Below are 132,560 nucleotides of genomic sequence, written 5' to 3' on the forward strand. Positions count from 1 at the left end.
ATTTTTAGGTACTTGAACCTCTTCTGGGGTTTTTTGATTAGTTATATCTTTGGCCTCTTCTTGGGCACTTGCCTCCACAATATTATCATATTGAATAATTGCTCCTTTTCTTTTACGAGGATTTTTATCTTTGGAACCGATTGGCCTTCCACGCTTCAGGAGTGGATTACTTTCTTTTGCACTAACAATTTGCTCTGTTGGGATATCAATTCGTATTGGAGCATTTTCAACTGATATGTGAGATTTTGTAATTCTCTTTAGGTCAGCAAATGAATCTGGCAGTTGATTAGCGATGTTTTGCAAATTTATAATCCTTTAAACTTCTTGTTCACATTGACTTGTGCGAGGATCTAATTGAGATAATGATGATTCATTCCATGTAATTTCTTTTACCAGTTGTATTTTCTCTCCCCCTAATATTGGAAATGATGTTTCATCAAAATGAAAATCAATAAATCATGTAGTAAATAAATCTTCAGTTAATGGTTCAACATATTTAATTATAGAAGGAGATTTATAACCAACATATATTCTCAACCTCCTTTGAGAACCCTTCTTTGTGCGTTGTGGTGGAGCAATTGAGAGGAAAAATTGGGTCAAAAATGCCTCACGCTCTATGGGAAAAAATTGACTATGGCATGCTATTAGTATGCTAAGTGCCTTAGAAGCAAAGGCTAAAAAGACACCCTAAGAAAGGTGAAAGGTGAAGCCAATAAACTTTCACTAGCAAAGGTGGTCGAAGAAGCAACAATCGCATGAAATATACCAAAACTCATGGTACACCTAAAAAGATATCCATCACCACCACCAAAGAAAACCCCGTCTCTTCAGAATATGAAAGCTTTGATTTAAGGGTGTTAATTAAATATAAAGGCTTTGATCTACGTTCCTACACATTTTCTCCGTATATTTCCTATTTTGCAATTAATGAGTTTAAACAGTTGAGATTTAAACATAAGAACTTGATCTAACAACTATTATTTATCCCAAGATGATTTGATCAAAGGGTCAAAAATCAACCCCACTTTCTAACATTTCTTTCCCTTTGTTTTCAAATAACAAATTTTTATTTTAACAACCTAATAAAGTACATTTTACCTCTTGTATCATCCCAACAATAGCAAATAACTATCCCTTCCCATGTCTAACATTTCATTCCTTTATGGCTGTCAGATTTCAGAATATTTGAGTATATTAAATATGATTCTAAAAATATTCTATCCCTAACTTTAAGGCTGTAAAGTATCCCTGCAATTATTCTGTTTTCCTAACATAAAGTTACCTTAGTTAGGCTAACTATGTGTATAAATATGTATGTAATCTCTTGTAGAAAATATAATAGAAAATATCATGTTTTTTCACATGGTATCAGAGCTTGTTATTTAGCCCGATTTCTGAGATTTTTTAGCCGGTTTCTTTAGCCTGTTTTTTTTTTGACTCCCAACTAGTCCTCAAGTCTATAGAACTTGTACAGACACAACATGACTGAAACTGTCAAAACCAGTAACACTGGAGAGGGCTCAGAAATTTCTGTAAACAACTCAAACCCAATGAGTGAGTTTCAGAATATCCAAGTAGCCTACAGGCTAAATGGAAAAAATTATCTGAAATGGTCCCAACTGGTTCGTACCTTCTTGAAAGGAAGAGGAAAGCTGAGTCACTTACTCGGAACTAGATCTAAAGAAGGGGACCCTAAGTTTGATGCTTGGGATGAACAAGACTCTATCGTAATGTCTTGGTTATAGAACTCTATGATGCCAGAAATCAGTGATACATGCATGTTTCTTAACACATCCAAAGAAATATAAGAAGCTGTGAAGCAGACTTATTCTAAAGTTCGAGATGCTGCTCAAATCTATGAAATTAAGACTAAGATTTCATCCATCAAGCAAGGAAGTCAATCAATCACGGAGTATTCCAATCTGTTGCAAAGTTTGTGGCAAGAGATGGATCATTACCAGTGCATTCAGATAAAGTGCAGTAAAGATGCAGCACTCCTGAAAAGGTTTGTTGAAAAGGATCGAATTTATGATTTTCTTGCTGGACTGAATGTTGAGTTTGATGCAGTAAGAGTTCAAATACTTGGAAAAGAGGAACTACCATCACTAAATGAAACAATTGCAATTGTTCGTGCTGAGGAAGGAAAAAGAGAAGTTATGGTGGAGAACAATCAAGTGGATAGTTCAACCTTGGTTACTAATGTAGTAAATGAGAGGAGATTTGGCCTGGAGCAGCTAATTAGTGAAGATAATAGACAGATAGAACGTACAAAGTCTTTTAATAAGGATTCCGCTTGGTGCACCTACTGCAAAAAGGCTCGTCACACTAAAGACAGATGCTGGAAACTCCATGGGAAGCCACAGACAACAAACAAAAATTTTTCAGAAAAAGGTGGACAATCAAAGGGACAAGGACGAGCAAATATAGCTAGACAGCTAGATGAAAAAAATAATTCTCAGGAATTACCTATTGAATTCAATAAAGAAGAAATTGAGAAGTTAAAAAATTTGCTGGGATCATTGGAAAAAACTTTTTCAACAGGTACTTGTAGTTTGGCCTTTTCAGGTATATCCTCTCCTCAAAGTTCTAAAGTCTCAAATACAGATACCAAAAGTTCTTGGGTCATTGACTCAGGAGCTATAGACCACATGACCCAGTCTTCACAAAAATTTGTTTCATATACACCTTGTTCTAGTAGTAGAAAAATAACAGTAGCTGATGGTTCTGTGATCACAGTGGCCGGTCAAGGTGATATTGTTATAAACAAAAAACTTACTCTTAAAAATGTCCTTCATGTTCCAAAATTATTTACCAATCTTTTATCCATTAAAAAATTACCAAAGACTCTAACTGTAAAGTGGTTTTCTATCACAATCGGTGTCTTTTTCAGGAACAGAATACGAGGAGGATGATTGGACATGCTAAGGAAATAAATGGCCTATACTATCTTGAAGAATCCAGTGAAGAAGTTAGTGTTCTAAATTCCTCACCTTTATCTCTCATATCCGAGTCTATTAAAACCAATAAAGACCAAATTTGGCTCTATCACCTTTACCTTGGTCACCCATCGTTTAGAGTCCTTAAAATTATGTTTCCTTCACTATTCAAAGGATTGACTGTTGAAAATTTTCATTTTGATATCTGTGAACTTGCAAAACATAAACGTACCTCTTTTCCAGTAAGCAATAAAAAAACATCCACTCCTTTTACTCTTGTTCATAGTGATGTTTGGGGCCATCCAATATTTCAAATATTTCTGGAGCTCGGTGGTTTGTATCCTTTATTGATGATTGTACTCGTGTGTCTTGGATTTTTCTTTTAAAACAAAAATCTGATGTTAGGTCTGTCTTTCCAATTTTTTACAACATGATCAAAACACAATTTGGGGTCGAAATAAAAAGGTTTAGGTCAGACAATGCCAAGGATTATTTCAATCAATTCCTCTCAGCATATTTTCAAGAAAGAGGCATTATACATGAGTCATCTTGTGTTAGTACACCCCAACAAAATGGTGTAGCCGAAAGAAAGAATGGTCACATTTTAGCCATTACAATAGCCCTATTGTTCCAAAAAAAGTCCCTAAACAATACTGGGGGAGGTTGTTCTAACTGCTACTCATTTGTTAAATAGATTGCCTACAAAGGTCCTTGAATCTTAAAGTCCTATGCAAGTTCTAGCAAAATTTTTTCCTGATTTCAATACCTCCAGTAATCTTACTCCCAAAGTATTTGGCTGTGTCGCCTTTGTCCATGTTCATTCTCAAAATAGAGGGAAATTTGATCCACGGGCTGTCAAGTGTGTTTTTCTTGGATATTCTTCCACTCAAAAGGGGTACAAGTGCTATCATCCAACCACAAAAAAAAAATTGTAACAGCTGATGCTACTTTTGCTGAACAAGAAAATTTCTTCACTCGTCCTTATCTTCAGGGGGAGATCTTATTCACAGAAGATAAGGACAAAGAATTCTTTCTTCTTGACATTCCAGCTCCTGTCCAGCAACCAAACACTCTCACTCAGACCTTGCCTGCTACCCAACCTGCCCAACTTGAAACAATGACCCCTATACAACATGAAACTGAGCCTAGTACACCCAAATCACCAAGAGGAATTCAGGACACTACTCGTCCGTTACTGGTTTACTCAAGGAAGAAGGCACCAGTGCAAGTTCAATCATCTTCTTCTCCTATACGACCTGAGGTAACTGCTGAACCTACTTTGAATTCTAATACTACAGATTTAGATGATTTTCCCATTGCTATTAGAAAGGAGACTACAGCTTGTACAAAACATCCCTTGCACCTATTCATGTCTTACAAAAACTTGTCCCATAACCACAAAGCCTTTCTTACTAGCCTAAATTCTATTTCCATTCCTAAAATTGTATTTGAGGCATTGGTAGATGAGAATTGGAGAAATGCCATGAAGGTTGAAATGGAAGCTCTTGAAAAAAATAAGACATGGGACTTAGTGAAATTACCGAAAGGAAAGAAACCGGTGGGATGTCGCTGGGTGTACACAGTGAAATATAAGTCAGATGGTTCTTTGGAAAGGTACAAAGCAAGGTTGGTTGCTAAATGGTACACTCAAATGTATAGGATAGACTATCTTGAGACATTTGCCCCTGTTGCAAAGATGAACACTGTAAGAGTGTTGCTGTCACTAGCTGTAATGACCCGAATTTTACCGTTACCGAAAAAGTATATTTTCGAGTCTCCGTTTCTGAAAAAATAGAGTAAATATTTATTAAAAATATTTACGAAGTAAAATGAGTGGTTAATTAGAGTTTAATTAAGTGAATTTAATTTAATTAAGAGTAATTAAGTAAAAGGACCAAATTGAATAAAGTGTGAAAGTTGAATTATAGATTAAAAGAAAATAAAAAGGACTAAAAGGGCAATTATACAAAAAGTATAAATTGAGGCAGTTTATCGTGAAGAAAATCTAAGATTTTTTTTTATGTTTAGTATATTATTATATTATTATATTATTATATAATAAAGATACTTTATGTTTTAATTATATTATATTAAATTATATTATATTATATATATAAACTAAAGAAGCAAATGAAAGGAAATAGAAACAGAATGAAAGGAAACAGAGAGCAGGGGAGAAAAAGAAAGAAAGAAGGGGAGAAAAGGGAAAATTGAATGTTTGAAGCTTTAAGCTTTAATAGGTAAGTCAATCAAGCCCTTTTTACTTAATTTTGATGTTTTAGAACAAAGTTTTGATGAAATTAAGTTGATATTTTAAAAGTTATTAGATTTCTAGATATTGTCCATGTTAAATAAAATGATGAATTAAGGGCTAAATTGATAGAAATTCAAGTTAAAAATGATACAAGGATTGAATTGTAAAGTGATTCATAAGTTTTATGCTTTAAGGACTAAATTCAAAGAATTTTGAAATTATGGTTTTATGATGAAAAATAGATAATTATGTCTAAGTTTGGTTAAAAATTGAGTAGAAATAAAGTATGAATTAAGATAGAAAAGTACGTGAATTTAGTTAGGATTAAATTGAAATTAAAGTAAATCAACATTTTGTACTAAGACTATTTTGGACAGCAGCAGTAGTCTAAGTTTGAAAAATTGCCAAAAATTTTAGAAATTGAATTATAGGATGAATAAAATATGGAATTAAAGCTTATTGAGTCTAGTTTCTTATATAAGAAATGGTATAAGCAATTGAATTGTAAATTATGAGATATAATGAATTTTGTGAGATAAGGTCAGAATGAATTTGGGTTCCCCTATTCTGACTTTGGAAAATCACCAAAAATTGAAGAAAAATAATTATAGGCTTAAAGTTATGTGTTTAGAATCCATAATGAGTCTATTTTCAGAATAAATCAACGGGAATATTATTCGAGTTCTGTACTGTGAGATAATTAATTTTTAGTGAAGAAGGGACGAAACTATCAGACAGCAGAATAGGGGCGAAGTTAAAGAATAAACTGTACTTAATGGCTAAACCAAAAATTCTGAAAATTTTATTGTAAGAAGATTTGTGAGTCTAGTTTCAGGAAAAATTAGCGGATCTTAATTTAGAATTCTGTAACTCAATATATGAATTAGTAATGTATTAATGATTATGAATTGTATTAATTTCGTAGTCAATGTGGTACCGGAAATCTCGGCTAAGAAAGGACAAGACAAAGTCAACGGGAGTTAGCTCAAAAATTACGGTTTGTATTTCTATAATCCGAACTCAGACATTATTTGTTATATTTATATACATAAGGCAATTGTTAGTAATTGAATTATGATGTTTTACAATTGAAATGGATTGATTTTAGTATGCGATGAATTTATTGAATTTATATTGATTGAAATTATTTTGATTGAAATTATATTGATTGAATTATATAATATATATGATTTATGTAGAAATTTGAATATTGAATGAATGTTATATTGAAAAATATATTGATTGGAAATATGAGGAAATTGATATGAATATATGAGATTGTGATATTTGAATATTTGGTATTGAAAAGTGAATTGAGTTGTATTGAATTATGAATTAATGTGCATAATTGAAATATATTTGTTGAATTGAATGAAATTGTATGAATTGTGAAAATGGGTAAATATGTGTAATTATTAGAATGAGATATTGATGAAAGAATTATTAAATTGAGAGAGTGAATGAAATACCCTATTAACTAGTCGGGCTGAGTTGGATATAGTTGGCATGCCATAAGATATGGAAGTGTACGGGAATTTGTCGGCTTTACTGATCAGGCACTTTATGTGTCGTATTTCAGGCACCTCGTGTGTCGTATCAGGCACCTCGTGTGTCGTATCAGGCACCTCGTGTGTCGTTTTAGGCACTTTATGTGTCGTATATTGATCAGGTATTATGTACCGTTTTAGGCACAATATGCCGTACTGGTGTGTTTGGGTTGGAATCCGTGTATCCGTCAAAGTCCGGGTTTGTTAATAGGGGTAAATAAGTGAAAGATAAATCGAACAAATTTGATTGATCAAGCTATTGAAATGAAACGAGAAATTGAATTGAGAATTGAAAATTTAGATATGAAATTGAAAACATGAACCAAAGGTTCATGAAATGATTGGAGTTCGAATTGATGATATATGATGCCACTTGATGAATTGAAATGTGATTTGAGATATATGAATCGTATGTATATACTAAAAGCTATCAAGGATAGTAAGTTGATATGATATAAATGAAATTGACTGTTATTTAAATGAATTAAAATGGAATATGATTGATAAGTGTATAGTTGAATATAGTTTAATGATATTGAATTGTGAGTAAATTAAAGAAAGCTATACCGAGTAGTAAGTGAAAGAATGGAGTAAATAATAATGGATTTAGTTAAGAATTGAACAATTATGTTATTGTGTTTATTATATGATTTGTATAAAATTTATATGGTAAGTAGTTGAAATTTATCTATGAATAAATAATTGAATAATTGTAATTGTTATTATGATCTTAAGTATTTGTTATATTATTAATTGTTCGGATTATAGAAATACCACTGAGTATACCATACTCAGCGTACAGTTTGTTTCCGTGCGCAGGTTAAGTAAAGATAGTACGTTGAATCAGCATCCCAAGACGATCCCGAATTTATTAAGGTAAAGTATGTTGAGTATTGATAATGGCATGTACCCAGGATATTTAATGAGAGTCATTTAGGTTGTAAAAGTATTGATGAAATGAGTAAATTATGGTTGGCAACGGTATGTAGTATGAATTTTAAAATTTACTAAAAATTCGTAGTGATTCTAAATTAGTCCCGAATTGAAATTACTGTTCATATTGGACCGCGAGGGCCCATTAAAGGGACGACATCTTAAAACTAGGATGTGTGTGGATATTTATTTTAATTAATGACCGGAATTGGACTGTACTGACTGGTAATGTCTCGTAACCCTGTTCCGATGACGGTATAGGGTTAGGGGACGTTACACTAGCTGCTAACCGAGGCTGGAAATTACAACAATTTGACATCAAAAATGCCTTTTTACACGGTGACCTTGAGGAGGAAGTCTATATAGATGTTCCTCCAGGATTCAGTCCAAATACAGGACAGGCAGTTTGTAGACTAAAAAAGGCTTTATGTGGACTAAAACAGTCCCCGAGGGCTTGGTTTGGAAGATTTACCAAAGTGATGCTCAAGTTGGGGTATAAACAGAGTCAAGGAGATCATACTCTGTTCGTAAAACATTCATCTTCAGGGGGAGTGACTGCTTTAATAGTCTATGTTGATGATATTATTGTGACTGGTGATGATCTAGAAGGAATGGAGAAGTTAAAAAAATGCCTAGTAAAAGAATTCGAAGTCAAAGAGCTAGGTAAGTAAAAATATTTCCTTGGTATTGAAGTGGCACACTCTCGGGAAGGAATATTCATATCTTAGCAAAAATACATAGTTGATTTGTTGACAGAAACAAGCAAGTTGGGCTGTAAACCAGCAGAGACACCCATAGAGGTGAACCACAGACTCGGAGATGTATTAGAAGATACAGCAGTTGATAGAAGGTCATATCAAAAACTTGTGGGGAAGCTTATTTACTTGTCCCTTTCCAGACCAGATATTGCCTAAGCAGTAGGTGTTGTAAGTCAGTTTATGCACAATCCTAAGGAATCACATCTTAGTGCTGTATGTCAGATTCTACAGTACTTAAAAGGTACGCCAGGCAAAGGAATCTTATTTAAAAAAGGAGAAAATTTAACCCTTGAAGCCTATACCGATGCAGATTATGCAGGATCTATGGTTGATAGAAGATCAACCTCTGGTTACTGCACTTTCCTAGGAGGCAACCTTGTGACTTGGAGGAGTAAAAAACAAAACGTTGTGGCTAGATCTAGTGCAGAAGCTGAATTTAGGGCAATGGCTCTTGGAGTTTGTGAGTTGTTATGTCTAAAGATTATATTGGAAGACTTGAAGATCAAGTGGGAAGGTCCAATGAAGTTGTATTGCGATAATAAGTCTGCTATCAATATCGCACATAATCCAGTTCAACATGATTGAATGAAGCACGTTGAGGTGGACAGACATTTCATAAAGGAAAAACTGGACAGTGGCTTAATTTGCACTCCATTTGTGTCCACCGATGAACAACTAGCAAATATACTTACCAAAGGATTATCTGGGAAGTTGTTTCAGAAATTAGTAAGCAAGCTGAGAATGGATGATATCCACTTCCCAGCTTGAGGGGGAGTGTCAGATTTCAGAATATTTGAGTATATCAAATATGATTCTAAAAATATTCTATCCCTAACTTTAAGGCTATACAGTATCCCTGCAATTATTCTGTTTTCCTAACATAAAGTTACCTTAGTTAGGCTAACTATGTGTATAAATATGTATGTAATCTCTTGTGGAAAATATAATAGAAAATATCCTGTTTTTTCACAATGGCCATGAGTAGTTTGCTAACTTGGACAATTTACTCATCTACTCCTTTACTTGATTACTCACTTTCAATTTAATCCATACTCAAATTTTCCAATTTAAAATTTTATCATTTTTTATGCTTCCTTCGGATGTCTAATTAATTCCATTAATATTATTGGACAATAATGACTTATTGTCTTGTACTTATATTAAGAAAATAGAACCTTTGTCGACCCAATAAAAATTAATCTAAACTACTCAATAAAAATATCCCAAAATAGAGAGAATAAAGATCTCAAAAACTCTTGGCAAAGTATGCAAGTGAATAGCCTTTATATAGGCAGTGCAGCTAAGACTTGAATATCCTTATCTTATCATCTTGAAATTAAACTTTGTATGATATTGAATTAATAAATTAATATTCCTTAATTTAACATCGTTACAAGTCTTTTAAATCTCTCTCTTGGTTGGTTGGATGATTTTCCAAGTGTTTTCTTTAAAATATTCAAAAACATTCTTCTCTTTTGTGTAAATTTATTTAGTTTTATTTTATAAATAATCCCTACTTTATTTCGAGTTACAAAAACATTTATTACAAGTATATAAATTAATTTGTTGTCTTTAGTTTATTGACTAAATTTTTAGTGAGTAATATGTGAAAATAATACACATATGACAATATGTTTGTCGAATCCAATTTTAAAAATAACATAATTTAATTTAATGAATTTAAAAATTATTGTTTAATGATTGAAATTTTAATTTTTAAAAAGTATATTAAATAAAATAATCAAATTAAAGTACAAAAATTAAATCCACAACTTTTGCAAAGTATAAGGTTTAATAGCAAAATTTATCCATAAATTTACAAAAGATAATTTTTAACAAATATTAAATTATGAACTCTTTCCACCACATCATTCATGGTCTCTTTCCAACTATTTAAAGACATTAATTTCAACAATTTTTTCCATGTCATTAACACATAATTTTGATTTTTTTATCCGAAACCTTGAACCCCGAATCCCAAACCTTGAACCATGAACTTGGGTTCAAGATTCGAGTTTTGGGTTCAGTTTTCGAGGTTCAGGATTTGGGTTTGGGTTTTGGTTAAAGATTTTGGATTCGAATTTGGGGTTCAAGGTTAGGAATTAGGATTCATTATTTAGTGTTTGAGGTTCAGGATTTATGGTTCGAGGTTTAAGGTTCAGGCAAAGGCAAATCTTGGGGGACTAGCAGGGGCCCCACCCCTCCTCCCAAATGTAAAATTGCTATCTAGGCCTTTAAAATGTTTTAAAAATTTTAAATTAGTAAAGGTAAAATTACACTTTGGCCCCCTAAAATTATAAAAATTTAATTTAATCCTTTAAAAATTATAGAGATATAGACTATAAAAAATTAAAATTTCATTCGGCCCCCCCTAAAAAATTGTTTTGCCTTCGCCCCTGGTTTCAGGGTTCAAAGTAAAAAAAAAATTGTCAAAATTATGAGTCAATAACATTGAAAAAATTGTTGAAATATTATTAAATAATTAAAAATAGACCATAAATAATATGGTGGGAAGGATCCATAAAATAATTTCGTGAAAGAAGGAATATTTTTTTCAACCAAAAACCTCTTAAATTAATAACAAAAATATTATATTATAAAGCATAAAAATTTAGATTCTATCACAAACAACCATCTCTCAGCAACCCAAACTCTCAACCCAATCATTTTTTCAAATGTCTTGGACCGACCAACCATTTATATGGTTTTAATCTACCTTATTTTATAAACATTATTCTAAAATATATTTGTGTTAAAAATTTTCAATTGAATTAATTTCATATGCTTACTTCTTATGCAAATTAAAATCAATAAAATTTTATTTAAAAAAAATAAATTTATATTCAAATCTAATTCATTAGAGTTTTTGCAATTTATTTACAACGAATTATCTTCCTGTCCTATTGTTGTATACCTTACACATGTCTATTTGATAAGGCCTAATCAAATCGCTAGTAGATGACCAAACCTCATATGGGTTTTGAGTTGGTAATCATTAGTGTATAACAATAATAATTTTGAATAAAAATATGAATATTTACAATATATTATTCAAACAGTAAGTAAAAAATTTTAAACTCTTGGAATGAAAGAAATGATGAGTATTTTTTTGTTGTTAATACACCATTCATTAATTATATGAAAATTACATGTTGATCTAAACTAAACTAACGATGTCTAGATTGATTATAAATAAATAAATAAAAGTAATAAAAGAGGACCCCAGGATTCTTTTCAATTAATTATTGTTGAGATGTGAACAAAACAATATTTTTCTCAAATTTCATAAATTTGATTTGCCAAATACCTAATTATGCCCCCCACTACACTGTTTCATTATCTAGATTTTAGTCCTTTAGTCGCATAGGGTAAGTTCAAAGAAATGTAAATTTTTGGACTGGCCCATTTGGTTCTATTGTCAATTTATCAACCTCCATTAATATATGTTATGTTTTACCCTGTTTTGTCTTGCTTCGTTGGGATTATGTTGAGTGTTTTGACCCGCCAAAGCCTATTATATTTGAGTAGCAAAATTCTGTTATTCACAATACAGATGATGAAGAGTTGATGAGGTGACACGAAAATCAGGATATAAATTTTAATTGTATGTGTTAATAAAACTACACGACCCATTTCATGAGTATCTAAGAGAGAAACATGTTTAAAGATGCGCGTGTGTATATATTTTTTTATAGAGTGTATATATATACTATAACTTATCTAGAAAAGGGATCTTCTCCTTTTTTAAACCTAAGCTTTCGATACAAGTCACACTGTATGAAGCTCGTACATTTTCTAAGTTTCATCTTTTTACCTACTTCACCGGCCAACATCAATAATAGGTGTGGTTAACATGAACTTACCCTGTGATAATACTATCCCAAATCACCGACCTTTAAATCTAAAAAGCTACTCTTCAGCCAACAATCAACCTTACAATCCGTTGGACCTATACGGTCAAACAAACCTTGCCGCCAGAGAAAATACTGTGGCCACTCTCCTAAAGAATTTTCCCACCACCACCATCAGGAATTCAACCATACTGCCGTCATCTGATGATCAACCCACACCTAACTTGAATTCTAATTCCGAACAAATCTTTGAACTCTAGGAACAAATGAAATGATGAAGGAACGGCTACAACAACAATAAGAGCAGAATTGGCAACTGACCTTACGATCACCCCCAATTTATGTAAGAATTGCGAGCAACCCGAAATTCCCCTCAAAAATAATGAAGAAGCAACCTCTTCTCCTCTTGGTCACCAGCAAAAGCATCCCGAAAAAACAATCTTCAAATTTTGCTACAAACACTACCAAATGGAATCCATTAAAAAACTACGAACCTTATAGTGTATAAAATTAGATGATGGAGAATGGAAACTTTCTCCAAATAACCTTATGGCTTCAGATATCACGGTTGTAGACTTAACACCCACCTTTAGACCTCTCAAAGCGACCCACATGATCACTAGTTAACAATACAACAATTACATGGATATCATGTGTGCCACTGATGTGCTTAAATGTAGAGTCTTTTTGGTAACCCTAGCAAATCATGCAAGGTATCAATCTCTATTCTCTAGGTTAATACACACTTTTGAACAACTACCTCGTCAATTTATGGGTCACTTTGTATAATCCTTAAAAGCCCCACAAATATGCTTTTAGTTAAGCAAAATAGAGGCAAACCTCTTAGAGAATACATTCGTCATTTTAACGTAGCAACCAGGGATTTAAATTGCGGTCGCGGTCGCGTTTTCGGTCGCGTCGCGTTTGTCGCGGTCGCGGACATAACGGACGCTATTGCAGTCACTGCGGGTATCGCGGTCGTGAATTTTACATTACTTATTGTGTATTGCGGGTATAGCGGGTTTCGGCAGTAACGGTTTCGGACGGTGCCGTTACCGCTATATAACGGCCGCTATTTCGGTAACGGACCGCTATTTAAATCCCTAGCAACAATGGTAACCAAAAACTTAAGTGATGAGTGGGCAACCCAAGCCTTTACATCTGGTGTAGAGCATGAGTACCTAAAATATGCTTTAACAAATGAAAAGCCTGATAAACTTTACAGTTTGTATGAAAAAGCTAACATGTACATGGAAATAGTATAAATAGTACGTCAAACACACCTCACCCACGTCATGATTCAACGTAGGACAAATTCGACTGTCCCAGACGAGGTAGACCTAGAAGTAGAGACATACCAGCGTGAGCTTTTAATTCAGAAGTCCACATGGGAGGAACGGTTCCCTCAGTCATCTCAATCCATGAAACATCATGAATCAAACCAGTTATCCTGGAGGCTAAGCAAGTAGATAGAGCTTCGTATGAAAGGTTTTGACTCGAACGCCCCTTTAAATGCTTCCAAAGCTTCTATACTTAATCAAGTCAAGGGGCAAGGAATTCTTAAGCAACCACTTCCAATGAGGTCCAGTCAGTTAAGGTGACTGTCCTTTGAGCATTGTCAATTCCATAATTATATTGGGCATTAGACAAAAAAAACTGTGTCTATTTGAAAGACACCATTGAAAGTGCAATTCGACATGGTAAGTTGAAATAGTTTATAGGCCAAGACCTTCAACAGCCTCCTCAACACAATCCATGAGCTTCCTGAAGAGGCAACTAATACAAATCCTAAGGTAAGAAACCTATTAGAGGGAAGTAATGAAGAATGGACCCCTTCAAAGTCAAAAAGAAAAGCTCACTTACAGAGCGCTATGTAGATACGTACATCAATGAAAAAACCTCGCCAATTGGAATCCTAGAATGTAAACTTCGATAACAAGGATGAAATGCTGTGTTGGATGCTTGTGCAACTAACCCTCTAATAGTAACAGTGACAATAGCTAGATATCAAGTCAAGCGAATTTTGGCTAATAGGGGTTAAGTGAGTTACCCCACTTTGATCCTGTCCAAACCTAATTGGAGAGGGTCATGTTTGGATGATTACAACTTTCAGACATTGAATTTTAATTTTATGATTAATAAGTTACTGGTTTAGTAACAAGAATTATAAGGTTGGTTTTAATTTTTGAGGGGGAAAAAACCTTTTAGGCTTGTAATAAATTGTGGTTAGGTGGTCCAATGGACATTGATATTGTCTGGAAACGACAACGAGATTGTCTTTGTATTCTTACATTATTGCATATGTTTCTTCTATTTTCTTTCTTGCTTTGTGTCTCATATCTCATTCTTGAATCCAAGACCACATAATCATATCATTAAAGTGTATGACAAAAGTAGTGTACTGGTCCATCTATACATATTATATAAAATATTTGCAAGTTATAAAACATTGAATGAGATATAATCATAAAAAAACAAGAGAACTCTAAAAATCAAAGTCCATTTCACTATTACTATATTAATGGGTTTGTTTTGACATTTGTTCATTAATTGTATTTTTAATATAAATATATTCTTTCTGCCCTAAAAAAATCCACTGATCTAATCACTGTGCTAATAACCAATCAATCATTCATCAGAGAACTGATGCAATTTTACTGTTTTTATGCCACTAAAAGCAAAGCTGATGAATTGGCTACTTCATAAGGTTAAACCACGGATCCTTGTATTACAACTATATATTAATTCAAGACCAAAAATGTAAAAAGCCCATCACCAATAATCTATCCCTCTCATTACACATTAACTCACAAAAATCCATTTTTTATATATCTATATGTGAATCATACCATCTGCCCCTCCAAATCCCATCCATGAACCAAAAGATGAGAAATGAAAAGGATTTGCTAAGAGGAAAGAAAATCTCCTTGGATTAATAGAGAATCCATTGCTCCTCTCATCCTTACTAACCATATTAAAAGCATCATGAGAGCTCCGTTATCACGCGTTCACACTTGTCTTCTAAAATCTTCACTGCTTCAGTAAATAGAACTTCAGGAGGTAATGCTCCAGTAGATTCAATGGTGACTAGAAAAGGGGAGAAAAACATATTAATCTTAAGCTGTGCCTAACCTTAAATTGGTTTGAAATCAATGAAAATATATTAATCAAGCAATGGCATTAAAGAAATCTAGAACTAATTTTGACAACACATGCAGAAGACAGAGAGTAGCCCCACATTACTTACATATGAAATGATCTTTAACACGGCGTAGTGCCACACGTTTCTCCCAATCGTCACCTCTTATGCATTCTCTGCAAAGTGTGCACGCACGTGGCCTTGCTACAGTTGCCCTTCTCCTACCTGCTTGGCAGCCAAATTCTTCATTAGGAAATGTACCTAAAACAATATCTCCTAACTTCACATGCTAAAGCATATCAAGCAGAACCGGTCAGCACTATCACATAGCTACTGACCCCACTATTAGAGGAATATAATCCACATTTAGTAACGGAATACTGGAAAACCCTTTTATAGAGGAAAAAAACATAATTACCAAAATTTACACCATATGGACAACAAATCATAATGAACAGAAGTACCTTTTCCAAGATCTTCTATATCAAACACATTAACAGGGCATTTGCTTTTGAGTTCTTCAGCAAGGTCATCTTCGATATCTTCCAATAATACAACCTAAATATATAAATATATCATAATACTGTAATAATATAGAATCAAAATGAGATAGAATAAACGAAAGAAATGAAGAAGGTTTAGAAAAGAAGAAATCTACAGTTACAGTCTATCCTTACCTCAGGAAGCATCCGATACCAAGCAGTGGCCACTGGGGACCACTTGGCATGTGTTTTCCCAATGCCTTTAACAGCATGTGCTTCCAGTTCAATTTCCTAGCAAAAAAGTTGGAACTTTTAGTACACTTGAAAAACTTCATAAGGATTAGATTAACTTCTAACAACTTCAAAACGGATCCTGAACTAATGAGAGCAGTACACAAAACCTTCTTAATCTACTAGCACCACATTTAGCTCACGAAGAGATTTTTTTTAAACCTAAGGCATGATCTGCCATCTTGACATGCTTTATGAGCAGTTTTGGAAACAAACAAAAGCATGTAAAATATACCTGTCCAGGGCCAAGTTTAGCAATAATAATATCTGGATACTTAGGGATAATGGGGTTCTTGACAAATTCTGGAACCGTCTCTTGACTGCAACCGAAGTAAGTGTATATTTCAGGCTTTGATGATGAATCTGAAGTTGCATTTCTTGTTTCCTTAACCAGTTCACTCCCATTAGGCAACCACTTTAATGCATCCGATTTAACTGCATTATTATACATTATTAGGAACAAGCAAAGCTATAAAGGGAATTAGGAACAAGCAAAGCTATAAAGGGAAGAGCTATTAATTTCATTTAAGTAAAAAGGTTTCATGTTTCACTGATAAAGCCCAAAACCGTACCTGTAATACGTGGACTACCTCTTTTACACTGAACATGGAGTTTGAAAACAATGGTGTTCTTTTCATTTGGCTGATCATTTTCTACAATTGAAAGAGACAAAAGTAAAGAATTACCAAGTGCCCCAAGGGTAAACTCCATAAATTCAGATAAACCATCAACCAAAAAAAATGAATTAAACCTGAAAGATAATCAAAAAGCCTTGGGTCAACACGGATTGGAACGAGGCCCAACCTATGAGCAAGAACTTCATCTTGGATTATTGATGTGTTGTTTGCAATGAGAACTTTTTCAATTGCCATTGTAGGAAGCTGCAAGCATAATCAGTTCTATCAGTACCAGCACAGACAATATGCTGCAAGCTAACATAGCTAGCATAGGATAGGATGCAATAATGTCATTAACATAGCATATGTTAGCACTGAAAAGAGGTAGACCAAAAAGTCACAGACCTCAGCTATAAGGATCCTCCTGAATGAATTTGCAATAGCTGCATCAATACCGATCATATCAAACTCAATGTCATCTTCATTGAGTCGAACCACTTCAACTCTAAAGTTGTTAGAGAATCGATCAAGTCGTGAACTATTATCAATTCCCATCGATGCATAAGCGCCAGAATATTGAATACTCTCAGTCTACAAGCAACAAAAGGCCCCAAAACATAAGACGTTTAATTATAATACAAAAAAAGAGACCCCCAAATTTCAGAACCTTAAGAACAGAACAAGACAGGTGATACAAAGAAACTAACCCAAACCCAAATAAGGAAAAAGGCTCCAATTTTTTAATTACCCAATTAAACAACCCCAAGAAACCAATGTTTCTTAACACTCCATATATGAATAAAAGAGTGCTCATGAGAAAATTTCAACTGAAGATGTGTGCTTTAGGGGATAAAAAAAAGGGGGTAAGAGAGAAATACATGGATAGGGGCGTCCTTATTGCATGAAACACGACTTCGTTGGAGTTCAAGGTGCGGTGGAAGTTGACCCATTGGCACATCTGGCAAATCCCAGATTGAAAATTTCTTCTTTTCTTCTCCTGCCCCCTCTGCCATTGCTTTGTTGCTTAGATTTTGCTGTTAGGAATTTAGGGTTTAAATAGGAACTGAAAAGAAAGGGGTTTTAGCTATCTACACGGTTGAGGAGAGACGCTTATTAGGGTTTTAGATAATCCTCAGCCCTCGCAACGCTTAATACATAATTGGTCATATAATATTAATAAACCCTTTATTTATTTATTTATTTATTTTAGTAGAATTTAAAAAAAATAGACATTATTTTTTAAAATTATTTCATACATTGTTTTTGAAGTATTCTAGATTTCACAAACAGGTTAAAATTTTGATAAATATATTATAAAATGTAGTAAAAATTAAAAAAGTTAAATAACATTTATTATACTTTCAATTTTTTTCACATATCAAATCAAATTCAAAAAAAGTTTGTGAGAGAAATATTTCAGGTGTTTTAATTATATTAAATAAATTATTGAATTTGTTGATTGAGTCTAAACTTAATTAGTATGAGTATTGATGTCAATGTAGGAGCACATGGGTTTGAATGTGTTAAAGCGCATTATCCTCCTATCTATGAGTTAAGGAGAGGTTATAGGTAGTCCTAAAGGTATTCAATCGATTAATCGACCAGAACTACCATTAACTGAATTAACCAACTATTTTAAATTCTTAACCGTTAATCGAACCGAGTTTTTTTAGTTAGTTCGGTCGGTTAACGGAAATTTATATATTTTTTGTTAAAAGAAGTATAAAACATATAAAAAAATTAACCGAATTAACCGAATTTAATATATGTAAAATGTATATAAAAAATAGAAATTTTTGGTTGATTCGGTTAATTAACCAATTTCGAAACGAATTAACCGTTAACCAAACTTTCAAAAAATTATTAACCAATCCCAACCGAATTAATTCGATTTTACCTGAAATTTACACACCCTAGATAATTCTAAGCGTTATATTAAAAAGATCTGATATAATCAAAAGATATAATGAGATTGTTAAAAATAAATAAATTATTAAATTCTAATTATATAAAAAAAAGCGTAAACTATAAGATTGGTTTTTATTATAATCTAGTAATCTTACTTTTTAAAATAATTGAAATAAAAATTGCCTTAAAAAAAAAAGAAAATGTTGATGAGCTGAACTATTATTTTACCTTGATTTTTCAAACCCAATTAACCCACTTCTAAGTAGTTTACTTTTCTCAAAAAAATAAAAATAAAAACAAGACTGTTCAGCATTTTAGTTATCCTTATATTATGGTCTAAAATTGAAATTGATGTCTATTTTTAAATTTTAAAAATGTTAGTATTATATTAATTATATGCTTTAATTAGAATATTAAATTATCAACATATATGTAAATTTTGAAAACATTTTAAGAATTTTTTACACCCTTTTTAAGCCTTATTTATTGGTAAAGAAACTAATATTTCTTAAAAGAAAACGACGACTTTCTTCATAAAATGTGATTATCAAAGTTTGTTTCTTATTCAATAATTTCATAGTTTATTCACCTAATAATTATTTAAAAATGAAAAAAGAAAAGTGGAATGGGGCAACTCAATCGATTTAAAATTTAAACAAGGATTTGTGGTTAATTAGAGAGAAATTAAGGGTATTAAGTTATTTAGTTTATTATTTAGCATGTACCCCCATGTTGCATTTTAGTTTTGCTTTCCATTTCTACTAAAATTTAAAGAAAAAGCCATACAGATTACATTGTGAAATGGGATCACATTTGATAATCTTAAAGTGTAATTTCGTTATGACTTTAGATTACATGTATAATTCCAAATTTTGGAAGTAATTTAAATTATAAACATAATCTTAAATTTTAAATCAATTTATAAAAAATATTAAAAGGACTAAGCTTGCTTTTTAAGAAACTGTAATCTTAAATTCCGTCAACACTTGACTCATATTTGGACCAAATAAACTAAACAAAAATAATAATATAATATATCAAATATTCTACCATAACCGTAATCTGTCCTAGTTTTACTCAAGATTCAAGATTAAAAAGGCAAAATAACAGTCGTTGCTAAAATAAATAACAAAATTAAACTAAGAAATTAAATGAAAACAAAACTTTGATTAAATTGTAAACATTCATGCAGTCATCCAGTTTTAGTTCTCAAATCACTGCATGCTGTAAGCATAATGGTACCAAAAGAAGCATCATATTCCACTCTTGTCTCCCTTTGGTTGCTTCTTTTTCCCCCTCATTGCCTTTCTCTTCTCTTCCCTACAACATGACCAAAGATTTCAACAAGGTTTCCCATCATATTCACCATAAACCAACTTTTTAAAAAGGATTGAGACAAGCCATATCTAACCTTGCTTTTGAGATTTCCTCTTTAGAAGGAAATTTTCTTTTCCTCTTTTTCGATGTCGCTGCCAATTCTACCTTCCCATTTTCGCTTCTGTCCCGGTTTTTCAATGTTGGTGGTGATTCAACCTTTCCGTTTCCAGATAACCCTTTCGCCTTTAAGCTCTTCTTTTTCCCTTTCGGGATTTGTTTCTTCATCTTTTGTTGTTCAAGCTCTTTTTTGTTGTCCTCATCACTATGGATCTCCTCTGGCCTCTGGGTTTGCTCTACTGTTTCTGAACCATCAGAACTTACAAGATTCTTCTTTGAATTGCTCATTTTCTTCAACTAAAGAAAGTCAAAGAGGACAGTATAAACAATGGGCAAAAGTGTTTGGAACTGAGATCACCTTAGGGTGAATGACATTATGTAATTTACGTTTGAAATTTACCTTTGCCACAAAAAAACCGTCCATATTATGTACATGAGGATAAAACCGCCTTGTGTTTTCTAAGGATGTATGAAACCGATGCTCCCTAAATCGGATATATCTGGTTAAAGGAAGGAAACAACGTTAGATAAAGAAATCAGTCAGGTCCGGGAGAATGTCAAAGAAAAATGATCATTACCCTGGACACCCAAAGTCGAGTCCACATGGAACTACTTTGACATCTCTCTTCTTGAGTGCATAGTCAATGACAGCTTCATTCTATAGAGATACAAGTCAAAATGAGAAAAAGACTGAACAAAATTCGAATGGTTGGAAAACCAGAAAAGCATTCCTTAAACAAACCTCTGGAACCATCATGGAGCATGTTGAGTAAACGATGTATCTGCCAGTTTTGGAATTTGCATCAACCATATCAATAGCAGCAAGTATCAATTGCTAGAAACCAAAAGATTTGTGATGGCATGAATTAGTCTCTTAGCATATGCAAGATATAACAAAAGAATCAATTTATCTCCTTTTCTGCTGACTCTGAACTTAGGATGATTACTGTAGTTCCAAAATACAACCAAAAAGGCAAAAAGCACACCGAAAGTACGTACCTTCTGCAAATGGGCACATTTTTGTATGTCATCTAAACTTTTAGAGGTTTTAACGGATGGATCTTTGGTTATAACCTACACCATAGAGTAGAGATCATTAAATGCAAGCACAAAGCAGTGAGCAATACACCAAATGCGGAATAAGGTTAAAACAAATGCTTACTCCTGTACCACTACAAGGGGCATCCAACAACACTCTATCAACCGAATTCTGACCCAAAACCTTGGGAAGCTGAACATTAACACAAAAGCAAAGAATTAGGATTCTGTCTCCTAAGTGTATAAGACCCTCGAGAAAATATGAAGGACAAGTTTATGCACTTTGTTTTTAACCTACAACTCATCTGAGGCACCCAGAAAGAAGCACTTAAAGAAAAAGGAAAGTAGCAGGATTCAACACTTTGGCTCTGATTGGTATAAAGGATGGAAAGGAGTGAGAATTGAAAAATTGTTAGCCTAACGGTTAAGCTACAAAGTAAGAAAGTAGTCATGAATACAATTTGATTAACAAAGTATCCATTCTCACTCCTCTTCATCCTTCATACTAAGTAAAGCCTTTATGCTTTTGAAGCTCTTGAGCTTGAAACATCAACTCATCAACTTATCATGATTAGTACTGCATTCTCTTAGAGGGGCAGAAAGATGCTAACCTCCCTCCCATCATAGTTACAAACTATTGTGTTTGTCACTCCCATACGATGCAAATTTGCAGTAAGTGACTTCAGCCTTGTTTCCTTCATTTCATTTGCAAAAATTAACCCTGGCCACAATATCAACAAAATATTAGAAAGGAATTTGGAAACAATAGTAAGAGACATATTGAACAAAGAGCATATCACCACTATAAAAGGATAATTATTTATGCTTTATTCAACCAACTCAACCTTCCAAACTATATATTCAACATGGACAAGCAAATTAAAAAGGTAAAATAAAACAAAATAGAAAATCGCAAAGAGTACAACACAAAATTCAACGGTTTGAATGAAAAATAGACTAACATACCACTATTTTTCATGAGAGCGGCAACATAGGTTGTTTTACCACCAGGTGCAGCTCTGCAACAGGCACAATTATAATCAAAAGATGAGTTTTATACTTTTATTTTTTTATGGCATGACTGTATCTGGAAAAAACAAAAGAAGCAATTTAACATTATCTAATATAAATGAGCACGACAGGCATCATGGCTACCAAGTGAAGGAACAAACTAGTAGTTGGAAGAATGTTTGGGATTTCACAGTAGTCCAAGTACACACCATATAGTGTGTAAATGCATCCATCTGATTAAACATCTGGACTTTGAGTTTAAGGTTAAGGTTGAGGTTGAGGTTGAGCTTATACAATATATATAACTGTAAACAGTAATGAAGCACCTTAATGCAGTTAATGTCTATTAGTGTCTGACCCCAACCACAAACTCGTGTCAGTGTAATCTGAATTTTCTGCTTAATTATATGGATTAGCCTCAAAATGAGTTACAATGTCAAAATGGAATGTCTGCAAGATTGCAAATATTATAATCATGTCAACCGGAAAAAAAAGCATCTCTCCTAGCACAGATCTGCAATACGGATATTGCAGAACATTATAAACTCCCAACATCAGTTTCCTAAAATACAGCTCACAAGGAAGATTTTCTTCAAAAAATGAAATCAACAAACGAAAAGGCAAGGCAATGATAACAGCATGGAGTAACTCACGCCATATCAACTACTCGTTCCTTTTCCTGAGGAGCAAGAGCCATAACAGGCAAAAAGGAGCTTGCACCTTGTATCTGTTGGAGAAACAAGATAGGTAATTGGAAGTGCCACAACACTTACTTCTACAAAACAATTAAAGAAATAGAATGGAAAATGTATAATGAAAGAACACATACATAGTAAAAGCCAGCCAAATACTCTGGAGTGGCTCCAATAGGCACATGTGAATTATACACCACCAATCCGACCTAAAAATTGAAAATCAGCATTCATTATGCAATCCATTAGAAATAGAGGTCTCAGATAAATGAAAATTTAAAACAAGGTAGTTCTTACTTTTGACCACTTGCTTAATTGGTCTAGTTCTACCCCTCTTTTGGAGAGAGTATCAGCTAGATCCCTCCTGCGAGTCTGCATTTTGAAGGAGATTATAGATATAGTTGAGCTGAAAATGCACAAATCAAAGATGAAGAAAACAACAGAGAAATGTATATTTACCTTTAAAGTGTTTGCCCTGATACATGTAGGTCGAGGCTTTTCAAAAGCTTCAATAAGTTCCATGAGTTCCACAACTGGAAACATCTGTAGAAGAGATGGCAGATTTAATATAAAAATTGATCAATAAAACTTTTTTAAAGAATAACCCTCCCCCTCCCTTCCTTCAAAAATGGGAAGAGGAAGAAACATGCAGTGCAAAAAGACAAAAGTATTCCAGACAACGAAAATTAGAACAAGATGATCATTACATCCACCAAAACCCCTATGAGGAATTCATTGTAGCCATAGTATGAACGCAAATCCATTTTAAGTTGGTCAACATAATCCTTCCTTGTGTTTCCCTCTTGCCTCAACTCCTTAAAATTTGAGAGCACTCGAACAACTACAAATAAATGAAAAACTCTTAGCAAATTATATGATAAATGGCTAACCATGAGATAGAAAATTAGCAAAAAAACCACTGACTATCTTTTATTCTCGTCTGAAGATTTGCAAGATCAGGTGGACGTTGTTGCTCTGCTTCCAGTTCCTGATCGGTAACATGAAAGGAAGGAAATATAAGTACCTTCACAGACTTAAATTAGTAATAACAGGAAATAAAATCAAATTCAAAAGAAGACCTCTTTTGTTGGCAATCTAAACTCATCAGACTCTTCTTTAATGTTCAACTGCATTTCTGCTTGTGCATCTGCTTCTTCCCTCTCCCTTTGTTCATCAATAGCCCTTGACTTCTCCTCAATATCAGTTCCATCTGAATCGGAACCAGAACCTGATGCAGAACCTGAAGCTCTGTCTGCAACATCATGATACAACAATGGTAATCACTATGAACCAGATGGCACGAAGTGCAGTGAAAGTTATGAAACATGCTAACATTTCTACCATGCTAATGCAATGGAAGCGATGTTTGCTAGGACTCTTATATGTCACTGATATGATTGAGTTCCATTTATCCCAAGTTTTTAATTGCATGGGTGGCAGGCACCCACATGCCAATGTCCACTTTCATGATATGGGTACTTGAAGAACAAGATAGATGCAAACTAGAATTTTCAGTTCCTAAAGCATAAACTCATCAAGGACCATTATTAAGCAGTACTTCGCACACAGATCAAAGTTGCACCTACAAGAAACTATTGAATAAACGAAAAGCTTGAAGCTCGAAATCATATTTGCTATAAGGCATTAAATTCGATGTTACTAATGTAAATAAAGAATTTACAGGGAATTAACAAATCGGTACCTTCATCTTCGTCATCACTTCCTTGAAGGAAATCATCAGCCAAGGGAGCATCATCATCATCTGAAATATCAGAGGCATCATCAAAATCAGACACTTGTTCATCCCCATCCAATAAGTCTTCTGCTTCTTCTAATTGTTCTTCTTCGCTCTGGCCATCAGAAACATCATCAAAGACCTCATCTTTTTTGGTGGGTCGTTTTTTCTCAGTGAAAAGATGGTTTCTTTGCTTCTCTTTTGGAGGCGGGTTCTTCGATTTTGCTCCTTTGTTCTTATTAGCTGCCATTTTGAAACTGAAAACAAAAAATCGCACACAAACACAGGAGTTTAAGCTCTTCTACTCAATAGCAATACCTAAAGTAGCACTGAAGTTGTACCTGAAAATTAGGGTTTTTCTTTTTTCAGTTTTTTGAAGCTCTCTAGGGTTTAAGCATTATATGTGTAATAATAGTATCTGAAACATAAGCAGACGCCATGGCTTTTGGGCTGAATTTGGGTCAGCCAATTTTTAAGGTTTGGGTTTTGGTTTATGAGTTTGGGTTTTGAGAAATTTAAAAAAATAAGGGATAATGTCACATTTAGTACTTGTACTTTTGTAAAATATCAATGTGGCACCTATGTTTTATAAATATTCAAAACTGTCCATATGTGTTTTGTTATGGTACTTTTATTTTCATAAAATATTTAATGTGGTACGTGTAGTTTGAAAATGTCTAATTTAGTACCTGAACTATCAATATGTGTTTTATTATAATAATTAATGTTAATATTGTTAGTAAAAAAGCTAAATATAACCAAAAGAATTTAATCTAATTTTAAAATAACTAAACATATGGTTAGTTAAAAAAGTAAATACAAAATTTACATGAAAGTACATTACTTTCGAGGATAATAAAAAATTTTATTTAAAAATCAATTAAAAATGTTATTTCAAATGAAAACTAAGAAAGTGAATATTTACTTAAATTGAAAATATGACGTTTTTGTTTATGTAAATTTAGTATTTACTTCTTTTTTTATTAATTTATTTTTTTATTTTGTTTTTATATAATATTATATTACCCATATTTATTCGATGGTTTGAAAAAGAAATTCTATGTGTCAAATTTTTATTAACTGGTTTAGCGATTTACTAACGACGTTAACACTTATTAGTAGTTCATATACTACATTTGACATTTTCAAAGTATAAATATCATATTAGACATTTTATGAGATTACAATAATAAAACACATATTAATAGTTTAGGTAATACATTGAACATTTTATAAAAGTACAAGTACCAAATTTGACATTATCCACGTAATAAATTGGGTCCTCTTTATCTTCAAAAAATACTTTTAAAAAATAATCATAATTTCTATAGGGTTAGAATGGTAATAACAAACTTAATTATTTATTTTTTAGATTTTAAAATATTCTTTAAGAAACATTTATCACGATTCTAATATTGATTCTGGATTTTTTTCCTATGATATTGTATCAAATAATAATTTATTTATATAATTATTTTGAATGATTTATTTATTTAATATTGGATAAATAAATAAATAAAAAATAAAGATTAAAAAATTGTGGATAGCAAACTTTTCTCACATTTTTTATCCCTACAAAATGATATTTTTCTCACTTTAATATTCATTTAAATGGGAAATAAGATTAGTTTTGATGAATTTGAAAATAACAGTGGAGATGAAATTAATTTAAGTAGCAATGAAATTAATATGAATAGTAAAATATATATTTAAATGCAAATGTACAAGTGATAGTGAGGTGAATTATAAAGAGATTATAGAGTGATCATTATAAACATTAGATTTAAAAAATTATATGATTAAACTTATAATTTATTTGGGAATTTAATACATGGTTTTTTTTAACAATCTCGTTATAGGTTCTGGTTATATCTGTTATTTTTGATACAATACCTAAAATTATCTATAGTCTCAACTCGTAAATAGAAAGACAATACGCTTATGTCCTATTGCATTGGTAACAATGTCAATATCAATAGAGCTAAAACTCAGTCAGCATAATTATTTATCTTTTTAAATTGTTTCTACTGTTCTTTTTGTTTTTTATTGATTTAATATATGTTTTTTTCTTGATTTTTATCGATTAAAATTAAAACTATTAAATAATAGTGTATAAAATAATTATGTATTTAATATAAAATACTTAATTCATTCAAAAGAATACTTATTATGTATTGTTTATTAATGCCAACGAGACATTGGTTCAATTGGCAAAAGTTGAGGCCTTAGGTCTTAAATACTCATATTTGATATTCATTATTTGCAATTTCATGCACGGGTCTTGAAGTACCATTATATGCAATTGTCATGTGTGGGTTTAGTCTTATTAATTAAATTTGTTCACTTTAGTCTAGATTGTACTACCTTTCAAAATCTTTTTTAGCCTCCATGGTGCTTGCTGCAATGAGAATTGCAAGTTGTTCTTCCATTAGTGCAATGTTTATGTTCATATAACCAAGCACTATAAGTGTCTTTTTCATTCCTTGAAATTGGTCTCATTAAGCATAAGTATAGAATTTATATTAGTAGATATTGTGACAACAAAAGATAAATTAGCTGAATATAGAACAAAATATATAAAAACAAGCTCACGTGAATATTCATAAGTAAATAATAAATTCAAAATTACAATGGCTAATCCCATATCAAGATACAAACACAACATTAATATAAAGTTTTTGGACATAAATATTAGTTATAAGCGATACTTTTGTTGTAGTAATCAAACATTGACAATAAATTATATCAAATAATGAATCAACATCTGGGCTAACTTATTATTCACATAGAGTACCTTAAAATTGTAACACATTTATCAACACAAATGTTGAAATTATGCCAAATATTAACTTACCTTTAGGTCAGTTAATAAATGTATGAATCACAAAAACATATAATCATTTTGATATTTAAAATAAATTAATTTACACAAAAGAGATCATTTTGGTTACATTTTGTTTCAACTAATCTATTTAAAATATTAGACATCCTTAATTAAATCTGAAAGCCAAAATCTGAATTTATTTATTTCAAAATATTTCAAATTTAAACCAAAATAATTTGAATAAAGGTAAGTCCTATCTCAAGATATCGGGCACTGTATTAATATTTCATCTTCAGACAAAAATAGTAACTTGTAAGTGATATCTTGATGTAGTAATCAAACACTAACAATAAGAATATGTCAAACAATAGATCTTCCTTTGGGTCAAGTTATTGCTCACATGTAAAACCGAATAATCGTCACATGTTAATTATGTAACACCTTCTACCCGTATCCATTGCTGGAATAGGGTACGAGGCATTACCAGAGTTTACTGAGCATTTTCAGATAATTCTGAATAATTTATTATTCATATTCTGAAAATAATCATAATGTCCCTCTATTGGGCCCTTAAAACCCAAAACATACATTTAAACATTCAATTCACATTCATGTCACATAAATGTATAATTTAAACATTCAATAACTCAATCCAAGTTGCACGAACTTACTTCATTGCTTATTCGTATTTATAGTTTTATTAATCCGAAAACTTTTTCTTTTTCACGTTCAAGTCTCATATTTGAGCCACCCGGATCTTTATAAATAAATTTGATCATCATTTTTATTTATTTCATATTCTAATACATTCAATTAATCTCTAGGCAAAATTACCATTTTACCCCTAAACTTTTGATTAATGACGATTTCATCCTTAGACAAAGAAAAATAAAGTTCTTGTAATTAAATCCTTGTTTCGAACCTAATTATTCTTATATATATATTGATAAAAACCCATAAATTCTATAAAATAACAAAATTTTCCACAATTTCAACACTTTTTAATTTAAGCCCCAAAACATGTTTTCACCCGATCTTGATCTAAATTAATAGTTTCATTCAATTTTATAATTTAAATAATAAAACAATTCATTTCCTTTATTTTGGTCATTTTTGACATTTTTACAAAATTACCCCTACAGTTTTTTTCTTTTATTCAATTTAGTCACTGAGTCTAAAACATACAAATTATCCATTTTAAATGTAAACCTAATAAGGGTGGCAACAAACAACAGTATGTATGTTACCCGGATGAAATATGAAATACTTCTCTAAATTTTTCATCCCATTTGCTTCTGTTCGTTTGGTTACAACTCCTAAGTCTTTGAATCTCAAACTTACTTCATACTTCATCCGGAATTATTACCTTGTTGCTCTAACTTCAACAAGAGCTTCATATTTCATTCGGAATAATTGCTTTGTTGCTCTAGCTTTAACAAGAGCTTCATATTTTATCTGGATAACTTAGTTATGTTTTTTTTTTCTGTGTGAAAAACAAAACAAAACCCTTGCTAGCTGAAAATTCATATGTTTATTTTCCTCCTCCTCCTCTCCATTCCACATCCTAAATGTATATAGCATTCTTATAAGTAACATTATCTATGATCTCACTATTTATTTAAAGATGTCCATTCGTGTCATAGTCACTAAATTATTTTTAATTTGAGCTACAGAGATCCAAATTAAGGTCCGTAAATTTTCTCTGAAAATTAACTCACATATCTTTCCACCATAAAATTTTCAGAATTTTGGTTTAGCCAATTAGTCCAGTTTATTCATTAAAGTTTCCCCTATTTCACTATCTGACAGTTTTGACCTCTCTTTACTTAAAGTTAATTATCTCACAGTACAGAACTCGGATAATGTTCTCGTTGGTTTATCTTGAAAATAGACTCATTAAGGATTCTAAAAATATAATTTTGAGCCTCTAATTATTTTTCTCCAAATTTTTGTGATTTTCCAAATTCAGAACAGGGGAACCCGAATTCATTCTGACCTTGTCTCACAAAATTTATTATATCGCATAGCTTACAATTCAATTACTTGCACGTTTCTTCTATAAGAAACTAGACTCAATAAGCTTTAATTCAATATCTTTTTCATCCTTTGATTCAATTTCTACAATTTATGGTGATTTTTCAAAGTTAACCTACTGCTGCTGTCCAAAACTGTTTTAGTTCAAGATGTTTATTACCATTTTTCCTCTAAATTTCACTGGTCATACAATTCAGTCATTGCTCAATTAGTCCATCACTTAAGCTAATTTTTCTCAATTAACATTTTATTCCATCATTCTAAACTATTACACAACCTTTAAAATCAGAATTTCAACACTAAACCTTAATTCACAACTTTTTCACAATTAGGTTCTAAAATCAATTTCTATTGAAATTACTTGATAAAATCATTAAACAACAAAGCAAAAGCTTCAAATCTATTTTAGTTCATCATAAACAGCCAACACTTGTCAATGGTAGCTTTCAATTTTGTCCATAAAATAAAAAACTAATGAATTAAAAACTTGGACCTAATTGTAAAAGTCACAAAAACATAAAAATCTCAAAGAAAAGGGAAAGAATTGAACTCACATATGTCAAAATATGAAAAACAGCAACTTTCAGACCTCCCATGTCGTTTTTGCTGAAGAAGAATGATGATATCTCTAGATTTTTCAATTTTGTCTTGTTTTATACGCTTAATTTGTAAAATTTCCAATTTTACCCCTTGTTCACACTTGATTTTTATTTTTCCTGTACACACATGCCGTCCAGCCCAATAATGGGTGTTTAATTGCCTATTTAGTCCTCCTTTAATTATTACTAGAGCTATTTAATCACATTTCATAATTTTGCATTTAATTCAATTTAGTCCTTTTTACCCAATTGACTACCAAAACCTTAAAATTTATTGATGAAACTTTAATACTGACTTACTAACACTCCATAAATATTTCTAAAAATATTTATGGCTCGGTTTATGAATTTGAGGTCTCAATACCTCGTTTTCAACCAATTTACCTGATTAATTCTTTTAAAATCACAAAATTCACTAATTCAAAAATTCTTTTAAATTCGCGCTTGGCCCATAATTATTATTTATTAAAAATTCTAAACTTACTCATTGGCTTTTGTAATCTCGAATCACTGTTTTCCAATACCATTGAAAATTTTGGCTGTTACAAATTACCACAATTGCACGTGTAATTTTGTTAATTATTAACCTTCCTTTGGGCCGATAATATTAACGTAACTTAAGTTATATGTACATAACTTTTTATATTTTAAAACAAAATAATTTCAATAAAAAATGCCACTTTGGCAACTTATTATTTCAATTAAGTTATTTTAAATATAAATATATATATATATAAACATACCAATATTCAAATTTAAAATCTTCATAATAGTCAATGGTTAGAACTAAAATTTCTGATTACACTATAATTTTCGAAATAACCCAAAATAAGATTGTCTGAATAGTGCAATAAAACACCAAATACCTTAATCTTTAACTGGTTTTTTTAGTACTTAAAAAAGTAGCCATCAAAATTTTTACAATTAAAATCCATAATCGAATTTTAAAAAACCAAACTTAAAACCACCCAAAAAAAATTGAATAAATATTCATATAAAAAAACAACTTTAAATTTAAATGAATCTCTATCAAACTAATTTTACAAAAAATCATAATGGGATCCATTAAAATTTATCAATAATCTTAATGTAAATACACACAAAACTTAAGTTATACATATAACAGCCCCAAGAATTAAACATGTAGGCAATTCCAGCAAGCCAGATCAATACTACATATTTAAAATTTTACTCTTTAGCACCTCCTTAATTTGCATTGGCTTTACAAATAAAAAGCTAGCAAGATTTGTTTTAAATAAAACACCATTTTCTTTAATGAGAGAGAAAGAGAAGTAAATCATCATTAATTAAAGTTTAAATAAAGTTTTAGACATTTACAAGAGTTTTCGAGTAGTTTTCAAATCTAAATTATACCTCATATTCTTACTTTTCATTTCAGAGAACAAAACATGTTCCATTATTTTTAAAAATTAACAAAAAAAAGAGAGGATAAAGTGCATAGTCTTGCCAAGTTGAGAGAATGAACAATGAAGCGAAAATAACCTTTCTAACCAATGATAACACCGTTTTTTTATAGCACAAAATAATTTTACATATATATACACTTTAGTAAAATTAAAATTCTAATGCATTTACAATTTCTTAATCTTGAATTCTGAATTGTTGAATAATCAATAGAGTAATAGAATTCAATCGACATCACTATTATTTTATTGTAGAATAGAAATTAGAGCACAAACATTCAAAACCTATCAAAATAAAAACAATTAAAGATCAAAATCCTAATAAAATTCAAATTTATGAAGTTATAAAAAACTTTAATATGGATCTTCAACCATCAACATATATACACCCGAAATGTTAAATTTATAAAATCTAAAAAATGAATCAATCCAAAAATAATAGAGAATCAAATTCATCCTCAATGATTCGACATAGCGAGGCTCTGATATTAATTATTAGAACCATAAAATAATATTTTATATAAAACTTAACAAACCATAAACCAAAATATGTCATGTCAAATCATCAAGAATAAATAAATAATAAAATTAGATGCGGAAACGTACCTGAATTCATCGATTTCTTGAAATCTATGAATCTTACAGTCTTGATATTTCAAATTAGCATATAAGTAATCTAGAGAAAGCGACTCAATTTTTTTTAAAGATGATATATTAGAAAAGTTACATATATGTACACTCGGAACCATAACTCTAATACATAACATCTGCACATTAACCCTAATCTTTAATCAACCCATCATCAATTTGAAACTAGTTATTAGAGTATCTATACATATTTGACACATACTTTATTTAATAACTAAAACCCAATAAAACTTAACCAAATTAGATCGTTTTTTTAATTTGGATTAATATTTTATAATAGTAAATAATAACATGTAATTATACTTATTATATATATGATGTTCATATTTTTCCAGCATCATATTCCATGTTTGATTTATATAGATTATTCACGTCAAAATTGCCATAAATTTTACTTACAAATATCTTAACAAATTTTACTGTTAAATTATTAAAATATTAATCGTAAAAAAATATTAGAGAAGATGATAAAACCAATTAAAATTTGCACTAATTTAAATGAACCATTATATTATTTTATATACCATAATATTAATCAATATGAGTTTATATATATTAATATTAATTACTTAAAAAATCATTTTTAAATTATATATTTCATATATTATAATATTACAATATTACGTTGTGTTTGATTTATGATAAAATTAATTATTAACATGTTATAATATTCTAATAATTTAATTATGTTGATAAAATTTATTTTTTACCATTTACAATCTGTGTTTGTTATTTTGTTGTCGGAGTTGTATATTTTCATTTTTATAAAATTAAATAAAAAATAGCAGAAGAGTAATTGCTGCTTTATCCTAAAAAGAACTAAAAAGAAATTACATACAGTTTGTTCAAACTATTTTTCTTCCTTTTCCCTGTTATACTATTATGTCCTAGTTATTATAAACTATCCTTGTTTTTGCCTCATTCTTCTATTTTGTTTCTCTGCTACCATGAGCAACAAAGGTAGCAGCGGCGGCGGCGGCGGTGTAGGTGAGGGGTCTGCAGTGTCGATCCCTGACAATGCAAAGAAAACGATCCAAAGCATAAGGGAGATCACAGGGAAGCAGCACAGCGATGAAGAAATCTATGCAGTCCTCAATGAGTGTTTTATGGATCCTAATGAAACTGCCCAAAAGCTTCTTTATCTCGGTACCGAATGAAGGTTTCATTGTTTCTTTTCTGTTTTCACGGGGTTTCATGCTCCTTTTTTAGTGTTTTGCTATGTCTGAGAGTTAGCTTGGTTTATGATCTGTTTATTTTTTTCCTCTCTGCGGCTTTTGTATTTTTTGTTGAAGAGTTCAAGAATTGGGATTTTTGAGAGATGGGGTCTTGGGCACTTTCATATGTTTTATGTCAATAGAAAGTGGATTGTGCAATGTTTAGTGTTGGCAGAGTGAAGAAAGTTGGGATTTTGAGAAGTGGGATTGGCTTGTTTTTATGCGTGTAGCTAATAGAAAGTAAAGTTTGCACTGTTTTGTTGCTTGGGTTTTGTTTTCTCGAGGAAGCATGTGTTTGGTTTCTGGGAATTGGGAGTAGATTAAAGAAATTCAATGTGTTCAATGTCCCGTGTGCTTTCTTTTGATTTATCAGTGTATTTTTCTTCTTTTGATTCAAAATGTTCACTATTAACTTAAATGCATGCAAAATTGCAAATGCTTATTAAGGCTGTTGCATACTTTGATTTTGCTTAATGTATCTTGCAGTTTACTTTTGAAAGTATGACGATCACATTGTTTGGTTGGCAGATACATTTCATGAGGTGAAAAGAAAACGTGAAAAGAAAAAGGAGGCAAGTGTTGTTTTCCTTTCCAATTGGTGAAAATATGAACTTATCTTCATTTTGATCTTCTATTCTTTCAAACTGTAGTTAGAATTCTGGTTATCAATGATTCTATTGGTTATATAGGTCTTTAGGTGTTTGCTTGGTAAAAATACCAGCTGTAAAATAAAACCTAAAAAGGATGCTGAACTGCTATAATGTGTCAAGGGTATTACTTAACAGAATTTGGTTTAGTTGAAGGAATTTTTTGGTTGGATTTTACTCTAGTTAGCTTAGTGAATTGTGAATTATAACTCAATTCTTCTTTTGTGCAGATAGCTGGTACACAAGGACCAGCGGGGCGGGGTAGACAAGGGAACTATGGTAAAGGTGTTATTTTTTTCCTCCTCTCATATTTATGCATCAGTGTACAAATTTAAAGTATTTTTCTTGTTTATAAGTTGCCAACCGACCAAGCTTTGTGATTTTAAGATGTTGTAGGTGCAAGGAATGCATCTGCTCCAAAGGAAAATGGAGTTGTTCATACCTCAGATAGAGGTTCTGCGTCTTTTCCAGCATCTCAGAAAGTGAAAAATAATGCAGCACCTTGCATGACTAAGTAAATATGCATAATGATGTTTTTTTTTGTTTCTAAATATGAATTTTATGCGCTTATTAATTGGTTGGTTTTAGAGAAAAAATTGTTATATTTACCTAAAATTTGTTTTGTTCTTCTGCAGAACACCAACCGCTATTCCAAATGGCACTAAGACTTTGCCAAATGGGATCTCCAATCAGAGACATGGACTGCCATTGTCTGTTTCTGGTGTTAATAGTGAAACTAAGGACGGCTTGCCTTTAGTCGGTCCAACTACAATTTCAGTGCAACTGACTGTTACAGAAGCTCCTGCCAACATTTCTGCTCATTCCTTTAGCTCTCTGACCAGAGATCAAGAGAAGTTGTCCTCAATATCTAGTGCCTCACCAACTTCTGCCACTTCCACAACCTTGTCTGGTGTCTATTCATCTGCTTCAGATCCTTTGTTGGTGCCAACTGAGTCATGGCATGTTGGTGATGTGGGTACAACAGAACAAGAATCTGGATGCCAACTAGAATCAGCTGAAACAGGTCATATTCAAGGAAACAAGAATGTTCCTTTGATATTAATCTATCTAACACAGAGAAAACAGCCTCGGAAATTTGGAGCTCAATGCATGAAAAGAATCCTCCGAGGAAATCAAAGGTCGCTGAACAGACTAAGCAGTCCAGGCCTATAGAGCCTGCATTGCTACAAGGTATTAACACTTCTGTTTGATTTGTGACGCCATAAATTATGATCATGTTGTAGTTTTTTGGTCTTCCTTGCTATCCTCTTTTTGAAGTACAATATTGTATTTTGCAATGCATGTGTCTCTTTGGCAGTATATATTATTTGAGTTATATGACTTTACCATTTTTCTGTTTCGTTGCTGGCTTTCCATGAGAGGAATGTTAAAAGATCCTGTTGGATTATCCTGCTTAACTCCTTGCAACTTTCTTTGCATTGCAAGTTGTCTCTGGATTATGTATTAATTATCATGCTTTGCACTGCCTTTTTTCTAATGGTTTTCCCTTTTTTTCTTTAATGATAATGATACAGTGCTTACTGTAAGCATAAGTGTGTCTAATGCCTTTGTTTATTTTTCTCTAATGTTCCTGCTCTTGAACCATCCCTAGCCTAGATATTGACATAAAAAGGTCTTATACATTAAGGTTATTTTTCTGCACTTTTTGATGTCCCCTCTCTCCCCCATTCTAATTGGAGATTTCTGTTGGTTCTTGTTTTTGAAACAGTGGTCATTTCTGAGGTTGCAGCCGTCACTGATGAAGCAAATTCTCAATTGCTTGCTGGTTCAAATTTTCCCAATGGTCAACATGTTACTTTTCCCACCCACTTCCGAGTCTCTGAAGCATTAACAAATGGCTTAACTTTTGGAAGCTTTGATGCTAGTTTTGGACAGGTAACAAGACATGGTTTTGGTACTAGTGCGGAGATTACCCCTGCATATCCTATTGAAACTTCTCAGGGTAGTGATGAAACTGCTGAAGAGCCTTCTTCTAGGTTGGTTGAAATTAGTTTCTACTTTTATTGGAATTTATATTTTGTTTGATGGATTGTTTTTCTTCTGCTAGTAAGTATCGAATATTTCCAAAATCGTTTTATTCATCTCAAGAGTTGGTTCTGAGTTTTTGTTTCTATATTAGTGTAAATTCTCCTTTAGTTGATTAAAGCAATTAAGGAGCGATGGGTGATTGATAATTGAGACATGATGTTTTGCCATTGAACTGTTTTAAAAGGATCAAAGTGGGATTATAGAGGGAAAACATGTTTGGATTAATATCCAAGGTTATAAATGTGCCTAATTTGATATCATATATACTGCTAGAGCAGTGGGATCTGTAGGCAATATTTGCAGTTATCTATTTTGTTTTTCGTTTTAATATTTATGATATTATTGAGCCTTATGATTTCCGCAGAAGCAAAGGTATACTATCAGCTATGGAAGGCGATAGTGCTGATCAACCACAACCTCCTCCTGATTTTGAAAAAGCACCCAAATCAGATGACATTATTTCATCTGATGCAAATTTGAAAGTTGATCAGTCAAGTCAAGAAATGGGTTTGCACTCAGAGGGTAATCAGAGTGTCATTCCAAATGACACAAGATATGGATTTGGTTTAATGCCTGCATCAGCAAGCCACTTTGTGCAGTTTGATGGACTTGAGGCTCAGGCGCATGATGTTTCTCGCCCTGCAAACTTTGTCGTAAGCTCATATGCTTCTTCCTTGTTGCTGTCATATTTTTAGATGTAACTGGTTAAATTACACCAGAATGATTCAGACGTTCTTTAAAACCTTTGACACCTTGTACTATGCTTTAAGTATTGTTTTAGACTTTTAGCACTTGGCATTTGTACTTTCCTCAGTGTTATTAAGTTCCTGATGCTTTAGTAGGTTGGAAGATGACTGAGAAAAAGTTATTATAGACTTGGTGGACCTAAGTAAATTAACTTGTTTTGTTTTTCGTTTTTCATAGTGATGGCAGATGTTAGTCTATACTTTATAAAGATGCTTATTACGCTCATTTGTCATATTTGTAGAATGGGAATTCTCCAGATCCGTCTGGCAATTCAGCACCACCTGTTCAGAGGACAGTTACTGCTGCCCCACCAGCAATTCACCTTTACCGACAACCATTTTCACCTAATTACTTCCCTTATCTGCACTATTTTCCACCTTTTTATATGCATTATCCACCGCATCAGTTTTTAAACTCCAGTGGTCTCCCTCAGCAACCTTCAACTGGGAACATGTACATGCCACCTGGGGTCAAATTACCTCTTTCACAGTTAAAGCCTGGAAGCAATGCAGGAAATCCTGCTCTCCTTACAATTCCATCAGGATATAGTCAATTGACTTCTCCACCTGTTGGTTTCAATTTATCTGTTCCATCAGTTACGTCTGGAAGCTCTGCTAGTAAGGAGGATCTTGCAGCATCACAATTGAAGGAGAATCATATCTACCCCACTGGATCACTGGTTGGTTTTGTTTTTCCTTTTCCTTTTATACTTCGTCTTTTGGCAACTTCTTATTAGCAATTTTAACACAATGCTTTGGGTTGTCCTCTTCTTCTCTTTCCCTTTTTTTTTTTTTTTGCAGAATGAAGGTTCGGCTCTCTGGATGCCTGCACTGGGGCAAGATTTAACCAACTTGCAGGTTAATTCTTTGTACAACCTCTCTCTTCACGGCCAGCAGGTTCCCTTCTCTCCTGCTGCACAGGCTGGTCATGGTTCCTTTGCTGGACTTTATCAGCCACCACAAACATTATCTGCTCCTTCCAATGTTAATAATCTGCTACAACAGTCTCAGCCCATGGCTGCAGCTGTTGAAACTGTGAGTGCCCCTACTGGTGCTTATCAGCAGCCTCTACTTGCACAGATGAACCGGAACTCTAATTACTGAACTGTTCAATTCTCTCAACAATGCAACAAGGTAGAAAATTCATGGAGGAGCTTTTAAGAGGGTGAAACACTGGCCTGCATTCTGAGGGTAAAATTATTAAGGGCATCTGAGAAAATATTAATTAGGGTAATATCTGTTGATTGAAAGATGTTGCTGACTTGTCTGGGTTTCTATTGGAACTAGTTATTATTCTCAAAAGATACTCTGTAGGAATCTAAGAGGTCAATAGCATGATTAGGTGGGACTGATTTGGCTAAATTTTCCCTTCTAAAGTCTCACTCATGACACACCTGTATGATAAATTTTGAATAGGGATACAAGCTGTATGTAATTGGTATATGAGAGAGTTATTCTAGCTTCATTGTATAATTCCCTGATGATCATATCATATCATTGTCATTTTATTATGAGGTTATTTAAGATTTCATCATCAATTCTTCCTTATTATGAACAATGAAGTACCTTTTCCATGAATGCAGCAGCTGTCTAAAAACTCTATGATTTGAGTAAAATGTCTACTTAAACAAATCAAATCTTGAATAATAATAAAAAAAGAAGAAAGTCTAAGGTTCTTTCAGTCTTTGTTTCTTTGTTTATACAAAATCTGAAATCTTACATGCATCCAGAATTCCTTTGTTGGAGCATAATAGAAGAATAAAGAGAAAAATGGGGTGGTTCTTTCTACAATTTTTACACAACATTACTAGTACTAGTTACTGTTGAGCCTTCACTGCCTTTTTCACTGGTTTTGGACTTTGGTAGAGGAATTTATGTGGGCAGCTGCTTACTTGAACTTTGATGATTTGTCTCTTTCAAATTAAGTGATGTGTAAACTGACGTTCCTCCCAAGGCAGCAACAGCTCCACAAAGGCTGACGAACCCCGGATCCGAATTGAAAAGTAGATATCCTCCCACAACTATCACACATGTTTTGAATTGCCCCAACACCACGAGAGGTTGCAGATGTTGCTCTACAAGGACAAACATTAACAAAAACACAAACAAAAACAATGCTGTCCGAAAAAAAGGGAGAGAAACTGTACACTCACCCTAGAGCCAGAGCACCAGACCATTGTAAGAGGAAACCAAGTAGAGCTGATGTGAGAACTGCTGTTGAGTTGTTTATATCCCATTTGAATGATAACACTCCTGGTGGATCCAACCATGGCATTAAGGCTAATAAAAAAAAATTGTGATTGGGGTTGTCTTCCACATCAACCTGCATGCATTTGGAACTTGTTTTCTCAATACACTTAAAAGAGACCATAGAAGAACATGGATATTACCTGATCATTTTGACTACTTACGCGAGGGCTGTCCAGTTGGCTTCTTGTTGTAAATTAGACCAGAGAATTTTGTTTATAGCACTCGGGATTATCCATGCTATGGCGATACATGCACCGAAAGCATTGAACTCTAAATCGGTTACAGTGGCTACTGCTACACCTGCCAACACGACTGCTAGAGCCAAAACCTGCAAAACCGCGATAACTCGCTGAGAGAACCAGATAATAGGAAAAGATTTGAAGGAAATGTTCCAAGAGCAGGACAACAATACCTTTTTGAAAGAAATGGTTTTCCTGAAGAAAATGAATTCTGCAAAAACGATGGTCGGAGTGACCGCGATTTTAGCCATTTGGTAAAAACCAACACTGCACCATGGGCTGAATTGTGAGGAAACTGGACCAATGACAGTTAGTACTTTCATAAACCTAAGGCAAAAAAGCAGACCTGTTATACTTTAGGCTGCTATTGGCAAGGCCAGAGGCAAATGCCATTATAACTCCCAAAGAGAAAAGAGAGGAGAAAGGAGTAGTTTTAGAAGGAGGGGAAACTGGAAGCAATGACATTGTCTTGCAAAATGCTAGTAAGATCCATGCTATGGAGTAATGTATTAAGGTTAAGAAGATTGGGAAATTGAATCCAACTCTCCCCATCACCTGCAATAGTAAACAACATAAGATTGCTTATTGAGACATCACTGCTTAATATTCTAAAAAACAAAGATCAAAGGGACTAACTAGTTTGTTAGTCAGTATAATCCCAACAGCAACAAAGAAATTGAAGGACATCGCCACCACTAGTCCGCAAAACCGTTGCTGTTGGCGCTTGGCTCCTTCTGAAGTCCTAAGCTCATTGTAGAGGGAACTTCTGAGCTCTTCCAATGCTCTACCTGAAAAAAATTTGAATTTTTTTGAGAGCTAAACTAATCCAACAAAAAGGTCACACCACCAAGTCATTAGCAGACCAGAAAATTCATGTCCAGCATTACAAAGATCAATATGTCATGTACCAAGATTTTAATGGTGGTCTCTAAGGAACAGATAAGCTACCTTTAAGACCATTTAGCAGAAGTAAAACATTCATTGTTTTCCTGAACCACAAAAGTTTAAATCCTCACGACCATCAACACTGTAAAGTGAAAACAACAATCAACACTGACGGCTGCTTCAATTACTTAGAAGTAGTAGCAGTTCAACGCAAGACAAAAATCACTTCAAAAAAAAACTACATGAAAATAGTCAATTTCTTTTCATAACAAGGACCTTAAGATAAAGAATTTAATTAAAATCAAAACATCTAAGGGAAACCAATAGGAAGAAGATGACAGAGAAGAGGTCCAAATCAACTAAACCTCTATTATACTACAATATATGTAATCGAAACCCCTTTGGCCTTTTACCCCCACACAAAATACATATTGCAAGACAAAAATAATAACACCATTTTAAATGAATAATTAAAAATGAAGGAGATCAAAGACATAGACACACACACACACATTGACATTGACATTGACATGGAAACAACAACGATTTACAGGCTTGCTGTAAAGAATGGGGACATAAGACAATGGAGGTTTTTTAAGGGATTCAGACAAACCTGCTTCGCCTGCATCACTGTCTTTCCTCTTGATAACCTTTCTTCCATCTAATAATACAAAATCAAACCACCGATTTCAACACAGATATTGAATCACACATTATCGCAATGAACCATCAATTTATATATATTTGAAAAGAAAAAAACTTTGGGATAAAGGCAAGAAAATGGGTTTTGTAATAAATCAGAAGGAAAAAAAAAAGATCAAATGAAAGATTTGAACTTCACAGAGAAAATAGTTTTAGATTGACATGAACAAGTGTCCTATTAAAGTTAATGAAAAACTGAAATTCAAAATATGAGATTAGATATTTGCTGTGCTCTGTTAATAAACTGTAGGAAACGGATGTAGCAATGAAATGGTAACATGATGCCACATGTCGAGTTTCTTACATGCAAAGGTTACAAGGGTGGGTGACAATTGACTAAGACAACATAGGATGTTTGTTTTAGTACGTTCTTTCTTTTTTTGGATGATCTGATATGGATGTTTTTCAATTAATATTTGTTTACTAGAAAGAAATAGTCAACCTATATGTGCATGTATGAGCGGTAAGTAGTCTCGGGAAATGAGCCAATTACAGCAATCCCATGGTGGGGAAGTTCATGATAAGGAGGCAACTCTAATGGTTTTGATGCCACATTGGTAATGTTTAATGAGCAAAGATCGAATGTTTCATGGATTCAATTCACTATTTTATTCATAATTAATGGGACAAGTTAAAAGGATAATATCGTGTTGAAAACGTAAAAGTAAGCCTAGCTAGCTCAAGTAGTATCCGATTATCCAAAATATCCCTAGACTTTAAACTACCTTGCATTCTTCAACGTTACACTGTAAGATTTTACTTTTCAGTTGGAAAGTACAAATTCGTATAAACTTCTTTAAAAAAATCTCATATATTCTTATATGACACATACAATTATTTACAATAATCGTCATTAAAGAAGCCATTTCTAAAGCAATTCCAGATATCTTGTAATGAAATCTGATTTTCTTTTATTTATAATTTTAAATATATGAATAGGAAGTGTGTAATTGACTGAGCAAAAGAATTTATATGCCTTTAGTAGCTCACAAATGCATTCTTCTCTATAAATTCTAAGCTAATTTATGAAGAAATAAAAAAAAAAAACAAGAAAGGAATTTCTTGGAAGTTGCGTTTAAGAAAAGCCAAGGTTGTTGTAATATAATAATCTTGTCAATAATTTTACTCTGATGTTTGATTATAGAATTTATTTGTGTTTGATTATATTATTTTAGATTTTTTTTTTAAATTAAAATCTTTTGTACATATATAGAGTTTAATTTTGAGTTTTTTAAATAACATCAAATTATGGATATGAAAGCACAAAAAATAGGAAATATTAATTAAGTTGGATAACTTATTTTAAAATATAATTGTAAATGAAACTCCTATATACAACACAAACTTAAATGATTTAATATAATGTGGAGTGGCAGTGTAATGTAATTTCTTATAAAGAAAATTCAATGATAATTGACCTCATCCACACTCTTTTTATTTGGAAAGCATAAAAGTCCAGACCCCAATCAAATGCGGTGAAGCAGGGGAATAAGGACAACCTTGTCAATTTTCTACTCAATCTCCGCATTCTTTTTTCTCACATTTTCGGGTCAAAGGAAATTCATTGTTTCATTTTAACAACGACATTAGAAAATTCCAAAATAATAACAAACTGATACGATAAAAATCAGTTTTAGAATGACTAAAGTGACAAATAAAAATCAGTAAAAAAATTGAGTATTTATTAAATTAGATAGTACGATAATAAAGTCATATCTAAACTCAATTGTAAAAGCAAAATTATATGCATAAGTAAAACTTATTAGATAATGAAAATCAAATAGAAAAAATATAAGATTGAAAAAGAGAACATGATTCTAAACCAACTTGTGAAATTATTTATTTTTGTAAAATACTCTCGTAATAGAAACATGTTAAGAAGCTGACGAAAAGACCCACTTTTCAAGAGAAATTATTGGTGGCTGGTGGAATTTCAACAACGACAAACACCATCATCTGTCCATCACAACTTGTGAAGATAGTAAAAATACCCACAAAATAGATCTACAATTTACAAAATGAAAACAGAGAGCGTGGAGTAAATGAGGAGAAAAAAAAAAGATTAGTGGGAGGAAGAAAAAGACGGGCAATAGCCAGCTCAGAAGCTGTCATCGTTGCGGAGCAAAACAAAAGAGAATAATCAAATGGTTTGGAGACGATAATTACATTTAGTCATGATTAAAGGTTTCATTTTGATGGGTGGGATGAGGTTGGTTCCAATGAGAATAAAAATTAATTGTAGTAATGAGGTTAATTAATATAATAGTGAGATTAAAATAAATAACGAGATATGATTGGATTTCAATATCATTGTGACGGTAAATTAAAAATAGAAAATAGACTATTAAAGACATTAAATTAAAGTGTATGTATATATAACGAGAATGATAAAATTATATTTAAATTAATATTATATATATTAAAATTATATTTATCTTAAATAGTAATTAAGATTTAGTAGATTATATTTATATTTGATAGAATAAAATGAAATGATTAAAAATAAAAACATAGATAACGATAAAAAAAGCATAATGATAAATTTAACTTTCAAGGTTTACATTTTCTGTCAATTTGATATTTATTCTGTTTTTCGTTAAATTTGACTCGTAACTTTTTAAAAAAGAGCTAAATTACTTTAAAAAAAAGGAAATAGTAACTAAAATAGTAATTTTTAACGTTGTTAGCGTGGTAACTCCCATGACAATCCATGTGCATCAAGGTGAACCTAAAAATTTGGGGGGTTGAAATTTAATTGTATATTTTTATGATAATAAAAATACAATTTCATCATTTTAATAGCTTATATCTTTATAACTTTTAAAGGATTAAAATAATTTTTTATTATTTTGGGGGTCAAAGTGTAACATTATATTGCTAATTTTAAAATTTATAAATTATAAAGAGGCATAAATAAAAAAAATATTTTAAGGGGATTGGGCCCCTACCAACACCCTGGCTTTGCCACTAATGTGCACATTATGCTAACATAATACCGAATGTCTTCTATGTAATGTCAACATTCAAAATTATAAAAATAAAATATTTATGTACTTTTATATATTTCTTTAAAGTTTTTAGAATTAGGATCAAATTGAGATCATTTGTAAATTTTGAGCGTTAATTTTTTAAAATTATGACTAAATTAATATAATATATAAAAGATCAAAGCTAAAATTTTTATTATACTGATTTTTTAACTGTCACATCATCTTGACGTTTTTAATTTTAATGGAAGTGATCAAAATAATTAAATTATATAATGCCGGTGGTTAAATTGCAACGTTTTCATTTTAGATTCCTAAAATGATTTTTTTTTTGTCTTAGACCACAAAAACAATAGTTTATCATATTAAATAAAGGTAGGAGGTAAAATGATGTTGGGTTGAACACCAAATACCACCATGGCTGCATGGCATGGAATCTCAACAACTTGCAGCTTCATTCCTTCAATCTTTTATAATCCAGACGCTCAATTTACAAAAATCCGTGTTGAATTCAAATAAAAAAGAAAAACGTGTTGAATGTTGACCTATTAATTTTTATTCTCTAATAATGATTGGTCTAATTCTATAAAAGGCTGTTGTACTATCTATTTTTTTTATGAATTTAGTCCTTCTATTATAATTTGATAATTTGTTAATTCCATCAAATAATTTGATTTGATTTATTTATTAAGTGGCATATAAAATATTACCATAATGTTATTTATTTACAAGTTATTAAGGAAATAAAAACCCACTTTTCTGGTTTTAATTATACTTATCTTGCACAAATTATGCAACTTCCGAAATAAGAAATATGACCATTTTTGTTTTAAAGTTCTTCTAACAAAAGGCCATAAAAAAGGAAAGTAAGACTTAAGTTAGAACTGGACACATGCAAATTTGCAAATACAGGTCATGAAAATGCTATAAAAAATCCTCTGTGAATTGTAGTTGTGGTACATTAAGATGATACATGCAACCCCACAAAGCCCTTTCCCCTGGAAGTCAAGAAGTTACTGACACCATAAAAAGGATGCCACCCAATCTCTCTCTCTCATGGCCACTATCTATCTGTTGCTTCTGTGTCAGTTTTTCATTGGCTCTCTCTCTCTCTATTTATTTTCTCAAAGGAACTTTCTCTCTCTTCTTCTGCAAAGACTTGATCTTTCTGTGTTCGAAAAACTGTCCTAGACATGGAGTTGGTTCCATATTCAAGTGAACCAAAACCCAAACCAAGCTCCTCAACTCTTCCATGGCAAGACATGTTCCGATCTGCATCGGTAAGGAAGCCTTCTCCAGCACCAGGCAACAGCGACGCGCCTCCCAACCAACCTCACGCGCCACCCCAGGTTCCGAACTCAACCGACCCAGATCACAAAAACAGCCTCTCGGGTGATCCCCAGGTACGGTTGGCTCTATACATAGCCATGGCTCATGCTGGCCTTGCCTTCACCATATTCATTTTATATGCGATTTGCAAGCTTTGCAAGAGTATTTTAGGCCAATTCAGTGGGCTATCTTGTGTTCGATTCCTTTAAGAGGTATACAAGAAACCCTTGTGGGATTTTGGAGCGAACCTTTGAGACTAGGCCTCACTGAAACTGTTCTTGCTGTTCCTGTTGCTGTCTTCAAGGCTTTTATAGGTACCCTTGTTGATATTAAGGATGTCTGTTTGAGGGTGTTCCTTAAAAGACCAAAATCTAATCTTTCAAGGCGCAAGAGAAGTGGGTTTCCAATGCTAGTTAGGTGGTTAGTAGCTTTCGCTGTGTTCGTGATTGCCTATGAGAGAATTGGTGGTGTTGGGTCATTGGGCATAATTGTGTTGGGGTTTGTGATTAGTACTAAAAACATAGATGATTCATTGTCTGCTGTTTCATCATTTAGGAGTAACAGTTTCAGGAGAAGTAGAATGAGTGCGTATTTCACTACTAGGATACTTAAAAGGTTGGATACTATTGTGGCTATTGGGCTGATAATTGGTATGTTTGTGGGGTTCTTTGCTGGAGCTACATTTTTCTCGTATAAGATCGGTGTTGAGGGAAAAGATGCCGTGGTTTCGGTGAAATCTCATGTGGAAGAGAGTAACTATGCTGAGAGGATGGGTGTTAAAAGATGGATGGAAGAGAATGATGTCCCTGGAATGGTGGATAAGTACACTACTCAGTTCTATGAAACAGTTTCCGAGCAGATTGATAACTTGGCAATGCAGTATAATATGACGGAGTTTGTGACCGGAATTAAGCATTTCGTCATAACTTCAACCACCAGTTCATCAGTGCGATCGACAGCTTTGATGACCCCCTCTCCTTATACGGAAAAGTTTTTGAGTTTGAGGAAGAGGGTTAGCAATCGCGAGTGGGGGCAAATTTACACCGAAGTCGATGCGATTTTCAGAGAATTGATAATCACTCGGGAGGATTTGGTGCAAAAGGCTAAAGGGTTTGCTGTTAAAGGGGCAGATGTTTCGCAACGGGTGCTAGCAAGCAGTGCTTCTGTTTTAGGTGGAGGCGCGAAGATCATGTTCACCATCGGCAATTCCATCCTCTACGGAGCTGCTGAGGTGTTCAATTTTGTATCTCAGTTGATGGTGTTCTTTTGGGTTCTATATTACCTTATCACATCAGAATCTGGTGGAGTAACAGAACAAGTAATGTCTATGATTCCAATATCAAAACCGGCTAGGATTAGATGCGTGGAAGTTCTTGATGAAGCTATTTCTGGCGTGCTTTTGGCAACAGCTGAGATTGCATTCTTTCAAGGATGTCTTACATGGCTTATGTTTAGACTGTTTGAAATACACTTTGTGTATATGTCAACAGTGCTTGCTTTCATCAGCCCCTTATTGCCCATATTTCCACCTTGGTTTGCGACAATTCCTGCAGCTATAGAACTAGTGCTTGAAAGTAGATACATAGTAGCTGTGGTCTTCTCCATTAGTCACATTGTGCTTATGGATTATGGTGCTACTGAAATCCAGGAGAGCATACCTGGTTACAGTGCCTACCTTACAGGGCTTAGCATCATTGGTGGAATGACATTGTTCCCTTCTGCAGTTGAGGTAACTTTTAACAGCTGATTCCTTTAAATCTTTAAAAATCTTCATCAAACAGTACTCAAATGGGTGTCTCCTTCCTTCTTCCACAGGGAGCAATTATGGGACCATTGATTACGACGGTTGTGATCGCTTTGAAAGATCTCTATGTGGAATTTGTTCTGGAAGAACCTAAGAAAAAAGACTAGAAGAACACACCATACCCTTCAACGGGTTTGCTTCCATGGTGGAGAGAGCTCATGTATATTAGTACCACTGGTTTCCAACAACTTCAAACCACAATTCTTTGCGCTTCAATCTACATGCTATGTTTATTACATTTTTTTATATCCCTTTGAAATCAGTGGCAATGGTTATGTATCCTCGTGTTTGCTTAGAAAGAAAGCAATATCGTATATTCTTTGATTCAGTATTTAAACATGTAATAACTGGTGAAGCCAATGTTTGAGTTCTGTATTTAAACAAGTAAGAACTGGTGAAAGGCAATATTTGAGTTGAGAGAGAATGTGTGAAGGTGGTGGACTTGTTTCTTTATTTTTATCTGTTACAGGCAGCACCAAATAATACATCCCAAGAAGCAAGATTACAAGGGAAAAGTCAATGAAAAAACTCTGCTTGTATTTCATTAAGTCTCAACCAAATCAAGAATGCATACATCATTGACATTTAAATGACCATTTAGTATATTTACAACAGCAGCCATAGCCGTAGGAGATATACACATCATGTTTTCTAGAAAAAAAATACAGCATCTTCAAATCCACTTCATTCCCTAATTGCTATGGCATTGAAGTGATGAATTACTTAATGTATTTGAGCAGGAATTTCCTGTGAAAGTCATTCCTTATGGTATCTTTAATGAAGCACTTTTGAGGCTTGGTTTCACCACGAACCTGGTTCTTGAAGACGACATCATCATCCCACCTAAACCATGTATAGATATATAACAAAATTAGGAAAGAACTTCTATCTCATTTCGAATACCAGGCTTTACTTGGATGACACTAGCGGGATGTGCTGATTTTTCAAGCCTACAGCGTGATATAGCAACAACACAACATTTATCATTGAGTCATATTTTGTTTAACTGACGGAGTTTCTCCTCTGCTTTCTCTTTCTTTATTCGTTCAAGCTCAGCCAATAGAGCTTCTTCATCATCACTACGACAAATAATTTAAGAAAAATTATGAAATGGTAATACACAATAACAAGTAGAACACAGCAGATTCCTGTAGTTACCAACAATAGCAGGAATTATGCTTTAATAGGTTCCAGAAATTATGCAATCATAACTCATTAAAATTTTGCATTTTAGTCTTCTATTGACTTCACCAAACAATTATATGCCATATTTTAGACTGCGTCATCTAAACCATCCAAAAGCTTAAAAGAATCCAATAATCAAAGTAATCAATTGGGGTAGCAGACAAAACAGATATACTGGAAAGGAGTAGAACCTTGCTTCATCACTGTTGACCTCCACATCAGAATCATCGGCATCAATACTGCGTGGAACAAATCCATCTTCAGTCTCCCTCTTTGCCCCTACGAGTGACTTATCCTGTTAGTAAAATGCTTTTATAGCCCAATAATTTGATAATTGAGTAGGTTGAGAGTTCACCTTCCAAAAGAAGATGGTTTCCTTATGACAATCTCTATTACTTTGAAGAAGTACAACTGGACGATTATAAAAGAAAGAAAGAGTTCTATTTATACTTGAGCTCATCATGATCCAATGGTCTAGTTTAAAATAGATCACCGGTTAAGATTAAAGACAATGCACAACTTGAGATTCTTACGGGATTTATAAGATCCTCTAAATACAAATTACTGGAGTGTTTACATATTTATCAGGCTAAATAGATGGAGCTTTAGTCTCTCTAAATAATGTGTCAGTTCTGTTGGGCCAAATGACCCCAAGTGAACAAGATGAATCATCAAATCATGAGCTCCTTTGCGCAACCCGTAACCTTTGGAAACCATATCAATAGAAAAAAATTCATGCAATATACGAAGAACAGTTAGTAGCATGCTTGGATTTGTCCTTTGATGAGAAATGTCTCCGTTCACGCTCTTCAAGCTCAGCACGGAGGTTTCTCTTCTGCAACTCGTCTTGTGTGTCCTGCCCATCTTTTCTGCATTTTACACATGCAAAAACAAATAGATAAACAATGAACTTGGGTGCAATACAAGTATACCATAGGACCTTAATGCATCTCTAAATGCCAAGAAGCATGGATTTTAAATATGGAAATTCTCCAAAACCAAGGCTTTGTAAACACGTGAGAAGAACACAAGAACAACAATTCATATTCACAGCATCATTTTCCGCTTCAATCATTACCTTTCTATCTACAGCAATTAGATACTCTAATTAAACAAAAAACACCAACATGATGTTTGAAGTTAGAACAGCCCATGAAACACGCACATATAGATATGATGAAGTATAAAGAAGTCTTAAAAGAGACTGACCTATGCTTTAGAGTATTAGAGTAGTATGAGCAGCAAGGTCCATGGATGAGTACTTCTGAGATGGGCCAAAAATCCGAGTATCACCTTATTCGTTTTCACCTTTGGCAGGCTGCCATGTGGGTCTAGCAGCGGTTGTCATATATCTTCCTCAGATATATATGAAAGCAAAAACTTACAGCATGTTTGGTTGGCTGTAATACCTATGCATTACAGCTCAATTCAGTGGGCCCATTATTAAAACATTGTTTGGTTGGCTGTAATAAGCTATTACAGCCCTATTCGTTACAGGCTTATTCAGGGCAAAAATGCTGTTTAGCATTCGGTGGTCTCCCCACGGAATGACAATTCGGAGAATGGGTGGGTAAGAAATTAGCTAAAGCTTTCAAATTTACCCTCACCATTATCCTTTCTTTCTCGCGTCTGAAATATTTTCCTTTCTTTTTCATGCTTCTTCCTTCCACTGTAATATCAACAAATTCCCAATTTATCAATTTAAACCTTTTTTTAATCCCATTTCCTCCGAACTCAATCTGCATTTTCTCTTCTTCTTCAACTCTTTCTCTCTTCAATATATTGCCATCCCACTTGCAGCTAACTAGAATCTTTCTTTCACCAAACAACTTTTCCTTTGAAACCTAAAAATCCCTTCTTCTTCTTCTTTTTTTTTTTTGCTTAAACAAGTTTCGATCTCTTTTTTTTTAATTATTTATTTATTCTTATTGATCAAAATGGCACTTGAATACTCAATTTTCAGCCGACCCACTTTCATTTATTCAACAAATTCCTCATATTTCATTTTTTAATAGAAATTTGAAGAACCAATCAAAGTTTTTACCCAAAACCAATCACTACCCAGCTCCTGTTATCTCCACCTGTTCAAATCCCCAAGCTTTGAAAGCTTTTAGATTCCCCAAAAATGGTAGTTTTGGTCACGTGGGATGGTTGAGGAAAGAAAATGAAGGTGTGGTGAATGATCAAAAAATGGTTTTGGTGAAAAGGGGTATTTTGGTGGCAATGGTTTGTGATGTATTGGTGTTTGGATGCAAAAGAGTTTTTGCTGTAGATGAAGTGGCTAATGCTGGTTATGGAGTTATTGGGCAGTGCATATTGTTGTTGAGGAATGCTTGGCCTAAGGCATTTATGATTCTTAAAGTGTTTAAGGAACAAGGTCTGGTTTTGACAGTTCTTTTGGGTCTTTCAGCTTTCTTCTCGATGGCAGAGACTACTATAACTACATTATGGCCTTGGAAGGTAATGATTTCTTTGACCCTGGGTTTGATAGCTTTTATACTTATAAATGCATATTTGTTGTTATGGAAATCAAAATGAATAGGATAGGGATTGTTGTAAGTTGAAAGAATGTAGATGCTTTAGTCAGTTTATAAATACTGTCTTGTGTTACCAGCTCTTTATGCCTGTGTTTGACACATATATGGACACAAATATGTAGTATCATCGTCCAAATATATGGAAAAACTTTGAAAAAAATGAGTATACCTGTGTAAGACATGTACTCATATCCAATGCTCACATATCTTAGTATCATAGATTTTGTCTTTTGATTTTCATTTTTGTGACTGCTATGCAGATTCCTTGGTGACTTGAGATATTTGGCTTAAGTTAATATAAGATTAAATCTTGGTTTGCCATGTGAACATTCTATATGAACTTCATTTCTTATTATTAGTTTATCATGGTTGAATTTGGATGATAATCATCTCTTAATTTGGATGATAATCATCTCTTCTAGATATGAGCTTAATCATTGTAACTTATAGAAGGAAACAAACTGTTAATGGTGAGCAACAGAGGAAGAAAGATAGATGGAAACTCCTTAGAGTGAAAAGGGAGAAGAAATGTGAGTGAAAGAATGAAAACAAAGAAAGAGAATAATAGAGAAAAACAATTTATAGAATAAGCCAGAGAACAACTTAGAAGTATTTACTATTTCAACTATTAAACCTAAGTCTACATTGATTAAGTAGTATGGCATTTTGGTCGAGCTATCAGGCAAGCCTTTTGAAGTAGTATTGTATTTTGATTAAGTAGTATTGTATTTTTGGATAGTTTATATGATGGAGAAGCTATATTAGAACTGGATTGTAGAACTGTATTTTTTGATGGTTTACGTTAAATTCGTGCTTGAGACATCTTATGGAGGTCAATGTACAAAGTTCCGTAATGTTTGAGTTCAGTTAGGTTTTCATTTCAATTTTCTTTTTTAGTAGAACTTGTCTGGAGGTAGCATGGAATTTATTCTTTGATTTCTTTTTTAGTGACTGCATTTTGTTTTATTTTGTTGTTGGCACCAGGCCAAGGTTCAGTTGTTAAGGAATATATTAAATTTTCAACTAAAATTTTTTAGGCCAAATTTCTCTTCTCTCACCCTTTTCTCTCTCTTATTTTCCTGGTATTATAGTTTATTTTGTTGAATTTTACATTGTTTTGATGTTGTCTATAGAAATGATTTAATAGCAATTGCTGCAAGAGGAGGGATGGAGACTTTGAGGTCTGCTTTACAGAGGTTATACATGACAAGGGCTTCTGCATATAGAGATGTTCTTAAGAGTTTCATAGAAGGATATCAAGAAGGTATCCAGCAGATCATGGATAAAAATGAAGCTTCTTCTAAAGCACATCAAGAAGGCAATACTGATAAAAATTCAACTTGATGGCTGATAAGTGCATAATCAAAGATGCATGTGAGTACTTCTCCAGCATACCTATTGTAGATACAAGTTTAGAGATTTGGTGGAGCTGAGTTGGTATGAAATCACAAGAATGATACATGTCCTGAGAATTTTCCTATATTGAGAAAGTGACCTTTAGAAACTGCAAAATAATGGAAATCTTCATTGACAATGGTGATGCTCTTTCCTTCTTATCATTTGATGTTTATTAATTTTTGTTGTAGTTTAATATTCAACGTGCTTGAGCTTGGAGAAATGTAAAAGAACTTTAATGCTTTATGTCTTTGTTAAGTGCAACTGAAGAATTACTTAGATATCTGCTGCCAGCTGCTTGATGATCTAGTCTGATGAATGAGTTTCAATCTGTTCATTTTTGCTACTTCTAGTTTCAATACATTAACTTTGTTAATCTAAGTTTGAGGTGATGTAAATGTGGTTAGTTATTTCTTTGCTGCTCGTGGATTAGTAAAATAGTTTGATCTGTTAATTATTGATGCTCTTGAGTAAATTCAGTTTGGTAAATGGATTCGATCTGCTGTGGAATCTGTTGTTTTTTATCAGAGTAGCTATTGAATTATTTTCTATTGCTCTCTATTTGCTCGATAGTTTGTTTCTTTGAAGCTTATTGTTACTTAAAGGTACCAAGATTGCTTTAGAAAGATTCACATGCACTGTGTTTGAGATCTAAATGGATGATCTTCAAGGAGAATGTGTTCATTAGGATCCACTACTTCATACTTCATGTGGTGCTATACTCAACGATCATGTTTCATCATCTAATTAATGCCACAAGTTCGAATATGTAAGGTGGATCAATTTCTTGGACCATCTTATATATGGTAAGGTCAATGAAAGCAAAAATGTTAATGTTATTGAGGCGTCTTTGCTGCGTGTGAAAAGCTAGTATTCTAACGGGCTAGCTTCCATGTTTTTTGTTCTAACTCTAACAAACTTAGTTATGTTGGTGAAAAGTTAATTGCTTAATAGATTAGCTGTGAAAAGCTTATTACTTAACAGCCTAGCTTTCAAGAATAGTTTATATGTATGTGGTGTTTAACATTTTTTCTGTCACAATTAAATAAAATGAAAATGTGAAATGTAACATTATAATGTTTGTTATATGTAACAAAGTATCGATTAAAATTATTACTTAACTAATAAATTAGCATTTAAATTCTATCATTATTTCTATTTTAGTGTCTAAATTTTTTTAATCACAAGCTATTTATTACTTCTAATACTTTGGTTTTTTTTATTGTAGAATAATTAAATTATTTGTTTCACTAATGATATTTTAGCATATTAAATATGTATTGCAGTTTAAAAATAAGAAAGTAGATTATATATTAATTTTATAGTATTATATATTATGATTTTTTAATTTATATAATAATAATTATATTAAGAATTTTATTAAATTATATATTATTTTATTAAATTATATTTAATAATAATTATGTTAAAATATGGTCAAAATATTTATTTTTTATTAATTTTTAACAATAATCTTATTAAAATTTAATAACAATAACAATAGTGATCTACCTAAAAAAATTTTGCTAAGGGTATTCTGGTCATTTCAGATTTTTTTCTTATGCTATTACAACATCATTCCATTCAACCAAACACAAGAATACTATTACAATTCTATTCCATTCCATTCAACCGAACAATTGAATTACTGATTACAGTTCTATTCCATTACAGCTCTATTCCATTACAGCTCTATTCAATTACAGTCCTATTCTATTACAGTGAACCAAACGTACCATAAGAGTTATCTGCTCTGTATCTATGCGTCACTCTGCTGTATTTAAAACCCTAATGGTACGTTTGGTTCACTATAATGGAATAGGACTGTAATTGAATAGAGCTGTAATGGAATAGAGCTGTAATGGAATAGAACTGTAATCAGTAATTCAATTGTTTGGTTGAATGGAATGGAATAGAACTGTAATAGTATTCTTGTGTTTGGTTGAATGGAATGATGTTGTAATAGCATAAGAAAAAAATCTGAAATGACCAGAATACCCTTAGCAGAATTTTTTTTAGGTAGATGACTATTGTTATTGTTATTAAATTTTAATAAGATTATTGTTAAAAAATTAGTAAAAAAATTAATATTTTGACCATATTTTAACATAATTATTATTAAATATAATTTAATAAAATAATATATAATTTAATAAAATTCTTAATATAATTATTATTATATAAATTAAAAAATCATAATATATAATACTATAAAATTAATATATAATCTACTTTCTTATTTTTAAACTGCAATACATATTTAATATGCTAAAATATCATTAGTGAAACAAATAATTTAATTATTCTACAATAAAAAAAACCAAAGTATTAGAAGTAATAAATAGCTTGTGATTAAAAAAATTTAGACACTAAAATAGAAATAATGATAGAATTTAAATGCTAATTTATTAGTTAAGTAATAATTTTAATCGATACTTTGTTACATATAACAAACATTATAATGTTACATTTCACATTTTCATTTCATTTAATTGTGACAGAAAAAATGTTAAACACCACATACATATAAACTATTCTTGAAAGCTAGGCTGTTAAGTAATAAGCTTTTCACAGCTAATCTATTAAGCAATTAACTTTTCACCAACATAACTAAGTTTGTTAGAGTTAGAACAAAAAACATGGAAGCTAGCCCGTTAGAATACTAGCTTTTCACACGCAGCAAAGACGGCTCAATAACATTAACATTTTTGCTTTCATTGACCATACCATTTATAAGATGGTCCAAGAAATTGATCCACCTTACATATTCGAACTTGTGGCATTAATTAGATGATGAAACATGATCGTTGAGTATAGCACCACATGAAGTATGAAGTAGTGGATCCTAATGAACACATTCTCCTTGAAGATCATCCATTTAGATCTCAAACACAGTGCATGTGAATCCTTCTAAAGCAATCTTGGTACCTTTAAGTAACAATAAGCTTCAAAGAAACAAACTATCGAGCAAATAGAGAGCAATAGAAAATAATTCAATAGCTACTCTGATAAAAAACAACAGATTCCACAGCAGATCGAATCCATTTACCAAACTGAATTTACTCAAGAGCATCAATAATTAACAGATCAAACTATTTTACTAATCCACGAGCAGCAAAGAAATAACTAACCACATTTACATCACCTCAAACTTAGATTAACAAAGTTAATGTATTGAGACTAGAAGTAGCAAAAATGAACAGATTGAAACTCATTCATCTGACTAGATCATCAAGTAGCTGGCAGCAGATATCTAAGTAATTCTTCAGTTGCACTTAACAAAGACATAAAGCATTAAAGTTCTTTTACATTTCTCCAAGCTCAAGCACGTTGAATATTAAACTACAACAAAAATTAATAAACATCAAATGATAAGAAGGAAAGAGCATCACCATTGTTAATGAAGATTTCCATTATTTTGCAGTTTCTAAAGGTCACTTTCTCAGTATAGGAAAATTCTCAGGACATGTATCATTCTTGTGATTTCATACCAACTCAGCTCCACCAAATCTCTAAACTTGTATCTACAATAGGTATGCTGGAGAAGTACTCACATGCATCTTTGATTATGCACTTATCAGCCATCAAGTTGAATTTTTATCAGTATTGCCTTCTTGATGTGCTTTAGAAGAAGCTTCATTTTTATCCATGATCTGCTGGATACCTTCTTGATATCCTTCTATGAAACTCTTAAGAACATCTCTATATGCAGAAGCCCTTGTCATGTATAACCTCTGTAAAGCAGACCTCAAAGTCTCCATCCCTCCTCTTGCAACAATTGCTATTAAATCATTTCTATAGACAACATCAAAACAATGTAAAATTCAACAAAATAAACTATAATACCAGGAAAATAAGAGAGAGAAAAGGGTGAGAGAAGAGAAATTTGGCCTAAAAAATTTTAGTTGAAAATTTAATATCTTCCTTAACAACTGAACCTTGGCCTGGTGCCAACAACAAAATAAAACAAAATGCAGTCACTAAAAAAGAAATCAAAGAATAAATTCCATGCTACCTCCAGACAAGTTCTACTAAAAAAGAAAATTGAAATGAAAACCTAACTGAACTCAAACATTACGGAACTTTGTACATTGACCTCCATAAGATGTCTCAAGCACGAATTTAACGTAAACCATCAAAAAATACAGTTCTACAATCCAGTTCTAATATAGCTTCTCCATCATATAAACTATCCAAAAATACAATACTACTTAATCAAAATACAATACTACTTCAAAAGGCTTGCCTGATAGCTCGACCAAAATGCCATACTACTTAATCAATGTAGACTTAGGTTTAATAGTTGAAATAGTAAATACTTCTAAGTTGTTCTCTGGCTTATTCTATAAATTGTTTTTCTCTATTATTCTCTTTCTTTGTTTTCATTCTTTCACTCACATTTCTTCTCCCTTTTCACTCTAAGGAGTTTCCATCTATCTTTCTTCCTCTGTTGCTCACCATTAACAGTTTGTTTCCTTCTATAAGTTACAATGATTAAGCTCATATCTAGAAGAGATGATTATCATCCAAATTAAGAGATGATTATCATCCAAATTCAACCATGATAAACTAATAATAAGAAATGAAGTTCATATAGAATGTTCACATGGCAAACCAAGATTTAATCTTATATTAACTTAAGCCAAATATCTCAAGTCACCAAGGAATCTGCATAGCAGTCACAAAAATGAAAATCAAAAGACAAAATCTATGATACTAAGATATGTGAGCATTGGATATGAGTACGTGTCTTACACAGGTATACTCATTTTTTTCAAAGTTTTTCCATATATTTGGATGATGATACTACATCTTTGTGTCCATATATGTGTCAAACACAGGCATAAAGAGCTGGTAACACAAGACAGTATTTATAAACTGACTAAAGCATCTACATTCTTTTCAACTTACAACAATCCCTATCCTATTCATTTTGATTTCCATAACAACAAATATGCATTTATAAGTATAAAAGCTATCAAACCCAGGGTCAAAGAAATCATTATCTTCCAAGGCCATAATGTAGTTATAGCAGTCTCTACCATCGAGAAGAAAGCTGAAAGACCCAAAAGAACTGTCAAAACCAGACCTTGTTCCTTAAACACTTTAAGAATCATAAATGCCTTAGGCCAAGCATTCCTCAACAACAATATGCACTGCCCAATAACTCCATAACCAGCATTAGCCAGTCCATCTACAGCAAAAACTCTTTTGCATCCAAACACCAATACATCACAAACCATTGCCACCAAAATACCCCTTTTCACCAAAACCATTTTTTGATCATTCACCACACCTTCATTTTCTTTCCTCAACCATCCCACGTGACCAAAACTACCATTTTTGGGGAATCTAAAAGCTTTCAAAGCTTGGGGATTTGAACAGGTGGAGATAACAGGAGCTGGGTAGTGATTGGTTTTGGGTAAAAACTTTGATTGGTTCTTCAAATTTCTATTAAAAAATGAAAGATGAGGAATTTGTTGAATAAATGAAAGTGGGTCGGCTGAAAATTGAGTATTCAAGTGCCATTTTGATCAATAAGAATAAATAAATAATTAAAAAAAAGAGATCGAAACTTGTTTAAGCAAAAAAAAAGAAGAAGAAGAAGAAGGGATTTTTAGGTTTCAAAGGAAAAGTTGTTTGGTGAAAGAAAGATTCTAGTTAGCTGCAAGTGGGATGGCATTATATTGAAGAGAGAAAGAGTTGAAGAAGAAAAGAAAATGCAGATTGAGTTCGGAGGAAATGGGATTAAAAAAGGTTTAAATTGATAAATTGGGAATTTGTTGATATTACAGTGGAAGGAAGAAGCATGAAAAAGAAAGGAAAATATTTCAGACGCGAGAAAGAAAGGATAATGGTGAGGGTAAAATTGAAAGCTTTAGCTAATTTCTTACCCACCCATTCACCGAATTGTCATTCCATGGGGAGACCACCGAATGCTAAACAGCATTTTTGCCCTGAATAAGCCTGTAACGAATAGGGCTGTAATAGCTTATTACAGCCAACCAAACAATGTTTTAATAATGGGCTCACTGAATTGAGCTGTAATGCATAGGTATTACAGCAAACCAAACATGCTGTTAGTATAAATCTATCATAAACTTAATCTTAGGGTTTCAAAAATTAGCTTAATTGAATTGCTAGTCCGTCCGAAACTTGAAGGAAAAAGAGCTTAGGGTCAGAAGAGAAAGCCGAGGCTCAAAGTTTTTATATATTTTAGTTTTAATATGGTTTATATTTTATACGTTATTATTAATTAATTTCAAAATATACATTTCTACTTTTTCAAATATAAATTTATATTTTAAATACTTATGTATACAGATGATATGGGTCAGATTTGGGTTGAGCTTCAATAGAACTTTAGGCTAATTTTTTAGTCCGGGTATGATTCGGTTAGAAAAATAAGCCTAAAATTTTACTCAATTCGGCCCGAATAAAAATACTAAATTCGAGTTTGACTCAGCTCATATGTATTAATTTTTTTATGTTATTATTTTTATATAAAAATAATTTACCAAAAACAATACATCAAATACACTAAAAACATTAAAATAAATATTTCCTAACAAGTTGAAAGTAAAATAATAAATTATTTATACTTAAATAATACTAATATAGGTGCAACTTAACAAACAAATACCTCTAAAATAGTAACAAAATTAATAATAAAATAAGAGTTCTATAATATCTAAATAATAACAACAAAATAGTAGCAATATAATAGTAAAACGACACCAAAATAGTAAAAACGACAACAAAAAACAATAGGTTTTTTGTTCAAATTGGTCGGGGAAAAAAAACTTTGTTCAAATTGGTCGGGGAAAAAAAACTTACACAAGGCCTAACTCGTTTAAAAAGCGAGCCTCATTTTTTTGCCAAGTCCATTTTTTGGACTTATATTTTTGCCCAAATCTTTCTACTTTTTGGGTGGGTCTTCGACTCGGCCCATGATGAGGCCTACTTACGCATGTGATATAGCTTATAGTACAAGTTAAATTTGTACAATTTAGATTTAAATTTTTGTTACGGACACACTATAGCTCGAAAGAGCGTCCCGTTGTTAGCTCTCATGAGCATCCCGATATTTGGCTCTCATGAGCTTCCCGTTATATGGTTCTTACGAGCCTACCATTAATAGCTCTTCGGAGATCCCGATTGGATGTGATCCTGCATGTGTTGTGGACACACCACCGCTCTTATAAGCGTCTAGATATATGGCTCTTCAGGGCTTCCCGATTAAAGGCTCTTTCATGAGCTTCCCGATTAATTGGCTCTCTGGAGCTTCTAGATGTTGGCTTGCTTGAACTTCTCGATTAAGGCTCACACAAGTTTCCTGTTATATGGCTCAAAAGAGCTTCTTGTTTATGTGGTATGAGTATTCCTGAATATAAATTGATGAATTATATATTTGTACACTTTGTGTGTACTACCCGTATATCCATCAATATTTTAAATGATTCAACAGGCAAAGTTCTAACATGAGATAACATGAAATTGAAATGAACTATACCAGTATATACCCGAAATATATGGAATTGATATATGAACACAAGATGTGGAAAGTTTATGAATATGGAAATTTGATATTTGATGAGCTCATACATGTTTCTTGATATTCATATGAAATACATGACTGACATGTTTGATGAGGATATGTGTATAGGCTATCGACCAAATTTTTTTGGATGAATTTTGTATGCTTACCTTACATGTGAATTAAATGGTAAGTTAATTTCCCGTTATACGAACTTACTAAGCATTAAATGCTTACTCTATTTTATTTTCTTTGTTTTATAGTAATTCAGAAGCTTGTTGGGTTGGAAGCTTGGCGGAGATACCTCACACTATTCATCAGCTCGTTTTGGTATATATAGTAAACTAAATTTTGGTTATAATGGCATGTATAGACTAAAGCTAAATTTGGCCAATGATGGCATGAAAATGGTTAGTTGAAAATAGCCATTGGTATGGCTTGTGATTGGTATATTTTGATATGTATAAGTATGGCCTTAATATGTTTAATGTATGATTTGTTAGTTGAATGATGAATACTAATAGGCATATTGATGCATTGTTTGATTTGGTAGATTTAGTAAAAATAAGCCTATATGTGTGATTGGGCAAATAGGTAAGTATAATTACTTGATTATATGTAGAATTACGAACCAAATTTTGGTCTGATTTGAATGCTTTGGTATGGCTTGATGATATGTTAAAGTGATAATATAGGTTGAAGACAAATAAAGTGAGAAATGTGGCCTTGGGAATGGCTTATTTTCGTCCACATGGGCAGGAGACACTGGTGTGTGTCTCAGCCTTGTGTGACACATGGCCTAGCACATGAGGGTGTGATTTGGCCATGTGTCCCCTGCATCTTATGAGTTGCGAAACAAAATACCCAAACTTTTTCACAGGGCCTAGCACACGAGCGTGTGGCTTGGCTGTGTGACCCCTACACCCAAATAATGCAAGTCAGTATGCTCACACGGCCTACCACACAGGCGTGTGGCTTGACTGTATGATCCAAGTCAGAGAGCACCCTAATTTGGTCACGGGCTAGGACACGGCTCTGTGCCCCAATTTTTAATGTCCATACAAGCGCGTGTCCCCTACACTTTGGAAAAATTTTGATGTTTTGTGAAAAATTCTCTGAGTACCCGGTTTAGTCCTGATTCTGTTTCTAGTGCATATTTTGGGTCTCGAGGGCTCATATAAAAGACATTATGATTGTATATGATTAATTTTTTATATGAATGTGAAATGGTATGAAATGTCTGTATTTGATCTGTAAACTTTCGGTAATGCTCCATGATCTTATTCCGGCGACGGATATGGGTTAGGGGTGTTACATCTCTCCCTTAAAAATTTCTCTACACCATTGTTTATGTTTGACTTTCAAGTGTTTAACTTCTTCGGCAGAGAGATTTATTTCTGTTTGAGGGAGACAATGTGCTAGTTTTAAGGTACGCTTAAGTTCATGATGATGTGGTGGCACTTCGAAACCCACATATTTCATCTGTAGTGTCGGGACAAAACCTTTTGCATTAGAAGTCCATCGCGTTGCAACTCAGCCTTCGAGTTCATGGTGTTTAAATGATCACGGGTTGTAGTCTAATGACAGGTCCTAGTTGATAGATGTTAATGTGCGGTCAAGATTTGGAGTATGAGTCGGGAGGCCACTTGATGGTGGTTATGCGATTATGGGTTCAAGTTCCACCTTACCAAAAGTGGATGCTTTGTAGAACCGAGACATAAGATTGAGATAATAATTGTAGGGATAAACTCATGGGCTTTCCAATATAATCCACTCATTCTTTTTCTCCATCACGATCAAAGGTAGTATTACCAACCTCCCTCTTGTCTGAAACCGGTGACGAAGTTAGGGGCAAGTGCATTGTGAGGGGGTGAGCGATTGTAGCTTTGGAAAAAAAGCTAGAGGTCGTTTTGAGTCGACAACAGTTGTTGTGATTAAATCACTCATAAATAACTACAACCGCTGTCGCCCTGGCTTGACTTCCACTATTGTTACCCCCCCGATGACTCGACCTCTAACTTCTCTCCACAGCCACCATCGCGCCCCTCTGATAATGCTCTTGTATCCAACTTTGTTACTATTTCGGACAATAGGGAGATTATGGATCTTGTTTTTGGTAGAGATGAAGAAAAAAAATAAGTTGGTTATACTAGAAAGCCTTTGAGTTTTTCCCTTTAATTATCATCTCAAACTTTTGTATTAGGTTCACAAACCATCCTCTTCCGGAGAGGTGGAACTTGAACTCGTGATTGCATAATCACTGTTAGGTGAGCTCCCAAGTTATACTTTAAACTATGACCCTACATTATTTTTTTGATAAAAAGACCCGAGGGTCATCCTCAATTAATAACATCATTTAAAACAAATTTATGGACTTCCGAAGGATAGTCCATATTAAAATCCTTATTACAATAATTTGTTTTGGCCTACCTATAAAGATAATCAGCCACTTTATTACAACAGCGGGGGCCCTATTTAAAATTGAAAAAAACTAAAACAATGAATTTGCCTCTAGATCTTCCGCATACGATGGCCCAGCATAGTAAAATCATAGCTTCTATTTTTGAAGCGGTTCACAAGACTGGCACAGTCAGACTCCAACTCCAAGGCATTCTAATTATTTGATCGGAAAACCTTTAAGCTTTCTTCTATGGCCAGAAATTCAGCCCACTCAATTTGCATCTCCTTATCCATAACCCCCATCCGCCCCCATGAACAAAGCCTTCAGAATCTCTAGCGACCAGCCAGTAGTACACCTTCTTCCCATGAACAAAGGCGTCAAAGTTAATCTTAATCACCCCTTGAGGCGGTTTCCTCCAGACTGTATCCTTCGCTTTCCTAGGTAACATCGGCTCCTATAGCAGGTTAAAAATTCGAAAGTCCTTACTCAAAGCTGCTGCTCTCTCCCAGGTCACTTTGGCCCCTTTTTCCGCTCCCCTAAAGATTTGGTTATTTCTACAGTTCCAAATGTTCTAGAGGACGGTGAAGAGGTCAGGGACCACCTTATAATCTAACTCTCTCACCATATCTTTGATCTAGTTAATGCACCTGGAATAATTCCCGACCAGGAACTTATTATGAAGCCCACCATGCTCAAGCACATCACGGGCCAGCGGGCAGTCCTTCATCACATGAATAAGGGTCTCATTCTCTTTATCGCATCTGGACAAGTATCATCAAAGCTATTACGAAAACTGGAAATTTTGTCGTATGTAGGCAAGATGTTATGGCCAAGTCTCCAACAAAAAACCTGAATTTTCGGAAGGGTTTTTAATTTCCACGTGATTTTTCAAAAGATCCTATGAAGGCCAAATCCTACCTGTTTAAGCATCAACCACGAATAGGCAGACTTTGAAGAATAAATACCATGAGGGTTATGAAACCAAGTACGTCGATCTTCAAGACCATTATGAATAATGGGGATATTGCATATTTGGTCCCCATATTTTCACCATAGATATCCCGAACCCTTTCCTTGTTCCAATCATCTTTGCTATCGTTGAACAAATCACAAACCTTCTCCTCTTTGACTAGCCTTTTTTCAAGACAAATGGACTTACCCGAAAAACCTTCAAAACTCCAGTTATCGTGCCACACTCTAATACTTTTGTCGTTACCAACAATCTAACGAAAACCCTCGTGAAAAGCCATAGCCGCCTTAGCAATACTCTGCCACATATAAGAGGGCTTGTCCATACTTTTACGGTGAAAAACATCTCCATCAGGAAAATACTTAGCACTTAAAACTTTATAGCACAGTGTATCCTTACAGTTGATGAGGCGCCACACCTGTCTGCTCAATAGAGCAATGTTGAACAGCCGAAGATCCCTAAAACCAAGGCTGCCCATACCTTTCGGGTGACACAGCCAATCCCAAAGTAGCATGTTCCAGCCTTTTTTCTTCTCCCTACCACATACGGCTCGTCATGGATTAAATATCCTCTAAAACCCACTTAGGAGCCATGAACACCGAGAAGGCGTAAATAGGGATCGCTTGGATAACAGACTTGATAAAAATCTCTTTGCCTCTATTTGACAAAATGTGTTTTGACTAGCTGTTGATTTTGCTCGCAAGACGATCCAAAGTGTTCTAACAATGCTCGATCTTTTTTTAGTAGCAGGGATGGGGAGGCTAAGATATCTATCGAGATTATCCACCACTTTCATATGGAGTAAACCCCCTAAAGTAACACGTTGAGCCACAAGGGTGTTGGGGCTAAAGTTCACCATAGACTTTTCCAGATTAATGCACTGGCCTGACATCCTTGTAAAGTTGTCCAAGATTCTCATAAAAGTTTCTACTTCACTGTGTTGATTCCTGACAAACAAAAGAGCATCGTCAGCAAAGAATAGATGATTAATTCTAGGACCATCCTTACTCGCATGGATGCCTTTAATATTATTATTCTCTTAGGCTTTGAGCAACATGTGAGAGAAAACGTCCATGCAGAAAAGAAATAAGGGGAAAGGGGGTCCCCTTGGTGAAGAGCCCTCTCCAGGATAATGATATCCGTAAGGTTTATATTGCATTTAACTCTATACCGAACCGTACAAGCACAATTCATGATTTTTTAACCCAGACTCTAGAAAAACCCATTCTTATCATCACTTTCTTGAGAAAACTCCTTTCCACTCGATCATATACTTTGCTCATATCGAGCTTGATCACACAACCGTTGTTAGGGTCATTTTTGGAGCTCCGAAGGTAGTGCATAAGTTCATGAGCAATAAGGACGTTGTTGTGGATCATCCGGTCAGGGACGAAAGCGCTTTGATTTTGGCTTATACTCTGGAGAAACACAACTTTGAGCCGATTAGCTAATGATCTTATAGATGACCCTACACAAGTTTATCGGGCAGAAATTTATCATCTCACACGGATTCTTGACCTTAGGAATCATGACCAGTAAAGTATCATTAATGCAATCTACCTTTTTATTGCCTTGTAATACATCTCGGCACATCCTTAAGACATCACTTTCCACCGTCGACCAATGCTCTTTGAAAAACTCATTGGTAGTCAATCAATCCCCGGGGCTTTTCGGGGATCCATTTGCTTGAAGGCTGTCATAATCTCATCATCAGAAAACTCACTATTTAAGAAACTATTCATGTCATCAGCAATGCATATCGGAATAAAACTCAGATCAATATCCTCATCTGGCCCGATAGAGGTCTTGAAAAGATCATGGAAATAGCTCCAAATAATGTGACAGATCTCATTTTTGTCTTCATGCCACATACCTTGCATGTCCTTAAGCTTATCGATGCTATTTTTCTCCTTTCGGCCCGTAGCTCGCACATGAAAATACCTGGTGTTACGATCGCCTTCTCTGAGCCATTGATTGCGAGCCCTTTGTGCCCAGTACCTCTCTTTCGTATCGTATAAATGACGCAGTTGATCACGAGCAGCCTTCAAAAAGTTCGACGACCTCTCATTATTTGGCTCATCTATGATCTTACCAATCCTCATTTCCAGCTCGTTAATCTTATACTTCATTATCTTATACCGTTGATACTGCCACGGGTCCAGCTCCTCCTGAATATTATTCTCTTATCTAAAATATTATTATCCTTGTCAGCCCAAATGCGGTTAATAATATCCTTAGCTTCCTGCTCCTTAGCCCAACAAACATCATACCTGAAGCAAGATCTATAGTCTCTCCCTGTCTCCCTCGGCTAACAACCTAGTGTGTTCAACAATATAGCCTTATAGTCAGACTTCAACTGGCGCACCACTTTAGTGGTAATAAAAGGCAATTTTTCAATCAAATCCTCCAAAACCAAAAACCTATCCAATCTTTCCTTGACGAGGTTGGCTCTCTCTCTGTTATTAGACCACGTAAACCAACAATTGCTAGTTTTAACATCAACCAAAACCAACTCGTCTAGGATATCTCTGAACTCGTTTATAGGTTTTCTCGACTTTCTACGCCCCCTTCCTTTTCAGCATTGTTAATGATAGTATTAAAATCGCCTCCAACAATCCAACCTTCCTTAATCGTTCTTTTAACCCTTCTTAACATATCTCGCGATTGATTCCTTAAGTTTGGGTCGGCTTGACCATAGAAACCAGTAAACCAAATCGCATCATTCTCATCAAAAGTAACCAGAAAATCAATATGGTGATTAGAAAAATTCTGCACATCCACCTTCACACCTTCCTTCCACATTAAAGCAATACCCCCACTCTTACCCTCCGAGTTAATAGCCATGCATCCTTCCATCCTACAAATTGATCGAATACGAGAGAAACTATTAGAGTGAATTTTGGTTTCACACAAAAAGAGAACATCAGGAACATTTACAACAAGGAGTTGCTTCAACTCACGAACTGTCGCAGGGTTTCCAACCCCACGACAGTTCCAGCAAAAGATCTTCATGGTTCCTGGCGAGGCTGATCTCCAGCCACCGCCTTTAAAGGTGAAACATTCTCCATCAATCTTCTTCTAACAATTTTGGAAGGGCTTTCATCAGGGTGTTCTCCATTCCACCCCCTCATTCTCTTTCTCTTATGCTTGAAACGTCTCATGCTATCCTTAGCCAACTTGTGATTCCTTTTCTCCGTGGGCCAGGTTGATATCGGGTCTTCTTTAACACCCTTCTCTTTATCCTTCTAATTAGGTTAGCCACTATCGTCCTTTGTATTTGTTTGGCTTTCTTCTCTATCTATGAAAATTAATACATTAACATTTGTCAATTAGGAGCCCTTGTTATACTATAACCTGTGACGTTATAAGCATCATGAACTTCGAGTCTGAGTTGCAATGTGATGGGCTTGTAAGGCAATGGTTCCATCTTGACATGATAGTAGAAATGTATAGGTCTCCCAATACTATTGCATCACCATCAACTGAAATTATACCTTTGAGTTTTCACAATGTCTACCTCAAACATAACACAAATAAACCGACCTCCCATTATTTCAAACCTTAAAACCTACAGCCCAAAAATAAACCCTAAACCTTTAAACCCCCTAAAATCTATTTAGCACACTAAAAAAACCCTAAAACCCTTAAAAAAACTCTAAATCCAATTAAAAAGTTTTCACCCTATCTCCAAAATCGACCTATTCCGATAAAGATTTTAGAAATTGACCTATTCAGTTAAATTTTTTTTAAAGCCACTTTTTTTGTTGTTGTTAATTTAGCCTAAATAAACAGGCATCCCATTTTCTTTATTTTCTATTTATTTATTTTTTATAAATAAAAAAAATGTGGGAAGATGAATGACCATCCACTCCACCTCTCAAAAAGGATAGAGACTATGAAGTTGTTAATTCTTGTAAATGAATTAGAGCATGAGCTACGGGTTTGCTTTTTCTTATAATACATTCAAGAATAAGAAAGTGAAAACCAAGATAATAAGGTGTTGCTCCAAAAACATGCCAATAAATGTGAGAATTTCATTCATATTTCGTAGTGGAATGGAACACGTATTAATTTTCATTATATAATAATATTAATGATAAAATAAAATAAAATAAAACCTCCCATCACCCATATCAACGAAACATACCTGCCCATATTTGGAAGATGAAACAAGGTGGTCAAAGTCAAAGCTGATTACTTAGTCATTAGTCTCTTTCGGGGTGGCCTCACCAGTGTTAGTATTATCAATTAACAATTAATTAATTAATATCATGTGTACGATATGATGAAATGAGTTGGAAGATGAAACAAGGCACCTTTCCATATGTTTCCAGTTTAACATTTCATCCTATCTTATATCTTAAAACGTCAGGTTTTAAACAATTTTGACGATAAATAAATAAACAAATACATCCATTTGACGTGAATGGATGCTTCTAAATTATCTAGATAAGTTTGACGGAAACACACAATTGTGATGACCATCCAATCCATACAGAATTTTCATTCGGGTCAAATTCTGGCATTTACTCTTTCTTATTATCTCAATCAACTATTTTTATTTTCCTAATATTATTATTTAGGTCAAATAAATAAAATGTTAACAAATATTTTCAAAACAGAAAAATAATAGAACTAAACTTTAAATTTAGTTAAAACTTTTCTTTCTATGGAATTATAAATATCAATTACAAAAATAAACCAGATCTATTACAAACAAGTTGTTCATCTATCTGAAATTGTTCAATGATTTCTGTCAGAACTTTCTTGAACATTTTAGTACCATACAAGAAATTTCACATTACACCAGCCAAAGTATGAGTTGTAACATTGGATTCTCTTGAAACTTTCTGTATGATCACTCACCGATCTCTTTTATAAAGCTCCTGAATTTTTTATAACTAAGTCCCTATTAGATTTTCCATGAGTCTTGTCCGAAATTGCTGTAAGAGCTTAAGTTCAATCCGTTTCAACAATAATATCATCCCATTTCGCATCCCAAACTAGAGTAAGACGATCATAAATTGTCTAAATTTTAGCCTGCTCGACACTGCACTTGCCAATGTTCCTCCAAGCCATCTACCCACATCATCTCTTGAAGCAAATCTTAAATTTGAGGATCACGCTCCATCCGTGTTTAGTTTTATGTATCTAATAATAAAGGTTTTCATTGTCAACATTGTCTCTGTCTCATGATAATTAAAAGATCTAAAAAAGATTTAATTAAAACTTAATATAATATTAAATACAAAAGCATTAAAAAATATATAAGAATTAAATTTTAAATTTTTTAAACTTCAATGTTGGATCCATTAACTAAGGGTGTTGATCCATAGTCAGTCCTCCAATTTGAATTTCATGTCTCATACCAAATTAAGGGAAGTATAGTAGTGGAGTTCTAACTTCTAATGCTAAACAATTAGCATAAAACTAAAAATAGATTAAAGATTGATGAAGTCATGTTGGTCTTTTAACATAATAATACTGTAATGTAATGGAAATGGAACTAGGTTGGATTTGGTGGCCAACTGCCCACCACCACCACCACTGTACCCGCCACAATTCAAAACATTTTACATCAATATATTAATCAATTAATTATGAAACAAAATCTCTTTTTGCCACTTTCATAATTAAAACCTTTGTGATTTTAATTCATATTTATATGACATGGAGAGAATTTGATTGTTTTTATTCTAATTCTTCGCAAGGGAAAAAAAAAGATAAAAAGGAAAAATAATAGCAGTTGAAGAGGCAGCAGTTGTTGTCTCAGCTTTGCTTACTAGAGACACAAAAACCTGAGGGAAGTTAGGCCAACGGTTAGCTTCTCTCAAAGTTTCCCTCTTTCCATTCACTTGGAATCAAAGCAAAGGTTTTTTTCAGTTGATTCTTGGTCACCATCTCAAACCCAACTTCACCTTCCCCTCTCTTTCTCAATCCTTCTCCATATTTCATTCAAATCCCTATATACTTAAATACCCACCTCGGTTTCCCTGCTTTTTCAGGCTTGTTTCCTTTTTGGGGGTTAATAATTCCTGGTGAACGCGTGGTTCTTTATTGGTTTCTGAGGTATTATATTTAGTTGGTGTCCCCCCCTAAATTTGTGCTTTGTTTGAAGTACATGTTTTGACAGTATTTAGAAGTTGGTGAGCTGTGACTAGCAAGTTGGGTATGGCTGCCTCCAGAGCTATTCCTGCAGATATATAAGCTTATGGTATTTGTTTCTCAACTACCTCATGTTTGTTAATTTGCTCATGGAAGTCTTGCTGATATAATCCCCAGCGATATATTTGTGATTCATCAGTTTCATGAGATTTGTGTTGAACAACAAAGTTTTTCGTTTTTTTTTTTTTGCAATTGTTATTTGGGGCTGAAGTAGGAACTTGTTCATTAGTTTTGGAGTAGTTGTAATCATGAATACTCGTCATTCGTTTCAACCGGATTCATTGTGTAATTCGAGCACTGCGGCTCCGTTTTCGTCGAATCCTACTGGAGAAGAAGATGGAGTGGCTGCAGGTTCCCGGAGCAGGTCTCCTCGTGCCGCGTCTTCTTCGATTTTGATAAGGATGGTGATGAGGATGTCTAGAGCAAGGTGGTTTACCTTCTTGAGGAGAGTTTTTCACTACCAGAATGGATCGAGGTCCGACCTCGGGTCCAATCCTTTCAATTCCAGCACTTGGATGATGCTGGAGTTCTTGGCTTTAGTAATTCAGATTAGCGTCATCACATTCACTTTGGCCATTGCAAAGAAGGAGAAGCCTGTTTGGCCTATGAGGATATGGATTGTTGGCTATGATATTGGTTGTGCCCTTAGTTTGTTACTTCTTTACGGGCGCTACCATCATCTTCACATCACTCAAGGAGACGGTTTTGGCCTTGCCGACGTAGAACAACAGAGGACAAATGAAGAATCGAGGTAAGCTTCTTGACACTCGATTCAACCTCTGGTGTCATGCATGGCATCATTCATAACAGAATTTTCATGTTCTCATCATGCCATATCATGTTAGTGTCAGAACTTGGAAGATATATGCTGAAACCCCATAATTATGTAAGGAAACATAATGACTAGGAACTTGCTTGTATGTTCAGGAGCACACATTTGATGAACAAGTGCCGGACATCACTAGAACTGTTCTTTGCAATATGGTTTGTGATGGGGAATGTATGGGTGTTCGATTCTCGATTCGGATCCTTCCAACGAGCTCCAAATCTTCACGTGCTTTGCATCTCTTTGCTAGCTTGGAATGCTCTGTGCTACTCTTTCCCATTTCTGTTGTTCCTACTTCTGTGTTGTTGTGTGCCACTTATTAGCAGCCTCTTAGGTTACAACATGAACATGGGTTCCACTGATAGAGGAGCATCTGATGATCAGATCTCCGGGCTACCTAGTTGGAGATACAAAGAAATCAGCACCAACTCGGAGCTAGATCACAATTCGGACCACACAAACGAAGATCCAGTAAGTCACATATATTTGAACAAACATTTGCACATATACCATACTTAGTGTAGGAGACTAATGATGTTCATCTTGTGTTGTGTGACAGGAGTGCTGTATTTGCCTAGCCAAGTACAAAGACAAAGAAGAGGTGAGGCAGTTGCCATGTTCCCACATGTTTCACCTCAAGTGTGTGGATCAATGGCTCAGGATTATATCTTGCTGTCCACTTTGCAAACAAGAACTGGAGAGATAGAAACAAAGAAAGCAAATACCAGAGCTGAAAAAGCTCTTCTCTTCTTCATTATATTTTTCCCTTCCGTTCACTATGGTGTGATTTATTTTATTTGTATACGGTACATTCACAAAGGTTACTTAGAGTGAGTTTATTGTTTTGTACAGTGGATGCTCACCAGTAACCAACTTTTTTTCCTTTTTGGCTGAAATTTTTATACTGTTTCTGGGAATATGTATAGCAGAAAGAATCAAGAATGAAGATTTTAATTTTGGTTAATACCCCAAACTTTCTACATAACTTTATCAATTCATGCTGTAAAATAATGAGTATAATAAATTGCTAATCAATCTGCTTCCCAATTCTCATTATTTCAGTCTCAAGTGAAAACTACCAGCACCAGTTGGCAACTAATGATTAGGCAGAGTGCCAAGAACAAAACTTTAAAGGATGCTGTTGGAGTTTTTGTAAGAGTAGAGGAAGAAAAACAGGGCACAAGACAAGGCAGCAGGATACAAGAAAAAATTTTTACTTGCTCACAAATGTGCAGCAAGGAAGCTTATGGCTGATAACTCATTGTGCTCACTCATTTAATAAGAAAACAATACATTTAGAATCAAAATACATCACCAAATACTACCTACTACCACTAAGTAGCTTAGTAACTTGATAAACATTGCTTGTACACATAAACAAGCAACCTAAACTAGTCATTCAACACCTAATGTATCAAGCTGTCATCAACTTGTTCATTTTCAACTAGTTTAATTACAATGAAATTAAAGAGAAAACCTTGCTGTTACACCAAGGATACCTGCTGCAGCATGTTTACAATCTGCATGCACTTCAACCAAAAATATCACAGCAGCATGGGTGGCCAATTTTCAACAGATGCACTCTGCTTTATAGAAATGTGTTAAATGGATATTGTGGTGAGTTAATTTGTTGACATAATGAATCTGAATTCAGATTTTGTTGGAGCTAAGTGCAACAAATAGCAATGTTCAACAAAAAGCTTGCCGAGCAAGAATCGAGACTTGCGGCAGAAACAAAGAAGAAAAATGAAATAAATTTTAAGCAAAGCTAAAATAGAGAGTATATGGATGAAATCTTGATTGAATTCATTCATTTTTTTTAAAATGGCATAAAGCCTATTTATACAAGCTTACAACTTGACAACTTAGTTGGAATATAACTAAGTTTCATCATTACATCCACTTAAAATAAATCACCACCTACTACCACTAACAAACTTAGTTGGAATACAACTAAGTTACATCATTACATCCAAATAATAATAATAATAATAATAATATAACATGTGATTGCTACATGCTAACCATTGCTTCAATACTCCTCCTTGGTTTGCATGGAGCAAACACCTAGCTTCCTTCTTAGACATTCGAACCTTGTGACATTAAGGGCTTTAGTCAAAATGTCTGCAAGTTGATCCTCAGAATTACAATGGATCAGCTTCACTTCCTGAGCTTGCTCCATTTCTCGAACAACATGCAACTTGATGCTGAAATGCTTTGTTCTTCCATGGAACACTGGATTTTTAGCAATTGCAACTGAAGATTGGTTGTCACAGAAGATCTCAGTAGCTTCCTTTTGATGCACTTTCAAATCAGCTAAGATTTTCCTTAGCCAAATGGCTTGGTTGACAGCACTTGCAGCTGCCACATATTCTGCTTCAGCAGTAGATTGAGCCACCAGACTTTGCTTCTTCGAGCTCCAGCAAAACATGGCTGAACCAAGGTTGAAAGCATACCCTGAGGTGCTTTTCATGTCATCTATCGAGCCAGCCCAGTCGCTATCAGTGTAGCCAACCAGCTTCAGATTTCCTTCCTTGCTGTACCTTAAACCATAGCTCAAAGTGCCTTTGACATATCTAAGCACTCTCTTAGCAGCTTGTAAATGCTTTTTATTGCAACAATGCAAGAACCTTGAGAGCAATCCTACAGCATACATTATGTCTGGTCTAGTGGCAGTTAAATATAACAGACAACCAACTAGACTTCTGTAGGTTGTTTCACAAACCTTCTCAAAATCACCTTGGCTCGATAGTTTTTCTCCAACAGCAACAGGTGTTTTAGTTGCTTTACTGTTTTGCATGGAGAACTTGGTCAGAATCTTTGTGGCAAAGTTTCTCTGACTTAGAAATATCCCATTTTGTGCTTGAGTCACCTCCATTCTAAGGAAATAAGACATTTCCCCTAGATCAGACATTTCAAATACTTCTTGCATCTTGGTCTTGAAATCGACCAGCACTGCTCGATCTCCTCCTGTCACCAGCAGGTCATCAACATATAGGGATACAATGAGCTGTGTTTGTGTCCCTTGCTTCTTGACATACAGTGTTGGCTCACTCTTGCTTCGATCGAATCCCAAATTAGTCAAGTAGCCATCGATTCTGCTGTACCAGGCCCTTGGAGCCTGTTTTAAGCCATATAGGGCCTTCTTCAGTTTGTAGACCATATGCTCTCTGCTAGCTATCTCAAACCCTTGTGGTTGTTCAACATAAATCTCTTTATCTAAGAAACCATACAGAAAGGCTGATTTCACATCGAGTTGATGGATCTTCCACTCGAGCTGTGCTGCTAAGGCAATCAGTAATCTGATGGTGTCTAGCCTAGCCACTGGTGCAAAGGTCTCCAGGTAGTCCAGGTCATACCTCTGACTGAACCCCTTGACAACTAGCCTTGCTTTCAGTTTGTTCAAGGTACCATCAGCATTTTGCTTGGCTTTGTACACCCATTTCACCCCAATTATCTTCCTTTTGACTGGCCTTTCAACTAATTCTCAGGTCTGGTTCTTCTCAATCATGCTAATCTCCTCAGCCATTGCCTGCTTCCACTCTTGCTGAGCTTCAGCCTCTTCAAAATTGCTTGGTTCAGCTATGGCTACATGAGCTCTTTCATAAATCTCAGTCAATGGTCTTGTTCCTCTAACTGGTTCATCATCAATGTCCATTTCAGGAACATTTTGATCTGGCTCAGCTTGATCTGCTGCAAGTCCTTCTGAAACTTCCTCATGTTCATGTTTTTCCCAGTTCCAACATGACTTTTCATCAAATACCACATCCCTACTGACTGACACTTTCTTTGTTGAAGGATCCAAGATCCTATAGCCCTTCTTAACAGTGCTGTAGCCCACCAAAATACCAGGTCGAGCCCTTTCAGACAATTTGTCCCTTTTGACAGCAGGTACATGAGCATAACAGATGCATCCAAAGACCTTCAGATGAGCCAGTGATGGCTTGAATCCAAACCAGGCTTCGAATGGAGTCTTCTGATCCAAGGCCTTGGTTGGAAGCCTATTTTGAATGTAGTTTGCAGTGTTAACTGCCTCTGCCCATAGTGCTTTAGGCAGATTCTTCTGAATCATCAAGCACCTGGCCATATCCATCAAACTCCTATTCTTCCTTTCACTTACACCATTTTGCTGAGGTGTATATGTGTTGGTAAGTTGATGTTTGATGCCTGCCTTATCACAGAAGGCTTGGAACTGAGCTGAGGTGTACTCAGTCCCATTATCAGACCTTATGGACTTCAGCTTGCAACCTGTTTCAGTCTCAGCAGCAGTCTTGAACTTCCAAAACACTGAGGCCGCCTCTGATTTCTGTTTTAGGAAGTAAAGCCAGCAATATCTTGAAAAATCATCAATGAACAGTATGAAGTACCTGTTTCCACTTAATGACTCAGTCCTCATAGGGCTACACACATCAGTGTGCACCAGTTGGAGTTTTTCAGAGGCTCTCCAGGCTTGATTCGAGGGAAATGGGAGTCTGGCCTGCTTTCCTAGCTGACACACTTCACACACATCATCATGATCCACTGAGTTGATGAAGTTTTCAGCCAAGTCCTCTCTGACCATTCGAGCCATCGATCTGAAGTTGGCATGTCCCAGTCTTTGATGCCAAAGCTTGGATTCATCTGATGTGACTGTGTAGGCAATGTCTGACTCCCTGGTCCAGTCAACTACAAAGCTCTTATTAGCCATAGGAACTGCCATCAGCTTGGATCCACTTGGATCATTGATTTGGCATTGGTTGTCTTTGAACACAACAGAATAACCTTTCTCCAGCAACTGAGCTATGCTGAGCAGGTTTCTGTCAATTTCAGGCACCAAAAGCACATTTGAAATCACTTTGGCACCTGTGGGGGTGCATATCAGCACATCACCCTTGCCTTCAGCTTGAATAAAATGTCCATTTCCTATCTTGACTTTAGTTCTGCAGCTTCTGTCTAAAGACTTGAAGATTGCAGCATCAGGTGTCATGTGGTTGGTGCATCCACTGTCTAGAAGCCAACCAGATGAGAACCTTTCTTGAGCAGCTGAGCATAACACAGCAAAGACTTGCTCCTCTTGGTCACTGTCCTCCTTAGCTACTCGAGGCTCAGCTTTCTTCTGTTGAAACTAACTCTGCCTTGATTTGGCCTTGCTCTTGCAGACTCTCTAAATATGACCCTTCTTTTTACAATGCTGACATACAGCATCTGGATTGAACCAGCATTTTTCTTTTGGATGACCAGCCCTTCTGCAGTGCTTGCAAGTCTGACCCTCTTTTCTTGCAACATCAGTCCTTGGCTTGTCTCTCCAGGCCTTCTTGCCTTTGTAGGCAGTGTTTGTTCTTGCCTGAAAGGCACCTTCTTGATGCTCCTCCAGTCTGCTTGCTCTTCTTTGCTCTTGAGCATATAAAGCATTGATCAACTCTGTCAGGGAGATGGTGTACAGGTCCCTTGAGTCCTCGAGAGATGAGTTTTTTGCCTCATACCTCTCGGGCAGAGTTGCAATAACCTTCTCCACTATCCTAGCTTCCTTGAGCTGCTCTCCAAGGAGCCTTATGCTGTTAACCACAGCCATAATCCTGTCAGAGTACTGCTTGATAGTTTCTTCTTCCTTCATCTTTAAATTCTCGAAATCTCTCCTTAAGTTCAGCGACTGTTGCTGCCTTGTCCTCTCTGTCCCTTGAAACTCCTTTTGCAACTTGTCCCAGGCTTGTTTTGGTGATTCACAGGCCATAATCCTTGTGAAAATCACATCTGACACTGAGTTCTGGATGCAAGACATGGCTTTGTGCCTCTTGGTCCTCTCATCAGCATGCTGCCTGATTTGAGCCACTGTTGGATTGCCTCTAAGTGGCTCTGGTTCAACATCTGAGTTGACTATCTCCCACAGATCGAAAGCTTGTAGGTAGGTCTTCATTTTAACCACCCATATGTGGTAGCCTTCTCCATTGAAGACTTGAGGTGCAGCTGGTGAAAAGCTTGATGAAGCCATGAATTTGTATAACAGATCCCTTAAGAAATAGGCTCTTGATACCAATTGTTGGAGCTAAGTGCAACAAATAGCAAGGTTCAACAAAAAGCTTGCCGAGCAAGAATCGAGACTTGCAGCAGAAACAAAGAAGAAAAATGAAATAAATTTTAAGCAAAGCTAAAATAGAGAGTATATGGATGAAATCTTGATTGAATTCATTCATTTTTTTTAAAATGGCATAAAGCCTATTTATACAAGCTTACAACTTGACAACTTAGTTGGAATACAACTAAGTTTCATCATTACATCCACTTAAAATAAATCACCACCTACTACCACTAACAAACTTAGTTGGAATACAACTAAGTTTCATCATTACATCCACTTAAAATAAATCACCACCTACTACCACTAACAAACTTAGTTAGAATATAACTAAGTTACATCATTACATCCAAATAATAATAATAATAATAATAATAAAATAATAAAAATAATAAAAATAATAATAAAACATGTGATTGCTACATGCTAACTATTGCTTCAATAGATTTGGAGTGCTGAGAAATTTTGGGTTTGGGCCAGAAATTAAGGAGGATTCGGGGAGACTTGGTTGTTCTTAGATTAAATAAAAGAAAATGGGTCCACAATTGCGGCAGAATCTGAGACATAACATTTGTTTTGACAGAAACGAGAATGAATGTGGAGTGGAAGGTAAAATATCTAGTGCCTACTTAGAAAATGCAGCCACTGCCATTTTTTCTTCCCACGCCAACCGTATTTCCATGCCTTATTCAAGTTATTTTCCACTTCCTTTTCCTTTATTATAACACCACCACCCTCATATATATATAAACCTTTCAATTCACTTTAGTGTAGTTTATGCTGTCTCTCTTTGTGGTTTCTTCATATGAAATAACGAAGAGGGAAAAACCCAGACATGAGTGACATAAAACCCAAGTTTCTGGAGGTCTACTCTGCACTTAAATCAGAGCTTCTTGATGACCCAGCTTTTGAGTTTACTGATAATTCTCGCCAATGGGTTGAGCGTGTAATTCCCTCTCTCTCTCTTGTTGATTTCTTTGTTGTGAATTGTTTTATATTGGGCTCTTCTTGTTCTTTAGTCTAAAGGCTGAACACTTTCTGGGGTTAATTGTTTCGATACTCTTGGTTTCAAAGATTAGGTACTAAGGCTTTCTTCTTCTTTTTTTATTTTTTATTTTTTATTGCATAAACTTTGAATTTGGTGTTCCTAGGTAGCAGGAGCAGCAGTAATTCTGCATATAAGTGTCAAAAGTGTGTGTGTGTGTGTGTAAGATTTTGGAAAGTTTATCAAGTTGTTTGATTGGAGCTATTGGTGAATCATTTGTTAGTCCCGGAAGGTTGAGATGTTTGTATGGACACAAAAAGAAAAAAAGAAATGGTTTTGATTTGAAAATACATGATTATTTCAACTGTGAATTCATAAGCTGATTGTTGAAAATTTACCAGGGCCTGCTAGATTTTATTTATTTATTTATTGTAACTATTAAACTTTGATTTTAAATAAAACTTGTAATGAACCAGCAATTGGAAGTGTATCTGTCCCATTAGTTAATTTGATCTTATAAGCTTTAAATAATTTCTGTTTCAGGACTTGTTGTCATCCCTCTCCTTTCTTTGAGTAGTATCTTATGAATAATTGAAAATCCTGATAGCCTGTTTCTCCTTTTGCTGCAGATGCTAGATTACAATGTTCCTGGAGGTATGAAGTCTGTCACAGTTCAGAATAAAAATCGATAAGCGACCAGTATCTTTATTAAGGGTGTTCAATGATTTTATTGTTGGCAGGAAAGCTGAACAGAGGGTTGTCTGTCATTGATAGCTACAATTTGTTGAAAGAAGGGAAAGAGCTGAGTGATGATGAATTTTTTCTTGCATGTGCCCTTGGTTGGTGCATTGAATGGGTATGCCTTAAGGATACATAACCTTTACTGTTATTTTTCCTCATTCTCATCAATAGTTGCAACAGTTGTTTCACTTTTGTTCTACTGGAATTGACTTTTTTTCTTAACATTGAACAGCTTCAAGCATACTTTCTTGTTCTCGATGATATCATGGATGGCTCTCACACACGCAGAGGTCATCCATGTTGGTTCAGGCTTCCTCAGGTAACTTAACAAAGAATGACCTTCCCTTCCTAACATTACAACACAATCTTGTTTGTTCCTTTGTGCTTTCTGGGGATAAATCAGTTTGCAAACCAGTTGAGTCTGTCTATGGAGTTGGCTTTCTCAGCACTATGGAAATTCTAACGTCTGAAAGTTTCATTGTAGGTTGGGATGATTGCTATCAGTGATGCCTTAATTCTGCGAAACCAAATCTTCAGAATTCTCAAGAAGCACTTTAGAGGAAAGCCTTATTATGTATATTTACTAGATTTATTCAATGAGGTGAGTTTGTTGTTGCACTGACTGCAGACTGCCGATGTTCACTCGCATTTGATATAATCAGGTGCTGCTGGTGTATCTGAACTATTTTTATTTAGGTGGAATTTCAAACAGCCTCGGGTCAAATGATAGACTTAATTACCACACTTCAAGGAGAGAAAGACCTATCAAAGTACTCATTGTCAATGTAAGACAGTATTTGAAATTGTTGCATTAAATGTAACTTAAGCTCGAGGGTATTCTTTTTAGCACTTCTAACATATCAAACGGCATGTTTCATGCAGTCACCGCAAGATTGTTCAGTATAAGACGGCTTATTACTCATTTTACCTCCCAGTGAGTATTCTATGTTACAAGTCAAATTTTTTCCCCAAAGATTTGCAACCCCACTGTGACAAACCAAATTGTAATGCCATCAATGATCATTCAATCTTGCTTCTTGCTTCTAGTGTACATCTTGATCATTCATTTTTTTAAGCATTTAACCTCGTATCTATTGTCATTACATTGGATCAAACACTGCTTCCATATTTTTCAACAAGTAATAACTGCTACTGACTAAAAAGTACAGTTTTCTATCACGATATGTTTAATCTGCTTTGATTGCTTCTTTTTTCTCCACATGAACCAGGTTGCATGTGCATTGCTTATGGCAGGGGAGAATCTTGACAATCATTCTGATGTGAAGAATGTCCTTGTTGAAATGGGGACCTATTTTCAAGTACAGGTGACTACTAATTTCGAGACTAGATTTCCTGTAAGTTAATTTGACAGCTTGAGATATGAGGAACTTCTGATACCAAAAAACTAAAACTCGGTACATTTGTAGTCGCTTTAGAAAGGAACTTCCTAAAACCAATTTCTTTTGTTGGTGGAGTATCTCTGTCAACTATTAGGTAAGCAAACATCTATTATTTTTAGGTATTTTCCTAACGAATTTTTCATTTTACAGGATGATTTTCTAGATTGTTTTGGTGATCCCGAGGTAATTGGCAAGGTGAGTATCAAGGCTGTGCTAATATGGATATCTGTATCTGGTAATGCAATTGGTTTGACTACTGTTTTTCTTCTCCATTAGGTCGGAACTGATATCGAAGACTTCAAGTGCTCTTGGTTGGTAGTAAAAGCTCTGGAACGTGCTAATGAGGAGCAAAGGAAGTTGTTATATGTAAGCAGGAAATACACCTCTGATAATATCATATATATTATATACAACAGTTATAGTCCTGACTTGCTTTAACGATATGTGTTTGATCTTTAGGAGAACTATGGAAAAGATGATCGAGTATGTGTTGCCAAAGTGAAAGAGCTATATCAAACTCTGGATGTTCAGGTTTGTCCTGGTGCAATCTACTTTTGCATTCATTAGCTGGGATATTTGTTTGGTTGACAGATAGGTGGTACTCCTACTTGTAGGGTGCGTTTGAGGAGTACGAGAGCAAGAGTTACGAGAAGATAATGAAACAAATCGAGGGTCATCCAAGCAAAGCAGTACAAGCGGTGTTGAAATCTTTTCTGGCAAAGATATACAAGAGGCAAAAATAGAAACTTAAACAAAGCAGAGAGAATAAACACGGGAGACTATGTAGTTCTAATATATTTAGTGTTGATATTATACTATTAGAGGGGAATAAATAGCTAATGATGTAGTCACATGATGAATCTCTCGAGAGTTGTAGTGAAAAATAGAGGGTTAGATGGTAGTTAAACAATGAATAATAGTTATTACAACCATGAAGCATTTGTATCTTGCAGGTGATACTTCGTAAAACTTGTGTTGTGTGCTATGAAATTGATATCCCATGTGTCATTTTAGTACCTTAATTAAGCTTGAACTTGGACCAACCATCATGGCATAGGCCTTTATAGGTACATATGCTATACCGCTTGGATTAAATAGATTTAGATGACAAATTCTAGGGAGTGGTGGTGTGTGGAGTAATTACTAAAATTTATAATTAAATCGAGGAAGGCAAAATTTAGAAAAAAGTGGTTAGAAAAAGAAATTATTGATAGGGAGTAAACCACATGTGGCTACGGAAAACCAATACCAATTTTTAGAAAAAAAGGGAAAAAAAATTAACTATTTTTTATTCTATTTCTCCATTCTAATCATTACTTCATTTTGTTTTTGTGTTGGATCATCAAGTTGATGATACACTGTAATTCAATTCCGACTCCCCATTTCTAACAAAAACAAAGCTTGAAGAAGCTGCAGTGGACGACACTTCTTCCTAATTTTCTTTCTTATCATCAAAGGTTATCAAGGCTCTTCTTTTTTGTGTTTTCATCTCTTTACTTCAAGTGTTTTGATGTAGGGATATATTGGGAAATTTGCATGTTTTCCACCTATCATATAAATTTTGGATTTGACTTGTTAAATCGAGTTTTTTTTTTGTTGTTTTTATGAACTTAAATTTAGATAATCATGCACAAAAGTCAGATCTATATATAAAAATGTGGAAAAAATATGGATTTAAATACGTGAAGATAGATAAAACTTTATGAAACTTGTATATAGGTAAAGAAAAGAATGTGCATGAGATGCATTGTTGTTAATTCGTTGACATGTATGTATATATGTATTTGTTATGGATGAAAACAAAAGGGAAAGGCATGGGCGAAAAAGATGAGGAAGCAAACCCTCCAAAAATGGAGCTAAAGAAGCAGCAGCTAAACCTGACAGAGATGAACTTGGAGGAAATAAAGAGGCATCCAACGGTGCATCACGTGTCACCAAGGGCAGGCAAAGCAGCAATGACAGCAGGGGTAAGGTCCAGCTGCCTCTGCTCCCCCACCACCCACGTCGGCTCCTTCAGGTGCCGTTACCATAGAGTTTCAAACATGCCAAGGCCTAGTTCCGTGGGTTCCAACCTTAACATGCTCCATGACCACTAACCCCACCGATCTTCACCACTTGCACTGCTTCCTTCAACTTGTGTTCCAATTTGTATATGTAATCTCTCCTCAAATGTACCCCCTTAAAAGCCTGTTTATATTACATGGAATCAAATTACTGTTATACTATATATTTTTTCAATTAAATAAACATAAGCTTTGTTCACACTGACATTAATTTCTTATTGTATCATTTTCAACACTGATAGTTGTGCTTGCTTTATTTTATTCTCTGATTTATACCCCAGAAGAAAATTCTATGTTATACAGAATCTGAATAAAAAAAATTAAGTAGCAGAATAAGATAGAGTAAAATTGAATATCCACTAAAATTTTCTTTTGATATATTTAAAAAAACAAAACCCAATTTTTTTTTTTAATTTTACAAGTTATATTAAAAAATTATGATGCATTTTAATTAATATTTTAAAAAATAAGATGTAATGTGATTTTCTTGGTGATTTTTTAACCACTATATCAAATTTTAGATAAACAAATAATATAATTATTATAGTAATCTAACCCCATATTTTTTAGGAATAAAATTAATTTTATAAACATAAAATATACCAAAAAAAATTATAATAATAAAAGAAATGAAAAACGTAAAAGTTCCCTTCTTGTCAAACCAAACCGTAACCTTTCCTATCAAAGTATCAGCGTCACGTGACACGTTCCATCGAAATTCACTAATTTTATTTATTTATGATGTCATATTTTTAATTAATTAATTCAAAAAATTATTGTTTTTTCATGTCTGCATATAAATTATTGAAATCTCCACTTCCGTTCCACCCCCTGTTATCACCACCTTCACTTTAAACTCACCGCCGGTTTCATAGCTTTTATATACTACCCCTAAGCACTCTCTTCTTAACAAAAGGTAATAACATTTTTGTTTTCATATATTCGTTTGTTCCCCGATAATAATTCAAAAGAAACCTTTTTGAATCTATGTGAGATTAAAGTAGGTAGTTTTTATTATTTTCTATGCTTCAATAGATCTATTAAGTTGGCAATTCGGTTTGTTTGTATATTCTTTTAAATGAATTTTGTGTTTTTGTGGAATTGATTAGATTGGATCCTGATCAGGTTCAATTTGTGGTGGAGTTAATAATCTTGTGTTTGAATTGGGCCTTTTGATGTGTTTGATTTTATGGGTATTTGATTTTGAACCACTTCTCTTTATTAGATTATCTGTTTTATACAGCAACGCTGGAATGGATGTTAGCAAATATTGGTGATTTGTGGTCACCCTTAATTTTGTAGAATGGATGTTAGCAAAAATATTGCTGTATGCGTTGCCTGATTGTATTTTGTTGATCTCCGTGTATGAGAAATAGACAAGGAGGAGTTAATTCTTTATTTGTTCCTCCATGCACAAAAGATAAGAAAGGGGAAACAATTATAGAATGCTTTTAAAACTGTTAGGACAAAAGAAAATTCAAGTAGGTTAAAAGGTTAATATCATGGTTTGATTTTATAAGACAGATACTGATTTGACTTTGAGTTTGAGGTCTCCAGCTTTGTCAAATTCCGACTCCAATATTTGGTCTTCAGTCAGCAGAATCAGGAAATGGTTAAAAGGTTAGTCCTGTTGTTTGCCTTTAGAGTGACCGAGTGTATGGAAAGAATGACATGAATGGGATTTCTGGTCTCTTTTGCTGTTGCCTAGGTATGGAGTGTATTGATGTGAAGAGAATACCATGTTGCAGTGCATAGACGGATTGAAGCATTTATTTGCTTCAGTGCTGCAATGCTGTGATATTGATTTGTACAAGCAATCAAGAGGTCTTGTTGATCCAGAACTTCTTGCAAGAGAGACCGTTTGTATGTTATCATTTTTTCTTTTCTTTTTAAATCGTTTTTTTATATTGCTTATGTGATAAAATCAATGATTTTGCTTGATTTAACATTTGTTCAGACTTTGCCTGTGTTATTTTAGTTTTTGAGTCCTACTGAATTTTCATTTTGCTCATCTTCATGCAGTTAGTGTAAGTGAAATAGAAGCACTTTATGAGCTTTTCAAGAAGATAAGCAGTGCTGTTATAGATGATGGGCTGATCAACAAGGTCTTTGTTTTTTCATAGTTCTCATTTTGTTATATAAGTGATATCTTTTGTTTTGTTTGTCAAGTTTTTCGGCTTGATGATCACTCCTCATCTTGAGTTGGTTCTTTCCATCTCATCTTTGTAGTATTTAAGTTTATTTATATTACTATTTGACAGGAGGAGTTCCAATTGGCGTTATTCAAAACAAACAAAAAGGAGAGTTTGTTTGCTGATCGGGTATTTTTATCTAATGTTAATTAATATTGTCCCCATCCTTGATAGAATAATGCTTGTTAGCATATTGCCTGAGTTGCTGTCAATATATTTCTGATTTCACTGCAGGTATTTGACTTGTTTGATACAAAGCATAATGGAATTCTAGGTTTCGAAGAGTTTGCTCGTGCTCTCTCTGTCTTCCATCCAAATGCGCCCATTGACGATAAGATTGATTGTATGTGTTAAATATTTAAGTTATCTGTATACTTTGTCTCTCTGTTTACCTCTCTTGCTGTAAGTCATAATCATGTTAACATAGTAGTTGGATTTAAATGACTGGCATGGAAATGGAATTATGGACTTTTGTGCATCGATGATGTGTCTAAACTATCTTTTTAAGTTTCAATTATCTATCTGTGTATACTTTGTCCATCATAATTCACTTTAATACCCTTTTGCAGTCTCTTTTCAACTATACGATCTCAAGCAGCAAGGTTTTATTGAGAGGCAGGAGGTAAGTGTTACTCTTTTTTATTTTGATCTTGTGTATTCTACATTTGTTCTGTTTTAAGCTCATATTATAATTATATATATATTGTATATAGGTGAAGCAAATGGTAGTGGCTACCCTAGCTGAATCTGGCATGAACCTTTCAGATGATGTTATAGAAAGTATAATTGACAAGGTGATCACTAAATCTGATTTAGTTGAAGTCATATCTCTTGTAATTTTCATTATCTCGTTTCTAGTTTTTACATGTTAAGTTTTGGAGCTTTTCAACAGACCTTTGAGGAAGCTGATACAAAACATGACGGGAGGATCGACAAGGAAGAGTGGAGAAGCCTTGTTTTGCGACATCCATCCCTTCTGAAAAATATGACCCTGCAATACCTTAAGTGAGTTCTACACACACTATCATGGAACACAATTGGCTGCTGAATAACCATAAAATACTTGCTGCTAGCTATATGTGCTCACTTTGAACTGTTATTGTTTGTTTTACATGAGCAGGGACATCACCACAACGTTCCCAAGCTTTGTTTTCCACTCTCAAGTTGATGATACCTGAGATCAGCAATTCGATTCAAGCTTCCATAGACCGGCTTGTTTCATTCTAGGTGGTTTCAAATATGAATGCCCCAAGAGCTAGTGTATGTGATATTCTGGTTTATTGGTTAAAAACAATTCCTAGTGTGGGTCTAAATTCAACAGTTGAACAATCGTCATCTTCTTTTTCTTCTTCTTGTCAGTGTTATTGGATAATTGGTACTTCCAGACGTGCTGAAATATTTAGGTTGTATTTTTCACTATGGTATTGCAATGTAAAAAGTGATGCTCCCTTTGGTTTTTTATTTTTAAATCAGAGCTTAGAATATGATAAATAAACAGATCAGTGGGAATTCACCCTTGTGTTTTAATTGCAAAAATGGTGGTGGTGGTTTCAGTGTATCCATAACAAAATGAGGCTATGACAAGGACAACACCCATGGTAACACAGGATAAGAGCATGCAAAATTAATTTCACTGCAGCAAGCAGGCTCTTTAACAAGGTTTATTAACTTTGGTTCAATCTCAATATGTGAAAAATGTTTAGTTTTCATGTGATTCTAGTTTTTCTTCAAGTTAACATGTTATTCTAAGTTCTATGAAATTCCATTCTTGAATATAATATTGTATTTTTATTTATCAAATTTAAATTCTCAAAAAATAAAAATAAAAATAAAAATATTTTCAAAAACTAAACAAAAACCTTATCGTCATTTATCATCTTAAATTATGACTCTAGTTGCGTGTTTTTTTGGTACATCTAGTTGTGAATGATTAGTACACTTTGTTGGACTAAGTAATTACCATCATCATTATATATACAAAGAGAACCGAATATTGAGGAATGCAAATTTTTTAAATAAAAATTTTTTAGATCAAGTCTTTTCTAACTAATAAAATATATTCTTTTTAAGTGCACTATATTTTATTTTGATTAACATTTACAATTATATTTTTGAGTTAATTCTATAATTTTATATTTTTACTTTTATTCCATTGAATTTTGTTACTGAAGTTTTGAGTTTTGATTGAATTTTGCTATTCAATTTTAATTTAAGATGATTTGATGACAAAATAAAATTAAAAAATTACTTTTAATATTTTGTTTTAAAAACTAAATAACAATAATATATCACTAAAAATGAATAAAACAGTTATTTCATAAAAAATAATTTTTTTAAAAAAATTTTCAAGTATTTCTTCACTAATTTTGTTATTTTTAAAAATATTTTATAAATTCACTTATAATTAAATATTGAAATAAAATATTTGAAAAAATAATTTCTAGTTAGATTTGTTTTTAAATCATTAAAGATCAAATACCTAGCAAAATTTAATCACATATAAACAAGTGGTAAATTTACCCCACACGACAAATTTACACTTTCACCCTAAAAAATACATTGAGTTCAAGAAACAAAAACTTAATTGGATAAAGTTGATGTTGTCTTTTCATTTAGAATCCTTGTAATGTCCATTGGCATAGAATCGTCAAACGTGGGATCTTTGATCTGTGCGCATATATGTTTTGTGTTGAACAGAATGTCTAGTATTAGCAAAATACTAAAAGAGCCATATAATATATTCCAGAAACAAACTACATTTTAAGAGTTTGACAAAATAACCAAAACCTCTGTCGGTTGCAAAACCATTAAAGCTAAGGGAACGTTCAAAATTAGAGATCATACTAGTGAATGTTGGCATCAAAATAATGGTTAAGATTTTAGTCAACTTCCTCCATCTTGCTGCCCTCGGCATCTGCATCCTCCAATGGGGGCATGTCAGCATCAGCATCTGCATCACCAGCATCCTCGTCGATGCTCAACCCAAGTTTCAACATCCTGTGAATTCTGTTGCCGAAGGTGTTTGGATCATCAAGGCTGAAGCCAGAGGTGAGGAGAGCAGTCTCAAAGAGGAGCAGAACAAGGTCCTTCACAGACTTGTCATTCTTGTCAGTATCAGCTCTCTTTCTCAGCTCTTCCATGATGGGATTCTCGGGGTTGATCTCCATCGTCTTCTTGCTTGACATGTATCCTGCCATACTGTTATCCCTCAAAGCTTGGGCCTTCATGATTCTCTCCATGTTGGCAGTCCAACCATACTCGCCAGTGACCAAACAGCAAGGAGAATCAACCACACGGTCAGATACTATAACCTTTTCAACCTTGTCACCTAATACATCCTTGATAACCTTGCAGAGACCCTCGAACTTTTCCTTCAAAGCTTCCTTCTTTTTCTTCTCATCTTCGCTCTCGTCAAGTTTCAAACCTTCTTTGGTTGCAGACACAAGCTTTTTGCCCTCAAATTCCTTGAGCTGACCAACTGCATACTCATCGATAGCATCAACCATGAAGAGAACCTCATAACCCTTCTTCTTTAACTTCTCAAGGAAGGGAGAGTTCTCAACAGCCTTTTTGCTCTCGCCAGTGATGTAATAGATGTCATTCTGACCCTCCTTCATTCTGGTCACATAGTCCTTCAAGCTGGTCATCTCATCACCACTCTTGGTAGAGTGATACCGGAGCAATTCAGCAATCTTGTTTCTGTTTTGAGAGTCCTCATGGATACCAAGCTTGAGGTTTTTCGAGAAAGCCTCATAGAACTTGTTGTAATCTTCTTTGTTCTCAGCAATTTCAAAGAAGAGCTCGATGCACTTCTTCACCAAGTTCTTGCGTATAACCTTCAAGATCTTGTTTTGCTGCAACATTTCTCTCGAGATGTTGAGAGGAAGGTCCTCTGAGTCAACAATACCCTTCACAAAGCCAAGGAATTCAGGGATCAGCTCTTCACAGTTGTCCATGATAAAGACACGTCTGACATAAAGCTTGATGTTGTTTGGCTTTTTCCTTGTGTCAAAGAGGTCAAAAGGAGCCCTCTTAGGAACAAAGAGGATAGCCTTGAACTCAAGCTGCCCCTCAACTGAAAAGTGCTTGACAGCCAAATGCTCTTCCCAGTCATTTGTAAGACTCTTGTAGAAAGCAGCATATTCCTCCTTGGTAATTTCCTCTGGCTTCCTCATCCAAATAGGCTTCTGCTTGTTAACCAATGACCACTCATGTGACACCTCCTTAATCTTCTTCTTTTTCTTTTCTTCCTTCTCCTTCTCCTCATCCACATCCTCAACTTTGCCTTCTTCATCCTTCTTTTCCTCCTCATCCTCATCATCAGAAATCTCTTTCTCAATTGTCTTCTCAATCCAAAGAGAAATAGGATAGCTAATGAATTCAGAGTGTTTCTTAATCAAATCCTTGAGTCGGCGCTCCTCAAGATACTCAAGCTGATCCTCTTTCAAGAAAAGAGTGATCTTAGTACCTCTACCAATGCTCTCTCCAGTGGTATCCCTAGTGACAGTGAACGAACCCCCAGCTTGAGACTCCCACACATACTGCTCATCGTCATTGTGCTTTGTGGTAACAACAACTTTCTCAGCAACCAAATAAGCTGAGTAGAAACCAACACCAAATTGTCCGATCATACTAACATCTGCACCAGCAGCCAATGCCTCCATGAACTCCTTGGTGCCAGACCTTGCGATGGTACCCAAATTGTTCACCAAATCTGCAAAACCAGACGAGCATTCACATTAACCACCTCTTTTTACTTGAAAGACAACAATACACCAATAAATATACAAGTAATCAATAAATTACAAATCACTTACCAGCCTTGGTCATGCCAACACCACTATCAATGATTGATAGGGTGTTATTAGTCTTGTCTGGCACAATATGAATGAACAACTCTGGCTGAGCATCAAGCTTGCTCTTGTCTGTCAAAGACTCAAATCTGATCTTGTCTAAGGCCTACAAGCACATTTACAATATTAAAACAATTAAAAACCAATACGAAGTCCAATCCCATTCATTACCATCATGAACTAAACAAGACTCAACTATGATACTAACATCAAGTAGAACTCATTGAGTTCCACAAAACAGAGATCTTCATTACAAAACATAACAAATAAGAAATTATTTCGCTCATTACCATTTGTTATACATTCTCATTTCAATCTCTTAAGAGTCATACAAACCCAAATGTCATACTAACAGCAAGTAGGATTCATCGAGTTTCATAAAACAGAGATTTTTTATTCCAATCACAAAACATGAATCATTTCCGTCATACAAACCAGAAAAGGCTCAAATTTAATTGAGTTTCATAAAACAAAGATTTTTATTCCAACCACGCAACATAGAAAATAAGATTATTAAGTTATTTGACTCTCTTCATGAAAAATAAGAAGTTAATTCACTCTCTTGCAGTCCAGAAAAGATTGCAATGTCATACTAACAGCAAGCAGTATTCATTTCATAAAACAGAGATTTTTATTCCAAAAACAGAACATGACAAGCATAAAAAAAGACCCCACAATTTCTGTATTTAAATTAATGAGCAAGATCTTTTACATAAAAAAAGAATCATAAACTAGTTAAATCATTCATAAAAAATGCAGAAAGAAGTACTCAAAAAAAAACCAGAAGCTTACATCGGAAGAATTGCTGATGAGTTCACGAAGAAAGATCTCCTTGTTACTGTAGAAAGTGTTTATAATCAAGCTGAGAAGCTGATTGATCTCAGCTTGAAAGGCAAACGTTTCAGTCTCCGCCATTGATGATAAATCTAAAATGACGATACCAAACACAACCTAAAGAAATATCAGAAGCAGAAGCGAATGGTTAGGTTAAAGTTGGGGGATTTTTGAAATCGCCTGTAACGAGACTTTATAGGAAGAAGAGTTCGTTCTAGATGCTTCTCTTTTGCTATTTTTATCAAATAGTTTTGGAGGGATGTGCGTTTGGGTTTTACTTTTTCTATTCTCTCTCTCTCACTATGCAGGTTTAAATATGTGAAAATTTTCTCATAGGTGGGTTTGTGGCGGTGGTGAGTTTGAGGCAGTGGGACGTGCTTAATTTTTTTTTTTACCTTACAGTATAGTTATAATATTTTAAAAAGGTTTAAAATTGGTTTAATTGTTAATTTAACTAATTTTTTAACTCGGTTTAATATAGGTGTAATCAAGCCGAGCTGAATTTAATTACTGTCGAGCTAAACTCAAGATTTGAAGCTTGATACTCAACTCGATCTTGGTCAAGCATTTATTTTTAAGCTCAAGTTCGACTCAAGATATAGTCAAGCTATTCGAGCTTGAGCTCAATTAAGCTCATTTACCAATTTTTGTACTCAAGTTCTAATTCAAGTTCGACTCAATAATTAAACTTAGAGCTAATAATACATATTAAGGTCAATAATGTAATTTTAATGATATAAAAATATGAAAAGTTCGATAAGGCTTACAAGCCGTTCGAATTAAGTATTATTAAGTTAGAATTGGGCTTGATCAATAGCTTAAGTTGCTCGAGCTTGAGCTCAGCTTGATAATTACCGAATCAAATTCAATTTTTTTTAGTTGAACTCAAGTAGCTTCCAAACACCAGTATTCCATTTACACCCTTAGATCAACTAGTCCAGACCAGTTTGTGGGCAATCAATTTTTTACCTCTCATCGGACCGCTAACCCAATCAATTCCCAGTTTGACTGGCAAGTTCAATCGAATTTCGAAAATATTTAATATTGAAATTTTTATTTATATTTTTCAAATCATTTATATTTTTTGAATTTTAAAGAATTTTTTATTTTTTTAAAATATAAATTTTAATTTAAAATATAAAAATAAAAATAAAAATAAATATTTATGTTTTTTTAAAATATATAAAAATAATTATTAAATTTTTTATGTACTTTTAAAGTGTGAGGACTGAATCGGAAAAAGACTGTAAATGTTGAGGGCTAAAAAAATATTTTAGTTTTGATATTGTTAACTTTAATGGGATCAATATTTTTAAATAAAAAAGAGTACAAGGAGTCAATGTCTCAAAATTAAAATATAGAAACTAAATTTTAAATTTAAAAAGAGTAAAAAAATTATTTAAATATTTTTCTTCGCAATTTAAATTGAAGGAAAAAAAAACAAATTTCTTGACAATGGTTTGCTTTTGTGTTGAATTGTTAATAAAAATATGATCTAATTTTGCCTTTAGTCCCTTTACCTCGTGACTTAAAACTTAATTCCACTTAATTTAAATTTAAAGTTGAGCTTCTATTATATTTGAATGTGTTATAAATTCAACTTTAATTTTTAAATCATGATAAAATATTAAATATTTAAATTTTAAAAAAAATTATTAATAGTTTATTAATTGAGTTTTAGTTTTCAAATTACATAAAGTAGAAAATAAATTAAAAGTAGAGGAAGACATTTAAAATTGGTACAAATTAAGTGAACCAAAAAATTGGGCACTTTTTCTGGGTCAGACAGACTCGTACTAACTTAAAAAAGAAATAGAAAAATATAGGAAAAAAGTGAACACATTTTGACGTGGCAAAAGGCCATTGGCTGTGGAATTAAAAAGGTTTTGAGACGGTTCGCAGGCAATTGCAAGCCCTTTTAAGTCTTTTTCCTTATTAACTATGGGGTTGCCTCATCCGTTATTACATTCTTTGAAAAACAGCATTCATTTGTTTACGAGACATGCACCTGCAATTACAAGCTCTTCCATTTCAGACCTTACAACAGTTGCCCTGTTCTTTTAACTTCCCACCAAGGTACTGTTTTTTTCTTTTCAGTTCTTTAGTTCTATATCTTATATTTTCTGGTAGAGAAAGCATTCTTGTTTTCTCTTCACGATTCTCAATCTTAGTCAATTTTACCTACTTTGAAAATCAGATCAATGGTAGTGGATTCTAATCAGAAATCAAAAGACTTGCAAAACTACTCTTTACGTTTCTCATCAGAAATCCCTCAAATATGATAGCATAGTGTGGCATTTTGTTAGTCAATTGTATCAAATTTTATTAGAAAGGACTAGTTTGCTCATTAATCTAATATACAGGGGATAATTTGCATAGTTTTTGAGTTAATCTGACTACTTTTACCTTTACATTGTGTATGCTTATTTCATTTATTGGAGGTATGTTTGTTATATGCATTTGTGTTCCTTCAGTAGCATTTCCCATCATGGTCATATTACTTTTGCTAGAATGCTAAGCACCTGAGCCGGTAATATTATGGACAGACAGCACAAGGATGTTACGATTAAGGGCTCGCATAGCCGGCGCCCTTCTGTATCAGTAAAAAGTTTGCCTAGGAGGGTGTTTTTGCAGCTTATGGGGTTCAGTCCCATATCGTTGTGTATTTATCCTCTTTTTGCTGCCCCGATGCAAGATATGAATGAACCTGAAGTGATTCGGTAAATTGTTGTATGTGTTGGTTATTATCTTTCTAGCCATTCCATTATCTTTATTCTTCTATTTGGTGATTTTCATCGGTTCTCACCGAAGATTGTTACTTTGGAGTTGAACTTTGAGGTGTTCAGGACATTGAAGCTTTCCAGTGGGGTGAGAATTCAAGGTATGATGGAACTCCAAATCTTTCACGAAAGTGTAGTTCTTATCAGATAAACAAGAATTATGAGTGAAATGCTCAAGTTTTTCTAATAAAGATCATACTTAATTCCCTAGCTTTTTCTTTCTAGAAATTATTGAAGGGGAGGGACGGCAAGCTCGTGACGGAGACTATGTACAAGTAAACTATGTCTGCCGACGATCAAATGGATATTTCGTTCACAGGTTGAAAACTTGAAATCACAAAAATCCTGAACTTAACTAATGTGGAGTTTCTTTTATCAATTCACCACTTCATTAGTTGAAACACATGATGTTTGATCCAGTCTGACCTGCCTCTGTTCTGTGGGAAACTTAACAGCACTGTGGATCAATTCAGTGGAGAAAGCTCTCCTGTCACCCTTCCTTTGGATGAGAACCAGGTGTGTTCCTGTTTCCGTTAATGTCGATACCATAGCATCATCACTATGTTGTTGCCAACTACATTCTTTCACTTGAGCAAGATAATTTCCAATCATTCTGCAAATACTCATCAAAAGTGGAACCTACGAGATCGCCATTTTAATTTACATCCAGGATTCTTTAACTGGTTTCTTCATCTGACAGATTATAAAGGGCTTGAAGGATGTTTTGACGGGCATGAAGGTTGGAGGTACATGGATTCTTGATCATTATAATTGCCTACTGCCACTACAATATTACAAGGAAAAAAGGGACAGAAAAGCCGTAATCTTGTCTTGTGCATACATGCATTGATAATTGGGCATGGATTTCGACAACTTGGTTGAGGCGAATATTGTTGCTAGTCTTTGCACTTAATAACACTTTGAGCCAAATTTCGTGACCACCATTTCCACTTGTTTGTTCTGTACTTTCTCTTTTCAGGAAAGAGAAGAGCATTGATACCTCCTTCCGTGGGATACATCAATGAAAACTTGAAACCGATTCCTGATGAGGTTTCAACCGTGATTCTTTTGTTTAATAAAGCATTAATTTTAGGCAAACCGGTTTTGTTACATTTGTTCTTGTGTTTGATTGCAGTTCGGTCCTCGGCGTAGCCTCTTATCTCATGCCAAAGAACCTTTGATCTTTGAGGTCCAGCTTCTGAAGATATTATAAAGGTTGTTGTGTGAGAAACTATGTTTTTCCTTCTCTAAATAGCCAGTAGTAGAAGAAATGACGTAAATGAGACATTGTAAGCCATACATTACTGCATTACTTATAATATCAGATTCAAAATTTTCTCAGCAACTGCAGCTGTGGGAGCTTATTTTTAATCTTTGAGATGATACCTTTAATTGGGATAATATTTTCTTATATACAGTACTAGCAGAAGTGGTAGTGTAAACTGAAAAGCAAAAGACTTACATTATTATTATTTATTTTTTTAAACAATTTCATTATAGATTTTGATCATATCTACCCATAGTCCCTCCCTAACTCATAAATAGAAGGATAATGTACTTCAGCGCATTCGAATACATGTCTCAATTATTTTCAATCTATTAAAAAGTGATAAATGATGAATCCATCTTTTCCTTTCTGAAAATGATAATATTAAGAAACTTCTATCAGAATTTTATTTTATTTTATTTATTTTAAAATATTATCCTTTCAAGAACTCCACATTTATTTTTGTTAGACTATTCCATAATTTATGGAATTTATGAACCACTTTTATTTATTTAAGAACTCCACATTTATTTTTGTAAGTCTATTCCATAATTTATGGAATTTATGAACCACTTTTATTTATTTATGATAATTTATATTTTATATTTAATAGTAGAAGTTATTTCTATATTTTTAAATGTGCAAAGTGACCTTGAATTTGTTGAAAATAACATAAAATGTTTTAAAATAAAGATAAAATTGTAGATTTTATAAATTAATTTTATTTACTTAATTTTTCAACCGTTTATATCGTTGTAATAAGCGATAATTTATAAAAAATAAAATAAAATATTTGACATTAAAACGACACCGTTAACTTGTCAAACCAGAAATAAGGAACCAAAAGCACCGAGTTTCCTTCCTTACTAAGGTCTCTCGTGGGACGGTTTATTCTCATACAGCAACCTCACCGTTCCCAGCCCTTAACTAATCCAAAAAGAACCCCAACTGAAAGGCTGAATCTTTACAGCTTTTTTCTTTTCAAGAAACCAAAACCAAAAATTTAAAAAAAAAATGCGAGCTTGGTTCTCAGGCGGCAGTAGTGGGAATGATGAGGAGCAGGGAAAAGAAGGGTCATCTCTTTTATCAGATTGGAACTCATATGCTGCTTCAAAAGAAGCAGAAGAGGGAACTACAACTGTGTTTGGGTTTGATCTTGAGTCTGCTGCGAGGTCTGCCAATGATACTGTCACTGGTACCTTCAATGTGTAAGTCTTCATCATCCCCCCCTTTTCTTTTTATCTGTAAAGATGAACCATCAAATTTTATGTGTTCTTAGGTTTAGTTTGGTTGAATTAACTATGGGGCTTCTTCTTTTTTTGACATTGCAAATCGAGCTTTGTGTTTATTTGTTTTTGTGGTCTAGGAGAATGGGATTTGGATCATTGGTGTTTTATTTTATGGGATGTAGTTAAAAAAAAACTTTAGTGAAATTGACTGTTATGTCATGGTTATTTTTACTTTTTCGCCAATTTGATTTAGGATCATGGATCTAAGTATTATTCAAAATATGGGAAGTTTGACTTTGCATTACCTTGGTGGAGTTTATGTTGTTGGTGAATTGGAGTGGGGTAAATGATCATTCATTTTGATTTGTAAGCTTCTGGCCAATTTAATTAAGTTTGAAGATCTTTGTTTGATTTTGTTAACAGTCATCACTTTGCCTAATAGGAAGTGAACTCTTATAGCATATGTGCAAGCCTCGGCTTGGATTTCCTCTGTTCTGTTGAGTATTATCCTGTCAAAAATGGCATTGTGACTTTAGTTGATTTTAGAATAAGAGGATAGATGGGTGAACAAGAAATAATACAGTATTATTAGGTCTTTCAGTTGATAAAAACCTTGAGATCGAGTTTTATTTTCCATTATGTTATAGGACTAAGTGTTTATCAGAGCATGTATCTACTTAATGTTAATTGGGTTGGTTTGAGCAACAAGAAGATAGTAAGATTAATATAGATCCAGTATATATTGCCAGTTTATGAGTTGAAAACGATGTGACTAACAATAGAAGCAGTTCTTTTATGAGTTAACTGAGTTCAATCATTAAATCAACTGTTGTATCTTGGTTATTCGTGTATGCTGTTTAGGGCTGTCCTTGGCAGTGCTGTGGTCTGGTGTTCAAATGGTGAACTTAACGCATCTCTACCAAAGCGAAGACCTGTGACTATTGGTCATTGATATGTTTGCTACCTGGAGTAAAATAGTGAACTATTTGGTGCCTTGTTTTGCTTGTTGTTGAGGATAGTTCAATTGCTGGTACTTGTAGATTCCTTGTCTTTCTATTTATCTCCAGAATGTATTATTCCTCCTTATTACCCCCACTGCAACACAATCACTGAAATTAGTATCCAAATGTAAATGCTAGCAACCTGCTGCTTTTACCATAAGTTGGCATATTTCCAATTTTGTATTAACTGTAGTTGTGAAAGAGCAATTACTTTTTCATATTTAATTAAAACCTGTTAAATTAAAATAAAAATGGATTGGTACATCGCATAACTCATAAGTTCATATTCTTCTGTTAATGCAATTTTTTTTGGTTTGGTTCCTCGTGTTCCAGTGTTTCAAAAGGGGTGAGAGATCTCCCTGGGAATCTCCAATCTGCCACAAGTAGTGTCCCTTCAGGAAAAGCATTCATCTACTTTGGTTTATTTCTGGCAGCTGGGGTCTTTTTTGTTTTCATTGCTTTTACCATGTTTCTTCCAGTCATGGTGCTCTTGCCCCAAAAATTTGCAATCTGCTTTACCCTTGGATGTGGCTTTATCATTGGATCATTCTTTGCTCTCAGAGGCCCAAAGAATCAGTTGGCCCACATGTCATCGAAAGAGGTACATATATGCTATATTTAGATATTTTGTTTTTAAATCTTTTACCATTTTGGTTTTTAATTTTGGATTTTCACACCATATCTGCAGAGGCTTCCTTTTGCATTAGGATTTATTGGAAGTATGGTGGGCACCATGTATGTTTCCATGGTGCTTCATAGCTACATTCTTTCTGTGCTTTTTTCTGTTGTTCAGGTATACTGGTTCTTTTACTTGTGTCATTTTCGCTATTCTAAGGATCCCGTAGTAGTCTATTATTCTTATCATGCCTCTTTTTTTTTTTTTTTTCCTTAAGCTTGTTAGGTTAGGTTTGTCAAATGATCAGCTGATATATAATTAATTAACTTAGCGGCAGTTCAATCTTCTGGTTTGATATCAATTTCTTTTCTGTTTCCGTGAAAATTCTAGGTCCTTGCACTTGCATACTATGCTGTTTCTTACTTCCCTGGTGGGTCTGCTGGGCTCAAATTTCTCACCTCTGCTCTTGCCTCTTCAGTGTCAAGATGTTTTGGGAGGTGACCTGATTTACTTTGACTTTGCTTTTGCCTTGTACACATCTCTGATAGTTGAGACTTTAATGGTCTTAGGTACATAGCTTTATTGCTTCCATGTTCACATCATTGTTGTTACCGGTATTTTCCTGAAAGAAAAAGTTCGAAGAGTGTACCTTTAGATGTGTCTAATTTTTTTGGAACGAGTTAACACCAAATTTCAATCCAATAACAGCACGACTCATTGGTTTTATTCCTGTCCATTTTGGTCTGCAATATGTTTAGGCTTATCTACTCATGTATATATATATTTATACCATTTTGGTATCCCTGAGCCAAGTCTAAGTGACTAGAGTTGTGGTTGTTTTATATAACCATAGATAGTTCATTTTTCTTTCAAAATTGAAGAGCTAAAGCTAAAAGTATTGAAGGGTGAAAGATGAGGCTATAGTATTATATGCACTAGTTGATTGATAGGGTACTGTGTTTTTATGTTGGCTGAAGGAAGCAAATTGGCAATGTCCTATGATCCATGACCATGTGTGCTTCCATCCTTTTGTGAACATGGATCTGGATACAAGTCTGAAGTAGATCTGGCATTAAATGTGTGTTGGTGGTATCTGATTCTAGTATCTTGGGATTTTCAAGCTTCTCAAATATCACAGCTGAAACCGACTAGGGGGAGATGGGATGGATGTGTAAGTAGCTTCTATGTCACATTCTGGAAAATAAATATTATCAGTTCATATGATGGGATATTATCTAGCAATCATTAGGGGTATGTTTTTTAATTTGGAAAATTGGGAGAAAAGAATAATGAGCTACTATTCTCCATCATTCCTTTCCATGTATAACTCATTTCATTTCATTACCTTTTGTGTTTATGTTTTCAACCTTAACCCATCATTCAAGAGAGTGAAATTTACCAGATAAGAAAGGGCTGTGTAAATGGGATTTTGATTTGTTTGCCAGTAAGATTTTCTGTTCTCTGGCTTGCCTGGATAGTTTTAAACATGAAGTGACTGGAAAGTGAAGTATTGATGTCTCACACAAGAAGCAATATCAGCATCAATTCCCCTTCTTTTTTTTCTTGACCAAGTAATATTTTAACAGAAACTCCTTGCTCCTGGGCTGAAATTGAAATGTTCAACAAATTATTAAGTTTCTAGATAAGGAAATGAGATGCAAATAGGGTATTTGAACTAGTAAGCAAAATCTAAAAAAGGATTATATGAACACGACGTATATCATGTTCGTTTAAATCATATCATAAACTATGTAAAGTAAAGAACAAAGATTTAACCATCAGCAGTCAGCACAAAATTTTTGACCGGAGCTTAAAAGCTTTCTCTCACTTAAACCCATAATTGTCAAGCTCGTACCATCATAAAGAAATAAATAAAGGATATGTAGGGAACCCAAATCCTGAAATTAGGGAAAGATTAGGACGGCAATACTGTGATTAGGGGACAATGATGCGACCTTCTAAATGCATGACACGTAGCTTTCTGTTTTCTAACTAGTATAATATAATCACTAACGTAAGGATATGGTTCGCCTTCTCCATTAACCAAAAATTAAAGAAAGGAACAAAAGAACTTGTCACATAAATCACAAAAGACAATGGGGAAAGCCAACAAAGTGTTCATATTGCGGAACTTTAATGCATATATTGAGCAAAAGTAAAAGCAAAAATAAAATAATAAAAACTATAGACTACAAAATTATAAAGAATACGAGTGGTAAGAAGTTTGTTATCCTTCACATAAGATTTTAGATTTAGTCTTGAATATAGAGAAAATAATATCGGGAGAGTTTATTTCCTATTTAAAATTCGACCTAACTCGATTATGAATTTAATTGGAGTTGAATGTAACTATCGAATATCATAAAATCTTCAATAATATATATATAAACAAATAAACTGACACCAATTGATGACATTAGGAATAAATTTGGTATAACAAAGTTTTCAACATTGAATATTTACTAGAAATGATAAGACAAAAACAAAAAAAGAGAGAGAATTAAACTTAAAAATTCATTACAGCCGGCTAGAAAAGCCTAGAAGGCTTGGGGAACACTAGCAATTGAAATAGTGGATGGTATATTGGCATTTGTTTGAGTTTTGAGTAAAAGATTGTTGTATTATTTGGGTAGTCCATGCAAGAGGAGAGGAGGTGCTAATGCTATGTACAAAATGTAAAAAGGAATGGAGTCGACTCCATCATGCATTTGTTCAGGGTCCACTGCTGAAAACATCCCAATTACAAATATAAATATAAATAAGAGAGGTAGGTAAGCTTAGCTAGGCCTTGATAGTGTGGAGTGGACATCATGTGCATAGATTGTAGTGCTCTAGTATAGAGGTGAGGGGAGGGGGTTATTGTGTTAACTTCATTTCATTGTGTTCCATAACTATTGAAACATTTCCCCATCTCCACCATGTATAATCTTACATGACTTTCAAGCATGCACCTCCACCTCTTTACTATCATTTCCATCCATATATATATGTATAAAGAATGCATTTGCCCATCATCATCTTCATGTATTGCATATCTCCTCTCATGTGCTAGTCTCATGCCAACAACACCAAGCAAAAAACTAATTAAGGTATGCACCACGAACCGAAGTTGTTTGATATGGTACAGTGAGGATTAAACAAATTAAACTCAAAAACAAAAATATATAACTTCTATCTAATCTCTCTATATATTTTAAACCAGAGAACAAAAAAAAAAGTATAATAAAGGTCTGTTGTTGTTCAGCTAATCTTATACAGTTGCCATTTGGAAAACCAGCAATCTAAGATCACATCATGTGACCCTTTGTTGCCTACTAGTTTAATTTGATTCCATTTGCTCATCTTTGTGATGCTTAAACAACTTCAATAATTAATAAATACATGAGACATCAAGTTCATGTAATGAGAGATAGATCCATTTGTAATCATCTTCTTGATTTGTTTTTGTTTTAATTTAAAAGGAAATTAAAAAAAAAGAGAGTAATTAATTAAGATGACAAGTATACCCCTAAAATTGCAATCAAGATCCACTACTTTCAAGCTTTTTACATTTATAGGTATATGTTAAATTGATTTTACCTAACATTGTTGCAGAAGATGAAAAAAGAAAGGAGAGATGATGCCCCCCATTCATGTTATAACACAAACATAATATAATATTACAAACATAACCTTTTTATTTCCTTACACCAAAAGGTTTTCCAAGTTGAGTTTCACTAAGAAAAAGTGAACAACAAAAGGTAGAAATTGGACAAAGAGGGACCATTTAGATTGTTATATGGTTTTTATTTCATCTCTGTTTAAACTGAGTGCCCTTTGTCTCTTCTTTTAACGCTTTGTTTCGCTTTATTTTTATTCTTTTCATTGTTTTCTGGCTTTCATACATCTTTTCTTTTTCACTTTTTTTTGGGGGTCTCCTTGGATTAACATGTCATGTATCTATGAACTCTTGGCTAGAGATTGTGAAAAAACAAGTTTCAAATATTTAAGTATTGGGCATTGGTGTTATATTTATTACAAGTGAACCTTATAGGGTCCACTAACTAGTGGTGAATATCTGACAATCTTACAAGAAATGTGCATTGGTACTTTGGGTTTGCTGGTATATACTAGTGGGTAAGAATTTATGGTCAAATTAAAGGGTAGGTATCGTCAGTAGATGGAGGTGGAGCAAAGCAAAAATAGTACTGTTTTATGATTCTGCGTATTTAGCAATTTCACTATATATGAATAAAAATTTCACCCCATTTTCTCAAGAAACTCAAGCCCATAATTGTTATTGATTTAGTATTGTTTATCTTGAAAGATTTTAATTATTGAGTATTGTTTTTGTTTTTTAATCAGTGGACCAAATTTGATTATGATTATAGTGAATAAAATAACAATAAAGAATTGTCAAGCTGGTATGTGATTTTCCCTTCAATTCAAGGCCAAGCTCCATTTCATATATATATTTTCTTTATAGCAAAGACTATCCGACAATTTGTCCAGATTTGGTGTTTAAACAAATAAAAATTTATTGCTTGATTCCATTACTTCCATGTGATGTTCACTATTGTAATGTGCTATAAACGAACCAAAATGCCTTTTTACACTTACTAAACATCCCCCACTTAGCTTAACTCTGCAGGAAAAAAAGTAATAAAAGATATCAGAATTTTAACACAAATCAAAATAGTTGGCATTTAAGATGGCCATGTGCTCCAAACATTACCGCGAGGGGGAAAAGGGTTTGTATCAAACAAAATTATGTGTGCTTATGCTGGTTAAATCAGAGAAAAGCAACTGAAAACTATACGGGAAACAAACACATGGCTTGGTAGTCAACTGTGACCACATAAATTTGATGGACCACCTTGCTTGGATTGGCACATAAATTCCATGGTTTATTGACATACTAGAGGTGCTTTGGGGTTCTTTCTGATAGTTAATTGTAGTAAAAAATTAAGGCTTAAAAACAAAGTATGTTAAAAGGTACAGAATGGGAAGAATATCAGAATAACCTTTCCTTTTAATTGACTGATTAACATAAAGACTGAAAGAAAGAAATAAAAAAAATAAGAAATCCATCTGCAATGCATCACCATCTCTTGTTTAACAACTACATCTAGACCTATTATAATATTAGAAAAAGAAAGTGCACTTGGATCCAGATCTTCTGCATTTGTTCTATAAACAAAACATGGGGTTCAACCCTCTTCAATCCCAAAACAGATCACCTGTTCTCTTCTCTAAGCAATGCCTGCAACACCAAGGAATCTCCTGCTTTCCTCCAATATCTTCTCCTTCACCTTACTTCTCTCAATAAACACACTTTTTTTCTATCGTTGCTACTCGATTGATGAGCAGGGGCAGGCTCTTTTAACATGGAAGAACAGCTTAAACAGCAGCGGAGATGCACTCAAATCGTGGAGTTCATTAGATGCTACTCCATGCAGATGGTTTGGGATTCATTGCAACTCACAAGTCGAGGTAGTTGAGATAAGGTTGAAAGCAATAGAGTTGCAAGGCTCATTGCCTTCTAATTTGCAGTCTCTAAAATCCTTGAAGACCCTTGTGCTTTCATCAACCAATCTTACAGGCACAATCCCTAAGGAGCTCGGTGATCAGTATGAGCTAAGTTATGTTGACCTCAGTGGCAATTCTCTCACAGGTGAAATCCCCCTGGAAATTTGCAGACTGAGCAAATTGGAAACATTGTCTCTCAACTCAAACTTCCTTGAAGGTGAAGTTCCGTCAGGAATAGGGAATCTTTCCAGCCTTGTTTACCTGACACTCTATGACAATCAACTCAGCGGTGAAATTCCAAAGAGCATTGGAGACTTGAGAAAGCTACAAGTTTTTCGAGCAGGTGGAAATAAAAATCTTAAAGGGGAGCTGCCCTGGGAGATAGGGAACTGCACCAGCTTGGTTATGTTCGGCCTCGCTGAAACTAGCATTTCTGGCAGTCTTCCCTCATCATTAGGAATGCTGAAAAGAATTCAAACCATAGCCATTTTTACATCTTTGATATCAGGTCCTATACCAGAAGAGATTGGTAATTGCAGTGAGCTGCAAAATCTTTACCTGTATCAAAATTCTATATCCGGTCCAATCCCGAGTCAAGTCGGTCAGCTGAGCAAGCTTCAAGGTCTGCTATTGTGGCAGAATAACTTAGTTGGTAGTATCCCAGATGAACTTGGAAGCTGCACGGAGCTAACTATGGTGGATTTATCTGATAATCATCTGACAGGTAGCATACCAAGAAGCATTGGAAAACTTTTGAAGCTTCAAGAGCTTCAATTTAGTGTTAATCAGTTATCAGGTACAATTCCTTCTGAAATTTCAAATTGCATTGAGCTAACTCATCTGGAAATCGACAACAACGCCATCTCCGGTGAGATTCCTGTTCTCATTGGCAACCTTAAGAGTTTGACTCTATTCTTTGCCTGGCAAAATAAGCTGACTGGAAATATTCCAGATAGTCTTTCTCAGTGCCAGGATCTTGAGGCAATTGATCTATCCTACAATAGCCTATTTGGTTCAATCCCAAAAGAGATTTTTGGTTTGAGAAATCTCACCAAATTACTGCTACTTTCCAATGATTTATCTGGTTTTATTCCGCCAGATATAGGAAACTGCACCAATCTGTACAGGTTACGTTTGAATGACAATAAACTTGCAGGAACAGTTCCATCAGAGATAGGGAAGTTGAAGGGCTTGAATTTCGTTGACTTAAGCAACAATCGCCTTGTTGGAGGAATTCCTCCATCAATAAATGGAATTCAAAACCTTGAATTTCTTGACCTCCATTCAAATGGGATTACGGGTTCTTTGCCAGATTCTCTGCCTACTAGCCTACAATACATGGATATTTCAGACAACAGGCTTATAGGTCCTTTGACTCATGGTATTGGGTCCTTAACTCAATTGACCAAGCTTAATTTGGGAAGGAATCAACTTTCTGGAAGGATTCCATCTGAGATATTGGCCTGCAGTAAGCTCCAATTGTTGAACCTGGGTGACAATGGTTTCTTTGGTGAAATTCCAAAGGAACTAGGCCAGATTCCAGCACTTGAAATTTCTCTCAATCTTAGCTGCAACCAGTTTTCCGGTGAAATTCCCTCTGAGTTCTCTGGTCTTACTAAGCTAGCAGTACTTGACCTCTCTCACAACAAATTCTCTGGTAAGTTAGATAACCTCGCAAGCCTACAAAACCTTGTGTCTCTCAATGTCTCCTTCAATGACTTCTCTGGTGAACTTCCAAATTCCCCATTTTTCCGAAAGCTCCCATTGAGTGACCTTGAGTCAAACAAAGACCTCTATATTTCAAATGGTGTTGTAACTTCAGCTGATATTGAGAATTCAAGGCATGTTAGGCCAGCTGTGAAGCTAGCTATGTCTATCCTTATAAGTGGCAGTGCAGTTCTTGTACTACTGGCTATCTACATGTTAGTTCGTGCCCGGTTTACTAACAATGGCCTCATGGAGGATGATAATTGGGAAGTGACCCTGTACCAGAAGCTCGACTTATCAATTGATGATATCGTCCACAATTTAACTTCAGCTAATGTGATTGGCACTGGGAGCTCTGGGGTCGTATACAGGGTAATAATTCCAAATGGTGAAACCTTAGCAATTAAGAAGATGTGGTCATCAGAAGAGTCTGGTGCATTCACTTCTGAGATTGAGACGCTTGGCTCAATCAGGCACAGAAACATTGTTCGGCTTCTTGGTTGGGGTTCAAACAGGAATCTGAAACTGCTGTTTTACAATTATCTTCCAAGTGGAAGCTTGAGTTCACTCCTTCATGGTGCTGGAAAAGGAGGAGCTGAATGGGAAGCTAGATACGATGTTGTGCTGGGTGTGGCACATGCCCTTGCATACTTGCACCATGACTGTGTGCCTGCAATCTTGCACGGGGATGTGAAAGCTATGAATGTCTTATTAGGTGCTGGCTATGAGCCTTTCCTTGCTGACTTTGGGTTAGCTCGTGTTATTAAAAGCAATGAAGATGATAAATTTTCCAAATTAAGTCCAAGACCACACCTAGCAGGTTCTTATGGGTACATGGCTCCAGGTATTATTTCCTTTGTCCTAATCAGGGTTCAATCAACTTGTTATTCTTAATTCATTCATATAAATCGTTAATGGTTCTAATCTTTCATGGCTACTCTCAGAACATGCAACAATGCAACGCATCACAGAGAAAAGTGATGTATACAGTTTTGGAGTAGTCCTCTTAGAGGTGCTAACTGGAAGGCATCCATTGGACCCAACATTGCCAGGGGGTGCACTTCAGTGGGTTCGGGACCATTTAGCAAACAAGCGGAACCCATCTGACATCCTGGATCCAAAGCTTAGAGGGAGGGCTGACCCTGCTATGCATGAAATGCTACAAACACTGGCTGTATCATGCCTGTGTGTCAGTGCCCGGCCTGACGATCGTCCAACGATGAAAGATGTTGTAGCAATGCTTAAAGAAATTCATCATGTTGAGACCTCGAGGGACATATCAAAGGGAACCTCAACAGCCCCTCAGCCTCAATCACCACAACCTCCTACTAGAACAGTAGTTTCTCAAGGATCTTCTAATTGTTCCTTTGCTTTTTCGGATGATTCAATCCTATCATCAGGCGGAGGTTTCAATTTGTAGCTACTTATGTGGTGCATAATTTGTTCATAGTCAGTCCATAGAAGAAACTTTGGGAAGTGTTAAATGGTCTGAGTTGTAATTGATGCTATACTTAATAATTACTTAGATTTCACTTAAGTGTAAAGTAAAAAGAGAGAAGAGGAATATGTTGGGAGTAGAGATGAGAATTGAGAGAATGAGTGCAAGCAGGTAGAAGCCGAAACAATGATTGTTAGCACTGGAGTTATGTAATTAGAAGTTATTGCAAGGAATAAGATTCTCTGTTTCTCGACCAGCTTAAGAGAAGAGGTCACATGGTCCCATGTTCCATGTGCATGTGCTGTCTGACAAAGACTTTACTTCCAGTATTCAGCGATGTTAAAAGTCTTCCCCAAGCTAAACTAACCCGGGTTTGGGTATTGAAGACTGTCCTAATCATCAGCACATGCAGTGGAAAATACCATTACATTTAAATATTCTCAAGATTTCTAAAAGAGTTAATCCATTAGTTGGACTCAACTTGATCATTGTTATCACATCCATTTCTGCGTTTATGGTGTTTTGTTATTAGTTTCACTTGGTTTCCTTTCCCAAAACATGGCTCGGGGAGAAAGATTGATGCACAACATAAACTCTGTTCACGTGAGGATAGTGTTGAATATTGGCAATATCCCACATTAGGAAAAGATAGAAATGGAGGGGGTTTGGTTTGTTATATATAGAACCCCTCCCCCTTTGGTTGTATCATCCCAAAATCTTCTCCTTTGTAATATTTCTAGAGGAAATATTAATTTGGTAGTGTCCGAGGACGTAAGCTAAATTGGCCGAACCTCGTTAAAACTCTGGTATTTTATTTCTTATTTGTTTGCTTTTATTTAATAGCTTTATGTTGGTTATATTTATTTAGTTATTATTGCTATAAATATCTAAGTGAGTTCTGTCTAGTTGTTGGGTTTTAAGCGGGACCATTGTGACCCCTCCAATTTAACTGGGAATTTTCTTAGTATAATTGTTGGCATAATAATTATCTAAATATTTCTGATAATATTGTTATTAATATTATCGTCGCTTCCGCAACAATTGGTATCCGAGCCAAGGTTTTGTAGTATGCTCTGTGTTTGCAGCTTAGTCTGATCTTACACATCAGAAACATTTCCTAAAGCTTGTGGGTATTCTGCATTTGGTGGCTATTAAGTAGAAGCTATGGCAAAAATGACAGAAGAAAAACCATCCATATCAACAACTTCCACTTCGTACATTTTGCCGAGGATTGGAACTGCAAATACGAGATTTGTAGTGGAAATTTTTGATGGAACAGGTCATTTCGGCATGTGGCAAAGTGAGCTTCTAGATGCCCTCTTTCAACAGGGTCTAGATATTGCCATTGAGGAAGAAAAACCAGAAGGGGTTGATGATAAAGAATGGAAGACCATCAACCGATTGGCATGTGGTACAATTCGATCATGTCTTTCCAGAGAGCAGAAGTATACATTCAGTAAAGAGACTTCTGCAAGTAAATTGTGGAAAGCATTGGAGGAGAAATTTCTGAAGAAGAACAGTCAAAATAAGTTACATATGAAGAAAAGACTGTTTCGTTTCAGTTATGTTCCTGGTACCACGATGAACGAGCACATTACCAATTTTAATCAGCTGGTGGCTGATTTGTTGAATTTGGATGTGACTTTTGAAGACGAAGACTTGGCGTTAATGTTGTTGGGATCGCTTCCTGAGGAGTTTGAGTACCTTGAAACTACTCTACTTCATGGAAAATCGGAAGTAACTTTCAATGAAGTAACTGCTGCATTGTATAGCTATGAACTACGCCGAAAGGATAAGTTGAAAGGTTCAGGTGAAGCAGCAGTGGAAGCATTGGTAACAAGAGGTCGTCAGCAAAGTCAGTCTAAGGGGAAGAGAAGAAAGTCCAAAGGTCGAGCTGTTGCCAAAGATGAATGTTCTTTTTGCAAAGAAAAAGGACATTGGAAGAAAGATTGTCCAAAATTGAAGAAAAAAGGGAAGACTCCGCAAGATGCAAATGTTGCAGAATGCAATAGTGAAGCAGAGTCAGACTTTTCTCTTAGTATGACATCTTCAACATTATATGCAGATGAGTGGATCATGGATTCTGGTTGTTCCTATCATATGTGTCCCATTCGGGAATGGTTCTTTGAATTTCAAAAACTAGATGAAGGGGTTGTTTACATGGGTAATGATAACACATGTAAAATAGCCGGGATAGGTTCAATTAAACTGAGGAGTCATGATGGATCTACTAGAATTTTGCGGGATGTACGATATGTCCCAAAGTTGAAGAAGAATCTCATCTCTTTGGGGTCGTTAGAATCTAAAGGCCTAGTTGTGACAATACGAGATGGAGTTCTTAAAGCAACTTCAGGAGCATTGGTGATGTTGAAAGGCATAAGAAAGAACAATCTGTATTACTACCAAGGTAGTACAGTGGTCGGGACAACAGCAGCAGCAATTACGAGTACCAAGAAGGACGCTGAGGCAACACAGCTGTGGCATATGCGTTTGGGCCATGCTGGTGAAAAATCCTTGCAAACTCTAGCCAAGCAAGGATTATTGAAAGGTACAAAGACTTGCAAACTTGAATTTTGCGAGCATTGTGTTCTGGGAAAACAACGAAGGGTGAAATTTGGCACTGGGATTCACAATACTAAAGGTATTCTGGATTATGTGCATTCTGATGTATGGGGACCGTCCAAGACTCCATCACTTGGAGGAAGACGTTATTTTGTCACCTTTATTGATGATTTTTCCAGACGAGTTTGGGTGTTCCCTATGAAGAACAAAGATGAGGTGCTTGAAGTTTTCCTTAAGTGGAAAACTAAAGTTGAAAATCAGACAGGAAGGAAGATTAAGGTTCTCCGATCAGACAACGGTGGAGAATATAAAAGCGATCCTTTCCTGAAGATATGCCAAGATTGTGGCATAGTAAGGCACTTCACCGTAGGTGGAACACCGCAACAGAATGGGGTGGCAGAGCGTATGAATCGAACGCTTGTGGAGAAAGTTCGATGTATGTTATCTAATGCTGGATTAGATAGAAAGTTTTGGACTGAGGCTGTGACGTACGCTCAACATCTCATCAATCATTTGCCATCATCTGCTATAAATGGCAAGACTCCTTTGGAGAAATGGTATGGAAAACCTGCTACTGATTATGACACCTTGCGCATTTTTGGTTCTATTGCATATTATCATGTGAAAGAATCAAAGTTAGATCCAAGAGCAAAGAAGGCTCTATTCATGGGCTTCAATGCTGGTGTTAAGGGATATCGTTTGTGGTGTCTAGAGGCAAAGAAGACGATAATCAGTAGGGATGTTACCTTTCATGAATCTGCCATGTTGAATAAGGTAAATCCAGAAGGAGTGAGTAGTACTTCACAGCAGGTGGAGTGTACTCCGCAGCAGGTGGAGTTTGAGCAGAGTGTGGTAATTCCAGCAAAAGGTACCACTAGTGATTCTTCATTGGCAGATGCAGAGTCAGATGAGGAAGAGGTTTCTACCCAAGAACCTCAACAGCAATCAGAGCCAATTGCAGTCAGAAGGCAGAGACGAGAAATTCAGAAACCTGCTCGTTTCACTGACATGGTAGCTTATGCACTTCCAGTTGTTGATAATATTCCATCCACTTACACCGAAGCCATTCAGAGTTTAGAGAATTATAGATGGTTAGGTGCAATGGAAGAGGAGATGCAATCTCTAGAGAAAAACAAGATGTGGAAGCTGGCACAACTACCAAAAGGGAAGAAGGCGATTGGTTGCAAAATTTGAAGACACTATTGAAGTTTGTGTTATGAGAAGATGTTCGAAGATGTGGAATATCGCCAAGGTGGAGATTTGTTGAATATTGGCAATATCCCACATTAGGAAAAGATAGAAATGGAGGGGGTTTGGTTTGTTATATATAGAACCCCTCCCCCTTTGGTTGTATCATCCCAAAATCTTCTCCTTTGTAATATTTCTAGAGGAAATATTAATTTGGTAGTGTCCGAGGACGTAAGCTAAATTGGCCGAACCTCGTTAAAACTCTGGTATTTTATTTCTTATTTGTTTGCTTTTATTTAATAGCTTTATGTTGGTTATATTTATTTAGTTATTATTGCTATAAATATCTAAGTGAGTTCTGTCTAGTTGTTGGGTTTTAAGCGGGACCATTGTGACCCCTCCAATTTAACTGGGAATTTTCTTAGTATAATTGTTGGCATAATAATTATCTAAATATTTCTGATAATATTGTTATTAATATTATCGTCGCTTCCGCAACAGATAGTTGGTATCAAAACCAATATTTTAGAATTAGATCGGTGCTCGAACTAATCAAGTCATTAGTTCATCTCGTCTAATTCAATTAGTTCAATCAATTTGATAAAAATAATAATAAATTATAAAAATTTAAAAAAGGAAAAAGAACAATTCAGCTTATTCTTACTGATTCGAAATTCAATCAATTTAAAACCTTTCTCTGAACCGATATTTTAATTTAACCGATTTGATTAATTAATCCAATACCGTTCAAACAATACTAATCTCATTGTGATCAGACCAAGAGTTTAAGGATACTATATATGAACTGTTTATTCGCTAAAGGGACAATTTTATATAATACCCAATCTAAATAAAAGCCCAATTATGTTTTTCAGATTTTAAGCTAAAGCCCATAATTAAATAATGCAATACAGGGTTAAAATGAAAGATAAAAAAGAAAACCCAACGAGAAAAAGAGGTGTGAATCTTTTACTTGAAGTACAAAAATAGAAAAAAATAAAAAAAAAGACTTCAAAAAGTAATAATAAATAAAAATAAACACAAAAGAAATGTTAGGAAAAAGAATGAAAAATCCTAAAGTAATAGAGGAAGACTGAATATTAAGGTTTTTATCTTTCAATTAAAAGATTACGTTGAACTTTTTTTTTTCAAAATTTCAATGTAATTATTTTGATCAATTGTAAAGATATTAAAAAAATTTTAAATTTTGAACCTTGAACCAAAAAGCTAGGTTTGAAGTTCAATATTTTAAATTTGGGGTTCAGGGTTCGAGATTCAAATTTGAGTTCAGGGTTCAAGGATTAAAGAAAAAAATTATTAAAATTATGTATCAATAACATAGAAAAAAATGACTGAAATTTTATTAAATAATTGAAAATAGATACAAGATGATGTGACACCCCTATTTCATATAATCATTTCTCGAGTCATATATAGTTAAAAGTATTACCAAATTTAATTTTTAGTGGATTAAACAATATTAAAATCCGAATTTTATGAAAGAAATATTTTATTTTTAGTAAATTTTGTTCAAAATGTCTGGGGTAATTATAAAATTTTATTACAATTATCTGTACTAAACTAAGATTCAAAATATATGAATGAGAAGCCATTGTGTCTAACTTCGAAATCCTTAAATGGATCAAGATATACTTTCTAACAAGATTAGTGGGAACAAATTTTGATTTTCCTATAAAAAGAGAATCAATGTGTTGTCTAGAAAACATCAACAAGTATGAATTACATAAATGACTTGTAGAGATATTTTATTTATAGTAATTTTTTTTCTAGATGTTTAATAAGTACACTTGGATAATTTCAAAATTTCAGTGCAAATTATTTATAGTGAACTATTCAAGATTTATATAGATGAAAAGTCACTAGATTTTCAAATGCAACAATGAAGTTATGAAGTTTCGGGTTCAAAAGGTTACCTTGTGATTACAATTTTTCATGGGTCGAGTCAGGTCTGCCTGAAAAGTGAGAGGGTTTGGGTAAAAATATAAGCTCGAAAAATAGACTTGAGTAAAAAATAAGACCCGTTTAGAAAATGGGTCGGGCTTCGGGTAAAGCTTTTCTGGCCCGAGCCCAGCTCGGTCCGACTTGAATATGCAAAAAAAAAAACTATTGCTTTTTTTTACTATTTTCTTGCTCTTTTTTAACTATTTTGTTGCTACTTTCTTGTTGTTTTTTCACTATTATATTGCTATCATTTTGTTGTTATTGTTTGAATATTGTATAACTCTTGTTTTGTTGTTAATTTTGTTACTATTTTGGAGGCATTTGCTTATTAAGTTTCACCTATCTTAATGTTGTTTAAGTATAAATATATATATATATATTTTAAAATTATTTTCAATTTGTTGGGAAACATCTATTTTAATGTTTTTAGTATTTTTGATGTAATATATATATTTAAAATTTATATAATAAATTTAATATGGGCCGAGTGGGGCTAAAGTTTTAGCATTTTTATTCGAGCCAGGCTTGGGCAAAATTTTAGGCCCATTTTTCAGGTCAAGTTGAGCCCAGACCTAGCAAACGGGCCTAAAATTTTGGTTGGACCCTGCCCAATCCGACCCATGGACACCTCTACTTGTGATGCATCATTGTTCATTTGGCAGACTTTTGGTATTATTGTCTTACAAGAGGGGGATATCATCATTACTAGTACTAATCCTACTAATAGTTAACAAGTCATCGACTCTTTCTCTCAAAAATTCTCAGTCTATTAAAAAAGTTACAAACTCCACCCTCTTGCTCTTCAAAGATCTCTCTGACAATCTTAGGGTAACTTCTCACTATTAACACCAAGTTTTGCATGGTAAATAAAGCACATTGAAAGTTTATTTGCATTCACATCAAGCCCAAAACTTTGGGTATTGCTCAAATCTCTATCACTATCAACTTGTAAATATACTTACAAAAACTCTTCTCAAGGTAGCCTTTTCCTACTGTGTGGATTCTTGATTATCATTTAATATAAGAAAAAGCTCGTTGTAGGCTTAATTTTCAAGTGCCAATCTCTATTGGCTGAATTTCTCAAGACCAAAAAAGAGAAATCCATATAGTGAAACCATTGTTCATGAATTAATGTATTGCAATAAGATTTCCTTGCCTGCAACACTGACTTGTATAAAATGCTTCATTTACTAATAAATAGCTTGGGAGAATCCAACTTTTACTTTTACTTTTACAATGAAAAAATTTTCAGTTCAAAGTACAAAGGTAAGCTTAGTTTGGTACTGTTGAATAAGTGATTTTTAATATTTGACTGTTTTAACATTTACTTAATTTGTTTCCTTATTTTTCTAAGTTGGTTGAGATGGTTTAGTGGCAGATTTTTTTTCTATTTATAGTATAGTTTGTTGCTTTGTACAACATATATAAAGGGTTGACTTCAGTTGAATAAATGTATCAGTCTTTCAAGAGTATTTCAACATATTTATGTCCACTTGTTTGTTTTAATTCCTTTTAAAAAATTTCCCACTTCCTCTGCAATTTTAAACTTTATTTTTTGTGTTTTTGTGATACTTTGAGTTAGCTTCCCCAGCATTTTTGGTATTAGAGCAAGGTTCAATTGTTATTGGGTGAATATCTCTTGATTATAAACATCAATTTTTTAGTGTTATTTAATCAACGATTCTTGTCTTCTATGGCAAAAATTATGAATTCTGAATCATCAAAATGAATATGCTCTTTAGGTCTAAAGATTTATGGGACCTAGTTGAGAATAAATATTATGATTATTATTAAAAGGCCAAGTTGAGGGAAAATCGAAAATGGGACTCCAAAGTATTGTTCTTTATTCAGCAGACTATTCACGAGTTAATTTTTTTTAAAAAATGCAGCACAAACTACTGCAAAAGAAGCTTGGACAATATTGCAAATGGCATGCCAAGGCTCTTCTAAAGTAATCATAGTGAAGCTTTAATCTCTTCGTCAAGATTTTGAGACGTAAATGACAATTGAGGAATCAATGCAAAAATATCTTTCAAGAGCAACCATAGCCATTAATCAATTGAGATCTTATGGAGAAAAAAATTCTGATCAAACTATTGTTGAAAAAGTGTTGAGGAGTTTGACTCCAAGGATTGATCATGTTGTTGCAACTATTATGGAGTCAAAAGACATGGCATCTTATTCCTTTGGTGAACCCATGAAGTCCTTATAATCTTATGAGGCAAGATTGAATCGAGCAAATGAGAAGAGTGACGAAAAGGCCTTTCAAGTGACGGGGGATTCTTTCGAGCAACAAAGGAAGTCAACATACAGAAGATGTTATCATGGCACGAGGAATTACCATGGCAGAGGTAGTTAAGGCAGAGGAAGAGCTGTTGATATGATGAACAAAGGCAGATGGCTAAGAAATAGAAAACTGTAGGAATAATGTTCAATGTTACTATTGCAAGTATGGGCTTATAAAGGCAGATTATTAGAAAAGGATAAGCAAGCAAATTATGCAGAAGATGATAAAGAGATTAAGTTATTTATGGCTTGTCAAGATGACACTATAGCTTCAGCTGACATTTGGTTTCTGGATAGCGGCTGTTCAAATCATATGACATGGATAAAGTTTTTGTTCAAAGAGATAGATGAGTCATACAAGGTGAATGTGAGATTTGGTGATGACAAGAAAATGCAAGTTGAGGGCAAGGGCACAATTGCAATAAGTAATAGTTACGGTAACAGAAAGCTCATTTATAATGGCTATTTTATTCGTATTTTATCTTAAAATTTGTTTAGTATTGGGCAGTTTATGGATAGTGGGTACTCTATTATGTTTAATGATGGGTCATGTGTGATTAAAGATAAAAAGTCGAACAAGATTATTGTTAATGTTTGCATGGCACTAAACAAGCTTTTTCCTGTTGAAGTTTTCTAGTGTTGAAAATCATGTTCTTATTATTAAAGAGAATAATAAGTCTAAACTATGCCATTTACAATATGTGCATTTGAATGTGAAAAGTTTAAAATTGTTGAGTCAAAAGGAAATTATTTTTGAATTGCCAAAAAATGAGTCTTTAAATTTGTGTGAATGGTGCATATTGGGAAACAGTGCAAAACGTCATTTCCTGTAGGCAACTCTATAAGGGCATCTGGGTGTCTTGGGCTTGAAAATGTTGATATTTGTGGTCTTATGAGAACTGAATCGTTGGGTGGAAGTCGTTATTTTTATTATTTACAGATGATTATAGACACATAAGTTGGGTGTATTTCTTTCACTCCAAAGCAGAAAAAATAGAGACTTTTGAAAAGTTCAAGGTGGTCGTTGAGAAGCAAAGTGGAAAAAGTATAAAGGCATTGTGCACTAATAAAGAGGGAGAATTTTTGTCAAATGAATTTCATCATTTTTGTAATGTGTAGGGTGTGCACAGAGAATTAACAACACCTTATACACCGCAACAAAACGGAGTGGCGAAACATAAGAATCGAACAATTATTGAAATGGCAAGAAGCTTGCTGAAATCTAAAAGCTTGTCAGATAAATTTTGGGTAGAAAGTGTTGTTGTTATTTACTTGTTGAATTTATCTCCAACAAAGGCAGTCCTCAACCAAACATCATATGAAGTGTGAAATGTGTAACACCCCAAACCCGACCCAATCACCAAGCCCAAGCTATGAGATATATCAATTCTCAATAAAGTAAAATAGTCCTTGTATGTTCAATTTTGATTTGATAAATTTTGCTAAGTGGACGGTTAATTAAAGTACAAGTGGTTTGACACTAAAGTTAATGGTTTTGGAAAATGATGTATCGGCACCTCGTTTCCATAAACTGAACCCATTTATGGAGTTGATATATAGTTGTATTTGATTTTGGTCAGGAAATTTTAGTACTCGGATGATGAATTAAGGTACAAGAATTAAATCGTAAAAACCATAAAAGTTAATTATTATCAATTAACTAGCTAAATGGATTAAAATTTAATAATGCAAGTGTTAATATGGAACATTTACCATCTTTTAATGATAACGGCGGTTGGTGTGAATTTCCTAAGTAAAAAAAACGTTATACTATAATTTAAAAAAACTAAGTTTTATGTTATATTAAAGTTAAACAAAATGTGTCATCCATTTTTCATTCTTTCTTCCCCCAACTGAAAACTAAAAAGAAACCTAAAGAAGTCATAGAAATTCTTCAAGTTTATTCGGCCTTGGTGCATGGTAATTAAGCTCGTTTTTATATCGTTATAGCTTAATCTAGCTAACCTATGTATTAAGTCGTAAAACTGTCAAAGATTTTAAAAGTTACCATTTTTTTATTTAAAGCTTTTTGAATATTAAATGGTTGAGTTTGAAGCTTTGAAGGAAAATATGACTATTTTGTAAAGTGAATTTGGTTAGTTTTAAGTTTAGGGATTAAAATGATAATATGTTTAAATTGACATGAAATTCTTATAAATTTAGATGCTTGAAGGCTGTATAAGGATGGTTTAAAAGTTGGATTAAAAGTTTAAGGTTTAAATATGAAAAATATGCTTGTTTCGATTTTAGGGATTGAATTGAATAAAAAGTAAAACTTTAGGGAAATTGTAAAAAATGAATAAAAGATGTCATATATATGAAATAAGATGATTAAAAGTGTTTAGAACTGATAATTGGAAATAAATTACTATATAGATCAAGAACCGATAGATAATTGATGAAAGGAAAAAATTACAAATTAGTCCCTAACACTCCCGCTTTTGTTGTTTGCCCGTGGTAAGTTCATACGATATAATTAATTATATTTATGTAATGTTTGTGGTTGGATTGTAAAATTATAATATTTGAATCCATTTTACAATTGTTTACAAATTGGTACAAAAAGGTAAGAAAAGGGCTACATTGAGAAAATGCGGTAAATACAGATAGATATATAGTATTGAATTAATGTAAAATTTATTATACGAGTATATGACTTATTCATGGTTATGTTAGATTGTTAAAAGACATATGTATATATATTTTTGATATCAAGTAAATTCATAGTATGTGATTATATCTTGAATTATGATTGGAATAGTACAAAACGTGAGAAATGGAATGAAATGTATTAAATTTTTTTATATGTGTATTGAGCCCAGATGAATATAGGATAGGATACAATTGGCATGCCAATAAGGTTATATGCGCGTTATAAGGGTTTTATATGAGATAAGATGTTGATAAATGAGATGTATATATTCACTTATTGTATCGAAATATGGTATTTGTTGCGAATTACTGAGTTATATTCATAGTGATTCATGTGTGTCTTTGGAAGGATGTTTAGCCTATAGGTTTGACACTCAGTGCCCAAGCGTTTTCTTGGATGGTTTAACTCGTTTGAGTAATCAAACGTGTTTTGGGTGGTACCCGTATATCCGTATTTGTTCTTTAAAGTTCATCAGGATAAATTGTTGTTGCAAATGGATAATGATGATTGATAAATGGTTAAAGTTAATTTTTTTTTATTTTTCGATATTGTATAAATGGATAATATCATATGACCGAAATGATTATATGTGATTGTGGATTGAAATATTATTTGATGATTGAATAATGTAATTGTAGTAGACAAGAATTGATGATACTTATTAAATGACATTGAATGGAACCAAATGGTTTTATAATAGAAATGACGACTGAATGGTGATATATATAATGTAATTAGGAATGAATGTTCTAATGAATAAGTATTGAATTGTATAGTAGGAAATGAAATGAAGTATTATATGATTGAACATGATATACTCACCTTGTATCTGTGAAATGTGATGATAGAAAGATTGTTTAATTAGCTAGTTTGATATGTTAATTATGCTATAAAGTGAGTTTACTGTTTTAGTTTGTATAAACTTACTAAGCATATAAAATGCTTACTTGGTTACGTTTCTGTTTTGTAGTTGTCCTTTGCAGAATGTGGCAATCAGATCACCTCAGAGCTCACTCTATCAAGCCTTCGATTTGGTAGATTTAATGTTCTAAACTCGGTTATGTGGTATGTGTCTAGGTTTAATTGTGATTATATGTTTATTTTGGATGTTGAAGAAATGATCTATGTTTTTAATGTTTATATTTGTTGGCAAGTTGATATGTTAACTTATGGCTTGAAATGGAAGTTTCGAATGTGGTTGTTAAATATAGGAAATGTGATGGTACATATGAAATATTGATATGCTTGAAGGTGAAGCTTGTTGGATGACATGATACAATAGTTTGATGCCTATTTGCAATGATATAGGTATGATATGTAACATGGTTTTGGTATTAATCTCCTAGGTTGTTAGTTTGGCATTATAGTCAATATCAAGTGAAAAATTTGATATTTGATGACATATAAGATATATGCATGATTAGTTCTAATTTTGTATGAAATGGATTATAACATTGGTATTGATTCATGTTTGTGATGGTGCCTTGAGACATATTGGTTACAAATAGGAAAATGATATGTTTGACATGTTTTTGGTGCATTTTGAATAGGTTTAAAAATGTGTTAAATGCATACCTATGGTATATGTAAAATTTTGGGGTTATATTTTGTTTAATAAGGTACCTGTTGGCACACACGGCTAACACACGACCGTTTGTCACACAAGAGCACATAAGACAATCGTGTGCACTTACTAAATGGGAGGTGATCGATATAACACAGTTACAGTTTGTTACATGGGTTGGCAACACGTCCGTATGGTACTGTAGATTTGGTTAATGTATTTTCACACAGTCTCAGTCTCTCACACGGCCTAGCCACATAGCCATGTTAATGTTAGTAAGATTTTGCATTTAGGTCCACACGGCCTAGATACATAATTGTGTGACTACAACTTACACGGTCTTAGTTTTTAACACGATTCCCATACACGACCGTGTTGTAACATCCCGTTTTTCAATGGTGTCAAAAATAGTAGTTTTTGGACCATAATTCCAACTAGTATGTTAGTGTTTTATTAATTAATTATTATTTATAGGGTTATTATAAGGTCGTATTAAAATTTGGGTAAGAAATGTTAATTTTTAGTTGGTTAATTAAGTAAAAAGGACCAAATCGTAAAAGCTATAAAAGTTAGTATCTATTAGTTAAATGTGTTGAATTAGTATCTATTAGTTAAATGTGTTGAATGGCTATGGAAATGTAATTAATGGACTTAAAAGATAAGTATACCATATTAGTATATAGTGGATGGTTATGGACATTAGTTTGTTATTTGTTAAGTAAAATTTTATTAAAGGTAAAAGGGTAATTAGATAAATAAAACTAAAACAAATTAAACTAAAATGCAGTTACCATCTTCCTAAAGCCACTACCAAATTTTAAAAGGAAAAACACTATTAAAGAAGCTTGGTTTTGACTTGGTTAAATTCACTTGCATGGTATGTAAATTTTTACCCATTTCTAGTGATTTTTATGTTTTGTGATTGTTTTAGCTTAATCTAGCTAACCCGAGGGTTCATTTGTAAAAATATTAAATATTTTATATTATTCCATTGATGATTTTGAAGTGTTTTTGAATTTTTATGATAGATTATTAAGCTTGGTTGTTAAATAGGACTATTTTGTAAAGTGATTTTTTAGTGATTTTGATGTTTAAGGATTTAATTGTTAAAGTTGTAAAATCTCATGAAAATATTATGAAATAGAGAAATTTATGGGATTTTAATAGATTATAGGAAATTCAGCTAGCTTGGTTTAAGCTTTATTGTGTTCAATTTGATAGTTTCGGGTTTAGGGACTAAATTGCATAAAGCTTAAAGTTTAGGGGTAAATTTGTAAAAAATGACTTACATGCATAAATTTGATTTTTTTTATGTGGTTTGAATTGACTTAATTAAACTAAACTATATTTTATGATCAAGAATATCAACGATCGGAGGATGTACGAGGAAAAGGAAAATTGTTGATTAGTCCCTAATAATTGAATCACTTAACAAGTAAGTTCATACTACGTTCCATGGTTAATTGTTATTAAATGTTGTTAATTATATATTTTTTATTTTGAAATGGAAATAGAACTTTATGGTAATAAATAAAATTTCTGAGATACTTTCGATGGAACGAGTAAAACTATAATATAGAAGGTTTCTGAATGATTCCAATTTTGGACTGAGCTTCAGCATTTTTTTTGCGGACTCGAATATACATGTGACACAGATTTAGCCTGGACTGGTAATCTATTGTTGTTTTAAAGGTTTAGCCTGAACCGATAACCTTACATGTATATATAGCCTTAGTCAAGCTATTTTTCTGTGTTGTCATTGGTTTAGCTCGGACAGGTAACTTGACACATTTATTTCTGTATATGATTAGCTCATACGAGCATCATTTGTTTCTGGACTTGTATATCGGATTCTTTTACAAAGTTCCATTGGAAAACAAAGAATGTGCAGTGTTAAACTATTTCTGTAACACCCTCAATTTTGGGGATAGAAGTTTTGAGTTTTGTGGTTAGGGTCAGAGAGAGGTGTGTGCTATTGTGTTTAATTGCGCTTTTAAGTGGCAGAGTAGGCTTGCTGGTCTAGTGGTTTGTTTTGTGTTAATTTGTCTTTGGGTTCTGGGTTCGACTCCTTGTGTGTACTTTTTGGAGGAATATTTTTTTATTCTTTTTTTTTGTTTTAATTTAAAATATATGATTATTTATTTATTTATTTATTCTTTCTCCTGGACATTCTCCTCTTCTTTTTCTCTCTGTTTCTTTTCTTTTTTGTTTCTCTTTTACTTTTTCTTTTAATTAACTCTCAAAAACGGGTTTTGCTGGCTGATTACAAAAATTTCGCTCTTCCGTCGTCGAGACAGTGTCTGGGCATCTCTGATTGCGAATCAAATATCTTAAGTAAACCACAGGATGGATATAGATGCTGAAGGTAAGCAAAATCGCGAGGAGTCATTTGCTTCCCCGAGACATGTGTCTGTTCAGGAGTCGGAGGACAATACGACTCCGCCAACTTCGGATAGCAATAACTCGGAGCTTGGTACTGAGGCACTGACTCGGGTAGTGAAGGAAGTGCCAGTGAAAGTGTTTGAGGCTAAGATAAGGGGGACTAGTGAAACGCTTCAAGCTAGGTACGTAGATTGTAGGAAGAAAAGATATAGCAGTCTTTTGAGGTTGGAGCCTCGTTCTGCAAAGCGTGTTAGAACACATTCAAGTGGCAATAACAGTTTTGTGAAGGGTGTCAGTAGTGGTACAAGCGCTCCATTTTGTGAGCACTGTAAGAAGCACCATCCGGGAAATTGCTGGAAAAAGGCGGGAGCATTTTATCAATATAGGTCCACAGAACATCGGATAAAGGACTGTCATTGGCAACTTTGAGACAGGTATGGTGGTGAATGTTTCGATGTTTTGATTAGAGCAGAGTAACTGTGTGTGATAGGATAAATGTGTGTCTGTTTCAGTGGTTAAGTGTTCTGGGTGTGTGTGTGAGGTCTTGAGTTCAAGTTTAGTGTGCTAGTGTTTTGGGACTAGAGTGCGCAACAGGAGTGTAGTGGTATAGCTTGTGTTATACCACTGTTCTGTTAGTTGGAAATTTCAGAGACAAAATTTCTTTAAGGAGGAGTGAGTTGCAACACCCTGAATTTTGGGCTAGAAGTTTTGAGTTTTGTAGTTAGGGTCAGAGAGAGAGGTGTGCTATTGTGTTTAGTTGCGCGTTTAAGTGGTAAAATAGGTCTACTGGTCTGGTGGTTTTTTGTGTGTTAATTTGTCTTTGGGTTTTAGGTTCTGGGTTTGACTCCTTGTGTATACTTTTTGGAAGAATATTTTTTTAGTTCGACTCATTATATGTACTTTTTGGAAGAATATTTTTTATTCTCTTTTGTTTGTTTTGTTTTAATTTAATATATATATTTATTAATTTTTTCTTTCTCCTAGACGTCCTCCTCTTCTTTTTCTCTCTATATCTTTTCTTTTTGTTTCTTTTTTACTTTTTCTTTTAATTAACTCTCAAAAATGAGTTTTGCTGGCTGATTTAGGGAATTTCGCTCTTTCGTCATTGAGACAACGTCTGGGCATCTCTGATTGTGAATCAGGTTTGGGCTCCTTATCTTTCTAATATATTTGTGAATTCTCGTTTCAACTCCATAAAAGTCGACATTTTATGCGTGTGTTCGTAAATTGATTATTTACGATGTAGTGTTGCTGTTTTATGCTTAGAATTTGTATGATTTGGTATAATTTCAAACTATTGAGGGTTGGGAAGTGTTTCGTGGGTGAAAACATGTTTTTCAGGGCTATTTTAGGGTGGTTTTGTGACCACATGGGTGGCCACACGGGTGTATGTTGATTCACACGGCCGTGTGTGTAACACCCCTACTTGTATCCATTGCCAGAATAGGGTACGAGGCCTTACCGTAGTTTACTGAACATTTTCAGATAATTCTGAGTCATTTATTATTCATATTTTGAAAATAATCATAACGTCTCTCTATTGGGCCCTCGAAGCCTCATACATACATTAGAAACCAACCGGGATTAAATCGGGATCATAGAATTTTTTATTTTTTTTATTTTAATTTTTTTATTTTAATTTTTTTTATTTTTTTGCAAAATCTTAAATTATATTTTCATCTAAGTACTTACCATTTCAATGTTCCTTATAATTAAATGTGTTACCATTCAATCAATAGCTTGGCACTTGTCTAAGCGTCAAACAACATCATTGTTAGTATTCTTGCACATATTTCATATTCAACATTGATATACCTATTTTCTTGTCATATCACCCTTGAGTTTAATAATTGTCTTTACTTACATAATTTCCTCGTATCAACATATCAAAGATAATCATATATGTACATGTCATGAAACATATCATTCTCTTACCTTTTCTTCATAAGTATATATCATTTATTTCATTATATCAATATTTCATGCTCCATCATTTTCATATATTTTATGTATATTTATTCTGGTAATAGCTTATATCAAACTTAACATAAATTATATTCCATGTACTTATACTTATTTCGTTTATCTATCTTCATAATTATTTCATACAACTATTTTGTACATATATTTTCATATGACCAGTTCTTGTAAACATTTCACACAACCATTTCACATAGCCATTCGTTATCTGATACATATTACCTGAATATCAATTGTTCAATAGATGTCATAGCGTCTCCCATCCACGGTCTTATTTATCTTTGACATGATGCCATAGTGTCATTCAACTATGGTCTTACTCATTTTCTGTCATGTTGCCATGGTATCTTTCAACCATGGTCTTATTTTTTTCATGTCATGTTGCCATGGTATCTTTCAACCATGGTCTTAGTCATTTTATGTCACACTGCCATGGTATCTTTCAACCATGGTCTTATTCATTTTATGTCACGCTGCCATGGTATCTTTCAACCATGGTCTTATTCATTTCCCGTCATGTTGCCATGGTATCTTTCAACCATGGTCTTATTCTTTCATGTCACATTGCCATGGTATCTTTCAACCATGGTCTTACACATTTCATATCATGCTGCCATGGTATCTTTCAACCATGGTCTTACACATTTCATTTCAGAGAGCACACTGTCGCGAACCTCATCCTTACAGTGAGATTACCAGTCCAGGCTAAATCCCCTGTAATATAAACTCATAGAGTATTGTCGGGATTACCAGTCCAGGCTAAATCCCCTGCAACGACAATTACTCTAATGAGCTTGGATCTGAATTACCAGTCCAGGCTAAATTCAGACCCTAATTTGGATTACCCATCCGGGCTAAATCCATTTTACACGTATTCTTCGGGAGGGCTATATCAGGAAAGGATCACCCGTCCGGGCTAGATCCTTTTTACTGTCAATTCCTTTTCCAATGATCCATCGAATTCCATTCCATTCAATCGAAATTTATTTTCAATTTATATCGAGTATTATCAATATTTCATCAATTATCATGAATTGAACATTCAAATCATATTTTCATCACATAACCACATATTTCAAGCATTTAAAAAATACAATTCAAGTTACACAAACTTACCTCATTACTTGTTTGTGTTTATAATTTCATTAATCCGATATTTTTTCTTTTCCACGATCAAGTCTCGTATTTGAGTCGTCCGGATCTTTATAAATAAATTTGATCATCATTTTCATTCATTTCATATTCTAACGCATTTAATTAATGCTCTAGGCAAAATTACCATTTTGCCTCTAAACTTTTAATTAATGACGATTCCATCATTAGGGTCAGGAAAATAAAATTCTTGCAATTTAATCCTTATTTCCAGCTATTATTCTCAAACATATTGAAAACAGTCCATGAATTCTATAAAATATCAAAATTTTCCATAATTTCAACATTTTTCAATTTAATCCCTAAAACATGTTTTCCCCCAATCTTGAACTAAATTAATAATTTCATTCAATTTTATAATTTAAATAATAAAATAATTCATTTCATGCAATTTGATCTTTTTTGACATTTTTACAAAATTGCCCATAAAGTTTTACTTTTATTCAATTTAGTCCCTGAGCCTAAAATAGGCAAATTAGCCATGCTAGATGAATATTCATACATATTTTTCCTCCTCCTCCTCTTCATTCCACATCCTTAATTTATTTAACATGCTGCAAGTAACATTATCAATAATTTCACTATTTACTTATGTGTATATTCAAAACTGTCCATTTGCACCATAGTCACTAAATTATTTATATCTTGAGCTAAAGAACTTAAAATTAATATCCAATAATTTTCCATGAAACTAGACTCACATATATTCTTTCCATAAAATTTTCATAATTTTTTATTAAGCCAATAAGTACAGTTTATTCTTTACAGTCACCCCTGTTCTGCTGTCTAACAGTTTCGACCCTTCTTCACTAAAAATTAATTATCTCCTCGTACAGAATTCAAATGATGTTCCCGTTTATTTCTATTGAAAATAGACTCATTCAGAATTCTAATAATATAAATAAAATTCATAATTATTTTTCTCCAATTTTTTATGATTTTCCAAAGTAAGAACAGGGGAACCCAAATTCACTCTGACCTTGTCTCACAAAATTTATTATTTCTCATAATTCACAATTTCATTTCTTACATTGTTTCTTTTATAAGAAATTAAACTCAATAAGATTTAATTCCATATTTTTTTCATCCTCGAATTCAATTCCAAAAATTTATGCTGATTTTTCAAAGTTAGCCTACTGCTGCTGTCCAAAACTGTTTTAGTGTAAGATATTAATTATCATGTTTATAACACCCTTATTTTCTTTCTCTACACTATTTTTTATTACTTTCTCTTATTTTCTCTTCACTAACATATCAATAACATAGGATCATATGTAAGGAAACTCTACAGTAACATCAATCCCATGCTTTTTCAATAATATCAAACTTAAAAATATATTGAAATCATGATGTTCTTACCTTGTTCTATTGATTTCAATCTTCATCTTAATTTTCTCTCTCCTTCAGCTTTTATTTCTTGAATCCAACTTGATATTTTAACTTCCCATAGCCTCCTTAATATTTTTCTCTCCTGGTAGCTATGGAAACTCTTTTGATTTTTTGGTGAAAATGGTGAATTTTTGGTAAAAGGACCAAATTGTAAAGAAAAGAAAGTTTCTTTCTTCCTTTTCTCTTCATACGTGGGGTGCATGAGAAAAAGATGATGATTCTTCATCTTTCTTTCCTTATATATACTAAATAAAATAATAATAAAATAAAAAAATATCATTTAAAAATTAAATTAAAATATTAATAAACTATTATTTATTTAATCTAAAATATCTCCAACATCATCATTGCTTTCTCGATTTCTCTCTCTTCCAATTGATCATTTTGCCCTTTATTATCGTTTAAAATTCCATCCTTGAGTTATCATTTAATTTGGTAAAATTACAATTTAGTCCCTCATAGTTCTTCACCTATTCAATTTGGTCCTAATTCATACATTTCCTTAGTTTCTAGATCATTCCACTCTTAAAATGTTTACACTATTGGTCCTTCAACTTTTTCATATTTACACTTTAACTCAAATTTTGAGTATTTACTCTTGTGCAACAAAACTTTTCTCACTTTTACAATTTAGTCCTTTCTTGAATTAATATATCATAATATACTTCTCAATTTTGACATAACTCAAAATTTCCGTTTTTGTCACTTTATTTTCTTATTTTACTATATCAATGATAATATCTTACTATAAAAAAAATTCGGGGTATTACAATGTGCAATTAGGAATTAGGATTTCTGGGTAAAATTTGGTGCCACATGGCCTGGCCGCACGACCGTGTGGCCGATTTTGAATTAGGAACTAGGATGCTTGATTTTGAATCTGATTTGTTGAGTATGTGTACATATCTGCTTCTGTCTAATTGTTGATAGACGTGTTTATTATTTTTGTAGGATTGAATGCATTCATGCACTTGCATAAAGTATTTTGGGATTGGTTGAGAAGAGAAGGAAGACTGATTCTATTCTGATCTGGTAGTTTAACTGCAAGCTTATTCGTACAGCAGTTTACCGCTCTGTACCACACGTACGTCAGCTAAACTGCAATATGGCTGTACAGTGACTACCACATTGCACTGTACTGTATATACGCTAGCCCTGCTGTATATTAATATATGAGTGGCTTAGTCCACATACATGGTGTGTAGGGTTGGATGGGCCTTTTGAGGTCCTATGTGATTTTTTTGGTTGGATGAGCTTAATCAGCTCTTATGGGGTGTGATCGGGGGACGGATAGGTTTGTTGGCTAAATGGGTGAGTTTTATTACTTGACTGCATTTTTTGTTTGAGTGTTCTGGGTGCAAGATTATCTAAAGGTATTCTGTTTGACTGTGTGTGACTTGGTGTGCTTGAGTTGTTACGTTTTGTTGGGACGTTGGTTAAAAGTATGCTTTCTGACTCTGTGAGTGTCTATAAGTCTGTTGCGCTCTGGAATTGAGTTCTGTAATTCTATTTTAAGTCTCGTTTTAAACTTACACTGAACTCGTGTAGCTCACCGCCTTAGTGTTTCCCCTTGTAGGTACACTCAGTTTCAGTAGCTGAAATCGGTATGCAGAGGTCTCGGACAATCTCTGTTGAAAATAATTTATCGGTTATCTTTTCAGCTTTCGTTTGGTTTACCATTTTGATCTGTAGGATTTTATAAAAACTGTGGTACAAGCTCTGTTTGGAAATTACCACTCGTACATTTTATTTCGTTTATATATTAAGCTTAACTATAATTCTTTTGTTTGAAAGCCAACGTTAAATTGTTTTCGGTTTTTCAAACTTGAAATGTGGTATTGGGAATTGAGACAATATGTTTTATAAAATTTTACTACGATCACTTCAGTGATCAATGTAACCCCCAAGATTCGGTCTAAATTTCTAGGCCGGGTTTAGGGTGTTATAGTTTCATTAAAATGGGTAAAATAAGAATTCTAAATATCTGTATATTGTTGTTTACTAACTTGGAATTGTTTAATCATGTTATGTTAAGGTTAACACTTTGAATGGCTATATGAAATTAACTATTATTAATTAAGTATAGTAAGTTATTGAATTGAATTGTATGAGCTTGCTAAGCATTTCATATACTTATTTCTGTTATTATTCTCTATATATTTTTGGATACTTGGAGTGCGTTAATCAGATCAACGGAGCTCACACCTATCGTCTTCTATTTCATTAAGTTTTGAAGTTTTGAACTATGGTTACTTGTTGAATGTACATAGGGTGTTTGTTTTGCTAAAGTTAAACATGTTTTGATATCTTAGTTGTAATATCCATTTGCCAAATTGTTGTATATATTATATGTTTGGCCGTTTAGTAGTGTGTGATAAATGTCATGTTGAATGGTATTTTGGTTGATATATGGTATCAAGTTATGGATGTGAATGTTGTTAGTTCATGATTCTAGAATAAATGAAATGAATGGACTTGGATAGTTGTTAAATTTTTTGTTGTAATGTGGTATCAATGAGGGCACATTGGTTAGACACATATGTTAAGTGTTTTTTACATGTTTTTGTTTATTTATTTGTGTTTTGAATAAGTGAATAGGTTTGGAAATGGTTCGGCTTGATATCTAAGAAATGAATGTTGTTTTGCATTGTTTTGGAAGCCATTTTAGGTGCACATGGCCTAGGACACGGGCTATCACATGGTCGTGTGTCACACACGATCACATCACATAGCCATGTTATTATTTAATTTTGGTGCAGGTTTGTCCTGCATGGACACAGGTTGTTACATAGTCGTGTAACATTATTTCGAATCACACATAGTTTGGCACATGGTCTGCGACACGACTGTGTGACCTTATTTTCAAATTGTACGTGTAACACCCCAAACTCAACTTAGACGTATGGCCAAATCTGGTGATGTCACAAGGAATGGGTTTTGAAAACGTAGTCGTCACGATAAAGCCTTTTAGTTATCAATTTCATATTTTGTTAGAACCATTGTCAAATCGTTATTTACTACTTAGTTAATTTACCTTATAAATGTATTTTACAACAAAAGCTTACGAAAAACCATTTAATTCTAAAGCTCAGTTTGTTTTTGAAATTGTGAATTCATAAAATATTTTGTCATAGCATGCAAATAATAAACAACCTAAACCATAGTTAAAAATTGATCCACCATTGAGTCCCACCGATCCACCTAAAACTGTAGGTTACCTGACAAACAAACAAGAAGATGTGAGTTTAAGTAAACTCAGTGCGTAACCCAACAGAATTAAGCATGCAAGCAAACAAACATCATATATGGACATCAAGTCCTTTTTAGATACAGTAGCAGAATAAGATACAGATATGCATAATCCTACCCCCATCCTCTACACACCATTTCTGTCCATCCCATCACACCATGTGGGGTTAAAAACACCCACCCATCTTTAGACACCACATCGTGTCATTAAGATACATATAAGATATAATATGCAGTCAACCTGCCAGAATATAGGCATTTATCGCTGATCGGAATTCTTCCACCTCATATACAAATCACACCCCCAAAACAAATACAAAGCATGCATACCAAATTTAACAGATGGATCATGCTTAACATGATTACATAAACAGATAACAAATACACATAACGTAATCATACTCGGAACACTGTTTCTGTCTAATAGATCACATAGCCTTAGGGTTCAGTTAGTGTTTACCAACCCTATAGTTGGCCCACAGTCGATTAGCACGTCTCGTGCGACCCTACAGAGAATTTCAGTGATATGGGCCTTCATGCCAGTGTGACATACCCATGTGGGCCCATACACTTGTGTAGCCTACACGCCCAGATTAGCCTTACCCGTGTGGTCCACACGGCCTGGCCTAATAATCCACACGCCCGTGTGGCCCATACGCCCAACTTGGCCTAGTCTGTGTGGCTCGCACAGCCTTGCACGATCCATCACACGGTCGTGTCTTGCACACGACCATGCTTTCGTCGATCACACGGCTGTATCCTCTCACACGGCCTACCACATGGGTGACCATACGCCCGTGTGGCGTCGACAGTGGCCATTTTTTACATTTGCTGGAATTCAATTTTTCGCGTTTCGGGTACACACCTAGTATCGTTTCGATACGAAACCACTATTAAACCTCATGAAACCTACAAATAGCATAACCAAAAGCCCGATCTGAAATACACCCTCGAAACCCCAACAGAGATTTCCACAACCGGAAACTCACAATACCCAACAACACATTCAAATACTTACCGGTAACGAAAAGGATCCTCCCTAAAGTTTAATTCACTGTAGGAGCACCAGCAGAAACTTGTTCTTCCCCTAATCAAAAGCAAACACAAACTCCCAATTAACACTAGCCACGAAACACTAAAATTAAATTTACACGAAACTTACCGATTATTCGAAACCAAACATTGCAGCAAAGAAAGCGGGTTTGGAATAACCAAATAGAAAAGGAAGAGACGAACATTAACAGAGGAGAAAAGGAAACAAGGAATTTTGGAGAAGAAAAGTCAAAAGAAAGTATTTTTCGAAAAAGAAAAGAAAAATAAAATAGAATCAGATTAGATATGATAACTCCCAAATCCAAACTCCCCACTAACCCACTAATAGCCACTTCTCAGAAACCCAACTCCACTGAAACACTTGTGCAGAACCGAACAAAAATAAATACCAATACTTGCGCAGGGATTCAAACACAGGACCTCCAATACAACAACACCTTTACCACTTGAACCAGCAGACTCATTCTGATATGAAATTACAAACAATTAAATATAAGCCCATTGAATAAGGATAAGGCTTAATTCCAAAAATATCCAAAATTGCTAAAGGTAAGGCTTGAACCTCAGACCTCACACACACTCCAAGAACACTTAAGCAATGAAACAGATATAGATTTGTGACAAAATTCTATTGAAGTGAACATAAGAAATTTGGGGCATTACAACTCTACCCCCTAAAAGAATTTTCAACCTCGTAATTTACCAGATCAGAATAGATGAGGATACTGCTGACGCATCGAGTCCTCAGGCTCCCACGTGGCTTCCTCAGTACCATGATTCTGTCACAGAACCTTCACTAGAGGGATGGATTTCCTCCTCAAAACCTTAATATCACGATCCAGAATTTGAATTGGCTCCTCCTCAAAGGTTAAATCCGGCCTAACCTCGACCTCCTCAACAGAAACAACATGAGATAGATCCGACCGGTATCGCCTTAACATCGAAACGTGAAAGACATCATGAATACAGTCCAGTTCAGGAGGCAGCTCAAATTGATAAGCAACTAGTCCCACACGTTTTAGAATCCGGTATGGCCTAATGAACCTAGTGCTCAACTTGCCTTTACGGCCAAACCTCAAGACCTTCTTCCATAGAGAAACCTTAAGAAAAATGAAGTCCCCTACAGAATACTTAATTTCACACCTCTTTAGATCTGCATAGGATTTCTGCCTATCAGAAGTCTTTTTCAGACGATCTCGAATCAGTCTAACCTTATCATCAATCTCAGAAACCAACTCAGGACCCAAAATTTGTTCACCCAACTCTGTCCAACATAGTGGAGTGCGACACTTATGATCATACAAAGCCTTGTAAGGTGTCCTTTGAAGGCTAACTTGGAAACTGTTATTGTAGGCGAACTCAGCTAACGACAGATATTCTTCCTAACTACCTCGAAAATCGATCACACAGCTCCTAAGCATATCTTCTAATATCTGAATCACCCTTTCAGATTGACTATTGCCTGAGAATAGAATGCAGTACTAAATTCCAATATCGAACCCTAAGCCTCGTGTAGTTTCTTCTAGAACCAAGAAGTGAAGTGAAGTAGAAATGATCAAAATAGACACCCCATGCAGTGTCACAATCTCAGATATGTAGTCGCTAACTTTTGCAGAGAATAGTCCATCCAAACCGGAATGAAATGAGCAGACTTGGTAAATCGATCTATAATAACCCAAACAGAATCGTTCATCGTCACACGTTCCTACTTCCATAAGGGGATTTTAACTGGCTGCAACAAACCCGAAGGCAACTGGTGCTCAACCTTAGTTTGTTGGCACGTCAAACAACAAGAAACAAAATTAGTAACCTCACGCTTCAAACTCGACCACCAATATAGTTCACGAAGATCGTGGTACATCTTATTACCACCAAGATGCATAGCATAAGGACTACTATGCGCCTCCCTCAGTATCGACTGTCTCAAATCTAAATCATTCGACACACAAATTCAACCTCGAAAACATAACACACCATCATTATTCAGCCCAAAATCTGAAGTATTGCCACTCTCAATCTGACGAAACCGCACACCTATCATCCTCTAACTGCTTAACTCGAATCTGATCAATCTAAGTCGGTTTGACTTGAAACTCAGCTAACAGACTCCCATCATCAAATAGACTAAGGTGAGCGAACATCGCCCTCAGATCAGTCATCACTTTACGTATAATGAACCGAAAGTTACGGTATCAGAAATTGAGTCTTGAGTACTATTTCCGTGAAATTTATTCATGAATATTTATTAGAAATATTTATGAATTATAGTTGAATGGTTATTTAGTGTTTAATTAAGTGAAGTAGCTTGAATTTAGTTTAAAGGATTAAATTGCATAAGGAATAAAAGTTTATTTATAGATTAAAGAAGTAAAAGGGACTAATCTAGCATTTAGACCCTAAGTGCCATGTGTGTGAATGTATGATATAACATGTGTAATAGTTGGTATATATGTGTAATAACTATAAGATATTTTATGTTATAGCTATTACACATGTTAATTTTATATTTATTATAGGTTAATAATAATATAATATAGTATAATGAATAAAGAATAATGAGTAAAGAATAGAAAAGTTATAGAGAGCAAACGTGAGAAAGAAAGAAAGATAGAAAGACTAACAGAGAGCAAACGTGAGAAAGAAAGAAGGAAAGAAAGAAAGAAATAAAAAAGGGAAATTTGAGGATTAAGGTCCTAAAGTTTGATTAGTAAGTTGTTTTAGCTCATTTTCCTATGATTTTTATGTTTATGGATGCCTAATTCAAAGTTCTACATGTATGAGGTTAAAATGAAGAAAAATAGAGAATTTTTAGATATTGATTTGGTTGAATAAATTGAGGTTTTTGGTTTAAATTGATAGAAATTGAAGTTAGAAGTGATTAGTTAAAGGAATTTCTAAGTTAGGTTTAAATAGGGACTAAGTTGAATAGAGCTCAAAATTTATGTTTTATAATGAATTTTATGAGTTAGAAATTGTTAATGAGTTGATTAAAAGAGAATATGAAGCTTAAGTTAAAGAAAAAAAGAATAGTAATGGAAAAAGGACGAAATTGGAATTTTTGTAAAAGTTTGGTAGAAAGTGAAAATGTGTTTTATGAATTAATATATCGATGATTTTTAATTATATGATTGTTAGTAGCAAACGTAGCACCGGATACGTCATCAAAGAAGGGAAAAGAGAAAGTGAACGAAGATATCGATTAAATTCGATAAATAATGGTTTGTATTTCTATAAACCGAGCTTAATCGTTATTGCTATATTTGATATTTATATTGTATGAAAATGTGAATGAGGTAAGTATTTTTACCATATTGAAATGAATGTGATTTTGAATACCCTATTAACAGTGTCGGGCTAGTCGGATATAGTTGACATGTCATAGGAATTGGAAGTATTGGGATATTCCGACATTGAGTTGATGAGACACTATGTGTCGACTACTGTTAAAGTTCCGAATTTGTTCCGATGAAGTACTTTGTGTACTATAATGTTAAAGTTCCGGATTTGTTCCGATGAAGCACTATGTGCTTATCCCGGAGTGTGGGCTGGATCCGTGTATCCGTCAGTGTCCGAGTTATGTTAATAAGGGTAAATAAAGTAAAGATTATTAAAGTACTGATTGATATTGAATAATAGCAATAATGTGTTTGAATTACCATGTTTTAAAGTTGATTAAGCTATTGTTTATAGAAATACCACTGAGAGTATTCTCAGCGTACGGTTTCTTTCCGTGCGCAGGCTAGGTACGAAAGTATAAGGACTCAGCATACAAGCCGATCCCCAAACTCAAATTGGTGAAGTTTCTATCTTTTTGGAAAATGACATTGTACCTAGGATGTCTTTTGGTCATTTTGAAAGTATCTAAGTTGTTAAGTGATATTTTGGTATGTTTTGTAAATATTACCAAAACCTTAAGTATGGTATGTTTTGATATGTTAGTGAAGACTAATAAGAGGAATTGTTGGTAAATATTGTAGAGAGAAGAAATGAAGATGTTATAAACTTAGTTATCAACATTTTATACTAAAACAGATTTGGACAGTAGCGGTAGTCCAACTTTGAAAATATACCAAAAATAGTAGAAAGTGAATTAGATCATGAATAAAATATGTAATTGAAGATTAATGAATCTATTTTTATATGGAAGAAATAAAATAGGTAAAAGAGTTGTATTTTATGAGATATTTACATTTTTGTGAAATAGGGTTAGAACAATTTTTGGATTCCCTGTTCTGACTTTAGAAATTCACCATAAATTGTGTATTAAGAATTAGGACTCAAAATTTATATGCATGGATTCCTTATTGAGGATATTTTTAATTGAAACAAATGGCATAGTCATTGGATTTCTGTATAGGAATAAATTTTATTCGTAGTGCACAAGGGTCAGAGTAGCCAAACCCTGAAATAGGGGAGAATTTTTCTAATAAACTGTACTAATTGGCCTGACC

The 132,560-nt window shown here is 34.0% G+C and overlaps 12 protein-coding genes, 2 long non-coding RNA genes and 1 pseudogene across 21 annotated transcripts; 9 read left to right on the plus strand and 6 right to left on the minus strand.

The window, feature by feature from the left end:
* Positions 1–14,963: 14,963 nt before the first annotated feature.
* On the minus strand, positions 14,964–17,969 carry LOC107888162 (DNA-directed RNA polymerases I and III subunit RPAC1). The gene is made up of 9 exons (XM_041076754.1): positions 17,687–17,969; positions 17,214–17,399; positions 16,943–17,072; positions 16,764–16,844; positions 16,427–16,626; positions 16,096–16,191; positions 15,883–15,976; positions 15,527–15,643; positions 14,964–15,366 (listed from the first exon to the last, which is right to left on the minus strand). The coding sequence occupies exons 1-9, from the start codon at positions 17,819–17,821 to the stop codon at positions 15,263–15,265; spliced, it is 1,143 nt and encodes a 380-aa protein (XP_040932688.1). The 5' UTR covers positions 17,822–17,969; the 3' UTR covers positions 14,964–15,262.
* A 1,759-nt stretch (positions 17,970–19,728) lies between these two features.
* LOC107888173 (26S rRNA (cytosine-C(5))-methyltransferase NOP2B) lies at positions 19,729–25,081 on the minus strand. The gene is made up of 18 exons (XM_016812299.2): positions 24,968–25,081; positions 24,594–24,883; positions 23,971–24,143; positions 23,816–23,879; positions 23,599–23,732; positions 23,351–23,434; positions 23,189–23,263; positions 23,029–23,100; positions 22,853–22,926; positions 22,155–22,207; positions 21,800–21,909; positions 21,313–21,381; positions 21,150–21,224; positions 20,893–20,985; positions 20,729–20,808; positions 20,551–20,650; positions 20,128–20,447; positions 19,729–20,036 (listed from the first exon to the last, which is right to left on the minus strand). Exons 2-18 carry the CDS (start codon positions 24,874–24,876, stop codon positions 19,970–19,972), a joined length of 1,926 nt encoding a protein of 641 aa, XP_016667788.1. The 5' UTR covers positions 24,877–24,883; positions 24,968–25,081; the 3' UTR covers positions 19,729–19,969.
* Positions 25,082–32,977: 7,896 nt separating this feature from the next.
* On the plus strand, positions 32,978–38,345 carry LOC107955826 (GBF-interacting protein 1). Its single transcript, XM_016891619.2, has 9 exons — positions 32,978–33,301; positions 33,898–33,941; positions 34,247–34,301; positions 34,404–34,530; positions 34,652–35,187; positions 35,746–36,013; positions 36,430–36,718; positions 37,054–37,491; positions 37,613–38,345. Exons 1-9 carry the CDS (start codon positions 33,103–33,105, stop codon positions 37,913–37,915), a joined length of 2,259 nt encoding a protein of 752 aa, XP_016747108.1. The 5' UTR covers positions 32,978–33,102; the 3' UTR covers positions 37,916–38,345.
* Positions 38,346–38,473: 128 nt separating this feature from the next.
* LOC107888183 (nucleotide-sugar uncharacterized transporter 2-like) lies at positions 38,474–41,100 on the minus strand (annotated as a pseudogene).
* Positions 41,101–44,871: 3,771 nt separating this feature from the next.
* Positions 44,872–47,424, plus strand: LOC107888195 (transmembrane protein 245). Its single transcript, XM_016812311.2, is given in 3 exon segments — positions 44,872–45,353; positions 45,356–46,932; positions 47,019–47,424. Coding segments are annotated over 3 exon segments (1,959 nt in total). The 5' UTR covers positions 44,872–45,067; the 3' UTR covers positions 47,115–47,424.
* A 610-nt stretch (positions 47,425–48,034) lies between these two features.
* On the minus strand, positions 48,035–49,610 carry LOC107888217 (uncharacterized). Its single transcript, XR_001681324.2, has 4 exons — positions 49,402–49,610; positions 48,548–49,061; positions 48,384–48,471; positions 48,035–48,086 (listed from the first exon to the last, which is right to left on the minus strand). It is a non-coding gene; the product is annotated as an uncharacterized lncRNA (long non-coding RNA).
* A 13-nt stretch (positions 49,611–49,623) lies between these two features.
* LOC107888203 (putative DUF21 domain-containing protein At3g13070, chloroplastic) lies at positions 49,624–52,470 on the plus strand. Of its 2 annotated transcripts, none has more exons than XM_016812323.2 (2): positions 49,624–50,652; positions 51,863–52,470. In XM_016812323.2, the coding sequence occupies exons 1-2, from the start codon at positions 50,383–50,385 to the stop codon at positions 51,866–51,868; spliced, it is 276 nt and encodes a 91-aa protein (XP_016667812.2). In that variant the 5' UTR covers positions 49,624–50,382; the 3' UTR covers positions 51,869–52,470. The 2 variants fall into 2 exon arrangements, with proteins under 2 accessions (XP_016667812.2, XP_016667808.2); XM_016812319.2 differs by having other exon boundaries at positions 51,877–52,470.
* A 2,906-nt stretch (positions 52,471–55,376) lies between these two features.
* LOC121206211 (uncharacterized) lies at positions 55,377–58,123 on the minus strand. Its single transcript, XR_005901232.1, has 2 exons — positions 57,214–58,123; positions 55,377–55,919 (listed from the first exon to the last, which is right to left on the minus strand). It is a non-coding gene; the product is annotated as an uncharacterized lncRNA (long non-coding RNA).
* A 10,602-nt stretch (positions 58,124–68,725) lies between these two features.
* LOC107888227 (E3 ubiquitin-protein ligase At4g11680) lies at positions 68,726–70,987 on the plus strand. 3 transcript variants are annotated; one of them, XM_041076796.1, is made up of 5 exons: positions 68,726–69,101; positions 69,166–69,246; positions 69,427–69,948; positions 70,125–70,494; positions 70,583–70,987. In XM_041076796.1, exons 3-5 carry the CDS (start codon positions 69,446–69,448, stop codon positions 70,727–70,729), a joined length of 1,020 nt encoding a protein of 339 aa, XP_040932730.1. In that variant the 5' UTR covers positions 68,726–69,101; positions 69,166–69,246; positions 69,427–69,445; the 3' UTR covers positions 70,730–70,987. The 3 variants fall into 3 exon arrangements, with proteins under 3 accessions (XP_040932730.1, XP_016667818.2, XP_016667817.2); XM_016812329.2 differs by having other exon boundaries at positions 68,726–69,246; XM_016812328.2 differs by having other exon boundaries at positions 68,727–69,101; positions 69,166–69,948.
* A 5,642-nt stretch (positions 70,988–76,629) lies between these two features.
* Positions 76,630–80,223, plus strand: LOC107944620 (farnesyl pyrophosphate synthase). Its single transcript, XM_041076810.1, has 12 exons — positions 76,630–77,021; positions 77,690–77,714; positions 77,801–77,916; positions 78,034–78,120; positions 78,286–78,402; positions 78,498–78,586; positions 78,684–78,735; positions 79,031–79,126; positions 79,352–79,396; positions 79,478–79,567; positions 79,661–79,732; positions 79,816–80,223. The coding sequence occupies exons 1-12, from the start codon at positions 76,911–76,913 to the stop codon at positions 79,942–79,944; spliced, it is 1,029 nt and encodes a 342-aa protein (XP_040932744.1). The 5' UTR covers positions 76,630–76,910; the 3' UTR covers positions 79,945–80,223.
* Positions 80,224–81,919: 1,696 nt separating this feature from the next.
* Positions 81,920–84,925, plus strand: LOC107944618 (calcineurin B-like protein 3). Of its 3 annotated transcripts, none has more exons than XM_041076815.1 (10): positions 81,920–82,180; positions 82,822–82,884; positions 82,973–83,127; positions 83,287–83,369; positions 83,526–83,585; positions 83,691–83,799; positions 84,026–84,078; positions 84,170–84,250; positions 84,349–84,461; positions 84,577–84,925. In XM_041076815.1, exons 3-10 carry the CDS (start codon positions 83,004–83,006, stop codon positions 84,632–84,634), a joined length of 681 nt encoding a protein of 226 aa, XP_040932749.1. In that variant the 5' UTR covers positions 81,920–82,180; positions 82,822–82,884; positions 82,973–83,003; the 3' UTR covers positions 84,635–84,925. The 3 variants fall into 3 exon arrangements, with proteins under 3 accessions (XP_040932749.1, XP_040932746.1, XP_040932751.1); XM_041076812.1 differs by having other exon boundaries at positions 82,035–82,180; positions 82,789–82,884; XM_041076817.1 differs by lacking the exon at positions 81,920–82,180 and adding an exon at positions 82,201–82,264 and having other exon boundaries at positions 82,785–82,884.
* Positions 84,926–86,173: 1,248 nt separating this feature from the next.
* LOC121206214 (heat shock cognate protein 80) lies at positions 86,174–89,427 on the minus strand. Its single transcript, XM_041076820.1, has 3 exons — positions 89,102–89,427; positions 88,274–88,415; positions 86,174–88,170 (listed from the first exon to the last, which is right to left on the minus strand). Exons 1-3 carry the CDS (start codon positions 89,222–89,224, stop codon positions 86,336–86,338), a joined length of 2,100 nt encoding a protein of 699 aa, XP_040932754.1. The 5' UTR covers positions 89,225–89,427; the 3' UTR covers positions 86,174–86,335.
* A 1,658-nt stretch (positions 89,428–91,085) lies between these two features.
* LOC121206217 (peptidyl-prolyl cis-trans isomerase FKBP16-1, chloroplastic) lies at positions 91,086–93,294 on the plus strand. The gene is made up of 8 exons (XM_041076834.1): positions 91,086–91,219; positions 91,690–91,863; positions 91,990–92,024; positions 92,149–92,242; positions 92,379–92,439; positions 92,624–92,669; positions 92,903–92,973; positions 93,059–93,294. The coding sequence occupies exons 1-8, from the start codon at positions 91,146–91,148 to the stop codon at positions 93,134–93,136; spliced, it is 633 nt and encodes a 210-aa protein (XP_040932768.1). The 5' UTR covers positions 91,086–91,145; the 3' UTR covers positions 93,137–93,294.
* A 729-nt stretch (positions 93,295–94,023) lies between these two features.
* LOC121206215 (protein transport protein SFT2) lies at positions 94,024–97,543 on the plus strand. Of its 3 annotated transcripts, none has more exons than XM_041076827.1 (5): positions 94,024–94,398; positions 95,754–96,021; positions 96,109–96,213; positions 96,427–96,533; positions 97,014–97,543. In XM_041076827.1, the coding sequence occupies exons 1-5, from the start codon at positions 94,205–94,207 to the stop codon at positions 97,036–97,038; spliced, it is 699 nt and encodes a 232-aa protein (XP_040932761.1). In that variant the 5' UTR covers positions 94,024–94,204; the 3' UTR covers positions 97,039–97,543. The 3 variants fall into 3 exon arrangements, with proteins under 3 accessions (XP_040932761.1, XP_040932759.1, XP_040932766.1); XM_041076825.1 differs by having other exon boundaries at positions 97,018–97,543; XM_041076832.1 differs by lacking the exon at positions 97,014–97,543 and having other exon boundaries at positions 96,427–96,762.
* Positions 97,544–101,274: 3,731 nt separating this feature from the next.
* LOC107922094 (leucine-rich repeat receptor-like serine/threonine-protein kinase RGI4) lies at positions 101,275–104,945 on the plus strand. The gene is made up of 2 exons (XM_016851933.2): positions 101,275–104,095; positions 104,196–104,945. The coding sequence occupies exons 1-2, from the start codon at positions 101,275–101,277 to the stop codon at positions 104,669–104,671; spliced, it is 3,297 nt and encodes a 1,098-aa protein (XP_016707422.2). The 3' UTR covers positions 104,672–104,945.
* The last annotated feature ends 27,615 nt before the right edge of the window (positions 104,946–132,560 follow it).

This window comes from Gossypium hirsutum, chromosome A01 (assembly GCF_007990345.1).
Source record: "Gossypium hirsutum isolate 1008001.06 chromosome A01, Gossypium_hirsutum_v2.1, whole genome shotgun sequence".
Lineage (NCBI taxonomy): Eukaryota > Viridiplantae > Streptophyta > Magnoliopsida > Malvales > Malvaceae > Gossypium > Gossypium hirsutum.

Coding starts and splice junctions, on each gene's coding strand:
- LOC121206217 (XM_041076834.1), top strand. CDS start 91,146: ATGCACCTGCAATTACAAGCTCTTCCATTTCAGACCTTACAACAGTTG. Junction 92,243..92,378: donor AATGGATATTTCGTTCACAG/GTTGAAAACTTG, acceptor GAAACTTAACAG/CACTGTGGATCAATTCAGTG. Junction 92,670..92,902: donor GACGGGCATGAAGGTTGGAG/GTACATGGATTC, acceptor TTCTCTTTTCAG/GAAAGAGAAGAGCATTGATA.
- LOC121206214 (XM_041076820.1), bottom strand. CDS start 89,224: ATGGCGGAGACTGAAACGTTTGCCTTTCAAGCTGAGATCAATCAGCTT. Junction 88,416..89,101: donor TCATCAGCAATTCTTCCGAT/GTAAGCTTCTGG, acceptor ATGTGCTTGTAG/GCCTTAGACAAGATCAGATT. Junction 88,171..88,273: donor TGTTGGCATGACCAAGGCTG/GTAAGTGATTTG, acceptor CTGGTTTTGCAG/ATTTGGTGAACAATTTGGGT.
- LOC107888227 (XM_016812329.2), top strand. CDS start 69,446: ATGAATACTCGTCATTCGTTTCAACCGGATTCATTGTGTAATTCGAGC. Junction 69,949..70,124: donor AGGACAAATGAAGAATCGAG/GTAAGCTTCTTG, acceptor TTGTATGTTCAG/GAGCACACATTTGATGAACA. Junction 70,495..70,582: donor ACCACACAAACGAAGATCCA/GTAAGTCACATA, acceptor GTTGTGTGACAG/GAGTGCTGTATTTGCCTAGC.
- LOC107888162 (XM_041076754.1), bottom strand. CDS start 17,821: ATGGCAGAGGGGGCAGGAGAAGAAAAGAAGAAATTTTCAATCTGGGAT. Junction 17,073..17,213: donor GGAGGATCCTTATAGCTGAG/GTCTGTGACTTT, acceptor TTATGCTTGCAG/CTTCCTACAATGGCAATTGA. Junction 16,845..16,942: donor GCTTTTTGATTATCTTTCAG/GTTTAATTCATT, acceptor TTTCAATTGTAG/AAAATGATCAGCCAAATGAA.
- LOC121206215 (XM_041076825.1), top strand. CDS start 94,205: ATGCGAGCTTGGTTCTCAGGCGGCAGTAGTGGGAATGATGAGGAGCAG. Junction 94,399..95,753: donor GTCACTGGTACCTTCAATGT/GTAAGTCTTCAT, acceptor CTCGTGTTCCAG/TGTTTCAAAAGGGGTGAGAG. Junction 96,022..96,108: donor CCCACATGTCATCGAAAGAG/GTACATATATGC, acceptor CCATATCTGCAG/AGGCTTCCTTTTGCATTAGG.
- LOC107944620 (XM_041076810.1), top strand. CDS start 76,911: ATGAGTGACATAAAACCCAAGTTTCTGGAGGTCTACTCTGCACTTAAA. Junction 77,917..78,033: donor TTGGTTGGTGCATTGAATGG/GTATGCCTTAAG, acceptor AACATTGAACAG/CTTCAAGCATACTTTCTTGT. Junction 79,568..79,660: donor AGCAAAGGAAGTTGTTATAT/GTAAGCAGGAAA, acceptor TTTGATCTTTAG/GAGAACTATGGAAAAGATGA.
- LOC107955826 (XM_016891619.2), top strand. CDS start 33,103: ATGAGCAACAAAGGTAGCAGCGGCGGCGGCGGCGGTGTAGGTGAGGGG. Junction 35,188..35,745: donor ACTAAGCAGTCCAGGCCTAT/AGAGCCTGCATT, acceptor TTTTTGAAACAG/TGGTCATTTCTGAGGTTGCA. Junction 36,719..37,053: donor CTCGCCCTGCAAACTTTGTC/GTAAGCTCATAT, acceptor TCATATTTGTAG/AATGGGAATTCTCCAGATCC.
- LOC107888173 (XM_016812299.2), bottom strand. CDS start 24,876: ATGGCAGCTAATAAGAACAAAGGAGCAAAATCGAAGAACCCGCCTCCA. Junction 21,225..21,312: donor CCCCTTGTAGTGGTACAGGA/GTAAGCATTTGT, acceptor TCTATGGTGTAG/GTTATAACCAAAGATCCATC. Junction 20,448..20,550: donor ACGGTTTTTTTGTGGCAAAG/GTAAATTTCAAA, acceptor GACTTTCTTTAG/TTGAAGAAAATGAGCAATTC.
- LOC107888203 (XM_016812319.2), top strand. CDS start 50,383: ATGGTTTTGGTGAAAAGGGGTATTTTGGTGGCAATGGTTTGTGATGTA. Junction 50,653..51,876: donor CTACATTATGGCCTTGGAAG/GTAATGATTTCT, acceptor ATGATTTAATAG/CAATTGCTGCAAGAGGAGGG.
- LOC107944618 (XM_041076815.1), top strand. CDS start 83,004: ATGTTGCAGTGCATAGACGGATTGAAGCATTTATTTGCTTCAGTGCTG. Junction 83,128..83,286: donor TCTTGCAAGAGAGACCGTTT/GTATGTTATCAT, acceptor ATCTTCATGCAG/TTAGTGTAAGTGAAATAGAA. Junction 84,251..84,348: donor TAGAAAGTATAATTGACAAG/GTGATCACTAAA, acceptor GCTTTTCAACAG/ACCTTTGAGGAAGCTGATAC.
- LOC107922094 (XM_016851933.2), top strand. CDS start 101,275: ATGCCTGCAACACCAAGGAATCTCCTGCTTTCCTCCAATATCTTCTCC. Junction 104,096..104,195: donor TTATGGGTACATGGCTCCAG/GTATTATTTCCT, acceptor GGCTACTCTCAG/AACATGCAACAATGCAACGC.